A 144,179-nucleotide genomic window follows, 5' to 3' on the forward strand; every position below is an offset into this window, starting at 1 on the left:
CTCCTAGACAGAGCCGGCGGACTCCGCTGTTATTTTTCACTGTTAGCATCTCTCTCTCTCTCTCTCTCTCTCTCTCTCTCTCTCTCTCTCTCTCTCTCTCTCTCTCTAACCCGCCCGCTCATGTCAGCCTTACAGAGATTTCATTGATTACATTTTTCTAACTCTAAATTTATACTTGATAGCATGTGAGCTTAGTACTGAACGTTAATACACTCTTTCCTCCTGATTACAGTGCTTAATATTCGTTCCCTTGCAGTTATTGAATATAGAATATTTCTGATTGAAGAGTCGAATTTGGGCTCTTCCCGTTGTTGTGTTTGTGGTACTGCGCTTCCTGTACACCTACATCTATTAGTCAAAGTGACTGCTTGATTAGCACTCGCAAGTAGGTTCGAGTCACCTGCTTCTAAGGCCACAAGCTGGGGCGCGACTTCTATTGGGCTTAATTTGTTAGCGGAAGCGGCGGGCAACCGAAGCGTAACGCCACAACCTCACCACAGACCGAAAGGGAGTATGACAACACTCTCTGGTAGGCGACGGTGTCTTTCGAGAGGGGAGTTTACTGCCCTGGCTTTGTGAGTGGCTGACGCGATCTGGCGAGCGGAGAATGCCCCCTTGACATCATGTCTGCAGATAAACCGAAGAGATGGCGGCCACGTGTGAGTGTGGCCTTTATCAGATGAAGCATCGCGGCCGCCACTCATCTGCGGACTCGACTCCGCTTCGCGCTGCCACCGGACTGAGGCGCCCCTCCAGGACAGCGTCCTCGTCTGCTGCTCCACGCCCGGACGCTCGCGTCTCTGTGCACAAGGACGACAACCCAGACACCCAAAGGTCAGTTACTCATCTACGTACCTACGTCTTTACTATAGCCCACTAGCCACAGAATGGCCTGTAGTGGAGGTCACCAGCTTCATTCATCCGACTTCGTGCCCCATTCAGAGACCCTCTTTCCGAAGTTATTTGCCTTTCCATTTACTGTTGTCCTCTAATTTCTTTAGTTTTGCTGTCTTCATTATGTCCATTTTCTATGCCGCGTCTTAAGAGAGGTCCTAGCTGTGATTAAAAACATCTCTGTTTAAGTATACTCCTTCGTAAATCTGTCTTTCTTAGCAGCAAAGCCGGCCGCGGTAGTCTCGCGGTTCTAGGCGCGCAGTCTGGAACCGTGCGACTGCTACGGTCGCAGGTTCGAATCCTGCCTCGGGCATGGATGTGTGTGATGTCCTTAGGTTAGTTAGGTTTAAGTAGTTCTAAGTTCTAGGGGACTAATGACCACAGCAGTTGAGTCTCATAGTGCTCAGAGCCATTTGAACCATTTTCTCTTAGCAGCAAAGGAATGTTGTTGTTCTTCGGATGCACCGATGAATAATACTCAGTAATTTGATGAGCAACAGTTCTTCTTCTTTCTGCTCATCTTAGGCATTTGCCTATTACATTCTCTTTATTGAAATTATTGATCTTTCCATCTTTTCCTCCGTTTTCCTAAAGGTCTGCCCACTGTGCAATAATTCAACACTAATTTTGGTATTCTGTCGTCTTCTATTCCTGTGACGTGGTCCTTCGAGTTGCTCATGTATTCCTTAATCTGCTCGTTTCAGATTGTCATTCCCATTTAATGTCTGATTTTAGCATTTCTCTTCTTGTCAGAGTGTACCCAGCTACTCATCTTAGGAATCGTGTTTCCAGTGCTTGTATTCTTTGTTCATTTCTTTTTGTTAGTCCTCAACTCATTTCCCTATGTTATTGTTGGTGCCGACATTGTTTTGTAGTAGTTCAGTAGAACTTACTTTCTTACTTTAGTTTTGACGGTTCTGTAGATTGTTCCACTAACGTAATTCCGTCTTTCTACTTCCTTTCATACGCCCTTTTCCGTCACGAATGAGATAGTATTTTCTAAGAAGTTGAACGAGTTTACTTTTTCTGGTTTTTGATCACTTACTATTATTTTTCCGTGAATTGGCTCCTGGTTATTGAAAACCATAAGTTTTGTTTTCTTTGGAGATAATAGTAGTTTGTACAACTGAGCCCTTTTTGGATAAAATACGAGCAGCTTTTTGGAGAGTGTTCCTGCTATCGGCAGTCACGAAACTGATCATCAGCAGAGAGTAAGGTCATACAATAATTCATGTTGTTGAAGTCATAAGTATAAAAAGTTAATTTACTTATCTATTGCCTCAGTACATACAGCATAAATATTAAGAAGAATTGGAGACAAACTGTATCCTTATTTTACTCCGAAATTTGTCCTGGTTTTAGAGTTTCCAGTTCCTGCAGTGTCGATTTCTGATCCTCGTTACATGGTTTCTACTATTTATCCTACGTGCAAAAGTATGTTCATTATCTCTGATAGCTTTTCCTATGCACTTTATCGAAAGCTTTCGCATATTCCTCGAATGATAGAAGTGCGTCTCTATTGCACTCTTTCTGTTTCTTAGTTATTTGTCTACAGTGAACTTATTGTCTGTGCACTATCAACTTTCCTTCAAACGCGTTTGGCCTTGTATCAGAAAAATTTCGATAGTTACTACAAGTGTCTACGTTATTACTTTAGAAGATATTTTATACCCAGCGCTGAGCACAGAGATGCTCCTATAGTTTTTTTGCATTTACTTCTGTCTCCTTTTTTTAAAAAGTTTTTGTTCCAAATTTCAAAGATTTCTTGAATTGTCTTATTTTTCAGCATGTGTTAAGATATACTCAGCTTCTTGCTAATTCCATCGCTGCCAGGTGTTATCCTATTTTTCATTATAAATACTGCATCTTCCAATTCCTTCATTTCCATTCTATCTACTGCTATCTCTTCCTCTTCTTTTGTTTTTTTTATAGTAGTCCGTCAATTGCGTCTTAGATACCACTTCTAATCTTGCATCATTCTTCACATTTTCATTTAAATTCCTCATCATTTTAAAAGCACATTTCTGTAAAATATCGATATCGATTTCCACTTCCAATACAAAGCTAGCCCAGTTTCTTGATTAATTTTCCTACATAGTTCTTTAGATTCTTTCGACAGTGTTTTACATCCCTCTCTATTTTCAGTCGTCCTGCTCTGTAACGTCTTCAGGTATGCCACTTCTGTTCCTCTTCATCAATCTATCTATTCCAGTAGGTCAGTATTTGACTTCGATGTTCTAGAGACTCTGCAGCAGCCTGCACTATTACAGTTTCCATTCCTTCTCTAGATCTTGGCTTCCTACTGTTTTATCACACAATTCTTAAAAGAATTTGTTTTTTAACAAATATGGTTTCCGTTTCTTATTCTTATGGCTTAGTCTGTATGGTTCATAGACGAAACGACACCCGAAGAGTCGCCAGTGAGTAATATGAGACAGTGTCAGTGCTCTGCTCGCGCAGCGAATAGACATAAGTGGGCTCCGCTCAAACGTTTGCCGAATTCACTCCACTATGCCATCAGAAGTGGAAGGCCGACTTGGACTCTTATCATTTCAAAAGCATCCTATCTCTTGAGATTGGCGATATCAACTACAAATATTTTTGGGTGCAGACGGATCAATGCCAAAACGCCGGCGAAATGCACGCTGGACCGAAACTGCTGACTCAGTCTTTGCAAACTGCAACTCAGAAAATGCCTACAGTTGATCGGACGCCATCTCACTTTTGACTGGCTGCAAACTGAGAAGACGCATTAACTGACACCTAACGGTGATTTTCTGAAACTCCAGGCCACGCTCACTAAAACAAAACACATTTCCTTGCCCGAACGTCACATGTTTCGTAATTATTACCGTCCAAAACAAGGTCGTTATTTTTTAAACATCCCGTAGTGTCCGGTGGCGCGTTACAGAATAATCGCATTTTATTTGATTTCCTTACTGCATTGCACTGAAAATATCTGCACAACAGTGATGATCTCAACGGTATCCTCTTTGTCTCTTGTTCAGGAACAAACTTCTTTTATTCACTCGCGGTGTTTGCTGTTGACAACAGTAATTCCGGTTTCATCCTTCACCCGGAAACTTGCTTTCGATACTGCTCGGTTCTGTCTGGAACTTGTTTCTTTCTGTGTTACTTGTACGTATAGATGTATAGTATGGAATGATCATATAAAGTTGATCGTCGGTAAAGCAGATGCCAGACTGAAATTCATTGGAAGAATCCTAAGGAAATGCAATCCGACAACAAAGGAAGTAGGTTACAGTACGCTTGTTCGCCCACTGCTTGAGTACCGCTCAGCAGTGTGGGGTCCGCACCAGATAGGGTTGATAGAAGAGATAGAGAAGATCCAACGGAGAGCAGCGCGCTTCGTTACAGGATCATTTAGTAATCGCGAAAGCGTTACGGAGATGATAGATAAACTCCAGTGGAAGACTCTGCAGGAGAGACGGTCAGTAGCTCGGTACGGGCTTTTGTTAAAGTTTCGAGAACATACCTTCACCGAAGAGTCAAGCAGTATATTGCTCCCTCCTACGTATATCTCGCGAAGAGACCGTGAGTATAAAATCAGAGAGATTAGAGCCCACACAGAAGCATACCGACAATCCTTCTTTCCACGAACAATACGAGACTGGAAAAGAAGGGAGAACCGATAGAGGTACTCAGGGTACCCTCCGCCACACACCGTCAGGTGGCTTGCGGAGTATGGATGTACTCGTAGATGTAGATGTAGATGTAGAGGTAAAGCAGATTCCGTGAAGGGTGGTAGTATTAGTGATTCTGAATTACAGAGTTCGCGTGAACATACATCTTGTTCTTACCAGTTTCTGGAGAAACTCATAAGATAGAAAATTAAACAGTGTGATCTAATATCTTGTTTAATTGTGCACTTATACTCAGAAAACATGCGTCAACTGCAATGCATTTTGCAGCTCTTGTAAACGAGCTGCTGTGTTTCAGATCTGAACTTCATTCACACTGTCTTACACTTGAGCACACACATGTAAAATACGAGCGAGATGTTCCTCCTTAGTGTCTGCTCACACACAAAGGTGATAAAAAGAAATACAAAAGTACGATATTTTGCTGTGGTAATTTCAAATAAGTGGGAATATGCCCCAGACCCTTAACTGCTACTGATTCTCAAACACCGTTATTCAGGTACAGTTAAGAAAAGGGCACATGTTAGTCTGAAAGTTTTTTGTCCGGAATCACCAACACTATCACCCCTCAAAGCACATTCCTTTCCTCATGACTTAATCCATATTCACAGCAGTATTGATAGGTTAACTGGTGACGATTTGATCGAATTATCTGAATAGGACGGAAGTCAGCAGATGTTATGTACGGGTACTTGTACAGACATGCAAGTGATCAGTTTAAGAAAAATTGGACGATTTATTCAAAAGAAAGAGCTTCACGAATTGAGCAAGTCTATAACGGGTTGGTCCACCTCTGGCCCTTATGCAGGCATGGCACTGACCTATAGATTTTTTTGGATGTGTTCCTGGGGGATATCGTGCAAATTCTGTCGAATAGGCGCGTTAGGTCGTAAAAATCCCGAGGTGGTTCGAGGACCTTGACCACAATGCTCCTAATGTTCTCAATTGCGGACAAATTCGACTGCGTTGCTGGCCAAGGTAGGGTTTCGCAAGCACGAAGATAAGCGGTAGAAATTCTCGTCATGTGCGGGTGCCAAGTGTCTTGCAAAAGTGTAAGCCCAGAATGGCTTGCCATAAAGGACAACAAAACGAGACCGAGCGAGGTCGTGCAGTGGCTAGCACACTGGACTCGCATTCGTGAGGACGACGGTTCAATCCCGCGTCCGGCCATCCTAAATCGCTCCAGGCAGATGCCGGGATGGTTCCTTTGAAAGGGCACGATCGACTTCCCCATCCTTCCCTAATCCGGTGACACCGATGACCTCGCTGTCTGGTCTCCTCCCCCAAACAACCCAACCCAACAACAAAACGGAACGTAGGGGTCTGTGCTGCGAATTACAACACAAGGGGTCCCGCTATGAAAAGAAATGGCATCCCACACCGTAACTCCTGGCTGTCTGGCCATTTATGTCATGCGTCCGCCAGTTGGTAACGCACCACTGCCTGGGGAGTCTCCAAACACGTCTTCACTGGTCATCGGGCAGCCAGAATAGTCAGTGGAGGTGTGCAGTCAATGAAGTTCCAGGTCGAACACGTGTCTGGAGACGCGCTGGATAGCGGTGTGATAACAACCTAGATGTTGGCCGCTATACTGCCCGACAGCTGGGAATGATGGTCTAGGGTGCCGTTTCCTTTCATAGCAGCACACCCTCGGTTGTCGTTCGAGGCTCCCTTGCAGCACAGCGGTACGTCGACGATATTTACCAAGCCGTTTTGTTGCCCTTCATCTTACTCTCACATGGTCGTGACTGAAGTCCAGAGACTGGTTTGATGCATGTCTCCGTGCTACTCTACCCTGTGCAAACTTTTTCATCTACCAGTACCTATAGCAACCTACATCGTTCCGAATCTGTTTAGTGTATTCATCTCTTGCTACCCCTCTACGATTTTTACCCTCCACGCTGCCCTCCAATACTGAATTGGTGATCCCTTGATGCCTCAGAATATGCCCTACAACCGTTCCCTTCTTATAGTCAAGTTGTGCCACAAATTTCTCTTCTCTCCAATTCTGTTCAATACCTCCTCATTAGTTATGTCATCTACCCATCTAATCTTCAGCTTTCTTCCGTAGCACCACATTCCGAAAGCTTCTATTCTCTTCTTGTCCAAACTATTTATCGCCCATGTTTCACTTCCATTCATGGCTACACTCCATACAAATTCTTTCAGAAACGACTTCCTGACACTTAAATCTATACTCGACGTTAACAAATTTTTCTTCTTCAGAAATGCTTCCCTTGCCATTGCAGTCTACATTTTATATCCTTTCTACTTCGACCATCATCAGTTACTTTGCTCCCCAGATAGTAAAACTCACTTACTACTTTAAGCGGCTCATTCCCTAATCTAGTCTCCGCAGCATCACCCGATTTAATTTGACTACATTCCATTATCCTCGTTTTGCTTTTGTCGATGTTCATCTTATATCCTCCTTTTAAGACACTGTCCATTCCGTTCAGCTGCTCTTCCAGGTCTTTTGCTGTCTCTGACAGAATTACAATATCATCGGCGAGTCTCGAAGTTTTAATTTCTCTTCCATGGATTTTAAATCCTACTCCGAATTTTTCTATTGTTTCCTTTACTGCTTGCTCAATATACAGATTGAATAACCTCACTCCCTTCCCAACCACTGCTTCCCTTTCATCCCCTTTGACTGTCATAACTGCCATCTGGTTTCTGTACAAATTGTAAATAGCCTTTCGCTCCCTGTATTTTATCCCTGCCACCTTCAGAATTTGAAAGAGAGTATTCCAGTCAACATTTGAAAAGCTTTCTTTAAGTCTACTTATGCTAGAGACGTAGGTTTGCCTTTTCTTAATCTATTTTCTAAGATAAGTCGATGGGTCAGTATTGTCTTACGTGTTCCAACATTTCTACGCAATCCAAACTGGTCTTCCCCGAGGTCTGCTTCTACCAGTTTTTCCATTCGTCTGTAAAGAATTCATGTTAGTATTTTGCAACCGTGGCTTATTAAACTGATAGTTCGGTAATTTTCACATCTGTCAACGCCTGCTTTCTTTGGGATTGGAATTATTATATTCTTCTTGAAGTCTGAGGGTATTTCGCCTGTCTCACACATCTTGCTCACCAGATGGAAAGAGTTTTGTCAGGGCTGGCTCTCCCAAGGCTCTCAGTAGTTCTAATTGAATGTTGTCTACTCCTGGGGCCTATTCTCACATATCAGCTTATCAGCAAGTTATTGTCCGCCCGCACACAGCTACAGTTTCCACTGCTCGTCGTCATGCTTTCCAAGTGCTGCCTTGGTCAGAAAGGTCACCGGATCTCTCATCAGCTGAGAAGGTTTGGAGCATCATCGGCAGAGTCTTCGAAACAGCTTGGTACTTGGAAGATCTACCTCGCCAGTTGGACAGTATTTGGCACGGTATCCCTGAGGAGGACGTCCAACATCTTTGTGAGTCAGTACTAAGCCGAATAACTGCTTGCATAAGGGCCAGTCGTAGACCAAGGCATTACTGATTTTCTCACATTGAATAGCTCTCTCTGTTGAATAAATCATCCAGTTTTTCTAAAATCGTAAGCATTTGATTTTCTGCGCGTGTGCATCAGATCAACAGATTTTTCTCCCATATTTCCTTCGTGGTGCGTTGCTTTTTTTTTTCTCGCAACAGAAACTCCCCATCGTACCCGTTCAGATTTAGTGGTAAGCTGGCTGAGTGGATAGCCTGTCAAAAACTGAACACAGATCTAGCATGAAAACAAGACGAAGGTGTACTGAAATGTGAATAACGAAGCGAAATAGAAACAGTGAATGGTGCAAGCTGAAGATGTGCAACCTCGGAAGAGAGACGCGTCGTGGATCTGTGGTCACGGTTGAGGAAACCGAAGCGCGAGGTCCGTGTTCGAGTCTCCCTCGTGCCTCTTTCTTTTCTCACAAAATTATGAACTTTTCTTCCGGTCGTTGACGTGTCTGTTCGCTGTATTCCAATTTATCTGTGTCGTGTTGTAACGTCCGTTTGTAGCAGTGATGTACAAGGAAGGGATTTCCAGAGGCACTTGCCTCCTATCTGTTCTACCTAAGTACAACTTGTTATGACTCTTGCTTTGCATTTTGGAAGTTTTGACTCTTGAATTCCTTTTCTGTAACATAGTTCACACACATTTATTTGTTGTTTTCATTTCTGTGAGAAGTCTATGGAGTATCTCCCTTTCTGTCACTACTCGTCGCATTTACTTGCGACGGAAATACATTCTTACCACATGACTCATATTCTATAACGTATAGTATGATAATTACGAAGACTACAGAAGGAGAACAGACAGGTGACCGGACGTAATAATTTTGTGAACAAAATGGACACGAGGGAGATTTGAATACGGGTCCCCTGCTTTGGAATCCAACACTGTGACCAGACAACCACGTTGCGTCTTTCTTTCAACTCCCTCAAGGTAGCAGATCCTGAGCTTGGGATGTTCACTATTTCCAGTTTGCTTCTTTTTTCAGTACACTTTCTTCCTAATTTAATGACTGATCTGTGTTCAGTTATTAACAGGATATCCACCGGGCCATCTTGCCGCTAAATCTGAGAGGGTATGATGGAGAGTCTGTGCTGTTAGAGTGTATTTTTGCATCTAGGAATTAATCTGTATTTTGTGCTGTACGTGATGACTGCAAATTACGAGGCGTGTTTTTTAAGTAAATACGGTTTTGAAATTAAAAAAAGACGTGCTAAGATACCTCAAGAATTTTATTTTTACATGAAAGCCTGTACCTTAATCTAACTTTCTACATAATTTCCGTCAATATTGAGGCACTTGTCCTCATAGAAGTCTGCTGCCTGACTTGTTAACCACTGCATCACCACTGTTTTGACTTCGTCATCGTCTTTAAGACGCTGACCGCCCAGGTGTTTCTTCAAGTGCAGGAACAGATGGTAGTCACTGGGCGCAAGATCGAGGCTGTACGGAGGATGATCTAGAGTTTCCCATCGAAAAGATGTGATGAGATCTTTGGTCTGATTCACCACATGCGGACGGGCATTATCTTGCAGCAAAATGATGTCTTTGCTCAACTTCCATGGACTGTTGCTTTGATTCTGGTGTGACGTAGGCCACTCATGTTTCATCGCCAGTAACAATTTGGCTTAAGAAATCATCACAGTCGTTGTGGTACCGCTCAAGGAAAGTCAATTCACTCTCTAAATGTTTGGCTTTGTGCACATCCGACAACGTTTTCGATACCCAACGTGAGCACAATTTTCGGTAATTCAAGTGCTCGGTCACAATGCCATATAGAACACTAGGAGGAACATTAGGGGAGTCATCCCGCAAGGAGTAAATCGTAAAGCGTCTGTTTTCTCTCACCTTATTGTCCACTTCTTGCACCAAACTTTCATTAACGACCGAAGGGCGCACACTCCGTTTTCATTAAGCACAAATGCGCGGCCATCTTTAGATGATCTCACCCACTTTCTTACCATTCCATCACTCATAATGTTTTCTCCGTAAACTGCACAGATCTCACGATGAATATCCATAGCTTTTAGGCCTTTACCACTAAGAAATATTATAATAGCCCGTACTTCACAGTCGGCGGGACTCACGATTATCGGAGACATCTTAAACACTCAGTACACAACGTAAACAAGGAAGAATCAGACTGTCATGGCGTCAGTGCGTAGATTAAGTTACAGGCTTTCATGTAATAATAAAGTTATTGCGATATCTTAGCACGTCCTTTTTAATTTCAAAACGGTTGTTGTTGTTGTCTTCAGTCATGAGACTGGTTTGATGCAATTCTCCATGCTACTCTATCCTGTGCAAGCTTCTTCAGCTCCCAGTACTTACTGCAAACTACATCATTCTGAATCTGCTTAGTGTATTCATCTCTTGGTCTCCCTCTACGATTTTTACCCTCCACGCTACCCTCCAATGCTAAATTTGTGATCCCTTGATGCCTCAGAACATGTCCTACCAACCGGTCTCTTCTTCTTGTCAAGTTGTGCCACAAACTCCTCATTTGTTATGTGATCTACCCATCTAATCTTCAGCATTCTTCTGTAGCACCACATTTCGAAAGCTTCTATTCTCTTCTCGTCCAAACTATTTATCGTCAATGTTTCACTTCCATACATGGCTACACTCCATATAAATACTTTCAGAAACGACTTCCTGACTCTTAAATCTATACTCGATGTTAACAAACTTCTCTTCTTCAGAAACGCTTTCCTTGCCATTGCCAGTCTGCATTTTATATCCTCTCTACTTCGACCATCATCAGTTATTATGCTCCCCAGATAGCAAAACTCCTTTACTGCTTTCAGTGTCTCATTTCCTAATCTAATTCCCTCAGCATTACCCGATTTAATATGACTACATTCCATTACCCTCGATTTGCTTTTGTTGATGTTCATCTTGTATCCTCCTTTCAAGACACTTTCCATTCCATTCAACTGCTCTTCCAAGTCCTTTGCTGTCTCTGACAAAATTACAATGTCATCGGCGAACCTCAAAGTTTTTATTTCTTCTCCATGGATTTTAATACCTACTCGTAATTTTTCTGTTGCTTCCTTTACTGCTTGCTCAATATACAGATTCAATAACATCGAGGAGAGGCAACAATCCTGTCCCACTCCCATTCAAACCGCTGCATCCCTTTCATGTCGACTCTTATAACTGCTATCTGCTTTCTGTACTAAATGTAAATAGCCTTTCACTCCCTGTATTTTACCCCTGCCACCTTTAGAATTTGAAAGAGAGTATTCCAGTCAACATTGTCAAAAATCCTTCTCCAAGTCTACAAATACTAGAAACGTAGGTTTGCCTTTCCTTAATCTTTCTTCTAAGATAAGTCGTAAGGTCAGTATTGCCTCACGTGTTCCAATATTTCTACGGAATCCAAACTGGTCTTCCCTAAGGTTGGCTTCTACTAGTTTTTCCAATCGTCTGTAAAGAATTCGTGTTAGTATTTTGCAGCTGTGGCTTATTAAACTGATTGTTCGGTAATTTTCACATCTGTCAACACCTGCTTTCTTTAGGATTGGAATTTTATGTTCTTCTTGAAGTCTGAGGGTATTTCTCCTGTCTCATACATCTTGCTCACCAGATGGTAGAGTTTTGTCAGGACTGGCTCTCCCAAGGCCGTCAGTAGTTCTAATGGAATATTGTCTACTTCCGGGGCCTTGTTTCGACTCAGGTCTTTCAGTACTCTGTCAAACTCTTCACTCAGTATTGTATCTCCCATTTCGTCTTCATCTACATTCTCTTCCATTTCCAAAATATTGTCCTCAAGTACATCGCCCTTGTATAGACCCTCTATGTACTCCTTCCACCTTTCTGCTTTCCCTTCTTTGCTTAGAGCTGGGTGTCCATCAAGCTCTTGACATTCAAACAAGTGGTTCTCTTCTCTCCAAAGGTCTCCTTAATTTTCCTGTAGGCTGTATCTATCTTACCCCTAGTGAGATAAGCCTCTACATCCTTACATTTGTCCTCTAGCCATCCCTGTTTAGCCGTTTTGCACCTCCTGTCGATCTCATTTTTGAGACGTTTGTGTTCTTTTTTGCCTGCTTCATTTATTGCATTTTTATATTTTCTCCTTTCATGAATTAAATTTAATATTTCTTCTGTTACCGAAGGATTTCTACTAGCCCTCCTCTTTTTACCTACTTGATCTTCTGCTGCCTTCACTACTTCATCCCTCAGATCTACCCATTCTTCTTCTACTGCATTGCTTTCCCCCATTTGTGACAATTGTTCCCTTATGCTCTCCCTGAAACACTGTAGAACCTCTGGTTTAATCACTTTGTCCAGATCCCATCTCCTTAAATTCCCACCTTCTTGCAGTTTCTTCATTTTTAATGTACAGGTCATAACCAATAGATTGTGGTCAGAGTCCAAATCAGCCCCTGAAAATGTCTTACAGCAATATATCCGAAAAAGAAACGCAACTAGTTTCGAAAGTTCGTCTGCTCAGTTCCTGTCCACCATATACTCTAACATTTGCTTAAAGCGCAGCCTGCGTCATAATACGAGAACTAAAACGTGTTGCCAGATGAGTTCCGGTATCCGGCCACTCAGCCCCAAGCTGGAGGTCGTCGCCAAGAAGGAACTGGGCGAGGAGCCGAAGAGGAGAGCCAAGGACATCCAGCACATCAGGGACTGGATGAAGAAGCAGCCGCACCTCAAGGCGCGCACGGGTAAGCTCACTCCACAAGCCAGTTGCCGAGCTGCATTTCCAATAGACGAGTTCCTGCTTACTGTCCTTCATATTAGGTACAGACTGAGCGTGTCCCTGGTAAACCCGATCTTTCAGATGTCCCAAGAGCTAAATTTCACACGGATGTAGATCAGGTATTATTGCAGGCCGTGCATCTGGAAAACCTCTGGAGATACCACGTTCGTGGAACGTTGCATTAAGCAGACCTTTCTCAGGGCGAACGACATGATGTGTCGCCCCATCTTGCAAGAAAACAGTGCTTTCCACAGAACTGCGCTCTTCCAAAGAAGAAATCACCTGTTGTACAACGTGTTCTCCATAACGTGCATCTACATCTACATGATCATTCTGCAATTCACATTTAAGTGCTTGGCAGAGGGTTCATCGAACCACAATCATACTATCTATCTACCATTCCACTCCCGAACAGCGCGCGGGAAAAACGAACACCTAAACCTTTCTGTTCAAGCTCTTGATTTCTCTTATTTTATCTTGATGATCATTCCTACCTATGTAGGTCGGGCTCAACAAAATATTTTCGAATTCGGGGCAGAAAGTTGCTGACTGAAATTTCGTAAATAGATCTCGCCGCGATGAAAAACGTCTTTGCTTTAATGCCTTCAATCCCAACTCGCGTACCATATCTGCCACACTCTCTCCCCTATAACGTGATAATACAAAACGAGCTGCCTTTTTTTGCACACTTTGGATGTCCTCCGTCAATCCCACGTAGTAAGGTTCCCACACCGCGCAGCAATATTCTAACAGAGGACGAACGAGTGTAGTGGAAACTGTCTCTTTAGTGGACTTGTTGCATCTTCTAAGTGTTCTGCCAACGAAACGCAACCTTTGGCTCGCCTTCCACACAATATTATCTATGTGGTCTTTCCAGCTGAAGTTGTTCGTAATTTTAACACCCAGGTACTTAGTTGAATTGACAGCCTTGAGAATTGTACTATTTATCGAGTAATCGAATTCCAACGGATTTCTTTTGGAACTCATGTGGATCATCTCACACTTTTCGTTATTTAGCGTCAACTGCCACCTGACACACCATAGAGCAATCTTTTCTAAATCGCTTTGCAACTGATACTGGCCTTCGGATGACCTTACTAGACGGTAAATTACAGCATCATCTGCGGACAACCTAAGAGAACTGCTCAGATTGTCACCCAGGTCATTTATATAGATCAGGAACAGCAGAGGTCCCAGGACGCTTCTCTGGGGAACACCTGATATCACTTCAGTTTTCTCGATGATTTGCCGTCTATTACTACGAATTGCGACCTTCCTGACAGGAAATCACGAATCCAGTCGCACAACTCAGACGATACCCCATAGGCCCGTAGCTTGATTAGAAGTCGCTTGTGAGGAACGGTGTCAAAAGCTTTCCGGAAATCTAGAAATACGGAATCAACTTGAGATCCCCTGTCGATAGAGGCCATTACTTCGTGCAGACGTCTCACGGTACACCTGACACGCCTTCAAAGAAGAACGGAGCGGGAATAAACGTGCTTCCGAATCCAGACCACACAGTCACATACTCACACGGAAAGATATGTGTTCGGTTTTTCCGCGCGCTCTACGAGGTTAGAATAATAAGAGACTTATTGTGAAGGTGATTGAATGAACCCTCTGCCAGGCAATAAAATGTAATTTGCAGAGTATCCATGCAGATGTGAAAGCAGATACGGCGAGTGTAATGGGTCTTTGTGCGCTCGGTTTAACAGTACCCTAGAATCGGCAGTTCTGTGTTATCACTGCACGCTGTAGCGTAAAATGTACCTCATCACTCCATGGGATATTGACCGGCCACGACTCATCAACTTTGATCCGTGTCAGGAACGAATAGTAAATTCAGAACGTTGCTGCGTATTATGAAGTTTCAACTGCTGCACCATCTGGATGGCACTGTAAAATAGACTGCAAGACTCCCCATACTGTTACTGTGGGATGGACAATTCTCATGACACTGCAGGGACGCAAACCTTTCCAGGGGCACGTGCTGCATGGTTAGTTACGGCAACAGCAACCTCATCAGTAACTCCCATGGAGATGGGACGCCTTGCCCTTCCAGGTGCCACACCAGGCTCACCCGTGTTTTCGAATTTCATGATTATCTTCTTTGGGCCTATCCTCAGACCTCTGAGTCGGCGATACTCTCTCAGTGCAGCACCGTAACTGCCGCTGTTCACCCAAAAAGGTTCCATTAGAGATGCTCGATCACTGCTCTCGATATCCATACTGTTCACTCACGTTATGGCTTGTCGAATGACAGCGTGGTTGAAATACCGCCATACAAAGAATGTACAGCGCCAGATTTCCACATGGTGGCCAAATGTGACACTAAATTTTTTGTCGAGCGAAATTCGGTTCTACGTCAATACACTGAAATGCCAAAGAAACTGGTACAGGCATGCATATTCAAAAAGAGAGATATGTAAAGAGGCAGGATACGGCGCTGCGGTCGACAACGACCTATATAAGACACGAAGTGTCTAGCGCTGTTGTTAGATCGGTTACTGCTGCTACAATGCCAGGTTATCAAGATTTAAGTGAGTTTGAGCGTGTTGTTATAGTCGGCGCACAGGCAATGGGACAGAGCATCCCTGAGGTAGCGACGAAGAAGGGATTTTCACGTACGACTATTTCACGAGTGTACCGTGAATATCAGGGATCCGGCAGAATTTCAAATCTCCCACATCGCAGTGGCCGGAAAAACATCCTGCAAGAATGGGCCATCAACAAGTATCAGCGTGCGAGCCATTCAACGAAACATCTTCAATATGGGATTTCGGAGCTGAGGACCCACTTGTGTACCCTTGATAACTGCACGATACAAAGCTTTATGCCTTTAATGCCTAACCTGGGACGTTCAACACCGACATTGGACTCTTGATGTTTGGAGACATTTTGCCTGGTCGGACGACTCTCGTTTCAAATTGCATTGAGCGGATGGACGTGTACAGGTATGGAGACAACCTCATGAATCCATGGACCCTGCATGCCAGCAACGGACTGTTCAACCTGGTGGAGCCTCTGTAATGGTGTGGGGCGTGTGCAATTAAATATGATATATACAGGGTGAAAAGTATTTAAACCGACAAACTCTGGGAGGTTGTAGGGGACATCAAAACAAATATTTTTTCATTGTCATTTTTCCCTTTGAGAATTATTTAAACCGGTGGAGGCCGCATTACGCTGTTCAGTTGTTTGAGGCCGTGTTAAGATTTTCAGTTGTTAGACGGCGTATTACGCTCTTCAGCTGTAGGCAACTACTGTCCACCAGTATAGTAGTGCACTGTCTCTGTTTGCTAGTGGAGCGATACACCTGGAGTGAGTACACTGATATGGTTGGTGTGTACTACGTAGCGCACCACAACGGACGAGCTGCACAGCGGGTTTATCAACAACAATACTCTAATCGCCGTATCCCGTATCATACGACCTTTGCTGCTGTGTACCAACGACTGCGTGAGACCGGGTCATTTAGCGGATTACCTGGACAGGGACGCCGTCGCACGGTAAGAACGCTGCAAATTGAGGAAGCTGTCTTGCAGCATGTGGAGCGGTATCCTTCAATCACCACACATGCAATTGCACGTAACATGGGGACGAATTAGACGAATGTAAGAACAGTCCTTCGAGAGCAGTTGTTACGTCCATTTCACTTACATCGTGTCCACAACCTGGAACCAGTTGATTATCCACCCACAGCACAGTTTTCGCAGTGGTACCTGGAACAGTGTGAAATGCATCCTACATTTCCATCCTCTGTGGTGTTTACCTATGAAGCAACGTTCGGGCGTGATGGAGTCTCCAACATGCACAATTCACATGTTTGGAGTGAGGCTAACCCACATGCCACAGTTGCGAGCGCCCATCAAGTGCGGTTCTTCGTTAATGTGTGGGTCGGTGTTGTTGGGGACTGTATAATTGGGCCGTATCTGCTACCTAGACCATTAAATGGCAGGCACTATTACAATTTTCTCTCCAGGGCATTGCCAGAATTGATGGAAGACGTCCTGCTCTCTACAAGACAACGCACACGGTTCCAACATGACGGGGCGCCGGCACAAATTAGTCGTCGTGTGCGTCGACGATTCCCTGAAACGTGGATTGGCAGAGGTACAGGACCCTGTACCATGGCCTGCTCGATCCCCAGATATGTCCCCTCTGGACTTCTTTGTGTGGAGAGAGATGCGCAACCTTGTTTAAGGAACTCCTGTTGAATCAGAAGAGGATCTGGTCGCCCGGAACAATTCAGGATATTCCTGGGATTTTTGCCCGTGTCAGACAGACGGTGTAACCTTTGTTTACGTGTCAATGGAGGCATTTTTGAAAATCTACTGTAATTGAAATTGGGTTGTGTTAATGTGTTGTCTCTTGGTCATAAAAAAAGTGGAAGAGTGTTTGTTGGTTTAATAAATTTGCCGCCAGAGAAATCTTCCTCTACCGGTTTAAATACTTCTAATAGGAAAAACTGACATTTGGGAAAAATATTTGTTTTGATGTCCCCTACATCCTCCAAGAGTTTGTCGGCTTAAATACTTTTCGCCCTGTATGGGACCACTGATACTTCTAGATACGACTCTGTCAGATGACACGTACGTAAGCATCCTGTCTGATCACCTGCATCCATTCATGTTTATTGTGCAGACCGACGGACTTGGGAAATTTCAGCAGGATAATGCGACACCCCACACGGCCGGAATTGCTACAGAGTGGCTCCAGGAACACTCCTCTGAGTTCCGCTGTCCACTAAACTCCCCAGACATGAACATTATTGACCATGTCTGGGATGCGTTTCAACGTGCTGTTCAGAAGAGATCTCCACCCCCTCGTACTCTTACGGATTTATGGCCAGACCTGCAGGATTCAGGCTGTTAATCCCCTGCAGCACTACTTCAGACATGAGTCGAGTTCATGCCACGTGTTGTTGAAGCACTTCTGCGTGCTCGCGTGGGCTCTACATATAAGGCAAGTGTACCAATTTCAAATGGTTCAAATGGCTCTGAGCACTATGGGATTTAACTGCCGAGGTCATCATTACCCTAGTGTGTGTGTGTGTTGCTTTCGTAAGTGGTGGTGTTCCTGAATGTTTCTTGAAATAAACATCCCATTGCACAAACACATATACCAGAATGTGAGTGGTTTGTATATAAGTGTGCTTATATATTTCCACATTGCTCACCTTGATACCAGGTTGAGCCATGTCACTACACTCATCAGGCAATGAGCTTACATATCCAGAAACAAAAATTGTACCCACACACTGTTCAAATGCTCTTGATGAACTTATGCTACATATGAATCTCACCACAACTTCATCAGTATCCATATTATTCGCAACAGGAGGGGGGGGGGGGGTGATATTACATAGTAGCTATTTCCCAAAACTATTCAAATGGCTCTGAGCACTATGGGACTCAACTGCTGTGGTCATCAGTCCCCCAGAACTTAGATCTACTTAAACCTAACTAACCTAAGGACATCACACACATCCATGCCCGAGGCAGGATTCGAACCTGCGACCATAGCGGTCGCGCAGTTCCAGGCTGTAGCGCCTAGAGCCGCTCGGCCACTCCGGCCGGCCGGAAAGTGCAATGGGACAATACGCGATCGAGAAAGTAAACTCTCGTGAGGGGAAGGTAGCAGAAATTCGACTTACTAAATAACTGAAAAGAGACTGGCATTCAAAACTGTATTGTGAATGTAATTCCTTAACAGTTACAACCAACTACACGAAAATAACTTCTTTTATATATATATATATATATATATATATATATATATATATATATAATACTCTTCCACGAATGAAATGGTAAAGGCGTGGCGAATCTGTAAGCTATGTGAACTGATAACCTTGTTTAATCACGTTTCGGCAATCGAACTAAGTAATACGACCCAATGAAGGAAAAGCATAGACATTTTGTTTCCTTTTCCGTCGTTCCTTAGTTGCTTCAAAATTCATGGAGATGTGTTCCTTCTATACAGCTACATGGAAGGCAATGCTACTGTCACAGTTGACACTGTGGAGAACGAAGACAAGATGAAAGAATTATTAAATGATCCCATCTACAAAGAACTAAGGGCGGACCCTACGGCGAAGATAATTCGAAAGACGCACGCCCCGATTAAGGACTCGAGAATTTACGCTGACACAGCCAGGGGTCTTATTCCCAGAGTACCAGTCTGTCCTAGAATTTATGGTGTTCCAAAGATACACAAGGAAAGTTATCCTTTGAGGCCAATAGTGAATGGGATCAATTCGCCTACTTACAATTTGGCAAAGAATCTAGCGTGCAAATTAAGACGTCTAGTTGGCAAGACGGATTCTTATGTGAAGAATTCGACGCACTTTATAGAACGCCTAAAGGGAGAAACAATTTTACCTACGGACATCATGGTCAGCTTTTACGTGAATTCACTGTTTACGAACGTGCCAGTAGATGAAACTATCCGCATCGTTCAGGAGCATGACCCGCCAGACATATGCGACCTGGTTGAGTTGTGCCTGATTTCAGCGTACTTCAAATGGCAAAAAAAAAAAAAAAAAAAAAAAAAAAAAAAAAAAAAAAACTACGAATAGACAGATGGTGTAGCAATTGGGTCTCCCCTCTATCCGGTGGCAGCTGACATATTCGTGGAAGTCTTCGAGGCAACGGCCCTTGGTTCAGCTCCCTTACGCCACGTTGATGGTTCAGATACGTGGACGACACGTTCGCTTTATGGCCTTATGGTGAAGAGGAGCTACACAAGCTTCACGAATATTTGAACAACATCCATGGGAAGATACAGTTCACGCTCGAAGTAGAGAAGAATGGAGCAATTCCTTTTTTAGAGGCCGAAGTATACACCGACAACGGAGGGCACACTGGGGCACAGAGTATATTCCAAGCCTAATACATACAGACAAGTATCTGCACGCCCAATCCTATCACCACCCAGCGCTGAAGAACGCGGTCATCCGTTCTTTGTCGATCCGTGCACAGTGCCTAAGTGATGCTCAAAACATCACACCTGAGCTTAAAAGGCTACGCACAACGTTTCAAGCCAGTTGCTACAGCCATAAGTCGATACACCCAGCCTTGTCGACAAACACAAGCAAGAAAGATAAGTAATAAATAGACAAACTGCAGCTAACAGTGTGCTTACCATATGTGAAAAATGTTACCGACCGAATAGGCAAACACCTTCGCCTTCTATAGTGGTCATAGGATCCAGGACTTACAAGACTCCACTAAGGACAAGGTGGATGCATTACACACTGCAGGCGTGTAGCGTGTGCAAGGTGGAATGCGAATGTGTTGAGGAATACATCGGCGAGACTGGCAGGCCAATAGCTACGCGCATTCAGGAACACTAGCGCTGTATTCGCCTATGGCAATACAACAAATCTGCAGTGACAGAACATCAGCAAGACTGCGGAAAAGAAAAAAAAATTAGCGAAGCCTGTGTGTTGACCAAAGCAGCCTGTTAGGACGAAACGCAAGATCAGAGAAGCCATCAAAATATTTAAAACACCCTAATAACATAAACAGGGAGGATGGACTCGGGCTTGCCCTATCTTGGCTGCCAGCAATCAGAGCCCAACAGACCGCACTGTCAACACGAAACCTGAGCACCACCGGCGGGTAGCTGCCGCCTCGCGGCCGACGTCCAGCATTTGGTAAACAGCAGCCAGTTTCTCATTCGTCGGTGAGCACCAGTCATGGCACATAACTCAAGAGCGAATAGACAACAGAGGTTACGTTCTTCCTCCACCTCAACAACCTATTAAAATAAAGTTCCCTCTCCTTCTTCCTTAAGTGACCAATGAAAAGAACTTTTTAAAATTATGACGTAATGGCATGCGCAGTGAACAATGACAACAGAATATTAGAGACACTGCATAACTAGTACGCGCCAGCAGATCCAGGAGGAGGCCGCTACAACCGTGTCCGAAACGTTGGTTTTTGTCCTGCAGCAGTAGTTTTATAAATTATGACGCGGCACCATACCCAGAAAACTTTTATGCCGACTGACTCTGGCCTACGCAATTAGAAAGGAATTTTTTTTTGCCATACGCGTTTCGCTTCTTTTATTTACGAAACGTCTTCAGTGGCCTGTAATACATGTTTCATTTTGCACATAAAATAAATTTATTTTGTAGTAGTTAATGTATGTTACTGTGTTACATTTTGCTATGTTTTTCTCTTGTTTTTCAGATTAGAAACAACTATTGTAGCACAAATATCGTGATGTTAAATTATCGTTTGGTGTTACTTACGCTTTCAAGTGTTGTTAGTCCGTATGTGTAATCCTGGAGATGTGTTCATTCGGTCCCCATGCTCCAGCTTTTTTCATTAATACTTATAATAACACATTACCTGTAATTTTCATTTTGTGATCAACATGTGTGTGTTTACAGAGTGTAGTGTTGTCAACTGTCGTTATGTGTTTATCTTTCGACTTTTGTTTTGTTGATGTTTTTCATAATATGTGAAAAGCACGAGTTCGCTTTTGTATAAAAGTAATACTGTAGAACAATGTCTAACTAGTGACATTCATTTATTAAAATGTTGCTCTACAAAGAACCTAGGGAATATTTAGCGTACATGATATTTTTCATTTGGTTTGTGTATGTGTTTCTTTTGAGAGAGAGAGAGAGAGAGAGAGAGAGAGGGGAGAGAGAGAGAGAGAGAGAGAGTGTGTAAAATTATGACGATAGGAGTAACGCTTCAAATGACATATCACCGATATCAAGTGCTCGTGAGAAATAAATAACATGACTGTATAACAAACAAGGTGGAAAATAGAATTGTCTTAATAAATTTATGGCTGTGAACCACGTATGAAAAAGCTTATTTACAGTAATTATTGATTTATTCCTGTCTTTGGGAGAAATTAACACATATTGCATGATTACAAGGATTTGATTTCCCAATATAACGACTTAACATAAGGAATCTAATCATCTTAGTATGCAATGGTGCACTGAAACCGCACAGGTGCGTGTCCCTATGAAAAAGAAAGTGGAAGAAGCTGGAACGAAGAAGAAAGTAAGGAATGATAAGGAACTGTATACTAGGCTGAAGAACCAGAATGAGAAATCTGTACGTTGGTACTTTACGGAGTATCCAGTATAGAAGAAAAAGAGAACCAGAAGTTGGAAAACACAACTTACCACGCAGGCAAGGAGAAAATTTTTTTTTGTGCACTTGTGTTGAGTGCCCTGTTTGGAATCGTGCTGGATGCACTACAGAAGACATGGAAAGTCTACGTTTGTCGTTACTACTTATCCAAGAAATGAACATTGTAAAAGTTGTGGAAATAATAATTTAAAAATGATTACACATTTAATGTTAATGTCTAAGTATCTGTCAATATTCTAATTTCCTAACAAAAAAATGGCAGATAATTTAAGTGGCGAATATTTTTACTCACGTATATTTTATACATATTTCCCTTCTCAAGCACACAATTCCCAAACCACCGAAGATAATTACTCAGTGGGATGTGGAATGGTGTGCAGTCTCATCTTTTTGATAAATGCAGTTAACTTCATTGTACTGCGTTGCTCAGCCTTTTTCGGAAACTATCTTCCTCGTGGACGTCCGACACTTGGCCTGCAGTAGGCTTGTATTCCACGACGATTCTACGTAGACGTTCTTGTTGCATTCATTCTAAATAGTTACTCAAATAACTGTGTTTTTTTAATTTTGCTTTCCAAATCTAAAATCGGTAGCTCTTGTCATTTATCTCTGTTTAGTACTTTGTCCATCAGTCAGCAGCCTGTGACTGCCTTGAGAAGTTCATCTCAGATGACCTTATGTTTCTTCTTCGTTTCTTCGATAATACGCATGTGTCACTTCCTGATAATGCTACCAGCTCCGTCAATGTTTTATAAGGATTCAGTTTATTTTCCTTTCTAATTTAATATTTCAGAGGTCTATAAATTGTTCCACATGTTTGTTTAAATTTGTTTCTGTGTCGTGATCCATTGTTGTGTATTTTCGCTTTCTGCTCCCACATTTCGTATTTATCTCCATTTTTCCCTTTTCGCATTTTTTCCTCAGAAAAGCCATTTTCAATTATGTGGAAATACCAGCCTTGTTCTTCTGCCCTATTTCTTAAGATGTATAGCCTCCTTTATAAATTATCTTCGGTTTGTTGCACATTTAAATTTATTTAGAATAGTAAAAGTAGAGAAACTACAGAATGATGCATCTATACTGAGTGAGCCGCCTCTACCGATGTTGTTTTATGTAACGTGTAATATTACATATGGCCTTCACAAACCACACGTGAGATTTTTATGTTCTCTCGCTCGCTTCGCACAAACTATCAGTCCTACAGAAAAAAATGAACAGCACTTTTTGTTAGGAACTTAAATGTAGTTAAATTTTTATGAAATTAATTTTATCCATAGTGGATTCTGTTGAACTCCGTGACTGTTCCCTTGTAGGGTGTAGAAAAATTTCCGGTACCAGTCACAATAAAAGGTTATTTGTCAAACGACCGGTTTCGGGCTTGCACCCATCATCACGTGTTTATACATTCATGTACATGTTTATATTGCTGGAGATCACTGTATAAATACAAAAAAATATTTGCTGGTGACTAAACAGGTACAAGTGGGACAATTATAAGTGGCAAGGCAGCATTTATCGAAAAATATACTTGTACTCACATAAAGGTGAAGCATCATTATTAGTTAAATTTTTTACTGGTATACGTTTTCGCTAGGGGACATAGTTTCCGAGTTATTCAAGAACAACGTACAAAAGAAACTGTCAAACGCCACCCCATTCCCACGCTCGGCCCCCACCTGTCAGAATTTTTGTTATGTGGTTCATGGCAGTTTCTCCTGCCACTATACAAAAATTTGCGACTGCACGAATTATTTCCCACATTCGACCAGTTTTTAGTATACGTTGGCTCGCCTTATTACGCAACTGGCTTAGTTGCGCACTTAATAGTTGTAATATTGACGTTTGTGTAAATTTTACCTAAAATATTATGAGATCTAACGGCATAAAATAAACAATTACATCGTTGTATTCGTCAGGCTTTGACTATTGAACTACTTTGCTTGTGAGGGTCAAGACTGGATCGAACTGCCAGCGTAATTAGTTTTAGTGTAACGTTTACAAAAATCGTTTTTCTTTCAAAACCCTTAATAATGTTAACAAAATAGCCGACTATGCTAGTGACGTATTAGCTCAATCCAAGGTCGAATATCAAGAATAAATAGTACATGTAGTCGGAAATTTTTGTACAGTCGTAGATGGGATTGCCACAAAGAATATGCTATACATCCTGACCAATGAAGGATGAATGTGGCGTGGAGGTGCGTTTGAAGATGATTTTTTTAATGTTTTTCTCCAATAACAGGAAAACCCTGATCTCCAGTGCAAATACATCCCCGCACAAAATGTAACTATATTAAGTTCTCTACAAAAAGTCCTCTTCATTTTTTCCTGTAGGACTATTACTCTGCACATGTCAAAGGAGAGAATATAAAAATCTAGTTTGCGGTTTTCGGAGGCCAGGAGGTTTGTTGCGGGTTGTATAAAACGAAATCGGTAGGGGCAGCTAAACCACCCTGTACGGTTTTAGTTTACTTCTTATGAATTCCATCAACGAACAAGATGTATCAGACACGAGTCGAATCCGCACGATGGACTGACCAACTTCGTCGCTGCTTTGTCGAGCTTGAAGGTGCTTTCTTGGCGGTTTCCCACTCTTTTAGAGACAGGTACTAGCTGATCCTCAATTTCGTCCTCGTTAATTGTGAGTTTTATTCATGTACCTTTAAAGATACACAGGTGTGTAAGGAGGATCCACAATTTGAAAATATAACATTTGTTGTGAAAAGTCATCGTTTACTACTAAGACTTGAATTTTTCACCTTTTACTGAGAAATTGTGCACAATTACAGAACCTGCTATAAGGAATCATTAAAAACAATATATTTCTCTACTTTAAAATGGTAAGTACATGACAGGATTACAGTATTTTCAAAAGCTAGGCATTAAGTACTTACTCCCTGATATTGCGAGGGTTTTAGTTTCCATCGATTTTACTAATAAAAATAACTGCGAAACACTGAATGTGATATCGTCTTCGGCGCAGGTAATAAGTAACAGCAATAACTAACAAAATACAAATTGGTAACAACTCATTATTAAGTGTGAAGAACTCACCAAGAATACATTACTGTAACAGTGCTACACGACATTACGATTATTTGGATTATGGTCAGATAGACTCTTATGGCATGACGTATATTCTACATTTAGTATGTCGTATTCGACGAAAATATGTGCCTGATCCATTGATTTACTGCTCTTCTGTGAAGATGATTCGTATAACTGAAGCCGATGGAGAATAAATATACAATTTTACAGCTGATGGCGCAGATATCCTATTTTAGAAATACTCAACAGTCTTAGGTAGTCACCTACGAAAGTTCCCATTTATGCTGTCCCAGAAACTTGGGGTTAGCACCACGATACTGGTCTCGTCGTATTTCATTCCATTAAAGAGTCTATCGAAATAAATACGCCAAAAACGTTAACGACAGGGCTTGAGATCCAGCACTGTGTTCATTAAGCTCCCGCCGGCCATCACATCTACCTGCAAAAGTTAAAAGGGCGTCGCCTGTAGAATCGGATTCGGCTATAAACAGTGGCGCGAGACAAACAGTAGTTCATACTCTGGCTGGATTCGGGGCAGTGAATAGAAATAACAGCAGTACTCGTAGCACCTGAAGAAGATGTATGGGTTGGTAGTCGAAATATTGTGCATGAAGGAGAAACAACTATTCAGTGGAAAACCGTAAGCACATCAATCATGCTGAGAAAACCGCAGAGGTCAAATAACAACGTTCTTGATCGGCAGAGTATGTTTCAGGTTGCAAGACATTTCCGAACAGCAGGTTGAGGGTTGGAAAGAAAATCACCTGACGACCTATTGGTTGGTTGGTTTATTTGAGAGGAGGGGACCAAACAGTGAGGTAATCGGTCCCATTGAATTAGGAAAGGATGGGGAAGGAAATCGACCGTGTCCTTTCAAATGAACCATCCCCGCGTTTGCCTGAAACGATTTAGGGAAATCGCGGAAAACCTAAATCAGGATGGCCGGACGCGGGTTTGAGCCGTCGTCCTCCCGAATGCGAGTCCAGTGTGCTAACCACTACGCCACCTCGCTCGCTGATCGACCTGTAAGAGCTGATACGCCTGTGGTTATTGAGGCTGGAAGAGGGTCTGTTTTTCAATCCCCAAAATCGTCTGCAGCGAAACGTGCTGTGTCTGTTAGGCCTCCTAGGAAAAGTATCGGAAGGGTTTCACAAAAACAAAATGACAGAAATGAGCATGAGGTATTATTGGCCGGGAGGCCTCGTCTGGTGAAGTTCGGCCGCCGAGTGCAAGTCTTATTTCAGTCGACGCCGCATCGGGCGACTTGCGTACCGCTGATGAGGATGAAATGACGATGAGGTCAACACAACACCCAGTCCACGAGCGGGGAAAACCTCCAGCGCGGCCGGGAATCGAACCCGGGCTCACTACATGGTAGGCATGTATGTCACCACTCAGTTAAGCAGGCGGACTTCACAAAAACAATTTCAGTCCCACACGTGTAAAATTATGACTACATTGTAATTATTTGAAGCGTTTTTTCCTCAGCTGGCAGACCGATGCTTTTTATCTTACAGATAAGATTAACTATTACTTGCCACCTGCAAAAGACGAGTAATAATTAGTCGTATCTAAGAGATAAGCAACATCCGGTTTCGTAAAATAGTGAGATGGCACAATGCTGTGTTGACGATGGCGCTCAATGGAGCATTGAACCTTTAACGTGTTGCCATCGGCGTAATGCATACTTGAACGTGTGCCTACCAGTACAGAGAAACTACACTACTGGCAATTAAAATTGCTACATCGCGAAGATGACGTGCTACAGACGAGAAATTTAACAGACAGGACGAAGATGCTGTGATATTTAAATGATTAGCTTTTCAGAGCATTCACACAAGTTGGCACCTGTGGCGACACCTACAACGTGCTGACATGAGGAACGTTTCCAGCCGATTTCTCATACACAAACATCAGTTGACCGGCGTTGCCTGGTGAAACTATGTTGTGATGCCTCGTGTAAGGAGGAGAAATGTGTATCAACACGTTTCCAACTTTGATAAAGGTCGGATTTTAGCCTATCCCGATTGCGGTTTATCGTATCGCGACATTGCTGCTCGCGTTGGTCGAGATCCAATGACTGTTAGCAGAATATGGAATCGGTGGGTTCAGGAGGGTAATACGGAACCCCGTGATGCATCCCAACAGCCTCGTATCACAAGCATTCGAGATGTAGGTATCTTATCCGCATGTCTGTAATGGATCGTGCAGCCAGGTCTCGATCCCTGAGTCAACAGATGGGGACGTCTGCAAGACAACAGCCATCTGCACCAACAGTTAGACGGCGTTTGCAGCAGCGGTTACCCTTGACGCTGCATCCCAGACAGGAGCGCCTGCGATGGTGTACTCGACGACGAACCTGGGGGAACGAATGGCAAAACGTCATTTTTGGGATGAATTCAGGTTCTGTTTACAGCATCATGATGGTCGCATCCGTGTTTGGCGTCATCGCGGTGAACGCACATCGGAAGCCTGTATTCGTCATCGCCATACTGGCGTGTCACCCAGCGTGATGGTATGGGGCGCTATTGGTTACACGTCTCGGACACCTCTTGTTCGCGTTGACGGCGCTTTGAACAGTGGACGTTACATTTCAGACGTGATACGACCCGTGGCTCTACCCTTCATTCGATCCCTGCGAAACCCTAAATTTCAGCAGGATAATGCACCACCGCATGTAGCAGGTCCTGCACGGGCCTTTCTGGTTATAGAAAATGTTCGACTGCTGCCCTCGCCAGCACATTCTCCAGATCTCTCACCAATGGAAAACGTCTGGTCAACGGTGGCCGAGCAACTGGCTCATCACAATACGCTGGTCACTACTCATGATGAACTGTGGTATCGTGTTGAAGCTGCATGGGCAGCTGTACCTGTGCCCATCATCCAAGCTCTGTTTGACTCAATGCCGTTATTACGGCCAGAGGTGGTTGTTGTGGCTACAGATTTCTCAGGATCTATGCACCCAAATTGCGTGAAAATGTAATCACATGTCAGTTCTAGTATAATATATTTGTCCGATGAATACCCGTTTATCATCTGCATTTCTTCTCAGTATAGCAGTTTTAATGGCCAGTAGTGTAGTAAGTTTCGTAAAATGTTGACTACAAGCTGTTTTCAGCACTATCTTCCGCTTTAGAATACATATTACTTCTGCAATTCACTGAGGTGGCAGAAGTCAAGGGTTACCTCTTCATATCATGTCGGACCACCTTCTGCTGGGCGTAGAGCAGCACCTCGACGCGGCATGGACTCCAGAAGTCGCTGGAAGTCCCCTCCATAAATAGTTAGCCATGCTACTTCTGAAGCCGTCCATAATTGCTAAAGCGTTGTCAGCTCTGGGTGTTGTGCACGAACTGCTCGATTATGTCCCATAACTGTTCTACTGGACTCATGTCGCCGGATCTGGGTGGCCAAATCATTCTCTCGAATTGTCCACAATGTTCTTCAACCCAGTCGCAAACAAGTGTGGCCCAATGACGTTACACCGTTGTTTGGGAACATGAAATGCATGAATGGCTGCAAATGATCCCCAAGTAGCCGAACATAACCATTTCCAGTCAATGATCGGTTCATTTGGAGCAAAGGACCCAGTCCATTCCATGTAAACACACCCACACCATTGTGGAGCCACCACCTGCATGCACAGAGCCTTGTTGAGTTCATGGATTCGTGGGCCCTGAGCCACTCTCTAACCCAACCATCTACTCTTACCAACTGAAATACGGATTCATCTGACCAGGACACGGGTTTCCGTTCGTCTAGCGCCCAACTGATAAGAGCAAGAGCGCAGAAGAGGCGCTGTAGCCGACGTCGTGCTGTTAGCAAAGGCACTTGTGTCGGTCGGCTGCTACCATAGGCCATTAACGCAAAATTTGGCCTCACGATTTTAACGCATATGTTCGTCGTCCGTCCCACTTTTGTTTCTGCGGTTATTTCACGCCGTGTTGCTTGTCTGTTGGCGTTGACAACGCTACGCAAACGCCGCTGCTCTCGACCATTACGTGAAGGCACACCATTCCTCGTGGTGAGAGGTAACACCTGAAATCTGGTTTTCTTAGTAGACTACTGTCGTTTTGGATCTCAGAATATTTCATTCAATAACGATTTCCGAAATGAAACGTTCTATGCTTCTAGATCCAATTACCATTCCGCATTCAAAGTCTGGTAATTCCCATCAAGCGGCCATTATCACGTCGGAAACCTTTTCACACATGTCACCTAAGCACAAATGTCAGGTCCGCCAATGCACTTTTTACACCTTGTGTATGTGATACTACGGCCATCTATATACGTCCATATCACTACCATATGATTTATGCCAACTCTGTTCTGTTAGCCTTTAAAAATTGACAGGTATTCGTGTGTTACACTTAATTAAACCAAAATAGATATAGCAGAGTATGGTAACAATGTACTCCAAGTTCTGCCATCTTCCTGGTTTCTCAAATGAATGCCACTTAATTGAGTGTACAATGTATTACAGTTAACATTGTCTCTATCAGAAGGCTTTGAATGTCCCTAACCAGGACTCCCTCGCCAGTAGACAGTACATGCTCACTCTGAAGAGACTGGTTATCAGGAAGTTCTCAAAACACCTGCTGCACCTGTTTATCTCCTGCAGCGCCAGGTGCTCTTTCTGCACGAGCGTGATAGGTCAACACGTGGCGCTTGAGCAAGCAGTGACTCAGTTCCTAATATAGTTCTCTGTTTCCTTTCAGAACAGAGAGACAAGAGGTTCCGCATCTTCACAAACAAATTTCCAAAGAGAAGTTGATTTCATATTGAGTAATAGTAGTTAATGTAGCAAAGATTGATACAATTATATGTACTCAATCCCCAGTAATACTATTAATTTCATATAAGAGTGTATTTATTCAACAGTTGCGCAGTTTATGGGTATGCGATGGTACGAGAATTATGTTTCAATAGGCACGAGTTCCCATATTCAACAGAGTAGCTTACTGGTTGGTAGGTGCGCTAGTGTCGCAGTATATAACAAATGTGCAGTAGTTCCGCGACTGTACTTGTTAGACTGTGGCGTTACAAGTGCCCAAAAAGTGTTGAACCATAAACGAAACAATGAAAGTCAAGAAAATTTCCATTTCGTGAATTGTGATGTTATACGCAAAACGACAATATGTTTAGGAAAACCAGTGATCACTTCTTGTTGTAACAGAGGATTTATTAATCGATAAGATCACGGTACTAATTTTTGGTTGTTTCCGTGGTTGACTTGTAACACTACAACACAGTGCCTCATGTATTTTCAGTCACTCGAATCTATGAGTTTAAAACTATTTTTTTGCAAATATATGTAGTTATGAGCTTTGTCGTAATACAGAAGAACAAATAAGGAATAATTAAGTCAAAGCTCTGTAGTAAACACGCTGGAAGTGTCAGGGAAATTCAATCTCTACAGAGCCCCGAAAAATCTTAATTGGTACACCTCGAAAGACAACGTTGATTTTGATCCGATGATTACATTTTCCACCTGGGGGGGGGGGGGGGGATAGTAGATAACGGTTCCAATGTCGAATGCCAACAGATAGCGTAAAGGCATAGCTACAATTGCGCCATGTGTCTATACTTCAACACGGGATGCTCATAGTCATAATGCTGAATGTTGTGCAAACTTACAGTATTCACAAGCAGGCAACCAAGCCACAGAGATGCACTCGTGCTTCGTACAGCCAAATGAGAGAGTTTTGAGAAGGCCAAACTGTGACCTTCCGACCGGCGGGATGTTTCTTTCGGAGAACTGCCACACAAGTTGGACGTGCTGCGTCAGTTGTGCAACGATTCTGGTGTCAATGATCACGCGAACATTCTCACACCCACAGACGAGGTTCCACACGTCCGCGCATCACAGATGTCCACCAGGATCGTCACATTGAAGGGCAGCTGTGTCATCTCGTACAGCTACCAAAGCACAGATAAGAGCGCTTGTGAGAACAGATGCATCAACGCGGAACTCTACGAATGGGACAACGGGCATGCAGACCTCTAAATGGTTCAAAAGGCTCTGAGCACTAAGGGACTTCACATCTGACGTCATCAGTCCCCTTAGAACTACTTAAACCTAACTAACCTAAGGACATCACACACATCCATACCCGAGGCAGGATTCTAACCTGTTACAGTAGCGGTCGCGCGGTTCCGGACTGAAGCGCCTAGAACCGCTCGGCCACTCCGGCCGACATGCAGGCCTCTAGCCCATCTTCCATTCACGTCACAACATCGACATGCATGGCTCAACTGGTGCCGCCAGAGTGTCACTTGGAAGACGGAATGGCGCACTTTGGTCTTCAACCATGAAAACAGTTTTTGCCTCAACGCAAATGACGGTCATTTGTGAGTAAGACTTAGACCTGTTGAGTGCTGTCTCGTAGAGTGCATTTGTCCAAGAACCGAGTGAGGTGGCGCAGTGGTTAGCACACTGGACTCGCATTCGGGAGGACGACGGTTCAATCCCACGTCCGGCCATCCTGATTAAAGTTTTCCGTGATTTCCCTGGATCACTCCAGGCAAATGCCAGGATGGTTCCTTTGAAAGGGCACGGCCGACTTCCTTCCCCTTCCTTCCCTAATCCGATGAGACCGATGACCTCGCTGTTTGGTCTCTGAGCCCAAACAATCCAATCCAAATCCAAGACCCCACCCCAGGTATTACTGTCTATAGCGTTTCTGGGAGGGAGGGGGGAGGGAGGGACGCTAACCTAGCGCTCGGTACGTGCAGAAGATGATTAGACCAGTTCTTTTGCCGTTCTGACAACCGCAAGGTGATGTGTTGTTCCCACATGATTTGCTCACCCACACACTGCTCGTGAAACCCAACTTGCTGTGCAAGACGTACAGCAACTTTCCTGGCCAGTATGATCTCCGGACTTGTCCCCAATCGAACACGTGTGGGATATGATGGGGCGAGAAGTAACTCGTGCAACTCGACAACCAACAACTACGCGAACAGGTCGAGCAGGGGTGACGCGACGTATCCCAGGACAGTATCCGCCATGTGTACGATCGACTGGATGCCGGTCAGGCGTGCATTGCGGCCCGTGGTGGCTACACCACCTGCTAGTATGGGTGTTTCAGTAGGGGTCAGTGCCTGGTACTTCTGATCCACTTGTTGTACTGATCGGTAAATGTAACAGTTTCATGTACTCTATATGCACTGTTCCAACAATAAATCTTGAGTGATGTGGGAACGCCTGAAAGGGTGTGCTATTTTTTTGTCTGTTAGTCTATAACAACAACAACATCGTTGGAGCTAGCGTGCGCATTCGTAGTAGTGTAGCCAACGTGACGAGTTGTCAATCATCTGTGGTGGCATACGGCTGCAAAGTGTTGGCGCGTTCATGCAAAATGGAGATTTTTCAGGAGTTGGTGCTGTAGTATGTGGCTAGGTAAAATATATAAGAGAGCGAGCACGTGTATGGGCGTAGTATATGGTTATACTTGAAAGAAGATTTGGTAATTGAAGAAGATTGTGTGCATCAATGTTACTCAAGCTGCTCGCTAACCAAGAAGAACCTGAATGAGATTTTCACTCTGCAGCGGAGTGTGCGCTGATATGAAACTTCCTGGCAGATTAAAACTGTGCGCCCCACCGAGACTCGAACTCGGGACCTTTGCCTTTCGCGGGCAAGTGCTCTACCATCTGAGCTACCGAAGCACGACTCACGCCTGGTACTCACAGCTTTACTTCTGCCAGTATCTCGTCTCCTACCTTCCAAACTTTACAGAAGCTCTTCTGCGAACCTTGCAGAACTAGCACTCCTGAAAGAAAGGATATAGCAGAGACATGGCTTAGCCACAGCCTGGGGGATGTTTCCAGAATGAGATTTTCACTCTGCAGCGGAGTGTGCGCTGATATGAAACTTCCTGGCAGATTAAAACTGTGTGCCCGACCGAGACTCGAACTCGGAACCTATGCCTTTCGCGGGCAAGTGCTCTACCATCTGAGCTACCGAAGCACGACTACTGGGCGTGAGTCGTGCTTCGGTAGCTCAGATGGTAGAGCACTTGCCCGCGAAAGGCAAAGGTTCGGAGTTCGAGTCTCGGTCGGGCACACAGTTTTAATCAGCCAGGAAGTTTTCAAGAAGAACCTGTTGCCAATAACGGATACCATAAAAAGTATTACGTCGCACCACAAGCAACTGGTCGCAAAGGTCAAGCCGGATATACTAGGTTTTCCAGCGTATTAATTAATTTTTTTTTGAACATTAGAATGTTGTGTAGTCAAATCAGAAACTTAGGGAGTGAACGTAATTGACCCAAGTCATTAACCATAATCAGGGTTCCATTGTTTCACCAAAACCTTCAAGAAAGTCAAAACTGAAAGAAATAGTTAAAAGAAGATAAATCCAATTACTTTTACAGTTAACTTCCATTCAAATAATTATTTGAACCAGAGGCAGAAGTTCAAAAATGGTTCAAATGGCTCTGAGCACTATGGAACTTCTCACGTCATCAGTCCCTTAGAACTTAGAAGTACTGAAACCTAACTAACCTAAGGACATCACACACATCCATGCCCGAGGCAGGATTCGAATCTGCGACCGTAGCGGTCGCGCGGTTCCAGACTGTAGGGCCTAGAATCGCTCGGCCATCACGGCCGGCAGAGGCAGAAGTAATTAAGGTTCTCCATACAGTGTCTTACTATTACTGCAGACAATCAATCAAGCCAAATGTTATTTAAAACAATTTACATTTCAGTGACAATAGTATGTTGACACTATTGCGAACAAAGTAATTTTATGGTATTATGCTGTGTTTCAAAAATACCGGGTGATCAAAAAGTCAGTATAAATTTGAAAACTTAATAAACCACGGAATAATGTACATAGAGAGGTAAAAATTAACACACATGCTTGGAATGACATGGGGTTTTATTAGAACCACCCCATATTGCTAGACGCGTGAAAGATCTCTTGCGCTCGCCGTTTGGTGATGATCGTGTGCTCAGCCGCCACTTCTGTCATGCTTGGCCTCCCAGGTCGATGCGATTATTGGCTTTGGCGTTACCTGTAGTCGCAAGTGTGTCGTGATCGACCGACATCTCTAGGGATGCTGAAAGACAACATCCGACGACAATGCCTCACCATAACTCTGGACATGCTTTACAGTGCTGTTCACAACATTATTACTCGACTACAGCTATTGTTGAGGATTGATGGTGGACTTATTGAGCATTTCCTGTAAAGAACATCATCTTTGCTTTGTCTTGCTTTATATGCTAATTCTTGCTATTCCGATCAGATGAAGCGCCATCTGTCGGACATTTTTTGAAATTTTGTATTTTTTCGGTTCTAATAAAACCCCATGTCATTCCAAGCATTTATGTCTATTTGTACCTCTGTATCTACATTATTCCGTGATTTATTCAGTTTTCAAATTTATACTGACTTTTTGATCACCGGGTAATTTCACGTGCTTAGATCTTCGTAATACTGCCACTGCCAATTTACTGTTGCTATAAATGAAACCATTTATGACCTTAATTTGAGAAGTAATCATTAAGGAACAATTATTAGTTTTTGCTCACGTTTCTGCAAATTTTCGAAAAGTTGCATTATCGTGATTTACGTAATTCAATACAGTTACCATAAAGTGTTTCTGGTCATTATCTGTTATTTGTTAATGCAAGTGTACTGTAAATTAGCATCATTTCGTTCGTGGTACATGTGTCTTTAACATCTAAGCTCTCGTAAGTGCATTTTCTTCAGTTGCTACGTTATTATTCACTCCCAGCAATCACGTGACTTCAAAGTAATGTCAGTCCTTAACAAAATTTAGCTGCTGTTCTTTATTGAACTGGTGACCGTCATTATTCTAGAATCTAAATTTAATTTGTCTCCGCCCGAACAGGCCGTGAAGGCCCAATAGTACCGACCCGCCGCCGTGTCATCCTCAGCTCATAGGCGTCACTGGATGCGGGTATGGAGGGGCATTTGGGCAGCACACCGCTCTTCCGGCCGTGTGGCAGTTTCCGAAACCGGAGCCGTTACTTCTCAGTCAAGTAGCTCCTCAGCTTACCTCACACAGGTTAACTCCACCCCGCTTGCCAAGAGCGCTCGGCAGACCGGATGCTCACCCATCCAAGTGCTATCCTAGCCCGACAGCGCTTAACGTCGGTGATCTGACGGGAAACAGTGTTACCACTACAGCAAGGTCGTTGGCAAATTTAATTTTTCAAAATTATTGCTGTCTGCTGAGAACCAATGATTTACTATGGTTTTTATACTTGGATCTTTGTTAAACTTCAGAAAACCCTGGGCAGTAACGATCAAGATATAAGTACCTGCACATTTTTTTCGTTAAACACTGTTCTTCGGAACCGATAACTTGTTTCCATTAACTGCAGAACATTAAGTGTAAGTGTCAAAGATATTTTATACAGCAGAGACTGTGTGTGCGTCGTCTGTTTAAAAGAACAACCTATACCGGTTCAAGGGAATTACTATGCTGGTTCCTAAACAATGGACACGAGTACAGCAAATACGTACATATATTTTGCGGTTGAAACTCACTTTTTTGTTCGTGGTTGCTTCCGTAATAACGGATATAGGGTTTTGCGTTGAAGAAACACAAATTCTTCTCGTTTAACACCAAAATATGTTTCGGTAGTTTCACCATCGTTAATTTTCAGTAAACAAGTAAAACAGTTCTGCATGATAACATACACAGGTTTGAGATTCTAATATTTACTTTCATAACATTACTGACAGAGACTATACACCAATTAATGTTTGTGTGGTTATCTGACATTTGTCGGCCGACGTGGCCTAGCGGTTCTAGGCGCTTCAGTCCGGAACTGCGCGACTGCTACGGTCGCAGATTCGAATACTATCTCGGGCATGGATGTGTGTGACGTTCTTAGGTTTAAGTAGTTCTACGTTCTAGGGGACTGATGACCTCAGATGTTAAGTCCCGTAATCCTCAGTGCCATTTGAACCATCTGATATTTACACTACAGCTGAAATTTTGTTGCAGATGAAAAACTGTCGATTCAACTGTGCTTCGAAAGTGTCTTTCTCACTGTAGCCAGCGGTTTTCCTGTTACGACTGGCTGTGGTTCTCTACAAATTCATGCATAACAGTCAAAAGAAATTTTGACATTTACAGGTTTTCCCCTATGGAATAGTAAGAGAATTTAATACAGATAGGTCTGTATGTACAAAAATAGTTTTATATAATTTCAAGTTTTCTTTTTTTTTAAATTCAGTCATTTACACTTACCACTATGTCATAATTATATACTGTTTCGACTGACCAGCGCACTTTTCGAATTGTGTCTGTAGTTAGAGGTCTGTATTTTCTGTTGATGCCGTTCCAGTTAAATGGTATGTGGACACAAGCGACTTTTCTGCCGCACCACTTTGTTGTATTTACGTAATGTATCGAAACCATCAGTTCGTGTTCGCCCCCAGTAGCTGAGTGGTTGCCAGGCACGGCAGCTCAGCGCCTCTGTAATAAAAATTGATAGAAAGGATCAACAACGAACTTCAATGAATGTCATGTGACATTCGCAACGACCAAGCACAACGATCAACAACGAACAAACTGAAAAAAGAAGTGGTTAGCGCGACAGACAGTCAATCTTAATGGCCGTGGTTCGATTCCCGGCTGGGTCGGAGATTTACTCCGCTCAGAGACTGGGTGTTGTGTTGTCCTAATCATCATCATTTCATCCCCATCGACGCGCAAGTCGCCGAAGTGGCGTCAAATTGGAGGACTTGCATCCTATAAAATGACTTTTATCTTAATAATATGAATATTTATGTATGTGTTCGGAGAGAGAGAGAGAGAGAGAGAGAGAGAGAGAGAGAGAGAGAGAGAGAGAGAGAGAGAGAGAGAGAGAGAGAAAGTGTGAGAGATTTTTACTTTAAATCGTAACTGGTACCTGAATTTTGGTTGCTGCCTCCTTGAATGATCAGCTTCTGCACCAGTCGGTGACGCATTACAATTTGGAGGAAGTTATGGTTCTTTAAGGTTTAAAATACACTCCTGGAAATTGAAATAAGAACACCGTGAATTCATTGTCCCAGGAAGGGGAAACTTTAATGACACATTCCTGGGGTCAGATACATCACATGATCACACTGACAGAACCACAGGCACATAGACACAGGCAACAGAGCATGCACAATGTCGGCACTAGTACAGTGTATATCCAAATTTCGCAGCAATGCAGGCTGCTATTCTCCCATGGAGACGATCGTAGAGATGCTGGATGTAGTCCTGTGGAACGGCTTGCCATACCATTTCCACCTGGCGCCTCAGTTGGACCAGCGTTCGTGCTGGACGTGCAGACCGCATGAGACGACGCTTCATCCAGTCCCAAACATGCTCAATGGGGGACAGATCCGGAGATCTTGCTGGGCAGGGTAGTTGACTTACACCTTCTAGAGCACGTTGGGTGGCACGGGATACAAGCGGACGTGCATTGTCCTGCTGGAACAGCAAGTTCCCTTGCCGGTCTAGGAATGGTAGAACGATGGGTTCGATGACGGTTTGGATGTACCGTGCACTATTCAGTGTCCTCTCGACGATCACCAGAGGTGTACTGCCAGTGTAGGAGATCGCTTCCCACACCATGATGCCGGGTGTTGGCCCTGTGTGCCTCGGTCGTATGCAGTCCTGATTGTGGCGCTCACCTGCACCAAACACACATACGACCATCGTTGGAACCAAGGCAGAAGCGACTCTCATCGCTGAAGACGACACGTCTCCATTCGTCCCTCAATTCACGCCTTTCGCGACACCACTGGATGCGGGCTGCACGATGTTGGGGCGTGAGCGGAAGACGGCCTAACGGTGTGAGGGACCGTAGCCCAGCTTCATGGAGACGGTTGCGAATGGTTCTCGCCGATAGCCCAGGAGCAACAGTGTTCCTAATTTGCTGGGAAGTGGCGGTGCGGTCCCCTACGGCACTGCGTAGGATCCTACGCACTTGGCGTGCATCCGTGCGTCGCTGCGGTCCGGTCCCAGGTCGACGGGCACGTGCACCTTCCGCCGACCACTGGCGACAACATCGGTGTACTGTGGAGACCTCACGCCCCACGTGTTGAGCAATTCGGCGATACGTCCACCCGGCCTCCCGCATGCCCACTATACGCCCTCGCTCAAAGTCTGTCAACTTCACATACGGTTCACGTCCACTCTGTCGCGGCATGCTACCAGTGTTAAAGACAGCGATGGAGCTCCGTATGCCACGGCAAACTGACTGACACTGACGGCGGCGGTGCACAAATGCTGCGCAGCTAGCGCCATTCGACGGCCAACACCGCGGTTCCTGGGGTGTCCGCTGTGCTGTGCGTGTGATCATTGCTTGTACAGCCCTCTCGCAGTGTCCGGAGCAAGTATGGTGGGTCTGACACACCGGTGTCAATGTGTTTTTCCATTTCCAGGAGTGTACGATTCTGTTAGCTACTTGGCCGTATTGCGGATAGTTTTGAGCCCAAGTTTTCGTAGATTTTCATACCTAAGGGACCACTGTTATAAGTAAATAAGATCAAACAGCAATCTTCTTTTCGTGAGAAAAGGAGATTGCTTGGCACACAAACTTCCTTCAGACTAAAAGTCCCGCTACATCTAAATTAGTCAGTTGAGTTCGGCAACATACTATTGCACAAGAACATAATCCATTTACTGTAACTGAGAAATTATGAGAGGTTGGTACTTATTGAACGAAAACTATAGAGAATGCAATTCTTTTCCTGTATTTTAGTGAACTTTGTACACTTAACAGTTCTGCCGATTGATAGACGGCGACGACAATGAAGTTCACCTCCTTTTCCAAAAACAAGATATTTCTATTCTTCACTTCCAGAAAATTTGTATACATAACTGTTTGGCAACTCTTACACATACTTTACTCGGTTTCATCAATAAAATATCAATTTTCTTTAAATGTAACAATACGTTCTGAGCGACGGCCTAGCAACGCGTCCTCTTTCCACAAGATACAGATTAACTGTCCTCTTTTTTTTTAATGAATAAATTGTCTTCTTTTTAGTGTCCATACTCAAAGACTCACAACTACTATCGTTGCGGGGATTGCGCTTCACTTCACTTCAAGTACTTTTTGATTCAAATTTACATTTATGGTATTTACCCGCGCGACTGCTACGGCCGCAGGTTCGAATCCTGCCTAGGGCAGGGATGTTTGTTACGTCCTTTGTTAGGTTTAAGTAGTTCTAAGTTCTAGGGGACTGATGACTACAGATGTTAAGTCCCATAGTGCTCAGTCTATTGGACCATTTTTTATTGTATTTTCATACATTACTGAGCTTCTCAGAATAAAATCAGACAAAAATTAGTTAAAAAAAGGGGGGGGGGGCAATGAGGCTCACATAACATTACAACCCGGCGAATGGTCTATCCGACGGGAGGCCCTCGTCACACGACATTTACATTTTACCACCAGTTCCTGTGTCATGCAACTCTCTGCCCAAATGAGGTTCCAGTAGTGTTACTAGTGTACTAACTGGTTGTTCTAAATAATCTTCACTGATTATTGTAGCTTTAGTAGCACCCCTGAAAGAAATCCAGTTACACAGTCGTACAGAGCAAATGTTTTTATGCCGAACAGCTTCTTTTCGACTGCATTTACTGCTTGAAAATCCGGCACCTATAGAACAGTGAGACGGCTATCGTCACTACATACATTTTGAAGGAAGAGTTCACTGGATTCTGAATGATTTACCTAATAACAGACTTTATGTTGAACATTTTCACGCCTGGATGTGAGTGCGAGGAACGTGAACAAAAAAATTGCACGTCTCGAGATACTGAAGACCAGGGTCGATCATTGTTGTTGTTGTTGTGGTCTTCAGTCCTGAGACTGGTTTGATGCAGCTCTCCATGCTACTCTATCCTGTGCAAGCTTCTTCATCTCCCAGTACCTACTACAACCTACATCCTTCTGAATCTGCTTAGTGTACTCATCTCTCGGTCTCCCTCTACGATTTTTACCCTCCACACTGCCCTCCAATGCTAAATTTGTGATCCCTTGATGCCTCAAAACATGTCCTACCAACCGATCCCTTCTTCTAGTCAAGTTGTGCCACAAACTTCTCTTCTCCCCAATCCTATTCAATACCTCCTCATTAGTTACGTGATCTATCCACCTTATCTTCAGTATTCTTCGGGTCGATCATAGCCCGGGCAATATTATCCGAAGAGGAAAGAAAACTATATGAATCCCTTCTATCACCATTCACTACTCACTTTCAACGTCTACGTTTGACAGTCAACGCCTGCACAACGTGGAACACTACTTTCTAGACCCGCCAAGAGGAGCTAGTGGTAAATAAGGCAAATTCTTTAGTCACCGATAAACGATGTTAATAAAGGTGTTAGTACGACTAACAACAGCATGGAGCGCTTTAGGTCATGCGTGTATTCAAGTTGAATTAAAACATCGATACGTATGCCTAATTCAGCGTCAGTTACGGAAGAATCCTCAAACTTTCGAAGAGTACCTCCATCGTTTTCGTGAGTAGCAACTAACTCTTTAAAACAGCTACTATGGCGGCCTTATATAGTGCAAAGACGGCGTGGCCGAGCAGTTCTAGGCGCTTCAGTCCGGAACCGCGCTGCTTCTACGGTCACAGGTTCTAATCCTGCCTCGGACATGGATGCGTGTGATGTCCTTAGGTTAGTTAGGTTTAAGTAGTTGTAAGTTTAGGGGACTGATGACCTCAGATGTTAAGTCCCACAGTGCTTAGAGCTATTTTTTGCAAAGACGGCTTCTCGTAGGTTGATAACTGCATTGTGTTGTCGCGATTAGTATCATCGTCTGAGCTGGTGGTGCCACCGCCACCGCTGTAGCGTAAACATTGCGACAATATCTCTGACTCTTCTCTACATCAGCAGCTCCCTTCCATACACCGCTCAGATTATATTCGCCGTCACGCTTGAAGATTACCTTACACATTATTGTTACTGCAGCCTCTTTAGTTATAGAGTCCTAATATGCGGAAGTCTGGGACAGAACTTTAGTTTCGACAAACAGTATTTCGTGTTTGTTTGTGACGTTGTGCTCAACAACTGAATAGTTCTCCACTTCTCGATTTTTAATACGCCGTTGTTGTGCAAAACGCTCGGAAACGATGCAGATGGACTGACCGATGTAATTTCTTCCGCGCTCACAAAGAATGTTGCAAATCCCAGGAATCATGAGGCCGAAAGTGCCCTTAATAGGACGTAGCGTCTCCTTTATAGATCTAATAACTCGTCTTCCCAGTACTCAGCCGATTCTACTGGATGTTGCGCCGCAGAGGGGAAGGAATGCAATCGGTGGCTAATCACGTGAATGTTCGATACTTTTACGTTTCCGTTTCTTGGAGAAAGCTGACTTCATGTCAAGAGACTCATAATACTTCAGATGATTAATTTCGTAATCTAAGTGGATGACGTCAAAACGGTTTTTGCTCTGTGTAACAGTGTATTTAAAGCTGCTCTCTTCTGGATTAGACAGTGAAAACTTTGGCGTTAAGATATAAATCAGTCTACGTCGGCTTGCGATACACTGAGTGACCTGGTTGTCCAGCCGACTTCCGTTGTACGAAAACACCTGAAAACGGCTGCCTTCTCTCTTTCTCTGTCTCGACGCTGAACTAGGTGTTTGGGTGAAAGCTGTTCATATGTTCCTGGAAGTGCTGAAGACCTACTGCGTAGAGTGGCCAGGCCATAAACGTGTCGTCAACCTGACGATAAAATGAAGGTAGACGAAGGGGAGCCGAATTTAATGCACGTTCCTCAAAATGGAAGCGAGCTCTGGATGTAGAGAAGAGCCACAAATGTTGTCGCAATATTTACGCTAATGCGGGAGCGTAGACGCTGACACCATCTGGGACAGTATGACATAATTATCATCCAATCAAAAGCCGTCTTCGGGCGATATAAGGCCACCACAGTAGCGGTTTGTCAGTCAGATTTGTACGTTCATTCCCTCATAGCAAAGAATTTAACTTTTATCCTCCACGGATCGTAGGTTTCTCTTTACTAGTGGTTTCGTCTATTTACAACATGTACTCACTTACGTATCCATGCCTATTTTCAGTTTGTTTTCAATTTGTTCATCTGCATGGCCGAATTGAATTATTTACGTAACACTTTGATCTGAAGAAGACGATGGAGGTAATCGTCGAAAGCTCGAGGTTTTACTCTGAACTGACATCGCAAGAAGTGCGAGAATCTATATTTATAAAAGAAAGTCGTGTTAGTTACACTATTTATAACTCAAGAACGGCTGGACCGATTTGGCTGAAAATTATTGATGAGTTAGCTTAGAACCAGGAGATGGACATAGGATACTTTTTATCCCGCCCGACCGCTATAAAACGTGGTATAACAAAAACGCATATGGTATCGAATAACAAAACGTAAATGTCAGCTAAACGTGACTATAAAACGTGGTACAACAAATACTCATCTGACATGGAACAACAAAATGGAAATGACAGATAAACGTCTATGGTTAAGTATCAGTATATATCATCAATGATAAATTTAAAGAAATAATTTCTATTTTCTTTGAATCATCGTTAACTATGCCGCGACCAAGACGATAGAATATTTCTCTACAACGCCATAATGCAAGGAGGATACAAAACATTGCGAATGAAAGGACTGAAGAAGAACAACAAATTGCCCGTGAAGAGCGCCGCGTTAGTATGGCTCGACTTCGTGCTTCTCAATCACAAGAGCAATGTGAGGCAGCCCGTGAAACTGCTCGGTTGGCAATGCATTTTTTGGTGGAGTAAACCATTAACAAATATTTAAAACTATATACACTTTTGAATTAAATAACCTCTTTTTTTGACTTGGTTGAAAATGACAACTTGTTTTGCTTTGAAAAAGCATTTTCCCATATGTAAGAGTAACTGTAAATATTGTCACATCAAAAAAATACACTGTTTAAAAATAAGTCCCGCAGTCACGCATCTTATCAATATTAAGCATAGTGTTTGAGGTCATTCACTCCAAATTGCACTACCTAATCCGATCACTGATAATTATAAAGGGGTGAAGATAAATTATTTAAAATCGGTTGCAAGTCATTTGTCCAATATATCTACACAAACAACTACTAAGCGTTTCCTGGTAATAAGCAGTGAAATTGGTCTTTTACACTGAAACAAAGCCAGACAATGTAAAATGTCTTGAGAGTTTGTTGTTTAAATCTGGAATATCCATGGTTTTCACATTGTCAATTATATGTGACACGTTCACTGGTCGGAAGACCATCTGCGTTGTTTGTTCTTGCGCCTGTTAATAAAACAAAAAAAAATGTCGTCTATCACAAGGTACTTAATTGAAGAGTGGAAGCTATGCACCAAAGAACATGAAGAACCATTAAAATACTTAATTTTTTATTTATATTTCCTAATTAAAAATTGATCTTAACATCCAAAATCTGATTATTTATTGGCTTTAAGGCGGAACAGAGTTCGCTGGGTCAGCTAGTGCCGTCGCCAAAGACTTCGTTTTCATCATTACGTATACATCCGATATTCGCGTTCCTGGCATTATTGACTCTTCATGCACATTACGTTAGTAGCGCAGGGTGTACGCAAAAATTCTCAACGAATATATGCATCGCAAGCAGTAAAAGGGTTAATTGTTCTGCCGATGAGAGAAACGATAAAACATACATTGCCTAGTTGTTGATGTAAATAGGATATAAACTGATTTTTAGTGGCATGCACTATTTCTGTACCTACATGCCTACTGCATCTTTTGGTCGAAGGAAGGGAAGGAAGGAAGCTTAGAATTTGTCTCGTCGACAGCACCGCTGTTAGAGACGGAGCAAAAGCTTCTATAACAAAAGGAGGGCGAAGCAAATCGGCCGTGCCTTTTTAAAGAAACAATCCTGACATTTGCCAGGAGCTATTGAGGGAAGTTCTGGAGAACCTGAATCTGAGTAGTCGGACGGGAATTTGAACTGTCGTCCTACCGAATGATTCGGTCGATTCCTTTTTCCAACACAGGGCTCTCATCTCGCGAAATATTACTTTGCATGATCATTCTAGAAGGTGCTGTATCGCTTCACACTTTTCGGCTTTGCGCTTCATACTACCAAATGTCACGTATTTTTCAGTTACAAGGACGTTAATCGGCTAGAACGAAGACACACCTTCAACTGGCGAGGAAATTGAATTTCACAGCGGTTAAAGTTCTGAATGTTTATTAAAGATCACTATTCAGCAGATGGTAGTCAAAATGTGAAGGAACTTTCCGAAATTATGAAAATAAATCAGAGTGCGTCTCTTTGAGAATGTGGGTATTGCTTAAACAGCCACATGCCACAGCCACAGCCACAGCCACGTCCAGTCACTGATCAATCCGAACACAACGACCATTGAAGTCAAAATATACTATTGTCGAAATGTAAGGAATTGTCTGACGTGCATGTGGTGTGGTGTAGTTCTGTTTGTTAAATTTACTCGTCTTTTTATGTATCTACGGTCAACATAAAATCGATTTATTGATCTCAAAATAAATTTTCACTCAATAAAAGTTGTTGCTAATGAAAAGTTATGACACTTGCTGATGCATCAATAAATTGTTTGAAATTAACCTTTCATACCAGTCACTTTGCCCTAGTAGCTCTCAACATATCAGTCATGTTTTCGCCTTTCGTTTCATGTTTATAAATTAAGCGTAACATTATTAACAATTATTGAAAGTCAGAACCACCTGTTTTTAGCAGTGGCGTATAGGTTTTGTAGGAGATATGTTCCACGAGATAATCCTATCAGGTGTCTCCGAGACACAGTCCAAGTTTCTTTTCAATCCTTTTAAGAAAGTAAGTTTCTGGTGCTGGTCATTTTCATAGCAGCGGTTACATAATTTGGGATTGTTTACACGAAAACCGCCTTTTCTTGTTTTTCCATGCTGGACGTTGTTGTTTTTATTTTACTTACGCACCCAGATGCGTTTTGACATTTAACGAAGCGTATTCAGTATGTACTCTGGGATATTAAATAATTTTTTCGTTGTCACGTATTGGTTATAGGTTTAAAACAGATCATGGGAGTTTTTTCCATACTAAAATCAGCTTAGGGCCCGCTGCTTCGCTCCCGTGGACACAGGCGGTCCCTTGATAGTGACCGGGCCAAATATCTGACGAAATAAGCATCAAACGAAAAAACTAGAAAGAACGAAACTTGTCTAGCTTGAAGGGGGAAACCAGATGGCGCTATGATTGGCCCGCTAGATGGCGCTGCCATAGGTGAAACGGATGTCTACTGCGTTTTTTTTAAAATAGGAGCCCCCATTTTTATTACATATTCGTGTAGTACGTAAAGAAATATGAATGTTTTAGTTGGACCACTGTTTTCGCTTTGTGATAGATGGCACTGTAATACTCACAAACGTATAACTACGTGGTACCACCTAACAATCCGCCAGTGCGGACGGTATTTGCTTCGTGATACATTACCCGTGTTTAAATGGACCGTTTACCAATCGCGAAAAAGGTCGATATCGGGTTGATGTATGGCTATTGTGATCAAAATGCCCAACGGGCGTGTGCTATGTATGCTGCTCGGTATCCTGCATGACATCATCCAATGTCTGGACCGTTCGCCGGATAGTTACGTTATTTAAGGAAACAGGAAGTGTTCAGCCACATGCGAAACGTCAACCACGACCTGCAACAAATGATAATGAACCTTTAGGTGTTTTAGCAGCTGTCGTGGCTAATCCGCACATCAGTAGCAGACAAATTGCGTGAGAATCGGGAATCTCAGAAACGTCGTTGTTGAGAATGCTACATCAACATCGATTGCACGAGTACCATATTTTTATGCACCAGGATTTGCATAACGGCGACTTTGAACGTGATGTATGTTTTGCCACTGGGCAGAAGAGAAATTACCGGACGATGACAAATTATTTGCACGCGTTCTATTTAGCGTCGAAGAGTCAATAATCAACAGCGGTAACGTAAACCGGCATAATATGCACTATTGGGCAACGGAAGATCCACGATGGCTGCGACAGGTGGAACATCAGCGACCTAAGCGGGTTAATGTATGGTGCGGCATTCTGGGAGGAAGGATAATTGGTCCCCATTTTATCGATGGCAATCTAAATGGTGCAATGTATGCTGATTTCCTACCGATATTACTACAAGATGTTTCACTGCATGACAGAATGGCGATGTACTTCCAACATGATGGATGTCCAGCACATAGCTCACGTGCGTTTGAAGCGGTATTGAATAGCATATTTCATGACAGGTGGATTGGTCGTCGAAGCACCATACCATGTCCGGCAGTTCACCGGATCTAACGTCCCCGGATTAATTTATGTGGGGAAAGTTGAAGGATATTTGCGATCGTGATCCACCGACAACGCCTGATAAGATGCGTCAGCGCATTGTCAATGCATGTGCCAACATTACGGAAGGCGAACTACGTGCTGTTGAGAGGAATGTCGTTACACGTATTGCCAAATGCATTGAGGTTGACGGACATGATTTTGACCATTTATTGCATTAATGTGGTATTTACAGGTACTCACGCTGTAACAGCAGGCGTTCTCAGAAATGAAAAGTTCACAAAGGTACATGTATCACATTGGAACAACCGAAATAAAATGTTCAAACGTACCTACGCTCTGTATTTTAATTTAAAAAATCTACCTCTTATCAACTGTTCGTCTAAAATTGTGAGCCATATGTTTGTGACTATTACAGCGCCACCTATCACAAAGTGAAAAAAGTGATCCAACTACAACATCCATATTTCATTACGTACTACACGAATATGTAATAAAAAATGGGGGTTCCAATTAAAAAAAAACGCAGTTAATATCCGTTTGACCTATGCCAGCGCCATCTAGGGGCGAAACATAGCGCCATCTGGTTTTCCCCTACAAGCTAGACAAGTTTTGTTTATTGTAGTTTATTCGTTTGACGCTTGTTTCCTGAGATGTTTGACCCGGTCACGATCAATGGACCAACCTATATATATATATATATATATATATATATATATATATATATATATATATATTCCTGGAAATGGAAAAAAGAACACATTGACAGCGGTGTGTCAGACTCACCATAATTGCTCCGGACACTGCGAGAGGGCTGTACAGGCAATGATCACACGCACGGCACAGCGGACACACCAGGAACCGCGCTGTTGGCCGTCGAATGGCGCTAGCTGCGCAGCATTTGTGCACCGCCGCCGTCAGTGTCAGCCAGTTTGCCGTGGCATACGGAGCTCCATCGCAGTCTTTAACACTGGTAGCATGCCGCGACAGCGTGGACGTGAACCGTATGTGCAGTTGACGGACTTTGAGCGAGGGCGTATAGTGGGCATACGGGAGGCCGGGTGGACGTACCGCCGAATTGCTCAACACGTGGGGCGTGAGGTCTCCACAGTACATCGATGTTGTCGCCAGTGGTCGGCGGAAGGTGCACGTGCCCGTCGACCTAGGACCGGACCGCAGCGACGCACGGATGCACGCCAAGACCGCAGGATCCTACGCAGTGCCGTAGGGGACCGCATCGCCACTTCCCACCAAGTTAGGGACACTGTTGCTCCTGGGGTATCAGCGAGGACCATTCGCAACCGTCTCCATGAAGCTGGGCTACGGTCCCGCACACCGTTAGGCCGTCTTCCGCTCACGCCCCAACATCGTGCAGCCCGCCTCCAGTGGTGTCGCGACAGGCGTGAATGGAGGGACGAATGGAGACGTGTCGTCTTCAGCGATGAGAGTCGCTTCTGCCTTGGTGCCAATGATGGTCGTATGCGTGTTTGGCGCCGTGCAGGTGAGCGCCACAATCAGGACTGCATACGACCGAGGCACACAGGGCCAACACCCGGCATCATGGTGTGGGGAGCGATCTCCTACACTGGCCGTACACCTCTGGTGATCGTCGAGGGGACACTGAATAGTGCACGGTACATCCAAACCGTCATCAAACCCATCGTTCTACCATTCCTAGACCGGCAAGGGAACTTGCTGTTCCAACAGGACAATGCACGTCCGCGTGTATCCCGTGCCACCCAACGTGCTCTAGAAGGTGTAAGTCAACTACCCTGGCCAGCAAGAGCTCCGGATCTGTCCCCCATTGAGCATGTTTGGGACTGGATGAAGCGTCGTCTCACGCGGTCTGCACGTCCAGCACGAACGCTGGTCCAACTGAGGCGCCAGGTGGAAATGGCATGGCAAGCCGTTCCACAGGACTACATCCAGCATCTCTACGATCGTCTCCATGGGAGAATAGCAGCCTGCATTGCTGCGAAAGGTGGATATACACTGTACTAGTGCCGACTTTGTGCATGCTCTGTTGCCTGTGTCTATGTGCCTGTGGTTCTGTCAGTGTGATCATGTGATGTATCTGACCCCAGGAATGTGTCAATAAAGTTTCCCCTTCCTGGGACAATGAAATCACGCTGTTCTTATTTCAATTTCCAGGTATATATATATATATATATATATATATATATATATATATATATATATATATATATATATATATATATATATATAGGGTGAGTCACCTAACGTTACTGCTGGACATATTTCGTAAACCACATCAAATACTGACGAACCGATTCCATAGACCGAACGTGCGGAGAGGAGCTAGTGTAATTGTTTAATACAAACCATACAAAAATGCACGGAAGTATGTTTTTAACATAAACCAGCGTTTTTTAAAATGGGGCGACGTTAGTTTTGTTAGCATATCTGAACTTACAAACAAATAAGTAATCAGTGCCGTTTGTTGCATTGTAAAATGTTAATTACATCCGGAGATATTGTAACCTAAAGTTGACGCTTGAAACCTCCGACGTTCAGTTGGGTGTTGTAACAAACACGGGCCACGGTCGGCGAGCAGCATCTGCAGGGACATGTTTACGATGACCACCGTGTTTACGAGTGTGGCTGTAGTGCATTGTTGTGGTTTGGTCTACCTGTCGCAGTGTCCGCATGTAGCGCTTGCTGCTTTTGTTATTCTGCATTCGTCTCCGCACGCAGACCAACTGTAGTACACCGTGTTACCAGACGTCTGTGATAGTGTAGTATTGTAGGAACTGTGACCATAGTGTATTCGAACTCTGAAAAGGCGGAGATGATACTAATCTATGACGAGTGTCGACGAAATTCAGCTGAAGCCTGCAGGGTGTATGCAGAACGGTACCCGGTCAGAGAGCATCCAACGTGCTGCGCATTGCAAAACATCTACCGCCAACTGTATGCAACAGGTATGGTCGTAGCACGCAAACGGATCCGTAACAGGTCCGTCACAGGAGAAGTGGGTGCAGTTGGTGTGTTAGCTGCTGTTGCCATGAACCCACTCATGAGTACACGGGACATTGCGAGAGCCGGTGGACTGAGTCAAAGTAGTGTCATGCGCATACTGCATCGTCACCGCTTTCACCCGTTTCATGTGTTGCTACGTCAGCAATTACATGGTGATGACTTTAATCATCGAGTGCAATTCTGTCAATGGGAATTAACAGAGAATGCGTTGCAGTTCTATCTGTTTACCGATGACGCGGGTTTCACAAATCACGGGGCAGTGAATCTACGGAACATGCATTACTGGTCCGTGGACAATCCTCGCTGGCTCAGACAGGTAGAGCGTCAGCGACCGTGTACTGTAAATGTCTATTGCGGAATCATTGGCGACCACAGCATTGGTCCTCACTTCATTGTAGGAGGGGCCCAAACAGCTGCCACATACATCGCGTTTCTACAGAATGATCTGCCAACGTTGCTCGAAAATGTCCCACTGGAAACGCATCGACGTATGTGGTATCACCATGATGGTGCACCTGCACATTCCGCAATTAACACTAGGCTGACCCTTGGCAGGATGTTCGACGGGAGTTTCATAGGACGTGGAGGACGCATAAATTGGCCAGCCCGTTCTCCTGATCTTACACCTATGGACTTCTTTCTGTGGGGTACGTTAAAGGAGAATGTGTACCGTGATGTGCCTACAACCCCAGAGGATATGGAACAACGTATTGTGGCAGCCTGCGGCGACATTACACCAGATGTACTTCGGCGTGTACGACATTCATTACGCCAGAGATTGCAATTGTGTGCAGCAAATGATGGCCACCACATTGAAAATCTATTGGCCTGACATGTCAGGACACACTCTATTCCACTCCGTAATTGAAAACGGAAACCACGTGTGTACGTGTACCTCACCCCTCATGGTAATGTACATGTACGTCAGTGAAAAAGACCAATAAAAAGGTGTTACCATGTGGACGTAATGTGCTGTTCCAGTCTCTTCTGTACTTAAGGTCCATCACCGTTCTCTTTGGATCACTACGTAATTCGGTGCTCTCCGATACACGCTATCGAACAGCGGAGGAGTGGTACTCAAGCGTCAACTTTAGGTTACTATATCTCCGGATGTTATTAACATTTTACAATGCAACAAACGGCACTGATTACGTATTTGTTTATATGTTCAGATGTGCTAACAAAACTAACGGGGTTCTATTTAAAAAAACGTAGGTTTGTGTTAAAAAACATATTTCCATGTATTTTTTAATGGTTTGTATTAAGCAGTTACATAGCCCCTCTCCTCAAGTTCGGTCTGTGGAATCGGTTCGTCAGCATTTGATGTACTTTACGAAATATATCCAGCGGTAACGTTAGGTGACTCGCCCTGTATACATAAAGCGACAGATATATACGGAGCGATATCTGGTGAATAAGGTGGCTGTGGTAGTACTGAAATTTGTTTTGAGGTTAAAAATTTCTGTGCTGACAGAGCAGTATGGGATGCCGCATTATCGTGATGCAGAATCCAATTATCAGCAATGTTGGCACGGACACGAAGAACTCATTTACGAAGTCTTTCTAAAATTTATTTGTAGTAATATTGGTTAACTGTCTATCCAGGAGGCACCTACTCTTTATGAACAATTCCCTTGGAATCAAAGAAGCACGCAAGCATGCATTTCACTTTTGACTTTGACATGTGACCTTTTTTTTGGTCTGGGCGATCCCTTTGAGCACCATTGCGAACTTTGGCGTTTTGTCTCTGGACTGTACTGAAAAAACCAGTTTTCATCACCAGCGATAACAATGCTCAACAGTTCTGTATTGATTTCCGTTTGCTCTAATAGATCGGCTGCCACATTTTTCCGTGTTTCTCGCTGTTGTGGTGTGAGAGTTTTGGGGACCAAATCTTTCTCATACCAAGATCTCCAGGTATTATTAGACGAACCGTTTCTCAATTGATGTTCAGTTCTCCGCAATCATTTTCACGGACAATCTTCTGTCATATCGTACGAGTTCACGATGTCTGGCCAAGTTGACATCCGTCCGTGAGGTTGATGGTCATCCACTGCAGTCTTCATCTTCAACATTTGTTCTGCCACCGGCCGCGGTGGTCTGGCGGTTCTGGGCGCGCAGTCCGGAACCGTGCGACAGCTACGGTCGCAGGTTCGAATCCGGCCTCGGGCATGGATGTGTGTGATGTCCTTAGGTTAGTTAGGTTTAAGTAGTTCTAAGTTCTAGGGGACTGATGACCACAGCAGTTGAGTCCCATAGTGCTCAGAGCCATTTGAACCATTTTGTTTTGCCTTCAATAAACATTTTATGCCAACGAAAGACTTGAGCTCTTGACATAACCTCCTCTCCAAAAGCCTTCTGAAGCTTGCTGTAAGTTGTCGTCGCGTTTACACCCAATTTAACACCAAAGGAAATGGCATACCGTTGCACAATATTATGCAGTTCCATTTCCGTGACGAGAGACACAAACATGTGTTAACTTATTACAGCACAACTCACGACTGAGCACTTGCATCGATGTACCGCTTGGACTAGAAGAAACTTATAAACCAAGGTCAAAGATATTGTGTCTACGGAAGCCTGCTGGATTACCACATCTTGCAAAGAAAATCAGTCTAATTACTTTACTGTCGTACCTCGTATATCTAATCAAGAAGTGAAGTAACATTTTTTGTAGATTTAGCTTTGAGAAAGTTTTTACAATTAAATAATTTTGCACAGCTTTTCATCACCTATTTCACTTCCTTCTGAGAATGAATTTCCAAAAACACCGAAACATGTAATTTTTCATTTCTAACAGAGAAGTCAAATGTCAGTTTTCATCGATATAAGTTTAAAATGCTGTAGTATTTTTTTAATAATTATTTATTTTAAAAACGTTTCACCCACACTTTTATTCCCTTGGTGGCTGAATTTCAAAAAACTGATAAAACACGTATTCTTTTAAAATTTTTGACTGAGGTGCCAGATACCAATTTGCATAGCTCTAGCTTCAGAATTACTTACACAGCGACGTATATCCAAAAAGTCATTCATCCCCTATTTCATTCTATCAGGAGTAGAGTTTTGTACATCCCCTTCGTAAACGATGGATACATTATAAGATCTACATCCACTCTAAATTTCAGGTTTCAATCATTACCGGTTTGCGCTGGGCGATGATGAGTCACCCCTGTTTCACTTTTATAGGCATAACAATCCCAAAAATGCTGAAATTCGTATTTTTTATTTCTAACAGAGAGACTAAACACGAGTTTTCATAGATTTACTTTCAAAATTGCTTGCGTAATGAAATATTTCCACACAAATTTTCATCCCCTATTTCACCACCATAGAGGTTCAGTTTCCAGAAATAGTGAAACACATTTTTTTTATTTCTAACTGAGAAACCAAATACAAATTTTCACCTATTTAGCATTAAAATGCTTTCACAATGAAATATTTTCATAGAACGTTTCATACTTTATTTCACCCCCTTAGGTGAACACTGAAATACCTTTTTTTGTTGGCAACCGAAAACTCAAAAATCCGTTTTCGTAAAAACAGATTTAAAAACATTTTTGTAGTTCTTCCTTAGACGACGCCTACAGTACAAGATCTACACTCTCTGCATACTTCAAGTTTCTATCCTTAATGATTTTGAGCTGGTTGGTGATACATCAGTGCGAGAGTCATACACCTAGAGAACAGATAAAAAGTCCAAAACTGTCGTTTAACTACTTACTCGAATCAAGAGGTCAAATACCACTATTTATGTGATTATTTTCTATTAAATACTTTGTTTTGATGAACGTTAATGAATTAAACTATTGTATAATAACTTTCAGAATAATTTGCACTCACATAAACCAATTTCAAATTTATACTTCCCTCGCCAATCACAGATACAGATAACAAAAATTTCTGTGGTGTTTTTCTTTTGTTTTCGGTTTTGTATGACGTTAGCTGTTCTAACTACTTGTAATCCTGGTTCAATGAAATTATTATGAACTTGATTTGGACGCAAAGAGGACCAGCAATCTTTGGAAAACAACGATTGTTGTTACGGCGCAACGAAACTTCCAAAAAATTCGACTTCAGCGTAATTGAAAGTTATATAAAATATAATTTGAAATAAATGATGTCTGATTATGACGTAGGACTTGATTGCTGTTACAATAATGAAGTCACAAACCACAATTACGAAAGTAGCTGCTAAACTGAAAGTGACAGAGCATTAGGGGAGATTGGTACATGCCGTGTGTTGGTACATGCCGTGTGTTGGTACATGCCGTGTGTTGGTACATGCCGTGTGTTGGTACATGCCGTGTGTTGGTACATGCCGTGTGTTGGTACATGCCGTGTGTTGGTACAAGCTGTGTGTTGGTCGAAATGGCATTCTATTTTCATTTTAAACAACTGTGTGTTGGCAGTTCAACTGGCAGCCATTTTGGAGAGATTCAGGCTTATGTTTCTATTGGTATTGGTATTTAAGAGATTAGACAAACATTACGCAAAACTTTTCTTTGTTATTCAAGCCACACCTCCGCATCAGACCTCAAATGATGCCTTGGACCTGTAACTATGGACAAATTGACATCAACAAAGTAAGTATATCCGCCGGAGTCGTATATTTTCTTGAGTACTAAAGAGGTATCGCTTAAATCCCAGAAAATAAACATAGCCAGTTCTCAGTGTTTTTCTAGTAAAAAACTTAAATTAGTGCGTTGTACATCTTACGGATAATAAATTGCTAGAATTATGGCGTCCCAGCACAATTGTGTGAAAATATTATCAGAGGCATTCAATAATGAAACACACACATGTAATGAAGGCAATGCCTAATGCAGAGAGCTGAAACTTTTGTGTCTCAGTTGGTGACCTTGCGAAGAATCTTGCTCATTTGTTCGAATTATTTTTTATATGATGTTCATAAATTATCTTAGGGGCAGGGTGAGCAACAAGCTGCGGCTGTTTGCTGATAATGCTGTGGTGCAAAGGAAAGGCGTCGTCGTTGAGTGCCTGTTGGAGGATAGGGGATGATTTAGACAAAGTTTTTATTTGGCGTGATGAACGGCAGCTTCCATTGAATGTAGAAGAAATGTAAGTTAACGTAGATGAGTACCAAAAAGAATTTTCGAATACAGCGGTAGTTGTTTACTGCTTGTCACAGTCACGTCGGCTGAATATCTGGGGGTAACGTTGAAAAGCGATATGGAATAGAACGAGCACGTAAGGACAGTAATAAAAAAACGACTGAGAGAATTTTAGGAAAGTATTGTAATATCCACGACTATATTTTATTCAAAACAATACGACAGCATTGTGTGTGGAATTTGAGAGAACATTCTCGTGACTTTAGTAAAATAAGACTTCATCGATACTAAAATAATAATAAATAATTATTGTCAGTGACGTGATTTAATTTTCTGTGAAAATTATATCTCAGACAATACTGATGGAAAAAGATAATGGAAATCTTCATCTTTTGCTACCTATGGCTCTTCTAGAATAATCCTTCTTGTTCGAACTGTTGTAATGACCGGACATGATTGATATCTTGTAGCACTGAGGTCGGTAAAAAACTGTATTATGTTGTTAAATAATATTTAAAAAGAAAATAGAGTTCCTGTGTACTTGAAATCAACACATGTGTTTGAATTTTTATTTTAACATGATTCTCGTCCTATATGTTAAGTTTTCTGTTCAGCTAAAATGGAGCGTAGCCATTAGCGATATTGATCTACAGCGCGGATTATTGGTAAAGTGCTGAATAATGAGTGATTAAATGGAGAAATACTTTTAAATGCTAATGGATATAGTTAAGGCACAGGAAAGATTAAATATATATGTATTATTTGTTGAGAGTAAAACAACGCCTGAACCAGATTCGATAAGTGATTGCCTTATGTTAGCCGCCATCTTAGTGAAATATTACAGCGGCAGCTTTAAATCAGACTAGTGAGCTCATATGAATTTTGATAGTCACTTTTTATGATAATAATTGTATATTCGTGGCCCAGAAATCATACATTCGACTCTAATCCTTACATGTGGTGCAAACAGTGTCTTACGTGAGGAACTGTTCCCTGCTAATGTATGAACCCTGATTATTTCGTAAGAACTTAGGAAATATTGTTTGACAGGAAAGAATACATTAGTGTTTTGCGCGTGTGGTCTTGTGTGTAAAAATAGTTCATTTTATTTAAGGAAAAATGTTGCCACCTTGAATAGTAGTTCGCTAAATTGTCTGAGATCATTATTGCGAAAAACATTTGTGCCATTTACACTGTTTGACAGAGAACATTGGTACACCTTCCGAGGTGGACATTTCTTTAACAGGGTAACTATCTTTAGCCAGGAGAGGCTAGGATTAAATGAAACCTCATGTTACGCTAATAATAAGTAATTGGTTTTGTTGGAGTCCTGCCTACGATTTGTAAAAATACTACAATCTTACCCGCACGCCACCGCATCGTTCATTCGTAAGGGAGACTGTTTTTAGAACACTAGTGCACTCCGTTCTTATGTACTGATCAGAGGTGTGATGCAAGATTTGTTACAGGGAGGTTCGATTAACAGGCGAGAAATATGGAGACACTTAATCAAGAGTCAGTCTGTGTTGGAAAGACAGTGTACTTTCCGTGGAACACTATTGAGGAAATGCAGCGAACCGGTATTTTAAGCTGACTGAAGAACGATTCTACTGCCGCCAAAGTACATTTCGTGTAAAGACTACGAAGATAAGATGCGAGAAATTTGGGCTCGTGCTGAGACGTATAGGCAGTCCTTTTTTGCTCGCTCTATTTGCGATTGGAACTGGAAAGGAAGTGACAGACCATACGGTGTAGATGTTTGTTGCTGCTCGCTGATGCGTTATATATGTTGCGGTGTACGCAAGCGTCCAGTTTGTAACGTTGTTCTTTGTTCTCTGGTATTTGTCTTTCCGGTCGTGTCATTTCAGTTATATGTAGATTTGCAGCAGTTGCCTTGTCGATCATTGTCAGATTCTAATGGAGCAAATTCCACGTATCATCTGCGTGTCTACAAGTAAATATGTGGATTAATCTATCAACATTTCTAAATATAATGCTGTCATCGGCGTGACTAAGGTTATTTCGTGAAGTTCTTAATTGGTTGGGAATTTATCACTGACGATGTATCATTTAGATATGGCGACCTGGTGAGCGCCTCCTGTCTCAACGTTTGTGCGATCTCCGTGGCGACCTCAGAGCAGGTGCATGAAGCGCCGATAGACCGTTCCACAAGTGTTTCCCCTTGCCTTTAGCCATCCGCAGTAATGATAGAGCTAGTCTCTGTAGGCTAGTATTACATGAGGATAACTGTCTGTCATCCTGTGTTTCACCAGCAACTACTTTAAACCCCCTTTCCCCTCTTCGGGGACCATATGTTGGTCTGGCCTCTCTACAGACACCCTTCCGATTTCGTTGCATTTGAGGCACGGCTACCTCTCTTGCTGAAGCACCGCAACAACGTCCATGGTTCGTTGTATGATTTCCGAGTTGGCCATGACTCATGTGTAGATACACCAGTAATCTAAATGGTAAAAAAAAAACTACATGTACCTCTGATCAGTCTCAGAATATTTGAAACTGCAAGCTCTAATTATACGCATCAAAAAACATGGACTGGTTAAATCTCAGACCGAAAACCTAAGAGTCCAGCCAAATTGCCCTATACGTAAATAACAACAGACAATAACATAACCTTTACAAAAACAACATGAAGCGTACCTTCATAGGTTCGAAATAAACCATGCCACTTAGAAGTCATATAATGGAGCCTTAAGCCCAGAACAGGTCGTTGCTCAATGAAGTGCCCTCTCTTACGCAATGTCGCCAGGATCATTCGAAACTTAACATAAATGTAATATCTGCTTGTTAGATTTTACAAAATTGGGAAAAAAACGCTGCCAAAATTATATTGAAAGACGACCGATTGGAAACGACAAAATGAAGAAAAAGAATCAACTTTCCGCTTCCGCTTGTGAGTCCACAGGACTTCACACTTCTGCATGCTGACTGCTGAGGATACCGCCGAACTCTGCAAATGTGTGCCGACACGCCACGCTACCCTGAGTGCATATGGGCGGAAACGACGGACAAAGGCCGCTTTACTACCACGGACAATTTTCGCGTCAAAGAACTAAGTTCGTCAGAGCACAAAGCGTCTAGTTGCTACAAACTCGGTAGGCAAAAACTGACAGAGCTACAATTACAAAGAATGGGAAAGAAGTCAGCGACGATAAAATGAGGGAAGATGCAATAGATTCCTTTCAATCCTTCATAGACATACTGACGCTATGACGATTCACATAATATACACTGTTTGATCAAAAGATATATAGATGTCTTTTAGCTGACATAGATGTTTATCTGGTAATAAATATACAACCGGTCGATTTTTTACGATTTATTCAACCATTAACGTGTTCTCGAGCCATGGCAGGTTCATCTTCAGATGGAGGTGTTACAGAAACATTATCTTGTGAACCAAGTGTAGCTAGATACAGGGCTGGTGTGGCTGGCGGAAATGTTTTTTTATGTTTTGCTACTTACACTGCATGCCTTGTGGTATTAACATCAGATTGCTTCTTACAACTTGCATTATTGCGCTACGTACACAAAAAAACACAGTATGTAGCTACACTTGGTTTTACACTGGCTCACACGATGTAAACATTCGATGTTTTTACAAATAATACGGATATGACAGATACCGCACTTTACTACACCATAGTCTTTGGCAAGAGATGCATTGTATTATGATACAAATATTACAAGTACAGGTTTTACATTTCAGTAATTGTTACTAGCTGCCTACAAAAGGTAAACAGGTAGAGGTTAATATTTAATACATAATTAAAAACTTTTTCTAAGTTACCGAAAACGTTTGCCATTACACACCAAGAAGAACAAGATTTATGCAGAAAGATGAATTATAGCCATTTTTGTTGATTTTTGGTGCCAGGATATACTGGAAAATCTGGAAGAAAAGGTTTTGCGTTGACTCAGTCTGTTCATTCAGGAATTTTTGGAGTGATTTCAGTTTGTGGATGAAATTTTTTTATTTTTCATGGAGGTCCATCTGTAGTCTTTTCTCAGCAATGTGTAGCACAGAAAGACTGTCATTGATATCATCAACAGAGTGTTTATGATGAGCAACACTTGATGGAAAACTGGACTTACCTAAGTTTTTGAGTCGAAGGACATCCATATGTTCTTTGTAACAGGTTGCAAAATTTCTCCTTGTTTGGCCCATGTAGAAGGAAGAATGGAAAGCATTTGAGTTTGTACGTGCCAGAATTTTTATGCCTATCTCTAGTGGATTTATTATTGTGAACAATTTTATTTTGTAGTCTGTTGCCAGTGTGGAAAGATATTTTTATGTCGGGTGGTCTGATATGATTTGCAAGTTTATATGACACTTTGCCAAGGAATGGAAGAATGGTCCTGTAAGTACCTAAAACATGAAAAACTTCCGCGTTAGTAAATGTTCCGTCACCGATTACTAAATTTTTGCCATTTCCCCCAGCAACACTAGCACTGCGTCTAGCTATACTTGGTCCACAAGATAATGTTTCTGTAACACCTTCATCTGAAGATGAGCCTGATGTGGCTCGAAAAAATGTTCATGGTTCAATAAATCGTACAAAAGCGACTGGTTGCATATTTATTATCAGATAAACCCCAGTTTAAATCACAGTCACAGTTCGTCATCCACAACTGATACACTGAAAATACAAGATGTATTAACCCTTGAACTCTGATGGGGACACTTTCAGTAAGGCGTCTGAATGTCTGTGGAGGAATGGCAACCTACAATTCCTCAAGAGCGGAAACCAGACAATGCAGTGATGTTGGATGTTGGTTCCTGAGCAAAGCATCACAGACAGGAGCGCCTGCGATGGTGTACTCAACGACGAATCTGGGTGCACGAATGGCAAAACGTTATTTTTTCGGATGAATCCAGATTCTGTTCCCAGCATCATGATGGTCGCATCCGTGTTTGGCGACATCGCGGTGAACGCACATTGGAAGCGTGTATTCGTCATCGCCATACTGGCGTATCACTCATCATGATGGAATGGGGTGCACATTAGTCACCTCTTGTTTGCATTGATGCCACTTTGAACAGTGGACGTTACATATCAAATGCGTTGCGACCCGTGCCTCTACCCTTCATTCGATCCCTGCGAAACCCTACATTTCAGCAGGATAATGCACGACCGCATGTTGCAATTCCTGCACGGGCCTTTCTGGATACAGAAAATGTTCAACTGCTGCCCTGGCCAGTCACTACTCTTGATGAACTGTGGTATTCTGTTGAAGCTGCATGTGCAGCTGTACCTGTACACGCCATCCAAGCTCTGTTTGACTCAATGCCCAGGCGTATCAAGATCGTTTTTACGGCCAGAGGTGGTTGTTCTGGGAACTGATTTCTCAGGATCTATGCACCCAAATTGCGCGAAAATGTAATCACATGTCAGTTCTAGTATAATATATTTGTCCAATGAGTCCCCGTTTATCATCTGCATTTCTTCTTGGTGTAGCAATTTTAATGGCCATTTGTGTATTGATTATTGATTAAAACAACTCTATAAGTACAATTATTTCCTAACTAAAATTATTAATCCAATTAATTATTAATCCCAACTCTGCCCCTTATTATAACTGCGCCGTCTAATATCAATAACGCGAAATCACTGACATCATCCACGTACTAAACACTAGAAGATACTACTTTCAAAGATGATCTACGGTGGTGTGGAACCTCAGTGGAAATAAACTTCCGCGATCACAGCTGTTTAGCTTTATAGACCTAATAAGCCGAAGTAATCTGTGATATCACCGTATGTACTGCGTCCGATGCGTCGAAGTGATGGTTCTCGTACTCGTCTGCGACGATGGAAGAACTCCAGCCACAAATAAAGTCTTTCAAACAATAGGACGACAGAAGGCGGTCCTCTGACTAATACACTCTAATACTGTCTTCTCCTCTCTGTGTTCTACAGACGAGAAACGCGAACTCCCAGCCACAAGGAACGCAAGTATAGGCAGAAGAAGTGCCCTCAATTACTGAACGCTGCGTAATCAACGACGACTTTTTCACACAGAGAGGGGAAGTCCAGAATCGTTTATGTTTGCAGCAGCACAGTGCCGAACTGTTCTAACTATAAACTCTCCTTAGAGCAAAGACAGCAAGTCCGTCTGTACCAACAAAGCTGACACCGAGCGACCGTCACACACGAGCGCTCACAACGGAAGACCTCTCTACCGCTTGCTTCCCAGCAATACTCGGCTCCCCATCATCGTAATTCCGAAAACGAATCATATACCCGACAGCACGGAATATTCTTCCTCTCTACAGGTTCTTCTGAACGCCGACCAACCATATTTTAGTCTTTTGTCGTCCAGCGCGGAAAGTTTGCGAGGAAACACCTATACTCATACCATGGTACGCTTCTGAGTAAAAATCCGCGGAAGTAACCCGGCCTGCGTGATTTCCAAGGTGACACTTCCTCGTTCCTCTCAGCTGCGTACTAGATTTTCGTAGTTTCCGAAGTGTAATACTTCTCGTCCAGCTACAACACCAGCCGGTCGCGACTCTATTGTCCTCCAGCGCTCAGGTGTCCCAGCGTTCGACTTGCTACTTCCTGTGTTTAAGCAGGACCAACACACCTGTGTGGGCCTTCCACCCAGGGCTTGAGTTCCGCCTGCCGTTTCATTTCCACTGTCGTTCCAACCTCTACTAGTATAGGCAAACATTCATTACGCCGTTCTGATAATAAGGACACTCCGTCACCTTTCATGCAATAAGCGTTAACAACCTGACAATGTCAGTCTCTTTAATATATCCATGTATACGATGTATAACCTATGACATGATACCTAATTGTGTTTGTAGATCACGGCCAAATATGTGGATGAGTGCTTGTAAGGTGCGAAATGATAGCCACCTTACAAGTCCACGTTCGGATTCACTGAGCGCTTCTGACCGACCTCGTTTGCTGTTATGGCATTTCTACTGACAACACAACACTATCCGACTTTTATGCTGGCTGGTCCGCCTCTCGTGGTATCTAGCGCTCATTTTCGCTTACACAGAGGTGTCGGGTTCTTTTGATCAGGTAATATAAGGCATGGCAATGTTTAACGTTCACTACAGTACTTGTTATGATTTTTGGTCACAAAGAATCTTCCTTGTAGTCTTCACTTTCTTTTTAATCGAAAATGACCTTTCAGTCAAAACTATATGACAAAGTACAAACTGGAAAAGAAAGTATATATTCATTAGCAGCTCTTTGGTGCTTCGTAATGACGTTCTTCAAGTATTTAGCTGCAAGTATTTAGCCGCTCTGGAACACTGTTGTGGAACGCAATGTAGATGCTTCCTAATATGGAACCGGCGTGTTAAAGAACTAGCAGGAGCTCCACTGAAACAAGAGGTTTGAAATTTTCTTCTACGTAGACACGAAAAGTTTCATCAGGGTGCTATTCGAATGACATGTGCTACACGTCACGGTCTCTTTACGCCTGAAGCCCACTGGCCTCGATTAAAACGAAGACGAAACGAGGATTGATAATTAAATCAAGACTCTACACTGCTGACAGGCGTTGATATACCTCAACGGGGACAGTTGAAAATGTGTGCACCGACCGGGACTCGAACCCGCCGCTTTTTATTTGGTCGTTGCGGACGTCGCATGACATCCGGTCAAGTTCGTTTGTTGATCCGTCCATTCAGTTTTTTGTTACAGAGGCCAAGCAGCTCTCTGAACACGCCGAGCTACCGTGCCGGCTATCCATCTGAGTTACCGAGGGCACAGAGGATAGTGCGACTGCAGGGACTTATCCTTTGCACGCTCCACGTGAGACCCACATTCCCAACTTAATGTCCACACACTACACTCGTAGGGTCCCTGCCCATTACACTCATTAAGGCTAACAGGCCATTGACCTTCTCCTTCTGTGCGGATGCACACATATTGCCCGAACTCTTACGGCACCGGTAAGTTTGTCTGCCGCGAGTAATGAGTATAATGGGCAGGGACGCTACGAGTGTAGTGTGTGGACATTAAGTTGGGAATGTGGGTCAAACGGGGATAAGTCCCTGTAGTCGCACTGTCCTCTGTGCCCTCGATGGCTCAGATGGATAGTGTGTCTGCCATGTAAGCAGGAGATCCCGGGTTCGAGTGCCAGTCGGGGCACGTATTTTCAACCGTCCCCGTTGATGTATATCAACGCCTGTCAGCACCGTAGGGTCTTGATTTAATCATCACTTCATTCTAGAGCGCTGCATGGTCACCGATGGTAACTGTTCTTTCGGACATCGTTAAACGGTACTGGAAACCATACATTGTTTTCCAGAGCAGTGCTTGCAGCAAGAATAAAAGCAATGCACGACCCCCACAATACTCCAAACTAAATTGTATTATCTGACGATGAATCGCCAGGCGATCCGAAACCGGCCATGAGTAAATAAAAATTGAAGAAAAAACGGCGATTGGTTGCAGTAATTCCTGAAACCTTTAACAAGGCAGTCGCAGTGCTCCAAATCCAGAAGGGATAAAAGTTTTACAATGATTCCACTTTGCTGTTCCAGATGACCAGTGGATCGTGACGTTTCTGCGAGGCTGCAAGTTTTCCCTGCAGCGCACCAAGGAGAAGCTGGACATGTACTACACCATGAAGACGGCCGCTCCGGAGTTCTACAAGAACCGAGACCCCTTCGATCCCAAAATTCAGTACATGCTCGACGCGGGGTAAGAACACCAACTGCAACTGGATCTGGAATTAATGGTCACTGAGCAGCGGAGTGTGCGTTGTTTGAAACTTACCGGCAAATTAAAATCGTGTCGCAGTCTGCTACTCGAACTAGCAAGCTTTCCCTCTGAAGGCCAGTGCTCTGCCAGACATTACTCATAATCCATCCTCACAATTCATTTTCATAACCCCTTTCCAAAGTTTCGGCTTCGAATCCCGATCAGAAGCTTCAAATCGGTCCACATTCCACTGCAGAGAGAAGAATTAATTCTGTAAATGTTCTTTGGGCTGTGGCTAAGCCACATCACCACAATTATCCTTTATCTCAGGAGTGCTAGTCCTGAAACATAGGCAGCAGAATTGCTATGGTTTGCCAAGCAGAAGAGAGGTACTGGGGAAAGTAAAACTACGACAGCTATACGTGAGTGTATCTGGACTACTCAATCGGTAGAGGATTTCCATCGGGAGTCCGTCCTCTTGGCTAAGTGGTCAGTGTGTCTGACTACCATACAGTGGGCCCGCGTTCGATTCCCAGCAGGGTTGGAAAATTTTCTCCGCTCGGGGACTGGCCGCTGAGTAATCATCATTTAATCATCATCGACACGCAAATAGCCCAGTGTGGCGCCAACTGGCAAGACTTATAGCCCAGCGGCCGAACTTCCCCAGGAAGGAGGATTTCCGGTCATCAATTCATTTTTTCCGCGAAATGCAAAGGTACCTGATTAGAGTCCCGGTGCGCCATACAGTTTTAATCTGTCAGGGCGATTGCTCCTCAGTCTCAACAGGATTCATGTTTTCATGTAACCAAAGTGTATGCCCACATCCGCTACACTATAAGACAAAACTGAAAGCAGTGTAACTGCGGGAATCGTCAAACGACCTTTACCTGTAAATGAATACAGTGCCTGACAGATAGAGTGAAACACCCAGAAGGAGAAGAGGAAACGAAATGAAACGTGACACATTGTGAAGGTATGTGATGTTATGTCAGTGATTACGGTATCGAGTCCAATTTAGAAAGGACACGGCAGTGTGACACAAAGCAGTTTTATTCTCTTCTGAGACAAGCTGCCCCTAAGCTGTTGTAACTGCTCCTTGATATAGTGGAGATACTGGCACTGCCAGGCAGTTGACATCACACAAGTGTTCCATCAGGGACAGACCTGAGGATCTTGCTGGCTACGCGAGTACCGTTGTGCGTGAAATTTCCTTCAGTCACTACCAGCCATGACTTGACAGAATAGGAGTTCTACATCTACATATATACTCCTCTAGCCACCAAGCGGTATGTGGCGGAGGGCACAATTCGCATCACAGTCATATTTTCCCCCCCTCTGTTCCACTCGCGGATCGCGCGAGGGAAAAACGACTATCTGAACGCCTCAGTACGAGCTCTAATTTCCCTTATCTTTGAAAGGTGATCATCGCGGGATTTTAAAGTTGGTGGTAATAGTATATGCTCTACATCCTCGGTGAAGGTCGGATTTCGGAATTTAGTGAACAGCGCCTTCCGCTTAGCGCGCCATCTGTCTGCAAGTGTGTCCCACTTCAAACTTTCTATTAGATTTGTAACGCTCTCGCGACACCTAAATGTACCATTCACGAATCTTCTTTGGATCTCCTCAGTCTCTTGAATCAGACCCAACTGATAAGGGTCCCATACAGACGAAAAATACTCTTAAGACTGGACGAACTAACGTATTGTAAGCTATTTCCTTTGTTGAAGGACTGCATCGCTTCAAGATTCTCCCAATAAACCGCAATCTAGAGTTCGCCTTGACCGTTACTTGTGTAATCTGATCGTTCCATCTGAGACCATTTCGAATATGATGGTTCAAATGGCTCTGAGCACTATGGGACTTAACATCTGTGGTCATCAGTCCCCTAGAACTTAGAACTACTTAAACCTAACTAACGTAAGGAGATCACACACATCTATGACCGAGGCAGTTTTCGAACATGCGACCGTAGCGGTCACGCGGTTACAGTCTGAAGCGCCTAGAACCGCACGGCCACAGCGGCCGGCTCATTTAGAATAGTCACACCCAGATACTTGACAGATGTTACCGTTTCCAAAGACTGGACATTTATTTTGTACTCGTACAGTAATCGGGATTTTCGCCTTGTTATACGCAGTAGGTTACACTTACTAATTTTGCGAGATAACTGCCAGTCATTACACCACGCATTTATTTTCTGCAAATCCTCATGGATTTGTTCACACCTTTCGTGTGATACTGCTTTCCTGTAAACTACAGCATCATCGGCAAACAATCTAATGCCGCTGTCAATACCATCAACCAGATCGTTTATGTAAATCGTAAAAAGCAGCGGACCTATTACGCTGCCCCGGGCCACACGTGAAATTACCCTTGTTTCTGTTGAAGTCACCCCGTTCAGGACGAAACACTCCTCCCTGTCTGTTAGAAAACTTTCTATCCAACCGCATATGTCATCAGATAGACCGTAAGCGCGCACTTTTTGGAGCAAGCGACAGTGCGGAACTTAGTCGAACGCCTTTCGAAAGTCGAGAAATAGGGCATCAATCTGGGAGCCTGTTGTATATCATGCCCAAAGAGGGCCATCTGTGTCTCGCATCACCGCTATTTCCTAAAACCGTGCTGGTTTCTGTAGATGAGCTTCTCAGAGTCTAGAAAAGTCATTATGTCTGAACACAAAATATGTTCCATGATTCTACAACTAATCGATGTCAGTGAAATTGGTCGGTAATTATGCGCATCCGATTCTCTACCCTTTTTATAGTTCGCTATGACCTGGGCCTTCTTCCAGTCCCGTGGAACCTCCGACTGTTCCATTGATCTCTGACAGATGATGGATAAGAATGAAGCTATATTTGTAGCATAGCAAACATAAAATCTTACCGGGATACCGTTTGGGACAGATACCTTTCTGGTGTCTAAGGATCTTAACTGTTTTACAACCCCAGATACACTAAACACTATGTCAGGCATCCTTGCGTTTGTTCGATAATTGAAAGGGGGACTGGTGCTGCAGTCCTCTACCGTAAAAGAGTTTTTGAAAGCTAGGTTTAGAATCTCGGTAGACTATAGTCGTGCGGGGTAGTGCAGAACTGAATACGCTGCGACTCCATTCACCAGCAGTCAAAGTTTGCCGGTGACGGCAACACTCCAGACGTAGCGATTTCTGTCGTGCTGTAAATGGCAGCCTACTTGTGGGACAGTAATTGGCTAGCTCGGCTTCTGCTCGTCTCTCACCAATGGTACGAGATGACAAAGAACGTTGCAGGGCGTCCTTTACCTGGTCTCGGATGGCAGGCGCAGATGCCTGGTGCCAATACGGTAATGCTCTCTTCTGACGGTGACACACACTGCCGACGAGAATCTTGGCGACTTGTGCGCCCGCCCTCACTCTCCCATGTAGTCCAGCACTGCGCCACGGTCACATTCCAATGCCCCACAAATCTGCATATTGAACAATTCGACCAGCCTGCCAAATCGAGACGCACAATGAAGCCCCATTCGAACTCTGTCAGTTGTCTATAACGCTGTCTCCGTATCCTTTACAGTGATCTCTCAAAATTTCACGCTGGTGAGTCCCTTTTATACTCAGGCAGGTCTCGTTACAAATCTAAATACCAGTAATGCACACCGGTGGCCGTTCTACCTGTCACTCTGAATTGAAGCTCTAATCATTTACGTACCTGCCGATGGTGTGAATGGGTACGAAGTTACATTAACATGCGACCATGTATTCTGGGTCCTTCAATTTTTTCAGGCAGTGTGCATAAAGAATGTCCCAGGAGGAAAGGTCAGTATTCATGGCCGTGGCGGGAACGCTAACGCGAAGCAAGAAAGTTTAGTCAATATGGGCTCTAGAAATAGCTGTGAACACTTCCTCATCTTCGATACTGTGAAACAAATCCCCTCTACTGCAAGCCCTTTCCATTCTTTATTTTGGGAGACGGCACTATGTTGTGATCAGTGACATTCATGGCATGGATCACGTACGTCAAATTTAGAGCTCAGAGTGAAAATGCGCGCGCCGCGCGGGATTAGCCGAGCGGTCCAGGGCACGGCAGTCATGGACTGTGCGGCTGGTCACGGCGGAGATTCGAGTCCTCCCTCGGGCATGAGTGTGTGTTTGTTTGTCCTTAGGATAATTTAGGTTAAGTAGTGTGCAAGCTTAGGGACTGATGACCTTAGCAGTTAAGTTCCATAAGATTTCACACATTTGTAAAAATCGGGCAGCATACTGTGGGAAAGTGTTAGTCAACAGGTGCGGAGTATACCTGCTGGAAAACATTTGTAATATCCGTGGAGCAAGGAGGAATGAAAAATCTTTTGTACCGTGAAAGATCTGCGGCACTAAGGAAGATGAATGTTATGTTACTCACTGTTTACAGTCATGTTAATGACAGGTCTTTGAGATAGTAATTTAAAAATCCCCAGAAGCAATAACTTCCCATGTAACGTGTAACGTTCTATAAAAGTTTGTGACAATATACGGAGTTAATTGGAACCAATGTTATTTAAGTAGAGAAGCAGTGTTTTGTTTTATAGTTACTTGACTTGTAGAAACCTGTACGGAAGAAAGAGTTTCGATGCTGAGGACGAACAGGGCACAGCATAGATGGACCCTCAGATAAATCACAAGAATTGTAAGGCTGAATCTCTACACGGTTTGAGGCGTCATGCCACGGACTGCGAGGCCCCTTCCGCCGGAAGTTTGAGTCCTCCCTCTGGCGTGTGTGTGTGTGTGCTGTGTGTGTGTGTGTGTGTGTGTGTGTGTGTGTGTGTGTGTGTGTGTGTGTGTGTGTGTGTGTTGTTCTTTGCATAAGTTAGTTTAAGTAGTGTGTAAGTCTAGGAACCGATGACCTAAGCAGTTTGGTCCCTTAGGAATTCACACACATTTGAACATTTTTTTCTAATAACGGGGTGTTAAGACGGCGGTGTCAGCTGTAGCTTCTTGGAGTAATAGGTCTAGAACAGACGTTGCCACACAAGGTAAGTACAGCACTCATCAGCCATTAAAAAACACTCCATATGCATCTAAAATTTGTAGTAAACATGCACTCTAAAATGCATATCTCAAGAACTGCCACCAGTTTTTCATTTTCGCTACTGTGAAACACATCTCTTCTACTGAACAAGTGTTCGTAATTTATTGAAGGAAGCATTTTAGAGCCCGCGTGTACTTTTCAGTTTTTCTTGTTTTTTTTTTTTTTTTTTTGTCTCTACTACCTGCTCCCAAGATACAGAAAGCGAAGAGCTTGCAGTAGAAGAGATTTCTTTCACAGTATCGAATAAAAAGTTCTCATAGCTTTTATGGAAAGCATTTAAGAGCCCATGCTTACGAGACTTTTTTGCTTCGAATGGTCGTTCCTGTCATAATCCTGAATATTCACCATTCCTCCTGGGACGCCTCGAATGCATATATGCCTATGGCCTGCCTCTGTAACTCAGAGTCAGCATGCCAATTGTCATCGCTTTCTGTTTTTAAATATTTTAGCGATGACAGACGCTTATAACGTGCTGAGTTTTTTGTACTTGACAAATAGTGCATGAGGTTCAGCGTGAAATGAACGTGTTTTCCTACAATAAGATGTTTAAGACCTTAAGATGCCATCAAAGACTGTTGAAAGTGGTTGTCGTGAACAAAAAATATTTTGTGCGATCTTGGCTTTTACTGGTTCTAAACAACGAATGTCGAATGGTACGTTGACTAGAATGGATTGTAGCTATTGGATAAAGTTGAGTTTCACTTATTGTTCCACATTGTTGTGTTTTATTTATTGTTTCACGTAAATCAGTTCTCATTCCATAATGTCCTTGTATTTTAGTACTCAAGATGTCTATTTATAGCCGAAATCTGGATACCCAAGATTAATAAAAAGATTACTGTGTTCCTATCCCTTCCTTAATGAAGTAAATTGTGTTTTTTGCTTCTTGTGCCGGTATTGTATTAATAGACAGTCATTGCTGAATACAGAAAGTAATACAACATCTTCAGAAGAAGCAATGAACACAATTTCCTCATCCCTGTACCAAACATGAATATACCCTATCATATCTATCTCATCTCACCTATCCTGGTGCCTCTCTCTCTCTCTCTCTCTCTCTCTCTCTCTCTCTCTCTTCGTGTCCCCCCTGCCACCCCCCTTCCCAGGCGTCCGTCTACCTTTCACTAAACTCCAGATTGTACTTATCAACACCTCGGAGGTAGTTTCATTTCATTTGTACGCATCACTAGAATAACATGAAGTTTCTACTACAACTGTGTGCAAAACTGTAGTAATATTGTAGCTTACGTGTCAGTGCTAAGTACAGTAACTCGATTAAACTTGGATCATACGTGGAAAGAACTGCTTCCATATAGCACAGAAGGTAACTACAGAAGATAACTGAAAGAAACACGCAATGAAATGAACGAAATGGCTCTTTTATTCATACATAATTACACTGAAGCCACCGTGATTAATTATGGTTCGCTGGGCATTTCGAACGGCGGGTCATGGTTCCTAATGGGGTGTGTGGTCGCATGCTCTGCAACGTGCTCCTAACCTGCCCACAAGGTGGATAAGGGGATCTTGTGGCCGCGCGTTCCAGCCTCAACCAGTGCGAGTGACAACTGCTGCATAGTCACGCGTTCCACACCCACGAGAATGATCTCATTTTTTGGGTCTGCGCCCACATCCCTAGCGTGGCGTGACTACGTGTCCCTCCTGGTCCTCCGGCAGGTTCATCAGTTACCTGCCCAAGGTGGACAAAGAAGGGCGGCGCATAACGGTTCTGCGCCTGGGCAGGCTGGACCCCAAGAAGGTGACCGCCGACTACCTGTTCCGTCTGCTCTTCATGGGCGGCGACCTGTCACTCAACGAGGACGACTCGGCCATCGTCTGCGGCGCCACAGTCATCCTCGACCTCAAGGACACCACGCTGGCGCACGCCGCCATCTTCACCCCATCCGCCGTCAAGAAATCCATGGCAGTCTACCAGGTGAGGAGGTGTCCTGTAAATATGGCGCTACACTTCTATCTATATAAATAAAAATGTAAATGCTGGTTTGTTCAAAATTATAATCTTAGTCCGATTGCTTTCAAATTTTGTACGCAACATTGCATTTAATTTATAATAGAGGCGTGTTGTTCTACACCCATTCCTTTAACATATATATCGTATTGAGATTTACTGTAGCAACATTCCCTATTATTAAATTTATAAAAAATTACATGTTACATATTATAAAAATGTGTATGTAAAACGCATTCGTATCCGAATGCAGCGTTGTGCTGAAGTTGCAAAGCATTGGGTCAAAAACTTTCGGAGTTTTGCGATTAGGAACATTTACAGTTTGTTTGTAACTACAAACACAGATGATCATTTCTTAAAAATTTCAAATCTCCGAATGTTCTTCTCCGATTGCTTTCAAATTTTTATAAAACATTGCATTCTGATGCTCAGGTGTTTTTATATACCCACCGAAACGTCATCTGATATGTATGTAATATATACGTAATACGAGGGGAAATGTTATAAAAATGCAAATGTTAGTTTGTTCAAAATAATTAATCTCTGAAAGTTCCAGATTGCTTTGAAATTTTGACACAACGCTGAATTCTAATAAGGGCGTCTTTTTAGGAACCTATTCTTTAATATATGGAGTATAATATATGTTATGTACCTTTTCATTTTTTTATAACAACGTTTCTCTATGATTGAATTTATATAAAATTATATATTATACTGGGTGATCAAAATGTCAGAATAAATCAGGGAATAATGTAGAGAGGTGCAAATTGACCCACATGCTTGGAATGACATGGGGCTTAATTACAACTAAAAAAATACAACGTTCAAAATACAGGTATGTCCGACAGATGGCGCTTCATCTGATCAGAATAGCAATAATTAGCATAACAAAGTAAGACAGGAAATGCTCAATATGTCCACCATCATTCCTCAACAATAGCTGTAGTCGAGGAATAATGTTGTGAACAGCACTGTAAAGCAAATCCCGAGTTATGGTGAGGCATTGGCGTCGGATGTTGTCTTTCAGCATTCCTAGAGATGTCGGTCGATCACGATACACTTGCGACTTCAGGTACCCCAAAAGCCAATAATCGCACGGACTGTGGTCTGGGAACCTGGGAGGCCACCATGACGAAAGTGGCGGCTGAGCACACGATCACCACCAAACGACGCGCGCAAGAGATCTTTCACGCGTCTAACAACACTTCTTTTTGGTTCTAATAAAACCCCATGTCATTCCAAGCATGTATGTCAATTTTTATCTCTCTACCTACATTATTCCATGGTTTATTAATGTTTCAAACTTAAAATGACTTTTCGATCACCTGGTGTATATGTAAAATATGGAAATAAAAATCGCGCATGTACCAATGAAAAATTGTCTAAATATTTCAAAGCAATCGGTCAAAAACTTTCGGATAATTGCGATTAGCAAATCTACATTTTGTATATAGGTAGAAACGTAGATATTAGTCTCTTCAAAATTTCAAATCTCCGGAAGTTTTTCATTCAAGTCTTTTAAATTTTAACACATTTCTTTCGAATACCCACGTGTTTTTATTTGCATACTGGATCGCCACCTGGTAAATATGTAAAAAGTATGTAATGAATAACGAAACACTCTAAAAATGTAAATTTTGGTTTGTTTAAAATCGTGTTCTCCGAAAGTTCTGGGCCGATTGCTTTAAAAATTTTGCCATAACGTTCCACTGGTATACACAGTTTTTTTATTTACATATTTTTAAATATATGTAATACAAAAATTTCTATTAATTTAATAAGAATAATACATTGAAAATAGCAATAGTGAAACGATGTTAGCAAACAGGAAAGTTGTATTTATGCCGTATTGGTTTACTATTACAGAATCTAAATTTCCAATATCAATAAAAGCGACTCAAGATTAGAGAGAGGGAGGGGGGGGGGGGTGGAAGAGGACGTGGATAGAGGAGTGAAAAGAAATGAAATCAGCAAATGGGAAGTAGGAGATGGACAGAGAGAGGGAGGAGGTGATGGACAGAGAGTGGAAGAGAGAATGGTGAAGAGGAGGAAAATAGAGAGAGAGAGAGAGAGAGAGAGAGAGAGGAAGGAGCAGAAAATGGACAGGCAGAGGGGTAAAGCCAATATGGATAAAGAACGTTGGAGGGGGTAATGGACAGAGATAGGTGAGAGAAGGAGAATAGGACATGTATTCCATTCTAATGCGTATTAAAACATGACCTTTCTCTTTTCTTTCTTTTTCATTTAAACAGACTGAGCCACAGCAAAAAGTGGCTGGATACAGAGTTACAAATCAGTCATTTTGTGTCAAAGAAAGGGTTACAAACATAAGTAATTAATACCTCACGATACCCATCGATGTTGTTGTTGTGGTCTTCAGTCTTGAGACTGGTTTGATGAAGGTCTCCATGCTGCCCTATCCTGTGCAAGCTTCTTCATCTCCCAGTACTTACTGCAACCTACATCCTTCTGAATCTGCTTAGTGTATTCATCTCTTGGTCTCCCTCTACGATTTTTACCCTCCACGCTGCCCTCCAGTTCTAAATTTGTGATCCCTTGATGCCTCAGAATATGCCGCACCAACCGGTCCCTTCTTCTTGTCAAGTTGTTCCACAAACTCCTCTTCTCCCCAATTCTATTCAATACTTCCTCATTAGTTATGTGATCTACCCATCTAATCTTCAGCATTCTTCTGTAGCACCACATTTCAAAAGCTGCTATTCTCTTCTTGTCCAAACTATTTATCATCCATGTTTCACTTCTGTAAATGGCTACACTCCATACAAATACTTTGAGAAACGACTCCCTGACACTTAAATCTATACTCGATGTTAACAAATTTCTCTTCTTCAGAAAAACTTTCCTTGCCATTACCAGTCTACATTTTATATCCTCTCTACTTCGACCATCATCAGTTACTTTGCTCCCCAAATAGCAAAACTCATTTACTACTTTAAGCCTGTCATTTCCTGATCTAATTCCCTCAGCGTCACCTGAGTAAACTCGACAACATTCCATTATCTTTACATTCATCTTATATCCTCCTTTCAAGACACTGTCCATTCCGTTCAACTGCTCTTCCAAGTCCTTTGCTGTCTCTGAGAGGATTACAATGTCATCGGCGAGCCTCATAGTTTTATTTCTTCTCCATGGATTTTAATACCTACTCCGAATTTTTCTTTTGTTTCCTTCACCGCTTGCTCAATATACAGATTGAATAACATCGGGGAGAGGCTACAACCCTGTCTCACTCCCTTCCCAACCACTGCTTCCCTTTCATGTCTCTCGACTCTTATAACTGCCATCTGGTTTCTGTAGAAATTGTAAATAGCCTTTCGCTCCCTGTATTTTACCCTTGCCACCTTTAGAATTTGAAAGAGAGTATTCCAGTCAACATTGTCAAAAGCTTTCTCTAAGTCTACAAATGCTAGAAACATAGTTTTGCCTTTCCTTAATCTTTCTTCTAAGATAAGTCGTAAGGTCAGTATTGCCTCACGTTTTCCAGTGTTTCTACGGAATCCAAACTGATCTTTCCCGAGGTCGGCTTCTACTAGTTTTTCCATTCCTCTGTAAAGAATTCGCATTAGTATTTTGCAGCCGTGACTTATTAAACTGATAGTTCGGTAATTTTCACATCTGACAACACCTGCTTTCTTTGGGATTGGAATTATTATATCCTTCTTGAAGTCTGAGGGTATTTCGCCTGCCTCATACATTTTGCTAACCAGATGGTAGAGTTTTGTCAGGACTGGCTCTCCCAAGGCCGTCAGTAGTTCTAATGGAATGTTGTCTACTCCGGGGGCGTTGTCTCGACTCAGGTCTTTCAGTGCTCTGTCAAACTCTTCACGCAGAATCATGTCTCCCGTTTCATCTTCATCTACATCCTCTTCCATTTCCATAATATTGTCCTCAATTACATCGCCCTTGTATAGACCCTCTATATACTCCTTCCACCTTTCTGCTTTCCCTTCTTTTCTCAGAACTGGGTTTCCATCTGAGTTCTTGATATTCATGCAAGCAGTTCTCTTTTCTTCAAAGGTCTCTTTAATTTTTCTGTAGGTAGTATCTCCCTTACCCCCAGTGAGATAAGCCTCTCCATCCTTACATTTGTCCTCTAGCCATCCCTTCTTAGCTATTTTTCACTTCCTGTCGATCTCATTTTTGAGACGTTTGAGTTCCTTTCTGCCTGTTTCATTTACCCATCGATACTTTTGTTCAAATATTATTGCGATTTCGATATAATTGTAGATGTTGCTGTCGGTACGACATAGCGTATTGAATTTGGTACTGGAACACCCCTCAGATTGGTTAGTCTATCAGAGCTCTCAGCTGTAGATGTTAGCGGCCTACCCAGGAATTTCGTAATGTCTCCACGAAAGAAAGTCGAAGTTGTGGAATCGGGTGATATCTTCAGCCCACATGTGGACCACCGCGACCTAGTGTTCCCCGGATACTTCAACGCCCACAATCGCGTTGAAAAGACACTTCTCTGTGAGTCTTTAGTGGTACACCCTCCACGAGTACTTCCTGTAGGAAAATCAGAAACATCTGTGACCTAATCAAACCATTCACACAGGTCCCTACGCTGAACATAAAGATATACTGAACTCCATGAGCACGTGTGGAGTAAGGGTTTCCTTAACTTTTTTTCTTTTTTTCTACGTTGTGGCATGCACCATGCAACACTTCGTATACAACATTTGAAATTTAACCTTCCAATTTAGCTGCTACTACTTTTATAATATTTTGTACTGCAGGACTATTTCGGCGGTACTGCCTTTGTCAAGTTCACCTGCGAGTATTGCAGTTGGTACATTTAATTTACTTTTTCGATATTTTAATATGGAGCTAACTGTATATGTATACCTGAGCGAGAAGTACATATTGTATTACAGATCAATGCTTTGGCCAAGTACTTGTCGCAGTTTTTATGATGATCAAATAAAGTCGGGTAGTAATTTGGCAGTTAGATGACAGTTCTCAATGATGCTGTATGTTTACAAAGTAGTTACAGCTAGCCAGCGGTATTATTCGAAGTGCAGGTAATTTAGTTGTTTGTTTAACTATTGGTTGTTTATTTTATGCCTGTTGTCATATTCCAGAACGCCTGTCAAATTTTCTAGGTAATATTTATGTTTGAAGACTATCTGTTCATTTAATATCTCGTGCCGATAAATTTTCATGTTTATGGAAGTATAAAATTCTTTCAGAATGTTCATGGTGAGTATTTTTGGTATTATATGTAAGACTTGAAATGCAGTTTCGATTTTGTCGGCTTTATGCTTTTGGATTTCTAAATGCATGAAGAAGCTCGACTGACTGCTCTCATTTTCTCTAGTATGTTCTCTAAAACTGTTGTTAAAATTTCATCTTCTTCATTCAATGTAGAATTTGTTACAACTGTCACACGTAATTCAGAATGCACTTGGATAAGAATATTGTAGTATTTTGGTTCCTCCAGAGTGAAGTTCCGGGTTTGGGTTGTTGGCAGTCCTTAGTGCTTACCTAATCCCAAATTTGGATGCTTCTTCTGCTGAAAACACCATTTCCGATGAAATGTCGACTTCGCAATGCTCACCTCAGCCACAGATATGTGTTCTTACAAATTTTTTTGTTACGTAAATTGAAGGTGGAGGGGTGGGGAACAAAGAAAAGGGAAGGATGGATGGGTGGTTTGCGGGAGGGAAACAAACAGCAAGGTCTGCGGTCCACCGGACAGCGAAGGAAATTGGGCGTGCCCTTTCAAAGGAACCATCTCGGCATTTGCCTGAAGCGATTTAAGGGAATCACGGAAAAGCTAAATCATGATGGCCGAACGCGGGTTTGAACCGTCGTCCTCTCGAATGCGAGTTCAGTGTGCTACCCACTGCGTCACATCGCTCGGTAACTGCACGAACTGATATCAGCCGCATTCAGACTTTATCCAGTCGTCTAACTTGTTTGGTGCGGTTCGCTAACAATTCCTCTTGTGTGCCAGCCTTTTCATCTCAGAGTAGTACTTGCAACCTAAGTGCTCAATATTTTGCTGGGTGTATCTCAATCCCTGTCTTCCTCTACATTTTTTACGCTCTTCAGTTCCCTCTAGTACTATGGAATTTATTCCCTGATGTCTTAGCAGATAGCCTATCATCCTGTCCCTTTTTATTGTCAGTGTTTTCCATTTATTCCTTTCCGCGGAGAACCTCCTCATTCCTTAGCGTACCAGTCCACCATTTTTTCAACGTTCTTTTGTAGCACCGCATCTCAAATTCTTCCATTCTCTTCTGTTGCGCTTTTCCGACTGCCCTTGCCTCATTGCTATACGATTCTGTGCTCTAAACGTACGTTGTGAGAAATTTCTTCTTGTATTTTAATCCCACTTTTCGACGTTCCTCTTATATCTGCCTTTGCTTTTTTGACTACAGACTGAGCAGCAGGGACGAAATATTACACCCCTGTCTCATACACTAATCCGTGAACTTCGTGACTGGCCTTCCACTATTACTATTCCTTAGTTGTGGTACATTTTGCGTTGTAACACAGCATTAAATAGGGCTGGGAGTGAGGAGTAGCAGTAATACAACAGTTCTAAGCATAATTTTATAGTAACTAACTATCCAGTAAAAGCCACTGATACTCTTAAAACCAAACTTTTAAAAACAACGCGATTTAAAATAGTATGTCAAAAAACTTTACAATGAAACATTTAATTTAATTTAATGTGGTACCTTGGCCAAGAAAAACTTTACAACCAGAAGTGAATATAGCACATGCCATCATCCTATCGAAATTACTGCAGTTTCTCATTCATCTATTTTTGCTCAATGCAAAAGACAACACAACTATGAGAATTTGTCTCTGGAAAGAACATGAAAATAATTGTCTGAGTACAGTACATATGAATAGCATGACAAGTTTTCGGACTCCCCTTATCGCAGAGTTCTCTTAGTTAAATGTACGCCACAGCTGAGCCACATTGAACACGCAAGATATTCAGATCTACATCTACATCTACATTTATACTCCGCAAGCCACCTAACGGTGTATGGCGGAGGGCACTTTAGCTGCCACTGTCACTACCTCCCTTTCCTGTTCCAGTCGCGTATGGTTCGCGGGAAGAACGACTGTCTGAAAGCCTCCGTGCGCGCTCGAACCTCTCTAATTTTACATTCGTGATCTCTTCAGGAGGTATAAGTAGGGGGAAGCAATATATTCGAAACCTCATCCAGAAACGCACCATCTCGAAACCTGAACAGGAAGCTACACCGCGATGCAGAGCGCCTCTCTTGCAGAGTCTGCCACTTGAGTTTGCTAAACATCTCCGTAACGCTATCACGCTTACCAAATAACGCCGCTCTTGTTTGGATCTTCTCTATCTCCTCTGTCAACCCGAACTGGTACCGATCCCACACTGATGAGCAATACTCAAGTATAGGTCGAACGAGTGTTTTGTAAGCCACCTCCTTTGTTGATGGACTACTTTTCTAAGGACTCTCCCAATGAGTCTCAACCTGGCACCCGCCTTACCAACAATTAATTTTATATGATCATTCCACTTCAAATCGTTCCGCACGCAAACTCCCAGATATTTTACAAAAGTAACTGCTACCAGTGCTTGTTCCGCTATCGTACAATCATACAATAAAGGGTCCTTCTTTCTATGTATTCTTAATACATTAAATTTGTAATCCCTGGTCGACGACTATTCCAATCACCACAGCTCACTATAACTGAAAAATGTTAATGATCGGTACTAACCACGGTGCCGCCGATACCGACCGAAGGCATCTTCTGTCCGGAACACGGCGTGTAGCAAGTTGATGCAGTCCGGTGCTCCGCTCTTCCGTCTCGCTCCCTAATTGGAACCGTTCTCCACGTTCTCCAGCCATCCCTCATGGCAGTCGGCAGAAGGCGACCGACACATAAGTGGCGCTACTCGCGCCACACTGTAGTACAGGCGCTGGAAGGTTGCTCGCGGCATTCAAAGGCGGTCGATATGTGCCGATGATACCATAGGCACAGCGTATTACCCCTATTTTTGTCAGGGTTTAGAACATCTTAGGACGTTTTGCATTGTGGAACGCTTTTTCTAGGTCGACAGATCCTACGAACGTCTTACATTTTTCTTCAGACTTGCTTCTATTGTCAGGCGCAACGTCAGAACTGCCTCTCTGGTGCTTTTATCCTTCCTAAAGCCAAACTGATCGTCGTCTATCACATTCTCAATATTCTTTTCCATTCTTCTGCATATTGTTTTGCCACCAACTTGGATGCAAGAGCTGTTAAGCTGATTGTGCCATAATTATCGCACTTGTCGTTTGCGCCGGCCGGAATTGTTTGGATGATTTTTTTCCGAAGTCAAATGGTGTGTCGAGAGTCTTATACTCTACTTTCTGCAAACCAACGTGAACAACCTTTTAGTTGCCACTTCCCACAATGATTTTAAATACTGTGATAGAATGTTTTCTATCTCTCCCATCGTATCTGATTTTAAGTCTTCCAAAGCTCTGCTAAATTGCAGTATTTGATCACCTATCTCTTCCCTATCGATTGCTATTTCTTCTTGTATGACGCAGTGAGATAAATCCTCCCCTTCATGGAGTCCCTCAGTGTTCTCTTTCCACCAACAGCTCTACCCTCTGTATTTAATGTTACAGTCCTTGCTTTTAATTTCACAGAAGGATGTTTTTGACTTTTCATTATGTTAAGTCACTCCTCCTAACAAACATTTCTTTTTTGATTTCTTTACATGCTTCCTGCAGCCATTTCGCCTTAGTTCCCCTGCTGTTCCTATTTATTTCATTCCTACGTGACTTGAATTTCTGTATTCCTGAATTTCCCTGAACATTTTTGCTTTTGCTTCTTTCGTCGATCAATTGAACTATTTCTTCTGTTATCCATGGTTTCTTCGCACTTACCTTCCTTGTACATACGTTTCTCCCTGCAACGTCTGTGACTGTCCTTTATAGAGATTTCGACTCCTCTTCAATTGAAATGCCTAGTGAACTATTCATTACAGCAGTATCTATAGTCTCAGAGAACTTAATCTCTTCATTCCTTAGCACTTCCGTATCCCACTTCTTTGCGTATTGATTCTTCCTGACTAGTATCTTAAACGTCAGTCTACTCTTCATCTTTACCAAATTGTGATGAATCTATATCTGCCCCAGAGTACGCCTTACAACATATTATTTCGGAATATTTCCCTGACCATGATGTAATCTGACAGAAATCTTCCTGTATCTAGCGGTCTTTTCCAAGTATACCTTCTCCACGTGTGATTCTTCAACAGAGTATTCGCTGTCAACATCTGAAACTTATTGCAGAACTCAATTAATCTTTCTTCTCTTTCAACGCTAAGACCAAGGCTATATTCTCCCTAACCTTTCTTCCACTCCTTCCTCTACAACCGCATTGCAATCGGCCATGACTATTTGATTTCCATCTCCCTTGACGTACTGAATTATCCGTTCAGTATCCTCGTATACTTTCTCTATCTCTCCAGATTGCGACGTTGGCATGCGACCTGTTGTTGTCGGCGTTGGTTTGCTGTCGATTCAGATGAGAACAACTTTACCACTAAACTACTGATAGTAACTCACTGTCTGTCCTATCTTCCTGTTCATAAAGAATCCTACTCCCGTTATATCATTCTCTGCTGCAATTGATATTACCATACACCCGTCTCATCAAAAATGCTTGTTTTCTTTCCATTTCACTTCATTGACACCCACTGTATTTAAAGTGAACCTCAACATTTTCTTTCTCAGATTTTCTAGCTTCCTTGCCGCGTTCCAACTTCTGACATTTCACCTGCCGACCCGGAGTACCTTGTCTTTCCTTTCTTCGGTTATTCAATTTTTTTCTCATGGCCCCTTCCCCTTGACAGACCCTTCCTGCTGAACCGAAAGGAGGACTAGTCTACAATCTTTTGCCAATGGAAGGTTCATCATGGCACTTTTTCAGTTGCAGGCCATACATCTGATGGATGTACAGTATCTTTCTTTTATGCAGTGGTTTACATTTCCTTCTGCATCCTCAGGCCGTTTATCATTGCTGATTCTTCCGCCTTTTAGGAATAGTTTACCACCCCAAGGAGAAGACAGTGCCCTGGTTCTCTGTCCGTCACTCCGTCCTCTTTGACAAAACCGTTGGCAGAACGAGGGTGACGTCTTATGCCGGAAGTCTTCGGCAACCATTGCTGATGATTTTTATTCACAATTTAAGCAACCGGGATCGAGGACGTTTTGATTAATAATCACGCCAAATTAGTGTGCTCCTATACATTAAAGGAATGTGTGCTATTTGATGTGATACAGGGTACTGATTCCTCAGTTACGTTTTTGATCTGATACCGAAACGAGTAATCTACATGAAAAATTAAAGTGCGATCCAGCACGACTTTTTGTATAAGAACGTGATGGTCACTGACCTCTATAAAGACTTCTTGTCTTCCAATACCATGTCGGTCAACGGATACATAACGAAAACTATCTTGCAGAGGTCTGACGACTTTTGTAAGTGCATCGCTGATGACACACAAGCACATCAAACGTCTCTGATAGCTTCATAAACGTCTTCGTTCAGGTCGGATCTGTCGACGGGGAACACCATACAGTGGAAGCTATGGAGTTAGTCTGTTCTTGAGCTGTTCTGCATAGCAAGTAGCAAAATGCGGCGCAGTCCATGTCATTTCCTTCCGTTCTGTAGCACATGTGAGATGTCCATCAAAGCTAAAGGGAAAGACAGACGTTGCCAGGAAGAAAACATGCTGTGGTCACTGCTGCAGTTTCATATTAAGAAAGAGATAGTGACGTATTTCAGTGTGAGGGAATTTGCAAGCTGTTTGACTAAAAAGCGCGAAAAATAGAATTCGTTCACCACAGAATATTTGTTCATAGTTGTCAATCAACTAGAAAGAAATCATCTCCCACCTCAAATGCTGAAAAACTGTTTCTCACAATGTGACAAGCTCTTCACCGTTTTGAGGTTTGTCCTGATTCTGATTACCGTTCCTTCTGATGGCTCCATGTTACTTCTGTCTGACTCTTCACGAGGTGAACAGCGTCAAGTAGAGGCAACTGAGCTATTAAAAGAGAATTAAACTCGCGGTGCAGCGTAAGGTTCAAAGCTACTGTGGAGAAGTCAGTTGCAAAAGAAAAGAGCGCTTCATGTCTTTGTCTGCCCACTCATATTTCTCGTTGTTGTTGTTGTTGTTGTTGTGGTCATAGGCCCGAAGACTGTTCCAATGCAGCTCTCGGTGCCAGTCTATCTTCTCTACAAAACTTCTGCTCTCTACGTTCATTTGAGCTAGCTTACTGTAGTACATTCATGGTCTGCCCTTACAATCCTTACCACCTTAACAACTACCAAATTAACTATTCCTTGACGCCTCAACCGACCCCTACTGCTAGTGAAGTTGTACTACAAATTTATCTTGATTTTTCATTGTAGGGAATGGGGAGATTGCAACCGTGGCGTTATTTACAATTATGGATAAACTGGCCTCTGGCTACAAGGATGGTCATTAATTTCTTTAAAGGCTAATTGGTTTCGGGAGGGCCAACTGCATCTTCTGGGGCACCTTGAAATATACGTGTAACCGACGTTAGGTATTATTTTCTCGATGTCACAGGTAGCTGTCATCACCTATCAGCAAACGCGCAAGAGCCACATCCACACCACCACCCAAAATGACACCTGCCGGTCACTGAGGTGATACCGGAAAAAATACCTAATATCAATGAGACGTATCTTTGAAGGTGCACCTTAACATGGGGGTGACAGTCCAGAAATGCTTTAGACGTTAAAAAAGTTAAAAACCATTCTTGCAGCCAGAGGCTAATTTATTCATGAGCGTGTCATAAATTTCTTTTCTCTACGATTCCACTTATTAGCTCTTAATTAATCATCCGATTCTCTTACTCATTTTTCATCATTATTCTGTAGCATTACATTTCTAAAACTTCCCTTCTTGTCTATTCCTTTCTCCTCCTGAAAGCTTATTAAAAACGGAATTTCTGTTGCAGTACACATGGGGAAGTAAATGTTATGAAAGAGCACATCCATTCCTGTCCCCTTTTATCAGTTATAAAGATTTGTGCAAAGCATTTGGGAAGTGGAAACCGTTTCGCAAAACGTTCATAGTGGCCCAGTGGTACAGTGTCGAAATCAACAACCTTTGTCATGGGCATTAAAAGAGAATGGTCTTGTGTTTATAGTCCGTGCGCGCTATCTACATGGCAGGTGTTCTCTTGACACCTGGTATTTGCCTTTTCGAATAAAAAAGGGAACTCTTATCATTGATAGTGTGGCTGGATAACAGGTGCGGCAGACGCCAGTTCAGGCGAGTCTTTGCACAAATACACCCATGTTCAGAAGAAATTCTGAACACCTTGACCGACTACAGCTAAGACATTCATATTCACAGGACATGTACATTAGTATGTTCTGCAGCAATCTTTAGTATTTGACCCATGTTGACATCGCGGCGCAACACCACTACCGGTAAAATGTACCTACGGCTCTCGTTGTTACTAGAAAACCGAAGTTAATGGATCAGTGTGACTTGGGCAGACGTGCAGGGTGCCTCGTAGACGTATGCACGAACCGCACCGCTAAATCAGTGAGTTTGAAAGAGGGCGCATTATTGGCACCTGAAAGTGTGATGCATTCACTTGCGAAATTGCTGCTCGTGTGGGCTGTGCAACGAATGTGTTCAGAATGGTTCACGGAAGGCCGCAGATCACAGATCTGCATCCTCCTCTGGCACCACAGTGGAACAGTCTAGCAGCGTACACTATCAGCGGTTACAGTAAGTCGCCGATTACTGCGACATGGGTTAAGTGTTCGTCGTCCACTTCTCCGCCTACCTTTCACGAATGTGCAGAAACGTGCTGGATGACATTGGTCCCAGGGGGACAGGTATGGCATCAGACAGTGTTTTCGGACGAATCCAGGTTCTGTTTGAAACTTCCTGGCAGATTAAAACAGTGTGCTGCACCGAGACTCGAACTCGGGACCTTTGCCTTTCGCTGGCAAGTGCTCTACCATCTGAGCAACCCAAGCACGACTGACACCCCGTCCTCACACCTTTGCTTCTGCCAGTACCTCGTCTCCTACCTTCCAAATTTTACAGATGCTCTCTTGCGAACCATGCACAGCTAGCACTCCTGAAAGAAAGGATATTGCGGACACATGGCTTAGCCACAGCCTGGGAGATGTTTTCAGAATGAGATTTTCACTCTGCAGCAGAGTGTGCGCTGATATGAGTTCGAGTCTCGGTCCGGCACATAGTTTTAATCTGCCAGGAAGTTTCATCAGCGCACAGTCCGCTGCAGAGTGAAAATCTCACTCCAGGTTTTGTTTGTTTCAAAATGGTGGGCGTATTTTGGCTCGCCTCAGACATGGTGATCGGCATTACAATGACTGCATTCGCACAAGACGTACAGCGCCAACTCATGGCTTTATGGTGCGGGGTGCTATTGGGTACAACCACTGTGACCAGTGTGACATGCGGGAACAAAATCCCCCGATCCGAAGCCATACCCTTTCTGCATAAAACAGCAGACGCAATTTTTCAGCAAGGAAATTCAAGACCACATATTGCTGCACAAGCACGTGCTTTATTGTGTGTCAGAGGATGTCAATGAAAAATGTGTGGGATATGGTGAAACGACACATGCAGCTCTGTGACACAGTGCCAACCACCACAGATGAACTTTTGGGGCAGGTGAATGCAGCATGGATGACAAAATCACAGGACGCCATTTGCGCCTTATACGTGTAGATCCCATCACTCATGAAACAAGTTATCAGGGCCCATGGCGGACCCTGTGCCTGCTAGGCAACAGGACACGTGCTGAACCGAGCTGACTGAAATACTAATCATTTCTGCAGAACATACTAATGTACGATGGTAATGCCAAAAGTAAGGCCTACTATTTTTTAATAAGTACATAGACCTGTTTATTTCTACAACGCTTCACATCAGTTTACACCTTGAACATTTAGCTATTTTTCGACATAATCACCATTTCTGTGGATGTATTTTTGTCGATGCAGTTTCTCTATGCCCATGTCATACCAGCTCGCCGCCATGCTATTCAGAAAGTTATGAATCTCTTCTTTCACCTCGTCTTCGGGGCTGAATCGCTGCGACCACAATTAACGCTGACGGGTACTGTGAGACTCTGAAAAAACTCAAATGGACAATTCAGAACCAGAGAAGAGGAATGTTGAGCAAGGGCGTACGCATTCTCCATGACAAAGTTCGCCCACACATCGCCCGGCAAAGCGTTGCTCTCCTGCAACAGTTTCAGTGGAACATAATCACCCACCCACCCTATAGTCCTGACTTGGAGCCCAGTGACGATCACCTGTTCCCTAGGTTAAAAGATCATTTGCACGGAAAGCGATTCAGCTACGACGACGGAGTGAAAGAAAAGGTTCATAACTTTCTGAACAGCACGGCGGTGAGCTGATATGACATGGGCATACAAAAACTGCCACAGCGTCGACAAAAATGCACCGACAGAAATGTTGATTATGCCGAAAAATAGCCAAATGTTCAAGCTGTAAACTGATGTAAACCATTGTAGAAATAAACAGATCTAAGTTCTTGTAAAAAAAAAAAAAAATAGGAGACTTTACTTTTGGGATTACCATCGTACAAGTCCTGCGAACATGTACGTCCAATCTCTAGTCGTTCAATGTATTCTGCTTTTTTTATGAACATGAGTGTAACTGTGATACTTGACGTAGTACAGTTGATTCACGACTCACGATGTATTCAGCTGGGTTAGCTAATGAAATACTGTGTTCTTTGGGGAGAAAATGGACTTATCAGGTGGTCAATGTACTTCGCCCAATTTTTTGCAGTGAGCTGTTTCTGTCCCTGGGAGGTGTGCAAAATATTAATCCATACCTCTCTTTGCCTTTCCATCCGAATCGAAACGTGTTCCAGCTACAAGTTTATTTATGAGGGAATAAAAGTCATAGATGGAAACTCCGTGCGCGCAACTGTATCTAAACAAAAGTGCTCTTGCATGCGTACGGCGTGCTTCACGCTGTCGTAACGCTCAGCCGGCGGACTCCTATCATGGAATGCTGCCCGTGAGTAATACACATCTGCAGCAGTTAACTGTTTGCTGACCAGACTTCATGCTGCTCTTCTTTTCTCTTCACTGCTCCTTCACAGGGATTCCTCAGCATCTGACGCCGATCACGCCCTACCAGCCTTGGTAACAACACTAAACACGAGGAACACTAATGCACTCTGGTTGCAGCTCTAATCATTTACATACCGGCCCATGGCATGTATGTGTACGAAGTTACATCGACATCCCAACATGTCTTCTGGAAGTTTCACTTTCTTTTTCAGGCAGTGTATTAGGACCTCACGTATTTCTGGGGCCGATTAAGATGTCATAATTTTGTTTCAACCCAGGAAAGTTGCAAGAATGTCATGAATAAATGACACAGAGTCTCTACTCGTAGCTATTTTTATTACTGGCAGCTGGACATCCGCTTTGCTGTTTCAGATGGACATCTAGTAACTTCTAATTCTGGGATTGTGAATCTTAGTGAGATCCACTTGTGCAGAGAATAAAAGAGGAAGAATCAAATCTCCTTGGAGATAAGACAGTGGGAGTATGTGAGACCAAGTATCGGAGTATCCCAAAACGTTGATTATGTCATCGTTAGTTAAAGACCTAAACGCTTACTTTCAATCAGTTTAAAGATAAAGTCAAATACTGACGTGAAGTATTTCAGTGTCTAAACCGGTTTCCACTCATTAATCATTTTGTAGCTACCTCAGTTCATGGCTTGTAGAAAATAAACTAACATTCAATCACAGTAAGACTGAGTTTTTACAGTTTCTAACACACAATTCAACAAAACCTGACGTTTTAATCTCACAGAACGGGCATATTATTAGTGAAACAGAACAGTTTAAATTTCTAGGTGTTCAGATAGATAGTAAGCTGTCGTGGAAAGCCCACTTTCAGGATCTTGTCCAAAGACTTAATACTGCCATTTTCACTATTCGAACGGTATCAAAAGTGAGTGATACTTTGACACGTAAATTAGTCTATTTTCCTTATTTTCAATCACTTATGTCGTATGGTATTATGTTTTGGGGTAACTCTTCAGATTCTAGAAGGATATTTTTGGCTCAGAAACGGGCGGTTCGGGCAATAAGTGGTGTGAGTTCACGAACCTCTTGTCGAACTCTGTTCACGAGTTTGGGTATTTTGACATTGGCCTCTCAATATGTATATTCCTTATTGTCGTTTCTTGTTACCAATATTAGTTTATTTCCAACAATAAGCAGCTTTCACTCGGTTAATGCTAGGCAGAAATCAAACCTCCGTTTTGTTTGGACTTCCACAACTCTTGTGCAAACAGGTGTGCGGTATACTGCTACATCCATTTTCAATAAGCTGCCACTCGAATTCAAAAATCTTAGCAGTAATCCATGCGCTTTCAAACTGAAACTGAAGAGTTTCCTCATGTGTCACTCCTTCTATTCTATGGAGGAGTTCCTTGAAAAATTAAGCTGATTCTTATTGTATTGCTGATAGCGTTTACTTAAACTTGTGGACTGACTTTTTTTCAGGTTCATGAACATTTATTTTTATCTGTTATTACTTTTATGTTGTAAGTTCATGTATTGACACGTTTTATAACCTTGGAGATTTGCTCCTCAATTTGGTCCTACGGAACTTGGCGCGTAAATATATAAATAAATAAATGGTGTGATTCTTCGCCTAAGGCTGTGTCAAAACATGCTTAGGTTCACTTTATGCGCGGGGCGCCTACCTGTAGAATCTACTTATGGAGATAAACTATTGTGAACACCGATTCTTCAAATACAACTGCTGCTCATACTCCCGAAAACCTTGTTTCTCAGATTTACACGTATCATGACATTATTTAGTAGTACCTCACTTTCAGTTCAAATTTTTTCGATCGGTGCTTTCCAGCCTGATTTCTATAAGCAGCACCATCAGAAGTGGTAGACATACTATCAATGACTTTTTGTGACTGTCTTTGTTTCAGGACGCGTACCCCTTCAGGCCAAAGGCAATCCACTTCGTGAATACTCCAAGCTTTTCCGAAGCCATCACAGGACTCTTCCTGCCACTCATGAAGCCCAAGCTCAGAAAGAGGGTAATTATTTTATAGCAGACTAGTTCGAGTACTCGGTTTCTCCCGGGTATAGTTAAGGGTCACTTTTACATAAATGTTTCGTTTTATGTTACTAAATAAGCCAGCGCAATGCCGGTAGCTCGTAACTGCAATTTCTGCGTGCTTCATTTCGTCGATTCCCGGGAAGAGCGTTCATTGTTTCATTGATTCTTTCCTATCGCAACTGTTGTTCATAATGTCTCTTTTTTAATACACGGAGGTGACCAAAATCAGTCGCGTGGCATTAGCCGAGCGGTCTGGGGCGCTGCAGTCATGGACTGTGCGGCTGGTCCCGGCGGAGGTTCGAGTCCTCCTTCGGGCATGGGTGTGTGTGTTTGTCCTTAGGATAATTTAGGTTAAGTAGTGTGTGAGCTTAGGGACTGATGACTTTAGCAGTTAAGTCCCATAAGATTTCACACACATTTGAACTAAAGTCATGGCAGAGCGATATGCACGTATACAGATGACGGTAGGTATAAAAGGACATTGCATTTGCGGGGCTGTCATTTGTAATCAGGTAATTCATTCGAAAAGGTTTTCGACATTACTATGGCCACACGACGGGAATTAACAGCATTGGAATGCGGAAATGTAATAGGAGCTAGAAACGTAGGGATATTCCACTTCGGAAATCCTTGGGGAAGTCAATATTCCGAGATCCACAGTGTCAAGAGAGTGTCGAGAATACCAAATTTCAGGTCTTACCTCTCACCAAGTGCAACACAGTGGCCAACGGCCTTCACTTAACGACCGAGAGCAGCGGCATTTGCGAATTGTCAGTGCTCACAGACAAGCAACACTGCGTGAAATTACCGCAGAAATCAACGTGAGACGCACCCTTTAGGACAGTGAGGCCAAACTTGGTGTTAATGAACTAGGGCAGCAGACAATCGACCCTAGGGCCTTTACTTGACAGCAAGAAATCGCCTGCGACGCCTCTCATGGGATCGTGAATGTATCTGTTGGACCCTAGACTACTGGAAAACGTGGCCTGGTTAGATGAGTACCGATTTCAGTAGGTAAAAGCTGGTGGTGGCGTTCTAGAGTGGCGCAGACCCCACGAAGCCATGGACCCAATTTGTCAACGAGGCACTCTGTGAGGTGCCGGGGCTAGCAGTGTATTTAACACTAAATTCTTCTAGAATCAATGATGCTCTAAGCCCTCCCCCCCCCCCCCCCTCACATTTTCTAACTCAGACTTTTGCTGTTGCACATGGATTAAGAAGAAACGCGAACTGACTGTAATCGACCCTGCAAGTGGAGCAAGTGGAGTAGAGAAAAATTTGGCACCTGCAATAATTTAATTTGATAGAAATTAATTAGATAACGGAAAGTTTCATTAACGTAATGAGAAATGAATGGGTTGCTCTACCGATTAACAGAATGAAAGTTCTGTCCAAAATAACCATTTGATTTATTATGACTAAACTCAAAATAATAAACAAAACACATGAAGCATTTACAATACATCAAACTGGATACTCAAATAAATGCTGTGAAGGTGAAGTCGTCCATAAACTAGATTGTGACATTTATGAACAATTGGTATATGGAGCCAAGTCCTTGCGACTCAAATCTTAAGGTAGACACCCAGTCAACCCAACTTTAATTGCTGCTACAGTAGTGAGAACTCAGACAATGACCACCCAAGACAGAACAAAGTTAGAAAAGACGAAGAGGCGCGCTCTGCTGAGCTCTGATTATCACCTACCAAAATTCCCTAATCTGCCGGTGCTGCGGACATACATTATCAAGTTGTCTTCTTAACTGCAAAGACACGATCTGGCGTACCGAAGGCGATGGCTGGCTGCTTCGACGTCCGTCGTGGTGATGATAATGTCGCGAGTATAGCCCGAAACAAATTATCCTGGTCTGGTTGTACCAGACTATAGACTTCCTAGCAATACAAATACGCCTCTGAGGGAGACGAAGAAGCCCCACCACACAAGCACTGATGGTACAGTGATTGATTTTAACAAGCGAAGTCACACAGTAACTCCGATACAGTCAACTTTAGCCAAAACTGCTCAAGACAGACAACATAGGCCGCTTGTACGCAGAACGCTCAATTGCCAACTGTACTCGGAAAGTTACGTTGAAGTCGAAACTTCGTCAAACAGTTACAATTAAATGAAAGTATATTAGACAGCCAACGGAAGACAGACTGTCCAGAGCAACGAGTGCTCAGTCTTGTAACCTACCACGACCGAAAGGAGAGAGCCGACCCTCTCAAGAGCGCCCATACAAACCGAACACCGAACATTCCCGCCCCCACGACAGTGGCCATGGTTAAATGTTCCAATCAGCAACTCGAAAACCGGCGGAAAATGCCACTCTATTGCCGACGCACTACTATTCCACAAATGGCGATACTTGGCGCCATTTCCTGAGCTAATTTTGCTACGTCATGGAGCTATCCCCTGAGCAAGCCAGTCACAGTTATGATTTTGCAGAAAACGCAGGAATTTGCCCGCCGAGACTGCATGGGAACGCAAGTCATACCCACGCCTCACTGTTGGCCTGCCAGAACGTGTTTTCACTAAGTTTCTGCGAAGTAACGGAATCTGTAGCCCAGCTGCTCCATCAGGCCCCTGTGGGCGTGTCGCTCCCGCCCTTATGACAACGTCGGCGTCTGGAAAGCATCCAGTCAACTCCCTCACACCCATTGGCTTAACCCTTTCGAGATCAGCAGACCCCGCCTGTCACCGAACCACCCGGGTGACGAGAGATACTGTGTAGGAAGTCCGCGTGTGAAAGAATAGCAACTTTTCACCACCTGCAATTAGAGAGGAAAATCGAATTAATCAGAGTAAGGTAGAAATATGACAGGGGGGCTCATGCCACCTCTCAACGCTAAAATTCGTGGTGGGTCCATAACGGTGTTGGCTGGGTCCTTTTGTCCAACTGATCCGGTAATGGACTGTAGAAGTGTGAGTCTGCCTACTTAGACACCATTTGTAGCCATTCATGAACTTCACGTTCCGAAACAATGATAGAATTTTTGTCGAAGACAATGTGCCATGCCACTGGCCACAGTTGTTCGCGACTGGTTTGAAGAACTTTCTGTACAGTCCGAGCAAATGATTTTGCTACTTACATCGCCCGACATGATTTCCGTTGAATTTTAATGGGACATAATTGAGAGGTTAGTTCACGCACAAAATCCTGCAGTGGCAACACTTTTGCAATTAAGGCCGACTATAGATGCAGTACGGCTCAGCATTTCTGCAGGGGACTTCCAACGGCCTGTTGCGTCCATGTCACGTCCAATTGCTGCGCTACGCTGGGCAAAAGATGCTCCGACACGGTATTAGGGGGTATCCCATGATTTGTCCCCTCAATGTATAGTCACATTGTTTTACATTTCGAATTTCTTTTTCTTCCTTTTAGTTTCCCAAGCTGTCTTATCTCTCTGCTTTTTCAGGCGAGATTGTGTAAACATTCTCTAACGCTTTGTTCTTTTAGGGACGGATTATCAGTTTTTATTGGTTCCTAAAATAATACTGACAGCCGGCCGCGGTGGTCTAGCAGTTCTAAGCGCTCAGTCCGGAGCCGCGCGACTGCTACGGTCGCAGGTTCGAATCCTGCCTCGGGCATGGATGTGTGTGATGTTCTTAGGTTAGTTAGGTTTAAGTAGTTCTAAGTTCTAGGGGACTAAGTAGTTCTAAGTTCTAGGGGACTGATGACCACAGATGTTAAGTTCCATAGTGCTCAGAGCCAGAGCCAATACTGACACGCAGAGTGATATTTTTAGAACAAAACATTTAATATCCAGGTTCCAGAATATTCCTAAAAATGCTAGAACTGTCTATCTTGCTCGCAGAGCCTCTCCTCTCCTCTCCTCTCCTCTCCTCTCCTCTCCTCTCCTCTCCTCTCCTCTCCTCTCCTCTCCTCTCCTCTCCTCTCCTCTCCTCTCCTCTCCTCTCCTCTCCTCTCCTCTCCTCTCCTCTCCTCTCCTCTCCTCTCCTCTCCTCTCCTCTCCTCTCCTCTCCTCTCCTCTCCTCTCCTCTCCTCTCCTCTCCTCTCCTCTCCTCTCCTCTCCTCTCCTCTCCTCTCCTCTCCTCTCCTCTCCTCTCCTCTCCTCTCCTCTCCTCTCCTCTCCTCTCCTCTCCTCTCCTCTCCTCTCCTCTCCTCTCCTCTCCTCTCCTCTCCTCTCCTCTCCTCTCCTCTCCTCTCCTCTCCTCTCCTCTCCTCTCCTCTCCTCTCCTCTCCTCTCCTCTCCTCTCCTCTCCTCTCCTCTCCTCTCCTCTCCTCTCCTCTCCTCTCCTCTCCTCTCCTCTCCTCTCCTCTCCTCTCCTCTCCTCTCCTCTCCTCTCCTCTCCTCTCCTCTCCTCTCCTCTCCTCTCCTCTCCTCTCCTCTCCTCTCCTCTCCTCTCCTCTCCTCTCCTCTCCTCTCCTCTCCTCTCCTCTCCTCTCCTCTCCTCTCCTCTCCTCTCCTCTCCTCTCCTCTCCTCTCCTCTCCTCTCCTCTCCTCTCCTCTCCTCTCCTCTCCTCTCCTCTCCTCTCCTCTCCTCTCCTCTCCTCTCCTCTCCTCTCCTCTCCTCTCCTCTCCTCTCCTCTCCTCTCCTCTCCTCTCCTCTCCTCTCCTCTCCTCTCCTCTCCTCTCCTCTCCTCTCTAGATTTCATTATTAACGTTTCTGTTTGTGATCTTAAATGTGGTACCCTCGGGTTCATGCATAAAAGATACTTATTTTCAGATCTGTCAACAAAAAACGTGTTTTCTTTAAGGGGATTCGGAATCGCCTATCCCTGCAATATTAAAATATGCCTGCTACAGGGAACATTTTCTCACAAACTACTGGAGTCAGAGAGATAAAATTTTTACTGTATGTGCATAGATATAACAACACTGAAACAATAGTTTATTGTCAAAGTATTTTCTTAGAGAGATATTTTACATTTACTTTTGAGTAAATTTTTTCATCACTTTTTACTACTATATCACACTTAAGTCTTTTGTAAATCTAGTAATTAAAAAATCGTTGTTTCAGTGTGTAAAAGAAATCCATATGACTGTCATGAAAATATCAGACTTCTAGATTCACCAGTACCTGAGATAATGTTCCTAGAAGAAGTAAAAAGCAAACTTATGGGAAACGGAGAAAGAAGATTAAAGTATTCCTGATCCATAGTTAATACCCTCTTCACAGTCTTCATAATTATCTGCAATTTCTTTTGGCATCCCTCTGCATCTCTCTTGCTTTTTTCACTAATGTTTTGATTATATTGTCAGCATGCCTTAATCTGTGCTGATCTAAAGTCAACATAGCACGTACTGTGCGGGAACCAACACGCAAACCCAGCTTTTGGAGGACCTGGCATTTAGTTATATTCACAAGATTGAAGGTTGCACACAGCATTATACACACCAAAAACGTAGTGTATTAATTCCGACAAACACTGTTTTTGGGAGACTAGGCCATATCACACTATTCAAGCACTCTTTGAGGTTCTGCGTTTTTCCATGAAGGCATTTCATCAGAAGACTTCTGTCAGCCAGATGTCTCAAAATGGGCTTTCTTTCTTCCATGATGGCTAATGGTAGACTGTAGTGGTGATTGTATTTCTCTCCAGATGTTAGTCACCTATTGTATTTACACCAGCTCTTTTCACCTTTGGGGCACAAACTATGTTCTGGATGCTCATCTGTGGAAGTGGTGTGGAAATACAAAGCCCATATAGTTTTCCTCATTTCTTCAAGATTGTCTGTATTTTACCTGATTGCAAGGCCATAGCAATTCTGAATGTGGTCTATTATGGGATCAGTCAATCTTCCTTTACCATGCAAGGTTTTCCCATCACCTAGTTTTTTTCCCTTTCATTACTGATTTTAATCTTCTCAGCCTGGCACACATTCTCTTCTGCACATGTCCTATACATTCAAGTTCGCTTATATTTACTCTGTTCCCATACGGTTTTCTTTCCGAAACTTCTTTGAATGCTTAGTCACCATCTCCCAGATACCTGACATAGCGAAAATTATACCACTCTGAAGAGCGATGAAATTTTTTTTTTCACCCTGGCAACCTCCATGCCACCACTACTACCATAATAATTAGCAACACAGTCATCACTATGTTCATTTTTAAGCCTGTCTATGCATCTACAGTATTTAGACATTATTGCAACATCAATAACCTTGCCAGTGTTAACATTAGTTGCTGTTACAACACCATTGTTGGAGGTGTGACTCCTTTTTTGCCACGTGCCATCAAAAGCTACTGTGAGGTCACGACTGCCATTATTTTCTTTCACTACTTCTTCCATAGCTACCTGCACTGACTTCTGTGCTACTTCTTCAACTGCAGACCCTAGTACATAGTTGTAGGCATCAAACTTTGAAGGTACACTTGGAAGATTTAGAACACCACATAGCATATAACCAGCTGCTTTGCCCTTACCAATTCCTCGCAATCCATAAACTAATCTACTATATACACTATAAAGTTCAGTTTTTTTGTATCCATTATTTACAGTTACTGAAACAAAACTTGGAAACTTACAGCTGTACTTATAAACACTGCATATTAAATTAAACTGGGCAACCAAGCCAACATGGCATTCTACTTTCAGAGAAACTTTTCCTTGACATTTTTTGCAGCACACACTTTTTTCAAGAGCTTCGCACAATATACTCGTATCAATGAGTTCAAATACTTCTTTCCCTTTATCAAATAAATTATATGTCTTCCAAACCTATTAGTTTTTTATGAGAAGCACTGTTTTCATTTGGAGTAAGTTCGTTCGGCAAATCAACTTACGTTTTCCAACTGTGATGATGAAGAACTGCTATGCTTTGGTTATGAATCATCATTTTTTTTCTTTTGCCAGTTCACAAGCTCTTAAAACACTTTTGCTCTAGCTGTAGGCATTTTCACTGCGAAAAATGAAGCTCTAAATATTAAATAACTCGACAACGACAACTTTCATATAGTACACTGTTTACAAACAACCCGTCACAAAGTCAAAGAGTAACTTTAGGAAACCAGAGGGAAACGTTTTCGGAGAAATGGTGTATAAAGAGTCGCTGGAAAGCGAGATATTTGTATTCATGCCACATAAATGTATTGCCAAAACGTTTATGGTCAGCCATGAGAGAAGTGTATAACTAAAGCGCAGCTGACTGGTGTTTAACTTAAGGACTGCACTTCCCATGTCTCACATGTACTCAGCACTTTCTTGTTCACAATCTCTTCAGCCACCTGACGTCTCGAGGTCCGACCAAGGTACTTTCATCAAGTACATTTTTTTGAAACATTTTATTTTTTTTCATTTGAAAAGTCAGTGGTTATGTTAAAAATTTTTATATAGTGAAACGGCCCCAACTGTATAGAAATGTTTACTTATTTACTAATAACCGGTTTGGACCGCTGTTCTGGTCGCACTGGTTATATTCCTCCTAGAGTGGCGCCTGTATATCGCCAGCTTCAGCAGACACCCATGGGCAATTTTTTGTTATAAGAATTTTTCGATGTACCGTGTTTCATTTTGTGCTTGTAGTTTAGTTTCCTCTAAGTATATTCATGTTACTCTCTTCACAGAGTGGATGTCTGATGATGACCAGAACGGTGACCGAAACTGGTCAGCAGTAAATAAATAAACAGCTTTATGCAGTTGGGACTATTTCATTATATAAAAAACTTTTAACATGTTATAGGTGTCACAAATTTCAAGCCGTTCAGCTGATTTCATATTTCGTGGCTTTTTCTTAAGTGGAGCAGAGCGTCTGGGTACAACATTGTACCACTAAAATTTACTCTTTTGCGTAGGCTGAAAAGTCTCAAAAACTTTGTATGTTCAGACAGTTTTTTTTCTCAACTCCTACCTTTTTTTTACTGTGAATGCGTCCTAATTGGACAAATTCACCTCCACAGTAATTATACATCGATGTCTAGCGTACTGAATGTCTCTATTTTGATGAATATGATTTGCAGGTTGTGATTCACTCGAAGCTGGAAACGCTGCTGAAACATTTCAGTAAGGATATGCTCCCCGACATTTACGGAGGAACAGCTGGCACCTTTGAGGAAGTGACGGGTGAGTACCTGCGCATTTTGTACCACAAGAGTTTCTGCGGCCAGAGTCAAGTGCCAAGTGCTTCGCGGATACTATGCAACATGGTTGCTGATGTTCAGCTACTCATCACAGCGCTACTATACATAATTCGTTCATTCTCTAAGCTCTATACTTTCCAAAGTACACTCATGCTCATAAATTAAGGATAATGTTGATACATGGTGAAACAACGTTCTGGTGGGCGGTTTGTGGTTTTAAATCACCTCGTGGTATGACCATGCGGTGCAGTCGACCTGAGGTCGTCGCACGGTGCCGCTGGCAGCAGAGCACATACGCAGAAGTGTGTTGCTGCAGTGTGTTGCTGCATGTCAGAGTACTGTGCAGAGAGTAAGCGTGCAGACGTTATCAGACGTGCTAATGGTGACTGTGGCTTGAAAATGACTCAAAGAACACATATTGATGACGTTATGAGGGGTAGAATACTAGGGCGACTGGAGGCTGGTCGTAGCACGGCCCTCCATGTGCCACAAAGTGTGATTTCACGATTGTGGCAACGATTCCAGCAGACAGAAAACGTGTCCAGGGGCTACAGTACGGTACGTCCACAGTGTACAACACCACAAGAAGACCGATATCGCACCATCAGTGCCCGCAGACGGCCACGGAGTACTGCAGGTAGCCTTGCTCGGGACCTTACCGCAGCCACTGGAACAGTTGTCTCCACACACACAGTCTACAGGAAACTGAACGGACATGGTTAATTCGCCCGGAGACCTGCAAAGTGCATTCCACTGACCCCTGGTCACAGGAGAGCCCGCAAAGCCTGGTGTCAAGAACACAGTACGTGGTAATTGGAACAGTGGTCCAAGGTTATGTTCGCGGATGAGTCCAGGTATAGTCTGAACAGTGATTCTCACTGGGTTTTCATTTGACGTGAACCAGGAACCAGATACCAACCCCTTAATGTCCTTGAATCGAACCTGTATGGAAGTCTTGGTTTGATGGTGAGGGGTGGGATTATGATTGGTGCACGTACACTCCTGCATGTCTTTGACAGAGGAACTGTAACAGGTCAGGTGCATCGGGACGTCGTTTTGCACCAATATGTCGGCCTTTTCAGGGGTGCAGTGGGTCCCACCTTTCTCCAGGTGTATGATAACGTACGGCCCCAACGAGCTGCCATCGGGGAGGAGTACTTGAAACAGAAGATATCAGGCGTATGGAGCGGCCTGCCTGTTCTCCAAACCTAAACCCCATCGATCCATCTGGGATGCTTTCGGTCGACGTATCGCTGCACGTCTTCAAACTCCTACGCCACTTCAGCTACGACAGGCACTGGTGCAAGAATGGGAGGCTATACCCCAGCAGCTGCTCGACCACCTGATACAGAGTATGCCAAGCCGTTATACGGCCTGTGTACGTGTGCATGGTAATCATATCTCACATTGATGTCGGGATACATGCGCAGGAAACGGGACGGTTTTCTCAACTAATCACCAATACCGTGGCCGTACAGATCAGTGTCGTTTGTGTTCCCTATGTGCCTAGGTTATTAGCGCCAGGTTTGTGTAGTGCCACGTTGTGTGCCACCACATTCTGCAATTATCCTTAATTTATGAGCATGAGTGTATTACATGTGAAATATGATTGATGCACAAATAGAACCGTAAAGTCACCGAGTTTGCGTTTGCACTCTACAAATGTTCTGTGAGTGTCCCTCGGGCCGCAAGACACACGTTCACGTCGTAGTCTAAAGTTCGTTCCGCATGTACTGTAGTAACCTCCTACCCATTTGCATCACAACAGCTCGGTCCTTAATGGTCATTTTGTACCCGGGCTAAGTGTAGGGGAGGGGGGGGGGGTCAGAAGGGGTGGGGCAAGGGAACAGAGCCAGATCATCCTCATCACTACGCCCAATCCGGCAATGTGTAACTACGTTGTTTAAGTAGTGACGAACATCGATGCTGCAATGAGAGGGTGTCCTGTCTTGTTGGAAGATGGAATCCTCGGAAACAGCAGTCAGTTGTGGAACCAAACACAACTACAACGTATCACGGTAAGAGGTGCACATCAGAGACTTGTCACAGAAGGAGAACAGCCCATACAGCTTCGTCTATGACACTGCACAGAAAACGTTAACCTCCGTGAACTTCGGTCATGTCCCACAATTTTTGAGGATTTTCAGAGCCCCTCACTTTCATATTGTGTCGATAGACCTTTCCATATAAATGGTGGGGGTGCTTCGTCGCTGAATACCAGCTTGGTGGCCAAAGGTTCTCTTTCCTTGCTCTGTTGCCATTTTGTCAAAGCACTGGAATCGTAACGCCAACAGGTGGACACAATGCAAATTCGGAGAGTTTGCGGTTCTTTCCATGCTTGAATCATATTTGTACATGTAATATTTTGGAAAATATAGAACTCTGAAAGGGAATGAATCAATTATAGTAGTCCTGTGTTTTACAAGGAGGTTCAAAATGGCTCTGAGCACTATGGGACTCAACTACTGTGGTCATTAGTCCCCTAGAAATTAGAACTGTTTAAACCTAACTAACCTAAGGACATCACACACATCCAACCCCGAGACAGGATTCGAACCTGCGACCGTAGCAGTCACGCGGTTCCAGACTGAAGCGCCTAGAACCGCACGGCCACAATTCGTACTCACACAAATAATCGTAGCACTTCCAGTTCACCAAATATGTACTTGGACACTTGCACTATTAAACAATACTCTTTGTCGAAATAAATCAGAGCGAAAAAAAAAATTCTCAAACGATCACATGGGCCACTCTCAAGTGGGGCTCGCTCGCCACCTATCCTCCAAAACGACTGACCAACTACTGACTGACCTCTGGCCAAGATGGCCGCTCGCTTATATAGGCTCGGATGTTCCCCCCCCCCCCCCCCCCCCCCCCCCCCCCCCCCCGGTATTTAAGTACCAATCTCACCAGTTGAGGTTAAAAATTTTGATATATACATCCCTCGACAGAAATAAGCAGAACATCAGAAACGCGCTAAGAAGTACATGTTGTTTACTACATTACATTAATTTCTAGGATTATTATATCGCCCGAAAACCAAGTTTTAGTTTTTTTCAAAATTTCGCCACTTAGAGCAAATTTGTTTGTTGACATCTGTGCTACAAAGTTCTAACATAGAACTGCACATAGCACCGTTTTTAGACATAATCTATAGCGATCTATACATTGCGCTGCTCAAAATCTTCATATCTATAATAATTAATTAATTATGGGCGATAAATGTTAATAATAATTTGCAAACAATGAAAAATATTGCAAGTTAAGTGTATAGTATAACTTAACTACACTCCTGGAAATTGAAATAAGAACACCGTGAATTCATTGTCCCAGGAAGGGGAAACTTTATTGACACATTCCTGGGGTCAGATACATCACATGATCACACTGACAGAACCACAGGCACATAGACACAGGCAACAGAGCATGCACAATGTCGGCACTAGTACAGTGTATATCCACCTTTCGCAGCAATGCAGGCTGCTATTCTCCCATGGAGACGATCGTAGAGATGCTGGATGTAGTCCTGTGGAACGGCTTGCCATGCCATTTCCACCTGGCGCCTCAGTTGGACCGGTGTTCATGCTGGACGTGCAGACCGCGTGAAACGACGCTTCATCCAGTCCGAAACATGCTCAATGGGGGACAGATCCGGAGCTCTTGCTGGCCAGGGTAGTTGACTTACACCTTCTAGAGCACGTTGGGTGGCACGGGATACATGCGGACGTGCATTGTCCTGTTGGAACAGCAAGTTCCCTTGCCGGTCTAGGAATGGTAGAACGATGGGTTCGATGACGGTTTGGATGTACCGTGCACTATTCAGTGTACCCTCGACGATCACCAGAGGTGTACGGCCAGTGTAGGAGATCGCTCCCCACACCATGATGCCGGGTGTTGGCCCTGTGTGCCTCGGTCGTATGCAGTCCTGATTGTGGCGCTCACCTGCACGGCGCCAAACACGCATACGACCATCATTGGCACCAAGGCAGAAGCGACTCTCATCGCTGAAGACGACACGTCTCCATTCGTCCCTCCATTCACGCCTGTCGCGACACCACTGGAGGCGGACTGCTCGATGTTGGGGCGTGAGCGGAAGACGGCCTAACGGTGTGCGGGACCGTTGCCCAGCTTCATGGAGACGGTTGCGAATGGTCCTCGCCAATACCCCAGGAGCAACAGTGTCCCTAATTTGCTAGGAAGTGGCGGTACGGTCCCCTACGGCACTGCGTAGGATCCTACGGTCTTGGCGTGCATCCGTGCGTCGCTGCGGTCCGGTCCCAGGTCGACGGGCACGTGCACCTTCCGCCGACCACTGGCGACGACATCGATGTACTGTGGAGACCTCACGCCCCACGTGTTGAGCAATTCGGCGGTACGTCCACCCGGCCTCCCGCATGCCCACTATACGCCCTCGCTCAAAGTCCGTCAACTGCACATACGGTTCACGTCCACGCTGTCGCGGCATGCTACCAGTGTTAAAGACTGCGATGGAGCTCCGTATGCCACGGCAAACTGGCTGACACTGACGGCGGCGGTGCACAAATGCTGCGCAGCTAGCGCCATTCGACGGCCAACACCGCGGTTCCTGGTGTGTCCGCTGTGCCGTGCGTGTGATCATTGCTTGTACAGCCCTCTCGCAGTGTCCGGAGCAAGTATGGTGGGTCTGACACACCGGTGTCAATGTGTTCTTTTTTCCATTTCCAGGAGTGTAGTTTACAATACGTGTGATTCCACCCAAAATATTATACAGTGCAGTTCTTTACGTCATGAATTTTCTATTGAATTTTATAAACAATTTTACCTCAAACTTTGTTTATTGCTCTTTACGGTTTTAATTATTTATGAATCTGAACATATGACTACGGCACTCGATCCGCTATGACGAAACGTTTCTAATGAGTGCTCGCTCATCCCTGTAAGTTGGTATTTGCTATTTTTATTAATCTTTCAGTACTCGTGATATTAACCGATTTTGAGGTTACTATAACTTTTGAGTCTCGTGACTTGAAATAAAGATCGATCTTTCAGAAGGTGCATATTGCTGACCACAATCCACTGCTGCGTCACTCTTCACCGTAAGTTACATAGTTTTCGCGTAATGCGCGAAAAACCAAACAATGCCCCAAGCTGCAGACCACGTGGATTGGGGCTAAGAAATGAAAGAGGAAGCCGCCTAGTAGAATTTTGCACAGAGCACAGCTTAATCATAGCTAACACTTGGTTTAAGAATCATGAAAGAAGGTTGTATACGTGGAAGAACGCTGGAGATACTAAAAGGTATCAGATAGATTATATAATGGTAAGACAGAGATTTAGGAACCAGGTTTTAAGTTGTAAGACATTTCCAGGGGCAGATGTGGACTCTGCCCACAATCTATTGGTTATGATCTGTATATTAAAACTGAAGTAACTGCAAAAATGTGGGAAATTAAGGAGATGGGACTTGGATAAACTGAAAGAACCGGAGGTTGTACAGAGTTTCAGGGAGAGCATAAGGGAACAATTGACAGGAATAGGGGAAAGAAATACAGTAGAAGAAGAATGGGTAGCTCTGAGGGATGAAGTAGTGAAGGCAGCAGAGGATAAAGTAGGTAAGAAGACGAGGGCTGCTAGAAATCCTTGGGTAACACAAGAAATATTGAATTTAGTTGATGAAAGGAGAAAATATAAAAATGCAGTAAATGAAGCAGGCAAAAATGAGATCGACAAGAAGTGCAAAATGCCTAAACAGGGATGGCTAGAGGACGAATGTAAGGATGTAGAAGCTTATCTCACTAGGGGTAAGATAGATACTGCCTACAGGAAAATTAAAGAGACCTTTGGAGAGAACAGAACCACGTGTATGAATATCAAGAGCTCAGATGGCAACCCAGTTCTAAGCAAAGAAGGGAAGGCAGAAAGGTGGAAGGAGTATATAGAAGGTTTATACAAGGGCGATGTACTTGAGGACAATATTATGGAAATGGAAGAGGATGTAGATGAAGACGAAATGGGAGATACGATACAGCGTGAAGAGTTTGACAGAGCACTGAAAGACCTGAGTCGAAACAAGGCCCCCGGAGTAGACAACATTCCATTAGAACTACTGACGGCCTTGGGAGAACCAGTCCTGACAAAACTCTACCAGCTGGTGAGCAAGATGTATGAGACAGGCGAAATACCCTCAGACTTCAAGAAGAATATAATAATTCCAATCCCAAAGAAAGCAGGTGCAGACAGATGTGAAAATTACCGAACTATCAGTTTAATAAGCCACGGCTGCAAAATACTAACGCGAATTCTTAACAGACGAATGGAAAAACTGGTAGATGCGGACCTCGGGGAGGATCAGTTTGGATTCCGTCGAAATGTTGGAACACGTGAGGCAATACTGACCTTACGACTTACCTTAGAAGAAAGATTAAGAAAAGGCAAACCTACGTTTCTAGCATTTGTAGACTTAGAGAAAGCTTTTGACAATGTTGACTGGAATACTCTTTTTCAGATTCTAAAGGTGGCAGAGGTAAAATACAGGGAGCGAAAGGCTATTTACAATTTGTATAGAAACCAGATGGCAGTCATAAGAGTCGAGGGGCATGAAAGGGAAGCAGTGGTTGGGAAAGGAGTGAGACAGGGTTGTAGCCTCTCCCCGATGTTATTCAATCTGTATATTGAGCAAGCAGTAAAGGAAACAAAAGAAAAATTCGGAGTAGGTTTTAAAATTCATGGAGAAGAAGTAAAAACTTTGAGATTCGCCGATGACATTGTAATTCTGTCAGAGACGGCCAAGGACTTGGAAGAGCAGTTGAACGGAATGGACAGTGTCTTGAAAGGAAGATATAAGATGAACATTAACAAAAGCAAAACGAGGATAATGGAATGTAGTCAAATTAAATCGGGTGATGCTGAGGGAATTAGATTAGGAAATGAGACACTTAAAGTAGTAAAGGAGTTTTGCTATTTAGGAAGTAAAATAACTGATGATGGTCGAAGTAGAGAGGATATGAAATGTAGACTGGCAATGGCAAGGAAAGCGTTTCTGAAGAAGAGAAATTTGTTAATATAGAATATAGATTTATGTATCAGGAAGTCGTTACTGAAAGTATTTGTTTCGAGTGTAGCCTTGTATGGAAGTGAAACATGGACGATAACTAGTTTGGACAAGAAGAGAATAGAAGCTTTCGAAATGTGGTACAGAAGAATACTGAAGTTAAGGTGGAGAGATCACGTAACTAAGGAGGAGGTATTGAATAGAATTGGGGAGAAGAGAAGTTTGTGGCACAACTTGACTAGAAAGAAGGGATCGGTTGGTAGGACATGTTTTGAGGCATCAAGGGATCACAAATTTAGCATTGGAGGGCAGCGTGTAGGGTAAAAATCGTAGAGGGAGACCGAGAGATGAGTACACTAAGCAGATTCAGAAGGATGTAGGATTCAGCAGGTACTGGGAGATGAAGCAGCTTGCACAGGATAGAGTAGTATGGAGAGCTGCATCAAACCAGTCTCAGGACTGAAGCCAACAACAACATAGTGGATATGATCCTTTCTTCTAGTGTTATAGCTGTGCACTTCACTCTTATTTTTGAATTGGGATGGTTTATTAATGAGAAATTTCATAAGTGTATTTATGTATTGCGATGGTACTGTGAATATCCCGTGTTCCTTAAATAAATGTCTGCAAGGTGATCTTGGGTGGTCTCCAGGTATTATTCTGATTACACGCTTTTGTGCAATGAACAATTTCTCTCTTAATGACGGATTGCCCCAAAATATGATGCCATATGAAAGCAGTGAAAGGAAATAGTCGTATTAGGCTAATTTACTGATATGTTTATCACCAAAATTTGCAATGGGTCACCATTCTTGATACCTCCCCAGTTAGAGAACACTGCTGTTTTTTTTTTTTTTTTTTTTTTTGTGTACTGTTAGTTTCAACCTTCTGCACTCTTTCAGTTAAATATGAGTTAATCCATTTGTGCATACTTAAGCTTATCTAGAAGAATTTCACGATTCACACAGTCAAAAGCCTTTGAGAGATCACAAAATAACCCAATGCGTGATGTGCGGTTGCTCATTGCATTTAATATTTGATCAGTGAAAGCATATGTAGCATTTTCTGTTCAAAAGTCTTTCTGAAAACCAAACTGACATTTTGTTAGTACTTAATTTTTACAAATACGTGATGCAACTCTTGAATAAATAATTTTTTCAAGAATTTCGGAAAAGCTGTCAGAAGTGAGACTGGGCGGTAGTTCTTAGCATCAGCTCTATCCTCCTCGCGCCTTCCGAGAACAAGTAGAGGACACTGTGCAACAGTCAGCGCCATTCCACATTACTGGTCGGAAAACAGCGGCAGTCAGACTAGGGAATTAGCGTCCCACGGTATGCTGTCGGTAACACCACAACACAAATGGCTGCGTTTTGGAGTGGTGCTGTGACGAGGAAGCATAGACTGTTGGTGAACGCCGCCTCACTCTGTTCAGTGATGAACTGCAGTTTTACACTACACCAGATGCCTATCCTCGCCGAGAGTGGCGACGACCTAGACAGAGGCTCTATTCCCGCAATGTTTTGGACGGCCACAGCGGTGTTACTCCCGGGGTCCGTGGTGTGGCGAACCATCGAGTACGACGTCAGGTCACAACTGGCAGTGTTCGAGAAAACTGACTGCACAGTGGTACGTTATTGGCATCCTACGTTCCCGTGTGTTACGTCTCGTGCGACAGTGACGTACTGCCATTTTGAACCGTTTGTGTGGTATCAATGTGCTCCCATGTCCAGCAATATCCTCAGAGCGGTATCCGATAGAACGTTTGTGCGAACAGATCGACTATCAGTTCCGTCCCAATGCTGTATCGGCTTTGTCAAGGACCAGTTAACGAAGGATGTGGATCAGCTTGGTTCAGGACAGAATACAACGGCTTTATGACAGCCTTCCAACGGAATCAGCGCTTGCATCCAGGGCAGAGTGGGCACAAAACCGTACTGATAAACGGACCGCCAATTTCGATGTAAATTTGACTCGACTTTGTAATCACAGAAATAACATCAAATACCCTCGTAACCTACCTATGAGTGAGGTTTGTGTCGTTTCTTCCTCTCATTCGGAGTGCCTTTTCTTTTCTCGGACAATGTATACTAATTGGGGACTGAATAAGAGACAGCTACTTCATTACGGAGAGGGTGTTTGTATCTCCCCGGTGTATTGGAATAATGTGAACCTCGTGTGTTTCAGCCTCATCATCGGCTTCGTCTTAACACTGTTTTTAGGCGTTTTAGCGTGGGGCTTGAGAATGAACTGATGACGAAGGGTACGCTCGCATTGCACTGTAACCAGTTGCTGTCGATAGATTACTCTTCACTAGGCATCGCCTGCTTCTCAGTAGTTTTCGTAAGAAGCAGATGGCAAAGTTTATAGGTAACAGAGCAATGGGGAGGGGGGGATCACTTATCGAGAAATTCCTTCAGTCTTAGAGCTGCACATATTTTAGACTGAAGTCAGCTGCTTAAGTGAAGTCTCTCTGACAGATACACAGTATTAGGTTCAAATGGTTCAAATGGCTCTGAGCACTATGGGACTTAACATCTGTGGTCATCAGTCCCCTAGAACTTCGAACTACTTAAACCTGACTAACCTAAGGACATCACACACACCCATGCCCGAGGCAGGATTCGAACCTGCGACCGTAGCGGTCGCGCAGTTCCAGACTGTAGCGCCTAGAACCGCTCGGCCACCCCGGCCAGCTTAGAACAAGTGGGAATCATATCAAAGCATAAGGGATAGGAACACTCGAGCTGCAATAGTCCATTACAAACAGTACTGTAAGGTGTTTAAAAATGCCATTGAGAAGGCAGAAGGAATGTGGTGTGGAAACAGAATAGATTATTGGTGCCTCTTCTGATGTTAAGCCTATTACTTCTAAATCATTCTTAACCGAATCCAGGTACCTTCTTCTTGGTCCACCTCGTCTGCTACTACCCTCTACTGCTGAACCCATGAGTCTCTTGGGTAACCTTGCTTCTCCAATGCGTGTAATATGACCCCACCATCTAAGCCTATTCGCCATGACAGCTACATCTATAGAGTTCATTCCCAGTTTTTCTTTGATTTTCTCATTGTGGACACCCTCCTGCCATTGTTACCATCTACTAGTACCTGCAATCATACTAGCTACTTTTATATCGGTAACCTCAACCTTATTGATTAGGTAACCTGAATCCACCCAGCTTTCGCTCCCATACAACAAAGTTGGTCGAAAGATTGAACGGTGCACAGATAACATAGTCTTGGTAGTGACTTCCTTCTTGCAGAAGACAGTAGATCGTAACTGAGCGCTCACTGCATTAGCTTTGCTACACCTCGCTTCCAGTTCTTTCACTATGATGCCATCCTGTGAGAATATGCATCCTAAGTACTTGAAACCGTCCACTTGTTCTAACTTTGTTCCGCCTATTTGGCACTCAATCCGCTTATATCTCTTTCCCACTCACATTCCTTTCGTTTTGGGGATGCTTTTCTTCATAACATAGTTCTTGCATTTCTGATCTAGCTTTGAAATATTACTTTGTAAACTTTCAATCGAATCTGCCATCACAACTAAGTCATCCGCATTTGCCAGACTGCTTATTTTGTGTTCACATATCTTCATCTCACCCAGCCAGTCTATTGTTTTCAACATACGATCCATAAATAATATGAACAACAGTGGAGACAGGTTGCAGCCTTGTCTTACCCCTGAAACTACTCTGAACCATGAACTAAATTTACCGTCAACTCTAACTGCTGCCTGACTGTCTATGTAAAGACCTTTGATTGCTTGCAAAAGTTTGCCTCCTATTCCATAATCTCGGAGAACAGACAATAACTTTCTCCTAGGAACCAGATCATATGCCTTTTCTAGATGTATAAAGCGTAGATACAATTCCCTGTTCCACTCAAAACACTTCTCCATTATTTGTCGTAAGCTAAAGATCTGGTCCTGACAACCTCTAAGAGGCCTAAACCCACACTGATTTTCATCCAGTTTGTCCTCAACTAATACTCGCACTTTGCTTTCAACAATTCCTGAGAAGATTTTACTCACAACGCTGATTAAAGATACACCTCTGTATTTGTTACAATCTTTTCTGTTGCCTCGTTTAAAGATTGGTGTGATTACTGCTTTCCTCCAGTCTGATGGAATCTGTCCCGACTCCCACGCCATTTCAGTTATCCTGTGTAGACCTGACATTCCACTGTATTTTATGAGTTCCGACTTAATTTTATCCACCCCAGCCGCTTTATTGCACTGCAATCTATTGACCATTTTCTCCACTTCCTCAAATGTGATCCTATTTCCATGATCACTCCTATCCCATTGTACTTCGAATAGATTATTGTCAGGGTAGCCGGATTTTGTGGCCGAGCGGTTCTAGGCTCTTCATCCTGATAACACAGTGCCTCGGGCCTGGATGTGTGTGATGGATGTGTGTGCATTGATGTTTGTGATGTCCTTAGGTTAGTTAGGTTTAAGTAGTTTTAAGTTCTAAGGGACTGATGACCTCAGATGTTAAGTCCCATAGTGCTCAGAACCATTTGAACCATTTTTTGTCAATTCTTGAGCGTTTTCGTTAATCTTTATTCCGACTTGATATGCTTGATGAACATTAAGAACGCTATTGTGTACGACTCTGAAACTATTTCCAATAGTAACTCACCATAAAATAGCTTCACGAACATGTTTATAATTAAGTGAAACACTTTCAGCAGTTTTATTTCTGAGAGTATTACACATCCTTCGTCACGTAAAGCTTGAAATCAGTTATGTAGTGTACTAAAGTATTGGTGGTAGCATTTTCTTCACAAATTTACATTATTAAAACGGTGCACGTAGTAAGTAAGTGTAGCTTCCAGCATGATCATCTCCCCCGTGGTCGCAGGCTCGTAGGAGCCAACTTCCGATGGCGTCAGCGTCTCGTGTATGGATGAAAATCACTTTTGCTGCGCCCCTCATGAACAAAAAGAAAGAAAAAAGTACACACATTTTATAGTTTTCAGTAAATTTAAACATTACTTTAAGAAAAGTTTCATTTACCAGTTCTTAAACTCAATGGTACTTACCATATGTCGTTGTTGCAATCAGACTAATAGTGATACAGTGAAGCAAACTGTAACATCACCATCTGTGATGCAGCGGATTGTGGACAGTAACAGTCCTGAAATGAACTTGCCTGCCCATCGTCCCGACCTGAACCTAATGGAGCACCTATTAGGATACAATAGAAAAAGACAGTCCAGATCACAATAAATACTTACGTATTAATCCCGATAACCAGTTCACCACCTTCAGTGGTTTCGGCTCCTTAGGAAGTACAAGCTGCCATTCCTTCACAGAAATTCAGACTCCTTCAGACTCCTCACTGAAAGTATCCCCAGTAGAGTCCAGGTGAAGTGAGGGGACCCCACATTAATGTCCACTAATACACTGGTGCCCAAAATTTAAGCAACAAACTTCCATTTCCCCGTGCTGTGTCTAATTAACGATATAATAGTACAAACTGTCAACAAATGTCGTTACGATGGTGTTCTGCACCGAATACGGCATTCCAGTCAACGGACAACCACGCCAGCAATGACATCAGGACACCTATCAAGCGGGGCCGTGTTTGTAAGGTAGTCCCATATCCATAATCGAGATATACACAGTGGCAACGGTGCAGTATGGCACACAGAAGACGCTGTGGAGGGCCATGGGAAGAATGGAAGCAGGAGGGTCACAACCTGATGAGGCCAGTTGGCTGAATGCGAATTGTTCTGTCGTTTCTCGGATGAGACGACAATTTAAAGGGACCGAAACTGTATCCCAGAGACCAGGACAGGGTCGACCACATCAGAAAGAGTAAGGGCACGGCGGTACCACCTTAGTGGTGCACTGCAACTGGGGCATCTGACCTCGCAGCGTACCCTGGCTGTGTTGCATCGAGGCAAACGGTGTAGAGGAAGCTTCAGCACAGTGGCTTCTGTTATTGCAGACCTGCTGTCTGGCGTGTCTTCACAGATAGGAACGTCTAGAGTGGAGTCTTCAACACGTCACCTGGACGGTCGAACGGTGGCCCAATGTTCTTTTCACAGCTGAGTCGCGATTTGGTCTGGAAAGTGGTTTTCGACGGATTCGCATCTGGAGGTCAAGCAGAACACTATTTCGAAATGCAACCATTATGGAAGGAGACCTATATCGAGGAGGATACCTAATGGTGTGGGCAGGAATTATTTTGACCACACGAACAGCTCTTCATTAAATTGTACAGGTGAACCAACAAGATTTAACTGCTTCAGATACCTTGAGAAGGTCTTGGGAGGCTGTTGCGAGGTACTGTGGGCCCAGACTTCGTATTGACGGACAATAATACTCGACCTCATAGAGCACAGGTAGTTGATGTTTTTTCTAGAAACGGAAGATACTGCAGGCTTGGCGTGGGCTGCTTGCTCTCCCGATTTGAATCAAATAGAGCATGTCTGGGATGCACTCGGGAGATGGGTTGCACAATGTCACCATCCACTAACCACTCTCCAAGACTTGTGAGTAGCCCTGCAGGAAGAATGGGTGTTATTGCGTCAACATGAGATTGATGACATCATTCATAGCGTGTCCCGTCTTCGTCAGGCCTGTATTGGTGCAAGAGGTGGTCACACCTCACACTGAGCACCTTAACCAGTTGTCAGCATGAGCGTACAAATCCATTCAGATGGAAAGAAACCAAGATAATTTTTGTCTACCGTTACGCGTGCTATAGTTGATTACGCTCTGTATTCATTACATTATTTCTACTTTGCTATCACTATTTGTACTGCTTTGTGGCAAGTAAGTGCAACGTTGCAAACCTTCTGTTTCTTGATTTAATTTTAGGCACCAGCGTAGTTGCCCGGATACTTTTGGTCAGATAGTGCATATTAAAGATTTCGAATCGTTAAAATTATCTGTAGCTATTTATTATTCTTTATTAATGTCGATGCGTTTCGGAGGCCTTTACGGATCATCAAATACAAGAGTTTTACCTAACGGCTATCTGAGTCCAGGAACTCACAAAGTACGGAGAGTTTTGTTTTTAACACTGATGACAAGTGTTGTGCCTGGTGTTGCAGCCCCATGGCGTAAGCAGCTGGAGAGCTTCGCTGAGTACCTGAAGGAGGACGAGAAATACGGGACGGACGAGTCCAAGAGGACGGGGAAGCCCAAGACACGCAGCGACCTGTTCGGCGTCGAGGGATCATTCAGACAGCTGGTCGTGGACTGATGGGGAACTAACCTACCTCATAACAAGAGTGTCGATGTGCACATTTTTCATGTACTGTTCTCAAGCGCTTTGATTCAATAACACTGTCATATCCGTGAGGAAAAGATGTATACATGTAAATCATTTGTAAAATAGGTACAAAATAAAAGACTGCTCTATGAGCCAATACATGTTTACGTTTGCACCGACTTGAAGGAGCTGCACCTCTGACACTTCCACACTTATGTTGCCCAATACCTCCCTCTGCCTCCTACTCACAATTTTACTCACCTCCTTCACACTGCTGTCTTTCCAGCTCAGCCACTAGCAATGAATGCCGCACTCAGAGGCTCGATACTTTAACTGCGTGCAAAGACCGCTGCTTTGACACGTTTTGAAAGCCAAGATGAAGCGAAACATGTAAGTACGGATTCTCTGAATCACTGTTTTGCACACAGACACTCCAAATATAAAGCATTTTCACTGTCAGATCCTTAAAATGTTCTCCTCCTGAAATACGCTGCCGGGCATTAGAACTGCAAAATCGTAGAGGCGACAAGTATTAAACATCAGATGATCATTCTGGCGTGAAGTACACTACATGCCACGATAAAAAGTGATATGCATTTCTGCACAACCACGCAAACAACGTGAAGATAAATATAACTAAAGCTAAGCTTACGCGGTGGATTTCTCATTCAGAAATTCAATTTGCATGTTGATTTAAGAAGGGGAAACATTTTCCACCTGGGGTGTAATTAAATTTGTGTAGTTACCACAATCGCGATTTCGCCATACGGTACCATTTTCCCGTGGTAACTGTAAGGACATAAATCACCTAAACAACAATTCGGCTAGGAACAGATTATTCAAGAATTTTTTTATAAAAACAGGTTGTTTTTTAATTGTAGCTCTTCCTGTCCCGCGAAGTGTGTCATTGTGTCGTTTCGTTTGCGACAATATCCGCGTGTCATTGGAGTTTAAATATTCTGTTCGCGTAATACGAATTTATTTTTTCTTATTGTTATTTCATCACACTTGCACCATGGGGGCTGAGTCGGTCTGACAGCGGTACAAACATTCCACTGGTCAGTCAAAGCTTTAAAAACAACTACGAATATGATTAGACTTCAGCTGCATTATGGTTTAGTGGTAATGAAAATCAGCGCCAGACCGGCACTCGAATCCTGAACCCCAGCTTATCGTCTTAACAACTTAGTATACCGGAGCACGCCTCCAGAGCCAATCCGAACCTCCATAAGTCAACGTATGTAAGTCCTAGGGACGTGCTTGGGTAGATCAAGTAGTTAAAGCGATCGTTCGCAATAAGCGGGAAATCAGGATTCTACTCCCGGTCTGGCACAGATTTTCGTTGTCACTAACCCACTGTGCAGCTGAAGATTCAGCGTCTTCGCAATTGCAAATACATTTAATTCATTCATAGGGCTGTCGTTCGCCACAGTGTCTGTTCCTTCATACACTACTGGCAATTAAAATTGCTACGCCAAGAACAAATGCAGATCATAAACGAGTATTCATTGGACAAATATATTATACTAGAACTGGATTGTGATTACATTTTCACGCAATTTGGGTGCATAGATCCTAAGAAATCAGTACCCAGAAGAACCACCTCTGGCCGTAATAACGGCCTTGATACGCCTGGGCATAGAGTCAAACAGAGCTTGGATGGCGTGTACAGGTACAGCTGCCAATGCAGCTTCAACACCATGCCACAGTTCATGAAGAGTAGTGACTGGCGTATTGTGAATGGCCAGTTGCTCGGCCATCATTGACCGGACGTTTTCAATTGGCGAGAGATCTGGAGAGTATGTGCAGGCTAGGGCAGCAGCCGAGCATTTTCTGTATCCAGAAAGCCCCGTACAGGACCTCCAACATACGGTCGTGCGTTATCCTGCTTAAATGTAGGGTTTAGCAGGGATCGAATGAAGGGTAGAGCCACGGGTCGTAACACATCTGAAATGTAACGTCCACTGTTCAAATGGCCGTCAATGCGAACAAGAGGTGACCGAGACATGTAAACAAATGGCACCCCATACCATCACGCAGGGTGATAAGCCAGTATGGTATCACGAATACACTCTTCCAATGTGCGTTCACCGCGACGGATGCCACCATCATGATGCTGTAAACAGAACCTGGATTCATCCGCGAAAATGACGTTTTGCCATTCGTGCACCCAGGTTCATCTTTGAGTACACCACCACAGGCGCTCCTGTCTGTGATGCAGCGTCAAGGGTAACAGCAGCCATGGTCTCCGAGCTGGTAGTCCATGCTGCTGCAAACGTCGTCGAACTGTTCGTGCAAATGGTTGTTGTCTTGCAAACGTCCCCATCTGTTGACTCAGGGATGGAAACGTGGCTGCACGATCCGTTAGAGCCATGCGGATAAGATGCCTGTCATCTCGACTGCTAGTGATACGAGGTTGTTGGGATACAGCACGGCGTTCCGTATTACCCTCCTGAACCTACCGATTCCATATTCTGCTAACAGTCATTGGATCTCGACCAACGCCAGCAGCAATGTCGCGATACGATAAACCGCAATCGCGATAGGCTACAATCCGACCTTTATCAAAGTCGGAAACGTGATGGTACGCAATTCTCCTCCTTACACGAGGCATCACAACAACGTTTCACCAGCCAACGCCGGTCAACTGCTGTTTGTGTATGAGACATCGGTTGGACACTTTCCTCATGACAGCACGTTGTAGGTGTCGTCACAGGCGCCAACCTTGTGTGAATGGTCTGAAAAGCTAATCATTTGCATATCACAGCATCTTCTTCCTGTCGGTTAAATTTCGCGTCTGTAGCACGTCATCTTCGTTGTGTAGCAATTTTAATGGCTGGTAGTGTACATGCATTCACCTCCAGACATTGCATATTTCATCGTCCAACACAGACGTTGCATACATAATTTCATACTACGACAAAGCCGCGACAAAGATAATTAATATCTCTCCCTTTGTAGGAAAAACAGTAATTGTGCAAGTACAAGAAGCAGGCACACGTAGACCGTAAGGAGGCTTGGGTCACTCCTGGAGGCTTGCACGGGTAGCCTAAATGGTTAAGTCGACCGCTAGCGAGAAGCAGGAAGCAGGGTTTGAGTCCCGGTTTGGCATAGATTTTCATTCTCACTAGGCAATATGCAGCTGAAATCTAATCGTATTCGCAATTGTGAATAGATTTAATTGATTCCAATCGGCTGTCGTTCGCCGCAGTGTCTGTGTCTTCAGACATATATGCATGTCTGAAGGACTTTGCATTGTACATCGTATAACGGAGACACTGCATACACGACAGATTACATATGGTTAAAAGCTGTAAAGTTACAGGTGTTTTTAAGATCTATAAAAGGGTCAATTTTGTAGGAGTGTACATAAAATTGATACTTGACATTCTTCGTTGTTTAGATTAGTATTGAAGGACTAAAAAAAGATAAAAAATATTTAAAACTCATTGACCAAGTGATGACATTCTTTTGAAAAACATCCCTGTGTTTTCAGTAAAAAGTGGACCAACTGCGAAAAAAATCTAAGTCGAAACAAGGCCCCGGGAGTAGGCAACATTCCATTAGAACTACTGATAGCATTGGGAGAGCTAGTCCTGACAAAATACTACCATCTGGTGAGCAAGGTGTATGAGACAGGTGAAATACCCTGAGACTTCAAGAAGAATATAATAATTTCAATCCCAAAGAAAGTAGGGTTTGACAGATGTGAAAATTACCGAATTATCAGTTTAATAAGTCACAGCTGCAAAATACTAAAGCGAACTCTTACAGAGGAATGGAAAAACTGGTAGACGCTGACGTCGGGGAAGATCAGTTTGGATTCCGTAGAAATGTTGGAACACGTGAGGCAATACTGACCCTACGACTTATATTAGAAAGTAGATTAAGGAAAGGCAAACCTATATTTCTAGCATTTGTAGACTTAGAGAAAGCTTTTGACAATGTTGACTGGAATACTCTCTTTCAAATTCTACAGGTGGAAGCGGTAAAATACAGGGAGCGAAAGACTATTTACAATTTGTACAGAAACCAGATGGCAGTTATAAGAGTAGAGGGACATGAAAGGGAAGCAGTGGTTGGGAAGGGTGTGAGACAGGGTTGTAGCCTATCCCCGATGTTATTCAATCTGTACACTGAGCAAGCAGTAAAGGAAACAAAAGAAAAATTCGGAGTAGGAATTAAAATCCCTGGAGAATATGTAAAAACTTTGAGATTCGCCTGTGACATTGTAATTCTGTCAGAGACAGCAAAGGATCTAAAAGAGCAGCTGAACGGAATGGACAGTGTCTTGAAAGGAGGGTATAAGATGAACATCAACGAAAGCAAAACGAGGATAATGAAATGTACTCGAATTAAATCAGGCGATGTTGCGGGTATTAGATTTGGAAATGAGACTCTTAAAGTAGTAAATGAGTATTGCTATTTGGGGAGCGAAGTAACTGATAATGGTCGAAATAGAGAGGATATAAAATGTAGACTGGCAATGGCAAGGAAAGCGTTTCTGAAGAAGAGAAAATTTGTTAACATCGAGTATAGATTTAAATGTCAGGAAGTCGTTTCTGAAAGTATTTGTATGGAGTGTAGCCATGTATGGAAGTGAAACATGGACGATAACAGTCCGGAACCGCGCGACTGCTACGGTCGCAGGTTCGAATCCTGCCTCGGGCATGGATGTGTGTGATGTCCTTAGATTAGTTAGGTTTAAGTAGTTATAACTTCTAGGGGACTGATGACCACAGATGTTAAGTCCCATAGTGCTCAGAGCCAATTGAAGCATGGACGATAAATAGTTTGGACAAGAAGAGAATAGAAGCTTTCGAATGTGGCGCTACAGAAGAATGCTGAAGATTAGATGGGTAGATCACATAACTAATGAGGAGGCATTGAATAGAATTGGAGAGAATAGAAATTTGTGGCACAACTTGACTAGAAGAAGGGATCGGTTGGTAGGGCATGTTCTGAGGCATCCAGGGATCACCAGTTTACTATTGGAGGGGAACGTGGAGGGTAAAAATCGCAGAGGTAGGACAAGAGATGAATACACTAAACAGATTCAGAAGAATGTAGGTTGCAGTAGGTACTTGGAGATAAAAAAAGCTTGCACAGGATAGAGTAGCATGGAGAGCTGCATGAAACCAGTCTCTGGACTGGAGACCACAACAACAACAACAACATGGGTCTTTTGGGCAGTATCCAACGAGACGAAGGCAGCTGTTGGTATGAATAGCGGGAAAACAGAAAGACTGCATGCAGGGCCATGGTATCGAGAAAGGATGGCGAAAGTGGGGGAAGAAGGGAGAGGGAGGATCCCTGAACTATTATGGGATAAGTGGGTAAGAGCTATAGTTACAGTTGGTCGGACGGATAAAACAGCAGCCGACAGGGCACAGTTTTCTTCTCTTGGCAGAGAAGTGCTTCCGTCTTTATTGATATAGCTAGCTATTCAGAATTGGTACTTAATGAATTGACTTCCCATAATACATTAAGTGCCAGTTCTGAATGGTCGCTTACCTCAATAAAGACGGAAGTGTACGTCGTTGTCTGGGAGAGGGAGTCGGCTGAATTTGTGTTGGAAGAGGATAAGCAGGGTGAAGCGATATTCGCGCATTCGGGATTCGCAATGCGACTCCTCACATACCAGCGATAAAAAAAATGTCTGTCACAAAATTTCTTCCGGCGCGGGACAACAGGGAGGAAAAGGACGTTAAAGAGTGGCAATCTGGCAACACTATAACCACATGTACGGTAACTACCTCTGTCATTACATGCTGAGCCTGCTGTACAGTTGGTACAATGGACAGAGTTTTGGGTTATCATACAGCGGGTCGAGGGCTCGATCCTGGGTTGAGGTGGCATTTTTTTGCTAAATTCATTCTGACATTTCATACTGTAATATAAACCGTTTCTTACGTCACATGTATGCTGAATTCAAGATATTTTGTAACGCTGAACATAACAAATACATGGTTAGACAAATAAGAAACAGACAGTTGAAACAAATGACCTGTTATAGGACAGAATAACAACAAAAACAATATCAATTTCGAGAAGCTAAAGATGATAACACAGTACAGCAACACATCTACTTGTCATATGTAATATGAGTGCTCAGATGTCGCACATTATCAATCAGTGACAATAATAATGTCCATATTAATGACCGTATGACCATCACTACAGAATACGCTGTCCCCAGAACAACAGATTTTCAAAGCGACCTCCCTGTACGTCTAAACATTGCGCAACCAGCCTGAACCTACAGCTCTGGACCCTTCGCAGCAAGCTGTGTCCACAGTAACAAGAGCAGCGTCAACTTGTACAACCCCAAAGATCTGTAGCCGAATATTCAGGCCCATACGTTGATATCAAAGCGGACTGGATATCCACGGTCACGAGTCACATGCGGATTAACCTCACACCAGTGGCGGGCATTGTGCATGTTGAAGACATCCTCACGAGTGAATACTGTTTCATCCGACCATATTACGATCTTCACGGAGTCATCGTTGGCTTCTTTCTGTTATTGGAACCATTCGCAGAATAGCATCCACTGATGGCGATGTGCAGGAGGCAGGTGTTGCGTGAAACTATAAAGATAGGGGTGCAGCCCATGCTCTTGCAGTACGTTAACGACCGTGCATTGCGAGACACGCAGCTACCTTGCTACGCTAAGAGTACTTCGCTGAGGTTCTTGGCGTATCATCTCCATAACAGCTTTCTCAGTAGAATGAGATTTTCACTCTGCAGCGGAGTGTGCGCTGATATGAAACTTCCCGGCAGATTAAAACTGTGTGCTTCTGTAAAGTTTGGAAGGTAGGAGACGAGATACTTGCACAAGTAGCGCTGTGAGGAGCGCCAGTGAGTCGTGCTTCGGTAGCTCAGTTGGTGGAGCACTTGCCCGCGAAAGGCAAAAATCCCGAGTTCGAGTCTCGCTCGGGCACACAGTTTTCATCTGCCAGCTTTCTCAGTAGCTGGAGTACAGCGAGGCCGTGGACGGCCTATGTCACGCGATGGTGTAAGGAGAGAACCGGACTCCCGAAGGTGCAGCTCCAGGCCACGAAACACATTTTTATCTGGATGAGGATATCTAGCAGCATATTCACGAGCGGCAAAACCGGGCCAGTCATCAGATGCAGCAAGGACCAGAAGCATATCCACATATTCATCGTTAGTGTATGCCATACGTCTGCCACACTGGTTTAGGGGTTTACAATGAGAAATTTCGATACATGTACGCATGTACATTGGAGTCTGTAATGGGGACGTTACTACTAGTCCCCGTGTGGTGGACAGAGCATACCGTATAAACATGCCGTCAGTCCTGCGTGCTGTTCCAGCTAACGCTCATTACCCCTCTGACAGATATTGTTCTGTATGAATCATCCCGACACCGCTAATTGCGAAATGTTCGGTTTCGAATTATACTGTTTCCCTAATGGCAATAGATGCCATGTTTCCGCAATCCCATTGATATAATAATAATAGTCATAATAATAACTATAGTAGTAATGCTTTGAGATACCTACTAGACAGCATGCGGTTGCCAGACTCAACGTTGAAAGGCATAATTAGAGGGACCATGGTGATAACACATACAAATAATAACCGTGTTTGGACATTATTCGCAAAGCACATTGCTAGACTTATTGGCAACGTGAAGCCCTAATGAAATGTAATGGACGTGAATGAAGCAATAACAATAGCTGGTATTAATCTATGGGACCATTGGAGGAGGGTACAAAGAAAACAGATTTCCCATCTAGTAGATGAAGTGGTGGGAATAAATTCACTCTCACGACGTCGAAAGGGCTTCTTTCAAAGCTGACCAATCTTCCATTTCCACGATTGTGGTATGTAAGTGCAAATGTTTTCTACAGAACCCGCTGCAATCGCTGTCGAGCATTAAGATGTCAGATACCGTACCACCTGGACTATATTTAGCAGATTAAAAACATATATCTCAACCCAGGATCGCACCACCGACCTCCTGCAAGCTAACCCAAAACTCTATCCACTGCACCAAGCACACAATAGGCGTAACACGTGCTGACAGAGATAGTTCCCACACATTTAGTTACAGTGTTGCCAGATTGCCACTCTTTAACCTCCTTTTTCTGAAAGATGTACTCGCCGGAAGAAATTTTGTGTGAGACTTTTTTTTTTTATCGCTGGCAAGTGAGGAGTCGCGCTGAGAAGCCCGAGTGCTAGAATTTTACTCAACCTCGTAGAGCGTGTGCAGGTCCAGGGACGGTGGGATGTGTTGTTGTGGGTTTGGACTAATATCAGGATTAATAATAGGAAGAGAAATAATGGGGATATTGGAACCTAGTTAACAGATAGTGTAGGATACGTGGAGGTCTTCGGTGTGAGTTGAGGACGTCGGGATTTGATAAAATGGTAGAATATCCACCTGAGGGAAATCAAGCGGATGAGGAAAGTGACGGAGTGCGTGGCTTACAAGAATTTTGTTGGAGTGATAGAATTTTATTGAAGCGAATGTCAATACTGCGTGGAGAGGCTAGAGAAGATCAACGTTTTGTAAGTGTGGATTATAGTGGACGGTTGCAGACCTCTTGTTCAGTCGGTTAGCGCTTTCAGTAGCTTTCGTCTACTGGGGGCTTTCTGTTGGGTAGTTAGTGGGTGAGGTTTACATGTTAGCTGCCAATCGGGGGTCAGACCAAGATATTTTAGTGAATTAGTTAACTGGACATTTCTGTGCGGCTGGTCCCGGCGGAGGTTCGAGTCCTCCCTCGGGCATGGGTGTGTGTGTTAGTCCTTACGATAATTTAAATTAAGTAGTGTGTAAGCTTAGGGGCTGATGGCCTTCGCAGTTAAGTCCCATAAGATTTCACACACTTTTTTTTAACGGGACATATCGGTTATAAATGGTGAGGGAAGAGACATGGGTGCAGAAACTATGCCTGGCTCGTACTATAATTATTGCATGTGTCTTGGAGGGATTTATCTTCAAGAGACATCTGGAGGAAAACGACAAGATAGAGTTGGAGCACTTTAGGGGCTTCCAAAGTGTTGAGTATGGGCCCAGGAATGCAGTTCCACCGACTACTGAAGGAGGTTGGGCTGGGGGTGGGGAGTCGGTAGTTTTGACATATCGACAGTGTACAGGATGTAAAGGAGAGGGGAGAGGATAGAGTCTGGAGCACACATTCAGCAGGATAGAAGAATCAGGAATTGTTTGGTTTTAATAATGACAAAGGATGAACGGTTAGAAAGGACAAATTAGGTGAACGTAGTATGTCCGCTGTAATATATATGTCTGGAGTTCAGACAGGAGACACGGTCGTAGGCTTCTTCAGGGGCGAGAGGTCCGAAATTTACAGATTTCCTGTTGGTATGTTGATGGCATGGGAGATTATGAGGCACAGAAGTTCGTATTCAGAGAAGAAGCTCGTATGAAAGACAGTAAGGGTTAAGTGTTAGGCGTTTATGGCTGCGTTGCGAGAGTACAGATTCGAAGACTTTGCGAAACACCGAGATTGAGCTGATGGGTCGGCAGGAGGAAATATTGCTAGGGTTTTGTATGATTTGAGGAAACGTAGGATTTGAGAGATTATCCGCAGTTCAGCTTAGTTTCCTGTATGAGGGTTACTAAGAAGGGGTTAGGACATTCCTTCAGGTGCCTTTATGTAATGCCGACAACAGTGTTGCGTTTTTTATGCAATACTTGTTTTATTTCTTCCCCTGTGATGGGTGTATTCAGCTCTGTCTGTGGTCTGTTGCCCATGTTGAGGAAGCTGGGAGCAAGCGGAGACACAATGGTGTCTGTACGATAGTGGACTTGTTACACCTATTTTCGACCTATTTTGTATCTGTATCGATATTTGTATGTCAGTTCGTAATTCTGCTTATGTAGAGTAGACTATGTCATTAGAAGTATCCGGACACCTAGCTAAAAATGACTTACTAGTTCGTGAGGCTGGAATTCCATATGGCACTGACCCACCCTTAGCCTTGATCACAGCTTCCACCCTCGCAGGCATTCGTTCAGTCAGGTGCTGGAAGGTTCCTTGGGAAATGGCAGCCCATTCTTCACGGAATGCTGCTCTGAGGAGAGGTATCAACGTCGGTTTGTGAGGCCTGGTACGAAGTCGGCGTTCCAAAACATTCCAAAGGTGTTGCATAGGATTCAGGTCAGGACTCTGTACAGGCCAGTCCATTACAGGGATGCTATTGTCGTGTAGCCACTCAACCACATGACTTGCATTAAGAACAGGTGCTCGATCGTGTTGAAAGACGCAATCATCATCCCCGAATTGCTCCTCAACAGTGCAAAGCAAGCAGGCGCTTAAATCATCAATGTAGGTCTGTGCTGTGATAGTGCCACGCAAAACAACAAGGGGTGCAAAGCCCCTCCATGAAAAACACGACCTCACCATAACACCACCGCCTCCGAATTTTACTGGTGGCATTACACACGCTGGCAGATGACGTTCACCAGCCATTCGCCATACCCACACCCTGCCATCGGATCGCCACATTGTGTATTGTGATTCGTCACTCCTCACAACGTTTTTCCACTGTTCAGTCGTCCAATGTTTACGCTCCTTACACCAAGCGAGGCGTCGTTTGGCATTTACCGGCGTGGTGTGTGGCTTATGAGCAGCCGCTCGACCATGAAATCCAAGTTTTCTCACCTCCCGCCTAACAGTCATAGTACTTGCAGTGGATCCTGATGCAGTTTGGAATTCCTGTGTGATGGTCTGGATATATGTCTACCTTTTATACATTACGTACCTCTTCAACTGTCTGCACTCTCTGTACTCAATAGCCGAGGTCGGCCTGTACGTTTTTGTGCTGTACGTTTCCCTTCACGTTTCTGCTTCTCTATCACAACGGAAACAGTGGACCAAGGGACATTAAGAAGTGTGGAAATATCGTGTACAGACGTATGACACAAGTGACACCCAATCACCTGACCACGTTCGAAGTCCGTGAGTTCCGCTGAGCGCCCCATTATGCTCTCTCACGATGTCTAATGATTAATATGGAGTACTTGGCAGTAGGTGGCAGCACAAGCTCCTGATATGAAAACGTATGTTTTTATGAGTGTCCGGATACTTTTGATCACATAGTCTAGTTCAGTTATGTGAACTTTTTGAACGATGCTGTTTAAAAGTGCTTGTGGACTTAAATAATTACTGGAATGATTGTTATATAATGTACTGTAAATGAGATGGTCCATAGTTAGGGAACGTCGGGGTGAATGTAAAAGATGTGGTGATGCCCCACAGGTACGGAGTGGAAAAAGTGTGGTTGGCGCGCAAGCGGCAACTCGTCCTTTGTGACAGGTGAAGAGTCTGAGAGGAGCAGTGCTGTGGTCAACATCTCGCTAGCAGCAGCGGGTCGTTGTGGCTCACATTCATGGAGTTTTGAGGCCAGAGAAGCTTAGCCTCGGATGCTATATCTAGTGATACTAGTATCATGGCATGGTTTTTGACCATGTAAAAATATAATTTCGACACCAAGAAGATCTGTAACAGGGCAAGGCCAACAGCACTGCCATGGCTGCAACGCCGCCATGTTAACAGTCACTGCAAATTACGCCGCCATTGCCACCAGCCTTCCGCTAAACTGTTTATATTTGATACTCTGTAAATGGACCAGGTATTTGTGAAATGTGGTTGATTGTAATAAAAATCGTGGTGTTGCTAAAAACTCTATCTTACATCCTTGATTATCCCAAATCACAAACCTGGATAGGAATCCTGTCCTAGTGAATTCAATTACGAGAATCCTAAGTTATTATGGAAAGACTTATTCTGCAGCTGTAAAAATAGTTGTGAATGCTCTCTAATGTGTGGAGCCATAATGTTTAAAGTCCAGTTTTGTAGCTTGAGAAGTACTCCGCTTCCAGTGCATTTTTAAATCAATCTGAAGTCATTTTCTAAAATAATTTGCCTTACTTGAAACTCTGCCTGAAAATAGTTAAATTGGAAATTAATAGAACAATAATATTGACCTGAAGTGAAAAAGGTTATTAATTGTTGTATTTATACACTTTGAGCAGAATTACAAAGTTTCATCAGAGCTCATTTCATGAGCAAGTGTTTGAACTTGAATTTAATGATAACATTTGCACAGCCGACTATATTTCGAGTAAGTTAAAAAGAGTGATTATCAAAGTACATTTGTTATTTAAAGGATTATTAATCAATAATTATTGATAGGAATCCTTACCATTTCTCATACATACTTGTGCAGTTTCGTTAAAGAGCGAGGGTTCTTCAAATCATGAAAGTTTAAGGGCCCTCATGAGCTAGACTAGTTAGTTAATGAAGGAAAGCAAAGGCTCCTTCAGGATCAGTGTGGTTAGAGGTGCATTCTGTTTAACTGCTTCAGACTGAGCTTAAGAAAGGAATATTTACTGTGTTAGCTATTCAAATGCTAGTTGGTCAGTGCACAGGCGTAGAGACCCTGTATTAAGCAATGATGTTACAGAGTGAGATTATTAATAATCCCCCTGATTTAAGTCATAATCATTTCATGCTCTTCCTTGTTTAGTATTGCTATTAGTTTCATGTGTGTTGGTGATTGTTTCTATGAACTGCTGCATCTAGTTCATTTACGGTACGTATTTTCGAGGTGCGTATGTTACTGTTTGCTATCTCATGGGCCATTTGTTCGACTTCCAAGTACATTTATCTGCAAGGTCAGGTTGCTGTGTTGTAGTGTGAACAGATATAAAGAAAGATTTTAGTGTGTGTATCAAGGAAGGTTAGGTTAGCCTCAGCACTGCCTTCTGCTTTATTATATTGCTTGACAGAAGAATGCCTAATTAGGCTTGCGACCTATAATAATACATGATATTATAACTTGCTTTTGTGCTGGGAGGACGCCTGTTCCTGACTCACTTGTTTGCTGTTGGTTATAATTTACTAGAGTGTTCCGGAAACAAATCCCAGTCTGATTGTTCTGTTCCCATTAGCCTATCTCATGGCCACAACTTTCTCAAAAATTCCTCGCAGAGCTTTAAAATTAATATCGACTTCCGTTTAAGATGGTCGGGGATACAGCTACAGACTGTAGTGAATAGCGAGTAATGAAACTGAAAATCATCAGGAATTGTAAAGTCGGAGGGGTAGGATGCAAAGTTATAAGCTTCGCTAAGGGAGTCAGGTATTGATTGTAGTGAAGAAGTGGATAATCAGAAAGAAACTGCTGACTTTCAGTCGGTGTAGAGCCACTAATTGGAGGTGTAATGTGACAGGGTTATCCATCATTTAAAAAAATAACGTAGCGCTTCGTTAACACATGAACGTTTTTTCACACTTCGTGTGCATGCCTGAATTCACTTACCGTCTTGTAAACACATTACTTACTATAATAACTGACATAAAGTCAATGTCATCTGTCAACATTGCAGCTTGCATCCGCCGGTTATGATAATTAACGACTAAACTCCACATGTTTCCGTTGCCACACCAAATCAAGCGTTGTCGCATGTTTCTGGGGACAGCTTCGGCGGTAGACTTGAATACATGAACACAAATGACGTCCTTCTCAAATAGTAAGACTTTGTCTTACAGAATTCTCATTTCCAGCTGTTGCATGACACACGAACCCAAAAAGATTGTATGAAAAAATATATTGAAATAGTGTACAGTATTCACAGTATATGAATATTTTCTGCAGAATTTACGAGACACAAAACAAGCATTGTCGTTAAATAATATCTAAGTTCTTAAGGCTTACAAGAAAGCGATATACAGGGTGGTCCATTGATAGTGACCGGGCCATATATCTCATGAAATAATCGTCAAACGAAACAACTACAAAGAACGAAACTTGTTTCGTTTAAAGGGGGAAACCAGATGGCGCTATGGTTGGCCTGCTAGATGGTGCTGCCATAGGTCAAACGGATATCAACTGCGTTTTTTGAAACAGGAACCCCCATTTTTTATTACATATTCGTGTATTACGTAAAGAAATGTTTTAGTTAGACCACTTTTTTCGCTTTGTGATAGATGGCGCTGTAAGAGTCACAAGCATATGGATCACAATTTTAGACGGACAGTTGGTTTTTCAAATTAAAATACAGAACGTAGGTACGTTTGAACATATTATTTCGGTTGTTCCAATGTGATACAAGTACATATGTGAACTTATCATTTCTGAGGACGCATCCTGTTACAGCGTGACTACCTGTAAATACCACATTAATGCAATAAATGCTCAAAACGATGTCCGCCAACCTCAATCCATTTGGCAAAACGTGTAATGACATTCCTCTCAACAGCGAGTAGTTCGCCTTCCTTAATGTTCGCACGTGCATTGATAATGCGCTAACACATGTTGTCAGGCGTTGTCGGTGGTTCACGATCGCAAATATCCTTCAACTTTCCCCACAGAAAGAAATCCGGGGACGTTAGATCCGGTGAACTGCGGGCCATGGTATGGTGCTTCGACGACCAATCCACCTGTCATGAAATATGCTATTCAATACCGCTTCAAACGCACGCGAGCTATGTGCCGGACATCCATCATGTTGGAAGTACATCGCCATTTTGTCATGTAGTGAAACATCTTGTAGTAACATCTGTAGAACATTAGGTAGGAAATCAGCATACATTGCACCATTTAGATTGCCATCGATAAAATGGGGGCAAATTATCATTCCTCCCATAATGACGCACCAAATATTAACCGGCCAAGGTCGCTGATGTTCCACTTGTCGCAGCCATTGTGGATTTTCCGTAGCCCAATAGTGCATATTATGCCGGTTTACGTTACCGCTATTGGTGAATGACGCTTCGTCGCTAAATAGAACGCGTGCAAAAAATGTCATCGTCCCATAATTTCTTTAATGCCCAGTGGCAGAACTGTACACGACGTTCAAAGTCGTCGCCATGCAATTCCTGGTGCACAGAAATATGGTACGGGTGCAATCGATGTTGATGTAGCATTCTCAACACCGACGTTTTTGAGATTCCCAATTCTCGCACAGTTTGCCTGCCACTGATGTGCGGATTAGCCGCGACAGAAGCTAAAACACCTTCTTGGGCATCATCATTTGTTGCACATCGTGGATGACGTTTCACATGTGGCTGTGCACATCATGTTTCCTTAAATAACGTAACTATCCGGCGAACGGTGCGGACACTTGAATGATGTCGTCCAGGATACCGAGCAGCACACATAGCACACGCCCGTTGGGCATTTTGATCACGGTAGCCAAACATCAAAACGATATCGATCTTTTCCGCAATTGGTAAACGGTCCATTTCAACACGGGTAATGTATCACGAAGCAAATACCGTCCGCACTGGCGGAATTATACGTGATACCACGTACTTATACGTTTGTGACTATTACAGCGCCATCTATCACTAAGCGAAAACAGTGGTCCAACTAAAATATTCATATTTCTTTACGTACTACACGAATATGTAATAAAATGGGGGTTCCTATTTAAAAAACAAAGAAACGCAGTTCATATCCGTTTGACAAATGACAGCGCCGTCTAGCGGGCCAATCATAGCGCCATCTGGTTTCCCCCTTCAAGCGAGTTTCGTTCTCTGTAGTTTATTCGTTTGATGCTTATTTCATGAGATACTTGGCCCGGTCAGTGTCAATGGCCCACCCAGTATACACTAATATTTCAACATTCTCAATGAAGTTTTGAGTGTACAAGGTCTTCTTTCCTCCCTTATTAGTGGTACCGTAACTTCGTTGGCAAATAACTTGAACAATTGCAACAACTAGTTACTGTTATACTGTTTTGTTGATGCCAAGACAGGTTTAGAGTTTTGGCGCATCTACAATCTCCATTGTATTTTTAATAATGCAAAATTTTCATTTAGCTGCCACGTACCCAGTGTCTTATAGTTGCATCTTATTTACACTTAGGTGCTGCTACCTTTGGTCTGTAACTTGTAGTTCCTTCTATCGGATTTTGTGTACATGTCACATACTTTTAGATTCTCTGGTGTATTGGTGCATCACAGCATTTGACATCTTGCCTGCATTTGTGTGTTATCATCGAATAATATTTGAAGCTGCTTCAGAAGGCAGTTGTGAATAGGCTTAGTATTAGTGACCTGCAAAATTGCTACGGACCTGTGTATGAAAGAGAAAAGAAAAAAAAAATGAAGCTCAGGTTGTGAACAATACATTGTTTAATATACCATGTGTGTAAAGGAAGACTTTTTCTTATTCAGATTAGTCGCACAAATAAAGACTAACAGGAAAATAATTCATTGTCCGTCACACGAATTCCAAACAATATGACTGTCATCGGCTGGTATTACTGATATCTTTGTTTATGCAGCGGTGGGATTGAAACGCTGAAGTTGTCTTGTGGTATGTGGATGTCCGATACTGGCCTAAACCGGTTATTTCGTTTTGAAATTAGTGTAAGTGTATCGGACAATAAATTAGTTTCAAAAAAGTCTCTAGTCTCCAGCTCGACTAGAATGTCGTAATTTCCAAAATAATAATATGCCAGATTAAAGATATAAAAGTGAAAAAAATAGTCGTTAATGAAAGTTTGGTGCAGGAAGTGGAATATAAGGTGAGAAAAAACAAACGCTTTACGATTTCCTCCTTGCGGGATGACTCTCCTTATGTTTCTCGTAGTGGTTTGTGTGGCATTGTGACCAAGCGCTTGAGTTACCGAAAATTGTGCGCACGTTGGGAACCGATAATGTTGACGGATGTGCAAAAAACGAACGGTTAGACAGTGCATTGACTTTCCTTGAGCGGTACCATAAAGACAGTGATGATTTCTTAAGCCAAATTGTTATGGGTGATGAAACATGGGTGGCCTACGTCACACCAGAATCAAAGCAACAGTCCATGGAAGTTAAGCAAGGGCATCGTTTTCCTGCAAGATAATGCCCGTCCGCATGCGGCGAATCAGCCCAAAGATCTCATCACATCTTTTCGATGGGAAACTCTAGATCATCCTCCGTACAACCCCGATCTTGCGCCCAGTGACTACCATCTGTTCCTGCACTTGAAGAAACACCTGGGCGGTCAGCATCTTGAAGACGATGAGGTCAAAACAGTGGTGATTCAGTGGTTAACAAGTCAGGCGGCAGACTTCTATGTGGAGGATATTCAAAAACTGGTACAACGTTATGACAAGCGCCTCAATATTGACGGAAATTATGTAGAAAGGTAGATTAGACGGAGTACTGATGATCATTGTTTCATTTACTGTTGTTTATTGTTTTGGCAAGGCTGTACTTGAAGCACTCGACAAAAAATTAATAGTGATAAAGATGTATGTCACGCGAATTAAAGATGGCTTAAAACTGAAACGTGTCATGTATTCTATGAGCTTTGCATCATACTGAATAAAATACTTGGACTGATAATTTTTTTGTTGAGCAAGCAGTAGAATAGAATAACTGAAATCGTATTTCATCTCTGGTAACGTTGTGCAATGCCGTGCTGATCATTTAGAATATGGGTTGAACTGAATAAAAGAACTGATGCGTAGAGCAGTCAGAAAGACGAAACCAATACCTTTGCAGCACCTGAAGTTTTATTTAGCTTATTAAAGAGATTGTCGTGGGGAACTTTCGGGTACTTTTATTCAACCATTATTAAACACAGACCCCGAATTGTTGTGGGAAGTTATCGGCTGAATCCCTTGCCTCTTTCATCTTCCACCTTCTACCGATAGGTGAAGGCGTCTGCGCCTTCCTTCTCCAGCAGCACCGTTTGCAGTTCTGTCTGGCAGGTTGCAGAAACGGCAGGCGCTGTCCGTTGCAAATAGAATGCTGCCTTACAGAGTAAATACAGAATTACGTTTCATGTTCACTGCGCACTTGCAGCACACGCTTTTGTGATATAGTTGTTAACAAAGGAGTAGTCACAAGCGCTGATATAACTACATCTACGGGCTCCTACGTTTCTGCTGTATGTCCTCAAGTTGTACATTTTACTTTACTTTTGGCGAAACAGTGATGGTAATTGGAATGTAAACAATTTATAACTAATAATGTTCACGATCATGAACGAGATGCCCTTCTTCGCATGTTTACGATGTCCTCTGTCAATCCTAAATGGTAAGCACCCCTTCCCCCCCGGAATAGAACTGACAAGCATATAGTAGGCAATATCTGTCTGTCTCGTGTAAGTATTCTTTTTAATACACTGAGTTAATAAAAATCACTAGATAACATCGTGTTGGACCTCTTGTTGACCTGAGTAGTACAACAACTCGACGTGGAAGTCGTTGGCAGTTCCCTGCACAAATACTGAACCTTACCGCCTCTACAGCCATCCATGGTTGTAGAAGTTTTGCCGGTGCACGATTTTTGCACGAACCGACCTCTCGCTTATGTTCCATAAATGTTCGATGGAATTCACATCGGATGATGTGGGTGGCCAAATCATACGCCCGAATCGTTCGGAATGTTCTTCAAACCAGTCGCGAGCAATTGAGGCCCGGTGACCTGTTTGGGAATATGAAGTCCATGAATGGCTGCAAATGGTCTCCAAGTATCCAAACATAACCATTTACAGTGAACGATTCGTTCCGTTGGACCAGACGACCCAGTCCATTCCATGCAAACGTAGCCCACACCATTATGGAGTCACCACCAGCTTGCACAATGCTTTGTTGACAACTGGTTCATAGGCTTTGTGGGAACTGCGCCACACTCGAACCCTACCATCAGTTCTTATCAGCTGAAACAGGGACTCCCCTGAACAGGCCACAGTTCTCCGGTCACCTAGAGTCCACACGATGTGGTCACGAGCCCAGAAGGGGCAATGCAAGCGATGTCGTGCTGTCAGAAAAGACACTCGCCCATTAACGCCAAATTCCGCCGCACTGTCCTAGCGAATACGTCATCGTAATTTCTATATTGCCTTCTGCCTTTATTTAATGCATTATTGCTTGCCTGTTGGCAATGACAATTATATGCGGGGTAGCCGTGCAGTCTATGCACCTTGTCACGGCCCTCGCGGCTCCCCCCGTCGGTGGTTCAAGTCCTCCCTCGTGCGTGAGTGTGTATGTCGTCCTTAGCGTAAGTTAGTTTAAGTTAGATTAACTAGTCCTTAAGCTTAGGAGCCGACGACCTCAGCAGTTTGGTCCCATAAGGCCTTACCACAAATTCTCTACGCAAACGCCGCTGCTTTCGGCTGTTAATTGAAGGCCGCCAGCCACTGTTTCTTCCGTGGTGAAAGAGAATAATTGAAATTTAGTATTGTCGGCACATTCTTCACACTGTGGAGCTAGGAATATTGAATTCCCTAACGATTTCCCATATGTCTAACTCCTTCGCGTTCGAATTCTGTTAATTATTGTCGTACGTCCATAATCACATCGGAAACCTTTATATATATATATATATATATATATATATATATATATATATATATATATATATATATATATATATATATATATACCGCTATTGAAATAAGCCCTTCATTTGTACTCAGATGATATATATATATCATCTGAGTACAAATGAAGGGCTTATTTCAATAGCGGTACAAGTCAATTTTTGTTCATTCTGAGATACAGAGTCCTAAAGTTAAATGAGCGCTGAAAAATCTGCATTTGAGACAACAGAAATATTCAAGCATATATACCTCAATGAGCCCTGAAAATTCTGCAGATGAGATACCAGCAATATTCAAGTATATATACTTGAATATTTCTGGTATCTCAACAGCAGATACTTCAGCGCTCATTTAGCTTTAGGACGCTGTATCTCAGAATGAACAAAAATGGACTTGTACCACCATTGAAATAAGCCCTTCGAATGACAGCTCCGCCCATGCACTACCCTTATATATATGAGTTTTGTCACTTCAGTCTAAAATGCAGTCTTTTATTCATCTTTCTCACAACGCTTTCAGTCGGGGCATTGTTCATGACAGAAATCCAGTTAAACCGATAAGCATCAAATTTGTTTGGTTTATAGAGTAATCGATGTTTAACATATTTTTATAGTACAGTTGTGGAGTGCCTCACACTTATTCCACATCTACATCTACATCCATACTTCGCAAGCCATCCGACGGTGTGTGGCAGAGGGAACCCTGAGTGCCTCTATCGGTTCTCCCTTCTACTCCAGTCTAGTATTGTTCGTGGAAAGAACGATTGTCGGTATGCTTCTGTGTGGGCTCTAATCTCTCTGATTTTATCCTCATGGTCTCTTCACGAGATACACGTAGTAGGGAGCAATATACTGCTTCACTCTTCGGTGAATGTATGTTCTCGAAACTTCAACAAAAGCCCGTACCGAGCTAGTGAGCGTCTCTCCTGCAGAGTCTTCCACTGGAGTTTATCTATCATCTCTGTAACGCTTTCGGGATTACTAAATGATCCTGTAACGAAGCGCGCTGCTCTCCGTTGGATCTTCTCTATCTCTTCTATCAACCCTATCTGGTTCGGATCCCACACTGATGAGCAGTATTCAAGCAGTGGGCAAACAAGCGTACTGTAACCTATTTCCTTTGTTTTCGGATTGGATTTCCTTAGGATTCCTCCAATGAATCTCAGTCTGGCATCTGATTTACCGACGATCAACTTTATATGATCATTCCATTTTAAATCACTCCTAATGCGTACTCCCAGATAATTTATGGAATTAACTGCTTCCAGTTGCTGACCTGCTACTTTGTAGCTAAATGATAAGGGATCTATCTTTCTATGTATTCGCAGCACATTACACTTGTCTACATTGAGATTCAATTGCCATTCCCTGCACCATGCGACAATTCGCTGCAGATCCTCCTGCATTTCAGTACAATTTTCCATTGTTACAACCTCTCGATACACCACAGCATCATCTGCGAAAAGCCTCAGTGAACTTCCGATGTCATCCACAAGGTCACTTACGTATATTGTGAATATCAAAGGTCCTATGACACTCCCCTGCTGCACACCTAAATCACTCTTACTTCGGAAGACTTCTCTATTTTGAGAATGACATGCTGCGTTCTGTTATCAGGAACTCTTCAATCCAATCGCACAATTGGTCTGATAGTCCATATGCTCTTACTTTGTTCATTAAAAGACTGTGGGGAGCTGTATCGAACGCCTTGCTGAAATCAAGAAACACGGCATCTACCTGTGAACCCGTGTCTATGGCTCTCCGAGTCTCGTGGACGAATAGTGCGAGCTGTGTTTCACACGACCGTCTTTTTCGAAACCCATGCTGATTCTTACAGAGTACATTTCTAGTCTCCAGAAAAGTATTTATACTCGAACATAATACGTGTTCCAAAATTCTACAACTGATCGACGTTAGAGATATAGGGCTATAATACCGCACATCTGTTCGACGTTCCTTCTTGAAAACGGGGATGACCTGCGCTCTTTTCCAACCCTTATGAACGCTACGCTCTTCTAGAGGCCTACGGTATACCGCTGCAAGAAGGGGGGCAAGTTCCTTCGCGTACTCTGTGTAAAATCTAATTGGTATCCCATCAGGTCCAGCGGCCTTTCCTCTTTTGAGCGATTTTAATTGTTTCTCTATCCCTCTGTCGTCTATTTCGTTATCTACCATTTTTGTCATCTGTGCGACAATCTAGAGAAAACAACGTTGGAAAAAGACATTTAGTATTTCGGTCTTTAGTCTGTTGTCCTCTGTTTCAGTACCATTTTGGTCACAGAGTGTCTGGACATTTTGTTTTGATCCACCTAGCGCTTTGACATAATACCAAAATTTCTTAGGTTTTTTTGCCATGTCAGTACATAGAACTTTACTTTCGAATTCATTGAACGCCTCTCGCATAGCCCTCCTCACACTACATTTCGCTTCGCGTAATTTTTGTTTGTCTGCAAGGCTTTGGCTATGTTCATGTTTTCTGTGAAGTTCCCTTTGTTTCCGCAGCAGTTTCCTAACTCGGTTGTTGTACCACGGTGGCTCTTTTCCATCTCTTACGATCTTTCTTGGCACATACTCATCCAACGCATATTGTACGATGGTTTTGAACTTTGTCCATTGATCCTCAACATTATCTGTACTTGAGACAAAACTTTTGTGTTGAGCCGTCAGGTACTCAGTTATCTGCTTTTTGTCACTTTTGCTAAACAGAAAAATCTTCCTACCCTTTTTAATATCTCTATTTACGACTGAAATCATCGATGCAGTAACCGCTTTATGGTCGCTGATTCCCTGTTCTGCGTTAACTGTTTCAAATAGTTCGGGTCTGTTTGTCACCAGAAGGTCTAATATGTTACGCCACGAGTCGGTTCTCTGTTCACGATCAACTACCACTTTTATATAATACATTTTCGCGTGCTGTGGAAGCTTGAAAACTCTTCAGTGAAAATTGGACACTCTGCACACAACGAACCGTCTGAAAGGGAAACTCGTACAGACCTGGGATTAGTGAGGAGCGCAGGAAACACATACGCGCGGGAGCACTCAACTTCAACAGTGGCGTCGCCCTGAGGATCTGCAGACCGTTCCTCCACTTCACTTACCTGTCCTGCTTGCAATGCGGGGGGAGAGGTAATCTTGAAGTACGCTTCCTCTTACCGCAATACGGTCAAAAGGTAAAGCTGACAGCGCAGTTGAAGAGGAATGGACATCTCTAAGAAGGACAGTCACGGTAGTTGCTGAGAAAAAGTACGTAAAAGGACGGAAATTGCGAAGAAACCGTGGGTAGCAGAGGAAATGCTTCAGTTGATCGACGAAAGAGGGAGGTACGAAATGGCTCAGGGAAGGACAGAAATACAGTCATATTAATCTTTAAGGAATGAAATAAATAGGAAACGAATGGAAGGCAAGTCTAAGTGGCTGAAAGAAAGATGTGAAGAAGTGAAAAATGACGAGACCCGCAGAATATAGTATAGAAAAGTCAGTAGAATCACTGATGAAATTGAAAGGAAGAACGATAACACTAAGAGTGCAATAGCAATTAAACGCAGAGGAAAGAGCAGCAAGTGGAAAGAGTGCATTGAATACCTCTGTGAGGGGTAGGAGTTACGTGATGACGTCGTACAAGAAGAAATTCCAATCGGGCAGACATAGAGGGTCCAACACTAGCGGCAATTTAAAACAGATTTGGAAGGCTTGTGATCAAATGAGGCTCAAGAGATCGATCAGGAATTTCTAAAGTCACTAGGTAGAAGGGCAACCAAATGATTGTTCAAGAGTGAAGAATCTGGAGACTGGCGACCGTCAGACTTCCGGAAAAAAGTCAGACACATAATTTCGAAGAGAACAGGCGCAGGTAAGTGTGTGAATTGTCTCACAATCAGCTTAACAGCTCACGCATCCAAGTTGCTAACAAGAAAAACATAGAAAAGAATGAAAAAGAAAATGTACGATCTGTTAATGTCGATTGGTTAGGCTTCAGGAAAGGTAAAGGCATCAGAGAGGCATTTCTGACGTAGCATTCGATAATGGAAACAAGACTGAGGAAAAATAAATACACGCTCATACGGTTTGTCCACCTAGAAACGGCGCTCGACATGTATATACACTCCTGGAAATTGAAATAAGAACACCGTGAATTCATTGTCCCAGGAAGAGGAAACTTTATTGACGCATTCCTGGGGTCAGATACATCACATGATCACACTGACAGAACAACAGGCACATAGACACAGGCAACAGAGCATGCACAATGTCGGCACTAGTACCGTGTATATCCACCTTTCGCAGCAATGCAGGCTGCTATTCTCCCATGGAGACGATCGTAGAGATGCTGGATGTAGTCCTGTGGAACGGCTTGCCATGCCATTTCTACCTGGCGCCTCAGTTGGACCAGCGTTCGTGCTGGACGTGCAGACCGCGTGAGACGACGCTTCATCCAGTCCCAAACATGCTCAATGGGGGACAGATCCGGAGATCTTGCTGGCCAGGGTAGTTGACTTACACCTTCTAGAGCACGTTGGGTGGCACGGGATACATGCCGATGTGCATTGTCCTGTTGGAACAGCAAGTTCCCTTGCCGGTCTAGGAATGGTAGAACGATGGGTTCGATGACTGTTTGGATGTACCGTGCACTATTCAGTGTCCCCTCGACGATCACCAGAGGTGTACGGCCACTGTAGGAGACCGCTCCCCACACCATGATGCCGGGTGTTGGCCCTGTGTGCCTCGGTCGTATGCAGTCCTGATTGTGGCGCTCACCTGCACGGCGCCAAACACGCATACGACCATCATTGGCACCAAGGCAGAAGCGACTCTCATCGCTGAAGACGACACGTCTCCATTCGTCCCTCCATTCACGCCTGTCGCGACACCACTGGAGGCGGGCTGCACGATATTGGGGCGTGAGCGGAAGACGGCCTAACGGTGTGCGGGACCGTAGCCCAGCTTCATGGAGACGGTTGCGAATGGTCCTCGCCGATACCCCAGGAGCAACAGTGTCCCTAATTTGGTGGGAAGTGGCGGTGCGGTCCCCTACAGCACTGCGTAGGATCCTACGGTCTTGGCGTGCGTCCGTGCGTCGCTGCGGTCCGGTCCCAGGTCGATGGGTACGTGCACCTTCCGCCGACCACTGGCGACAACCTCGATGTACTGTGGAGACCTCACGCCCCACGTGTTGAGCAATTCGGCGGTACGTCCACCCGGCCTCCCGCATGCCCACTATACGCCCTCGCTCAAAGTCCGTCAACTGCACATACGGTTCACGTCCACGCTGTCGCGGCATGCTACCAGTGTTAAAGACTGCGATGGATCTCCGTATGCCACGGCAAACTGGCTGACACTGACAGCGGCGGTGCACAAATGCTGCGCAGCTAGCGCCATTCGACGGCCAACACCGCGGTTCCTGGTGTGTCCGCTGTGCCGTGCGTGTGATCATTGCTTGTACAGCCCTCTCGCAGTGTCCGGAGCAAGTATGGTGGGTCTGACACACCGGTGTCAATGTGTTCTTTTTTCCATTTCCAGGAGTGTATAATAGTGTAAGAACTTCGAAATTACTGTATGAGAACGTAGGAGTATGCTATAGTAAAAGACGGGTAATATGCAATATGTACAAGAACGAAGAGGGAAAAACAAATTTTTGAAGAGCAGAGACGAAGTCCCCGGATGAACAATGGTGTAAGACAGGAATTTAGTCTTTCGCACTTGCTGTTCACGTATATCGAAGAAGCATTGACTGAAATAATGGAAAGATCGAGGAGTGAGATTGAAATTCAAGGTGAACAGGATACCAAGGACATCATATCATTGCTATCCTAAGTGAAAGTGAAGAATTACAGGATCTGTTGACTGAGATACACAGTCTCATGAGTACAGAATATGGGCTGAGAGTAAACCGAAGACAGAAAAATAACGAGAAATAGCAGAAACGAGTATAGCGAGAAGATTGACATCAAGATTGGTGAATTCTGATGCCTTGGAAGGAGCATAAGCTACGACGGGCGAAGCAAGGAGGACATAAAAAGCAGACTAGCACAGGCAAAAGAGGGCATTTCTGGCCTACAGCGTGTATAGGCCTTAATTTGAAGAAGAAATTTTTGAGACTTAATTTTGGAACGCAGATTTTATGCTAGTGAATCATGGGCAGTGACAAAGCTGGAACAGAACAGAATCGAAGCGTTTGGGATGTGTTACAGACTAATGTTGAACATTAGCTGATAAGGAATGAGGAGGTTCTCCGCAAGGAAAGGAACGTAAGGGAAAACTGACAAGAAGAGTGGGCAGGATGATAAGACATCGAGTCGAAAGAATTCTTGGGATCTGCCTGGGACATGGAAGGGATGGTGGTATATTACAACTAAAAATGTTTTGATTCTATTTACCAGAACATTTTATTTTACGTTTAACTATTGGAAATTTGTGGTAAGGACTATGGGACCGAACTGCTAAGGTCATCGCTCTCTAGGCTTACACACTAATTAAAATAACTTAAACTAACTTATGCTAAGGACAACACACACAGCCATGCCCGAGGAAGGACTCGAACCTCCAACGAGCTGAGGCGCCCGAACTGTGACAAGACGCCTGAGGCCGCACGGCATCTACGTAAAACCGCGCAACCCACCAGACGATGCATGGCGGAGAAAACGTTGTACCAGGTCTAATCACTTGATTCCCAGGTGGAGAGAGGGAGAAATGAGTGCCTTCATGCATCCATAGGAGCCCTCGTATTTCTTATCTTGTTTTCCCGCTTATTTCGATAGGTGTAAGTTGGTGGCAGTGCGTCGCAAATACCGGTTATCTGATCTTCCTGAAATGCGTTTCGCGAAACAAACGTCCTCATCGGCTCAAGATTTCACGCAGCATTTCCGTAACAACACGTTTTTATGGAAACTATCAGTAAAAAATCTAGTAGCACGCCTCTGTAGCTCTTCGATGTCTTACTTTAATGCTCCCTTTTAAAGCTGGAAAGCACTCGAGCAGTGTTCCAGAATGGGTCAAAAATGTGTTGTGTTTTCAGTCTTTTGTAGATTAGGCACATTTGCTACGATTCTCCCAATAAACTGGAGTCGACCTTTTCTCTTCCCCACAAACGATATTACGGACTTCGCGTTCCATTTGCAACGTTACGTCTCAATATTTGATCGACACGACTGTTTCAGGAAACAATTTATCAGACCAACAAGAGAAGTACACTGACGGAAAACATCGCAAAACCAAAAAATTATTAATTCGGGAATACATTTGGCTAGGTAAGATATTTAAGTCAACATAAACCATTGCAAATATAAATGCTGGTAGATTTGTATGGAGTGTAGCCCAGTATGGAAGTGAAACGTGGACCATAAATAGTTTGGACAAGAAGAGAATAGAAGCTTTCGAAATGTGTGCTACAGAAGAATGCTGAAGATTGGATTGATAGGTCACGTAACTAATGAGGAGGCATTGAATAGAACTGGGGAGGAGTTTGGGGCACAACTTGACAAGAAGAAGGGATCGGTTGGTAGGACATGTTCTGAGACATCGAGGGATCACCAGTTTAGCAATGGAGGGCAGCGTGGAGGGTAAAAGTCGTAGAGGGAGACCAAGAGATGAATACACTAAACATATTCAGAAGGATGCAGGCTGCAGTAGGTACTGGGAGATGAAGAAGCTTTCACAGGATAGAGTAGCATGGAGAGCTGCATCAAGCCAGTCTCAGGACTGAAGACCACGACAACAACAGATTAATAACCGATGTAGCTGCCAGGCCGTTGACTGAAAGCATGCAGACGTGCACGCATTGTGTTGTACAGGTGCCGGATGTCAGTTTGTGGGATGGAGTTCGATGCGTGTTGCAGTTGGTCCGCCAGTACAGGGACGGTTAATGCGGTTCATGGATAACGCTGGAGTTGTCGTCTGGTGATGTCCCATAGGTACTCGATTGCAGACAAATATGGCGATTGCGCAGGCCAAGGAAACATGTCGACAGTCTGTAGAGCATGTTGAATTATAACAGCGATATGTGGGCGAGCATTATCCTATTGGAAAATACCACCTGGAATGCTGTTCGTGAACGGCAGCATAAAAGATCGAATCATGAGGCTGATGACTGTTTTGCAGTCAGGGTGTGTGGGTTAACCTGGAGAGTGCTCCTGGTGTCATATGAAACCGTACCTCAGACCATAACGCCATACAGTCCAGGTTCCTTTATTGTATGATTATATGATAGCGGAACAAACACTGTTACTTCTGTAAAATATCTGGCAGTATGCGTACGGAACGATTTGAAGTGGAATGATCATATAAAATTAATTGTTGGTAAGGCGGGTGGCATGTAGTCCATCAACAAAGGAGGTGGCTTACAAAACACTCGTTCGACCTATACTTGAGTATTGCTCATCAGTGTGGGGTCCGTACCAGGACGGGTTGACAGAGGAGATAGAGAAGATCCAAAGAAGAGCGGCGCATTTCGTCACAGGGTTATTTGGTAAGCGTGATAGCGTTACGGAGATGTTTAGCAAACTCAAGTGGCAGACTCTGCAAGAGAGGCGCTCTACATCGCGGCGTAGCTTCCTGTCCAGGTTTCGAGATGGTGCGTTTCTGGATGAGGTTTCGAATATATTGCTTCCCCCTACTTAAACCTCCTGAAGAGATCACGAATGTAAAATTAGAGAGGTTCGAGCGCGCACGGAGGCTTTCAGACAGTCGTTCTTCCCGCGAACCATACGCGACTGGAACAGGAAAGGGAGGTAGTGACAGTGGCAGCTAAAGTGCCCTCCGCCATACACCGTTGGGTGGCTTGCGGAGTATAAACGTAGATGTAGATGTACCTAGCACGCAGACAAGTCGCGCACGGGTCCTCAGCTGGACTCCTTGTAACCAACATTCGGCCATCATTGGCACCGAGGCAGAACCAGCTTTCATCAGAAAACACAACAGACCTCCAGCCTGCTCTCCAATAAGCTGACGCTTGATACCACTGAAGTCGCAAACAGCGATGGTTTGGGGGTCAGTGGAATACAAACCACAAGGCAACTGTTCTTGAAGTAAACGATATGTAACAGTTCCTTCTGTCACTGTGGTCCCAACAGCTGCTCGAACTGCTGCTGCAGACTCTGTACGATGCGCCAGTGCCATAAACCGAACACGATGGTCTTTCTTCTCTGTAGTGCCTCATGGCCGTCAGGAGCGTGGTCATCTTGCGACCGGACATTCTCATCAATCCCGCGTCCGGCCATCCTGATTTAGGTTTTCCGTGATTTCCCTAAATAGTTTCAGGCAAATGCCGGGGTGGTTCCTTTGATAGGGCACGGCCGACTTCCTTGCCCGTTCTTCTCTAATCCGATGAGACCGATGACCTCGCTGCCTGGTCTCCTCCCCCCCCCCCCCCCCCCCGTACATTATCGTGACCACCGCCGCCAGAAGTCATGTACAGTGGCCACATCCCTGCCAAGTCTTTCTGCAGTATCGCAGTACGAACAGCCACCTCCTCGTAGCCCTATTGCAACACATCGTTCAAACTCCGCGAGGTGTTGACAGTGGCATCTTTGTCGCCTTAAAGGCGTTCTCGACAAACATCAACTCACCACGTCAAATATCAATGGCAACCAAACCTGAAGACCGTTATAGCTTGTGTTTAGTGCCAACCTCTTCTGCATCCTCACAGTGGCGCTACTAATGTCACTCTTATGCGGCTGGCGTGACATTTTAATAGACAACATCTTTTAGATGTAGAAACACGCCTACCAATTCTCCTTTAAGTTGCACGAGTCCTTCTTGGTGCAGCGATTTTTTCCCGTCATTGTATTTGTGCTAACACATACGGCGAATTGTCACCATCTAAACAGAATAGCATTGTATGTATAAGAAGTTTTGTATGTAGGCAGCACACAAGCCTCAAATAGCAGAATTAAGGCACCTAAAGAATTTTAAATGCAGAATTGTTGAAATGCATTCATGTAACACCGCCTTAATCTGCTATTTAAGTAACTGACCAGTTTAGATCCAAGACCCTTATCCTGCATCTATTGCACACACATCTTGGTACAGGAAAATTACAGATGAAACAGAGGTTTGAAAATTGTAGTAAAAATACAAACAATACCTACGATTTCTTCTTAACAGCGAGAGTTACATATATACTTGAAGATACACAATGTAAAAAGTGTAGTATATGTAAATAATATTTGGTCACGCACAAGTAGATGTATAGTGTGTCAGTTAAAAAATGAAACGGCAACGTTTCACGGGCAACCATTAGCGCAAAACATCGTTAACTTGTAAATAATGCCGTATATTTAGTTCTAATCAACTGGCTTTCATGACTAGTATTACCTTAGTAACGAGATATCAAGAAAATTCTGCCCACCGCTGTGGCCGTGCGGTTCCAGGCGCTTCTGATGACCTCAGATGTTAAGTCCCATAGTGCTTAGAGCCATTTGAACCACGAAAATTTTCAAAATATTTGTAGGAACAGTTTCTACAGTGGAAGGACATGGACTAACTTGATTGGCTAAAGTATTCTCAGCCAAAACAATACAGTCATTTTATTGTACGTATTTTAACTGTAAATTCAAAAGAATTAGGTCCTCAAGTGAGACTGTGCCGTTCAACAGCCACAACTATCAGTGGAAATACAATTTTATCTCAGTGTACGGTGCAAAAGGGCTCCCAGCCAAGTCAGTGACACGAGGTACTGTAGAGTAAGAAAGTCATCGAAAGTTTCGTGATATACCGTCGTGCTGTGTACTTGTAGAAGAACAAGTGCGTCTGTACAGCGTCAGTAGCACATCATTAACATCCACATACCTGACTAGACATAAATCTACCTGGTATGCAGTCCACTTTCATGTAAACACAGCCCACATCATTATAGTGGCGGCACCAGCATTCACAGTGCCTTCCTGACAACTTGGATCCATGGCTTCAAGGGTCTGGGCCACGCTCGAACCCTACCGTCGTGCTTTCAGGAAAGGCACTCACGTCGTTCGTCTGATGCCACAGCCCTTGCACTGCTCTTTTATACCTTGTGTAAGCGATACTACTGCCATCTCTATATGTGCTTATCGCTAGCCCATGACTTTTGTCACCTCAGTGTATATATGTTACTGAACGTGTAATTCAGTCTGCAAAGGGAGGCGACAATATAATAATCACGAGTGATTATAACGGTGCAATAGGGAGAGAGTAGAATAAATTGATACATGCGCATATGGGTTCAGCAGTAGGTTTAACTCAGTAGAAACATTAATTGAGTTTTGAAACAAGTTTTAGCTAGTAATAGCGAATACACTGTTAAAAATCAGAAGAGGTGAAAGTGTACGTGGGAAAGGCCTCGAGACATGGAGAAAGTCCAGCCGGATAAAGTCATGGTAGGTTTCTACCATGAGACGGAGACAGTATTGACGTTTCTGGCACTCCTGTGGAGAGCGTAGCCTATCGCAGTTTATATATCGTCCAAGGCAGGCAGCTTCAAACGGCTGCAGGGGTACGAAGCAGTGAGAACTCGACGATGACTTCCAGAACGAAGAATATGGCGGGAATCAACACATACTAAAGCCCGTAGTCAAAGGGCAAATTTAGTGATGTGGGAACGCAACGAGTTGAACACAAGAGATTAGTTGTTTTTAGATTGGGCGAGCCTCACTTTGGTCTTTTTGCACAGGCTGCAGTATGTTTACTGGAAACTGTTCGTCATTTTTCAGCTATAGTAAAGTAAGATCAATTTCTCTGTATAGTTTTGTTTCTCATGTTTGGAGAAGATAGTACATGTGTTTTTTATAAGTCTGTAACAGTTTATAACAATTAAAAATGAAATTTTCACAATGCTCTGCTGTTTCCTTATGAAAGATATCTGCAGAAAGTTTGATTAATTCAGTTCTACTGTAAAGTAAAACATTGAAGATTAGCCACTTATACTAATGACAAACTATATTTATCACTGGTATAAAAATAGTAAGCTATTTCAGAGTGAATTTCCGCTTTGCCGTGGAGAGTGCGCCGATATGAAACTTCCTGGCTGGTTACAACTCTGTTCTGGATAGGAACTGGAAAGCATAACCTTTGCCTTTCGTGGATAAGTGCTCAACCAAATGAGTAACCGTGCACAATTCACGACCCCTCGTGACGGCTTCCTTCCAAACTTCAAACACGCTCTTTTGCGGGACTACCACTCTAGGAGCGGGCACGGTAGATTAGCGTGTAATATCAGACGACTGACAATCCTCTTTAATAAAAAAATAGAATAAAATTTTAAAAAAACCTGAGTGATGTCTTCACCGATGGAATTTGAGAGGTGTCATACGACATCAGCTGTACACTAAAAATAACGCAAAATAACGAAGATACATTAGATAGAACGAAAAGGAAAAAAAAATTGATGGAACACACGCCAGCGAAAGGCAAAGGTCCTGGATTCGACTACAGGTACGACACACAGTTTCAATCTGCCAATAAATTTCACAGTAAGCTAATATCTATCGTCTGGATCTTTAATAAGCTGTATGAACGGAAATACTCATCACCAGTAAGGTGAAGCAGAAAACAAATAATAGTTCTATTGCGACTGGCCATCAATATATACTATTATACGAGGACAAGTTGTAGTTTAACTTTGTTACTAAAACACTCGAAGGGTTCTTGACCAGTTTCCCTCAGCTTTTTACTCGATATTCTAATATGCGTTCGGACGGACATATGTCACGTTTGTTTTGATATATACGGTATACAGGGTGGTCCATTGATAGTGACCGGGGCAAATATCTCGCTAAATAAGCGTCAAACGAAAAAACTATGAAGAACGAAACTCGCCTAGCTTGAAGAAGGAAACCAGATGGCGCTATGGTTGGCCTTTACATGGCGCTGCCATAGGTCAAATGGATATCAACTGCGAATTTTTTAAAATAGGAACCCCCATTTTTATTACATATTCGTGCAGTACGTAAAGAAATATGAATGTTTTAGTTGGACCACTTTTTTCACTTTGTGATAGATGGCTCTGTAATAGTCACAAACATATGGCTCACAATTTTAGACAAACAGTCCGTAACAGGTATGTTCTTTAAATTAAAATACAGAACGTAGGTACGTTTGAACATTTTATTTCGGTTGTACCTTTGTGCACTTATCATTTCTGAGATTGCATGCTGTTACAGCGCGATTACCTGTAAATACCATATTAATGCAATAAATGCTCAATACAATGTCCGTCAACCTCAATCCATTTGGAAAAACGTGTAACGACTTTCCTCTCAACAGCGAGTAGTTCGCCTTCCGTAATGTTCGCACATGCATTGACATTGCGCTGACGCTTGTTGCCAGGCGTCGTCGGTGGATCAAGATAGCAAATATCCTTCAACTTTCCCCACAGAAAGAAATAAGGGGCCGTCAGATCCGGTGAACGTGTGGGCCATGGTATGGTGCTTCGACGACCAATCCACCTGTCATGAAATATACTATTCAATACCGCTTCAACCGCATGCGAGCTATGTGCCGGACATCCATCATGTTGGAAGTACATCGCCATTCTGTCATACACTGAAACATCTTGTAGTAACATAGGTAGAACATTACGTAGGAAATCAGCATAGCCTTCCGCGGTGGTCTCGCGGTTCTAGGCGCGCAGTCCGGAACCGCGCGACTGCTACGGTCGCAGGTTCGAATCCTGCCTCGGGCATGGATGTGTGTGATGTCCTTAGGTTAGTTAGGTTTAAGTAGTTCTAAGTTCTAGGGGATAGCTGACCACAGCAGTTGTGTCCCATAGTGCTCAGAGCCATTTGAGTAATTTTTTTGAAATCAGCATATATTGCACCACTTAGATTGCCATCGATAAAATGGGGACCAATTACCTTTCCTCCCATAATGCCGCACCATTTATTAACCCGCCAAAGTCGCTGATGTTCCACTTGTAGCAGACATTGTGAATTTTCCGTTGCCGAATAGTGCATATTATGCCGGTTTTGTTACCTCTGCTGGTGAATCACGCTTCATCCCGAAAATCTGTCATCGTCCCGCAATTTCTCTTGTGCCAAGTGGCAGAACTGTAGACGACGTTCAATGTCGAAGCCATGCAATTCCTGGTGCATAGGAATATGGTGCTAGTGCAATCGATGTTGATGTAGCATTCTGAACCTCGACGATTTTGAAATTACCCCATTCTCGCGCAATTTGTCTGCTACTGATGTGCCGATTATCGGCGACAGCAGCTAAAACACCTACTTGGGCGTCATTATTTTTGCAGGTCGTGGTTGACGTTTCACATGTGGCTGAACACTTCCTGTTTCCTTAAAGTAACTATCCGGCGAAAGGTCCGGACGTTTGGGTGATGTCTTTCAGGATACCGAGCAGCATTCATAGTACACGGCCGTTGGGCATTTTGATCACAATAGCCATATATCAACACGATATCGACCTTTTCCGCAATTGGTAAACGTTCCGTCTTAACACCAGTAATGTATAACGAAGCAAATATCGTCCGCACTGGCGGAATGTTTCGTTATACCACGTACTTATACACTCCTGGAAATTGAAATAAGAACACCGTGAATTCATTGTCCCAGGAAGGGGAAACTTTATTGACACATTCCTGGGGTCAGATACATCACATGATCACACTGACAGAACAACAGGCACATAGACACAGGCAACAGAGCATGCACAATGTCGGCACTAGTACAGTGCATATCCACCTTTCGCAGCAATGCAGGCTGCTATTCTCCCATGGAGACGATCGTAGAGATGCTGGATGTAGTCCTGTGGAACGGCTTGCCATGCCATTTCCACCTGGCGCCTCAGTTGGACCAGCGTTCGTGCTGGACGTGCAGACCACGTGAGACGACGCTTCATCCAGTCCCAAACATGCTCAATGGGGTACAGATCCGGAGATCTTGCTGGCCAGGGTAGTTGACTTATACCTTCTAGAGCACGGTTTGGGTGGCACGGGATATATGCGGACGTGCATTGTCCTGTTGGAACAGCAAGTTCCCTTGCCGGTCTAGGAATGGTAGAACGATGGGTTCGATGACGGTTTGGATGTACCGTGCACTATTCAGTGTCCCCTCGACGATCACCAGAGGTGTACGGCCAGTGTAGGACATCGCTCCCCACACCATGATGCCGGGTGTTGGCCCTGTGTGCCTCGGTCGTATGCAGTCCTGATTGTGGCGCTCACCTGCACGGCGCCAAACACGCATACGACCATCATTGGCACCAAGGTAGAAGCGACTCTCATCTCTGAAGACGACACGTCTCCATTCGTCCCTGCATTCACGCCTGTCGCGACACCACTGGAGGCGGGCTGCACGATGTTGGGGCGTGAGCGGAAGACGTCCTAACGGTGTGCGGGACCGTAGCCCAGCTTCATGGAGACGGTTGCGCATGGTCCTCGCCGATACCCCAGGAGCAACAGT

General features: G+C 43.4%; 1 protein-coding gene across 1 annotated transcript; it reads left to right on the forward strand.

Annotated features, from left to right (window-relative positions):
* Positions 1-676: 676 nt before the first annotated feature.
* LOC126284523 (retinol-binding protein pinta-like) lies at positions 677-109,631 on the forward strand. Its single transcript, XM_049983516.1, has 7 exons — positions 677-834; positions 12,565-12,709; positions 62,816-62,975; positions 69,695-69,953; positions 87,030-87,140; positions 95,093-95,195; positions 109,314-109,631. Exons 2-7 carry the CDS (start codon positions 12,565-12,567, stop codon positions 109,463-109,465), a joined length of 930 nt encoding a protein of 309 aa, XP_049839473.1. The 5' UTR covers positions 677-834; the 3' UTR covers positions 109,466-109,631.
* The last annotated feature ends 34,548 nt before the right edge of the window (positions 109,632-144,179 follow it).

The sequence above is a fragment of the Schistocerca gregaria genome, chromosome 8 (genome assembly GCF_023897955.1).
Source record: "Schistocerca gregaria isolate iqSchGreg1 chromosome 8, iqSchGreg1.2, whole genome shotgun sequence".
NCBI lineage: Eukaryota > Metazoa > Arthropoda > Insecta > Orthoptera > Acrididae > Schistocerca > Schistocerca gregaria.

Excerpts from the sequence above, each read along its gene's own strand:
- LOC126284523 (XM_049983516.1), top strand. The coding sequence starts at position 12,565 with ATGAGTTCCGGTATCCGGCCACTCAGCCCCAAGCTGGAGGTCGTCGCC. Across the intron at positions 69,954-87,029 it reads AATCCATGGCAGTCTACCAG|GACGCGTACCCCTTCAGGCC; the intron begins GTGAGGAGGTGT and ends TCTTTGTTTCAG. Across the intron at positions 87,141-95,092 it reads AGCCCAAGCTCAGAAAGAGG|GTTGTGATTCACTCGAAGCT; the intron begins GTAATTATTTTA and ends TATGATTTGCAG.